We start from the raw sequence: 104,397 nt of genomic DNA, 5'->3' as shown, positions 1-104,397 counted from the left end.
AGAGTCTATATTCTCAGTAACAGTTTCTATTTCATCACCTTCCTCCTATAGAAGTGCAATACAAATGTACAATAACATATTTATATAACAATATGTGATATATTACTCATATTATACATGTATATATTATATATAATATAATATAATAACAAACAAAGTACATTACTTGGTATAAAAGCAGTTGTAGCTGTAGGTTAGGTACTGGACTAGTAATCAAAAGGTCGCTGGTTCAAGCCCCACCACTGCCAGGTTGTCAATTGCTTAGACAATATACTGTCACTGTACTGTCATCTGCTAAATGCTGAAAATGTAAATGTAAAAGGGAATCCTTTAGTATAAATAACTACACACTATGTGTGCAGTTTGTCTGGCAGCTTGTAAGTCTGAATTTTAAGGGTTTTTTTAGTTGTCTAGCCTTTCTGCTCTTTACCACCCTACTCTTGGACTGCTGTAGCATAAATTTCCGTGAGGAAATCTTATCGTTTATCGTATAAAGACCCAGTTTTATGTGGTGAAACTTTACAAACCATGGACCTTTAGTCCTGCTGAAAACCACTGGGATGATTGGGAATGTTGACTGTGAGCAAGACCTTCTTGTTGATCGTGGGTTTTGATATATACACATGCCCAAGCTTTTGGAACAAGGTGTCCAGGTGTACTTTTGGCCATATGGTGTACTGTATATATTTAAAACAAAATCTGACATTTATTTAGGTTTGTTTTTTTATTTGCCCTAAATTTAGCCTCTTTTACACTTTAATAAAAAGTCATATATCTCACTGTGTGTGTGTGTGTGTGTGTGTGTGTGTGTGTGTGTGTGTGTGTGTGTGTGTGTGTGTGTGTGTGTGTGTCATTAACAACCCGTATTGAAGTCGTTAGTGTGAAAAAACTCGTTCTCACATTTCAATAAGAGAGCTCGACCACCTGTAGGTGTGTGTGTGTGTGTGTGTGTGTGGAGCAGAAGGCCAGGCTCTGGTGTCTGACACTGATTTGTAAAGGACCACAATAGACCTCATTGAGGCACCGGGCTTCACTGTCTGTTCCACACACTTCGTCCGTCTCTCCCCAGAGGAGCCGCCAAACTTTAAACTGGACACCAGATTGCCCCCGGGGTGCTGGGCGGGGCCCCCGGGTGCTGGGATTTTGGGAGGGGCACTGTGTGTATGGACAGAGAGAGAGAGAATGGTAATGGGACACTTGTTGCTTTGACAATGAGATTCCTCCATAAAAGGGGGCAGCGCAAGGTGGCACGTGAGCAGCCCAGAATTTTACGAGGGAAAACAAAAGTGGCGCACACACTCCTGCACCAGGAACAATGGTCCCGCTCTCAGATTTTTCACTCGTTCATTGTCCGCTGGCGTTACTCAATTCTCCTTCCATCTGTTCCGCTTTCGACCTGGAAACTTTTTAGTAACGACAGATTTGAATAAATAATTCATTCAGATTTTTTTATCTTTTTCTTTCTTAGTTCAGACTGAACGTTAAGCTAAATAAATAAATTAATCCATGTGTTTCAGCCACAACAATTAAATAAGGGAAATTATACGCCTCCAACTTTGCAGCAACAGTTTAGGAAAGGCCCTTTCCTGTTCCGAGCTTTATAAAGACATGAAGAAAAGCTCGGTTTAAAGAAGAGTCCTGCACAGAGCCCTGACCTCAGCCTCACTCAACAGCTCTGGGATGAACCGGAACATCAACTGAAGCTTTCTGGTCCAACGTCAATCCCCAGCCTTTCAAACCAAATCTTTTGACCCAACAGGCACAAATTCCCACACAATTTCTTCCCAGAAGAGCCTCTTGCTCTAGCTGAAAAGATCACATAGAGGTCACTCTGTTTATTACCTTTTTTTTTTTTTTAACTGGACGTCCAGCAAGCATCATGGTCAGGTGTCCAAATACTTTTGGCCTTACAGTGTATACCTGTGTGAACACAAGTTTTTAAATGAAAATTTTTATCACATGAAAATGTAAACAATAGGCGCCCAGGTGGCACAGCGGGATATTCCGCTAGCACACCACCGCCGAGATTCTGAACTCCTCAGTTTGAAACTTGGCATCTAGCGGGCATAATTGGTAGTGCCTGCAGGGAGGGATGACTGGAATATGTGGGCAGAGCCTTCAAACGCTGTGTAAGGACCCTGATTAGCAGATAGAGGCGCCTGTGCAGAGTGCACTGGTGGAAAAGGGGTTCTGTTAAGGGCTGCTCGCGGGTCGAAGGCGGCGTGAGCAGCAATATTCCCACCTCGACTGCAATCAGGGATCCACCAGCACCGGGAGACAAACTGACTACGATAAATTGGGAGAAAATGCAGAAAATATATAAAAAAAGAAAATGTAAATAATAATCAGGTTTTATTAGATTGGACGCACCTCATCTTACCTCACCATGTGACCGGTCCGTGTTCTGACTATGAGCTTTAACGTATCTCATCAAATATACATGTGTAACTGCTACCGTATTGCTCTGGACGTCAACAAACCCTCTCGCCCATCATTATTCATTCCCATTGTCCGAATTTTGGAGATGACCTCCCTTTCTCCTTCTTTTCTTCTGTCAGTGTCAGTGACAAGCTGTTACCCGGCTGTTTTTCTCTCCCTGCGTCTCCTCCTCCTGGCTCTCTCGCCCCGTCTCTCCGTCCTCTCTCCACCTGTTGATGCCATTGTTGTGTCAATGCCATTGTGCCTTGTGTCCACGCCTCTTCTCCTCACTTCGGCTCGTCCCTTCGGGTATATAAAGACCCAGAGAGGAGCAGTAGGAAGTAAGATCAACACCAGCACCACAGAGGAGCACCAAAACACAGACCTGTCCTCGTGTCAAAGTTAGGAACTCCGTACTGAGATAGAAGGACGCTCACAAAGATCTCAGATCCGCAGACAGAAACCGTCACGTCACTTCTCATCTTTTTACAGCCGGACACTTTTTCAATTTACATCGACAGGATGTCTGTCTCTCTGTGGTGCGAGGAGGAGACGGAAAGGTCCGGCGCGTCGGTCCGGGCCTCCTTCGACCCCAACGCGTCAGGCCTGAGGGTCATCCAGAGTCTGCTCCACGTGGAGGAGAAATACCTTCCCTGTCCGCTCTACATCTCGCTGATTCAGAGGGAGCCCAAACGCAGGGAGGAACTCACCAAGTGGACACTGGAGGTACGTCAGGGCACGTCTGGTAGATTCTGATAGGTACCACAAGCTTGTCGGTAGGAGATCTGGGCGGGTGGAGAACTTCACAGCTGTAGAGTTGAGGTCAAAAGTTTCCAAGCCTGTAGGGGGCGTCTGTTTCCCGTCAGTCCTGGAACTCCTGATTTTTGCATCTGTTTATTTTTTATCTATTTTGTGATTTTTAATATACACTATCAAGCCAAAAGTATTTGGACACCTGACCATGAGCTTGCTGTACAACAGCTGCTCCCCTAAGGGCTTCTCACAAGACTTTGAAGTATGTCTATAGGAATTTGTGCCTATTTAGTCAAAAGATGACCACATTTGTACGGCTGGTTCTGATGTTGGTCAAGACAGCTTTAGTTGATGTTCCAGTTCATTCCAGAGGTGCTCGGTGGGGCTTTTCTTCATGCCTTTGCTAGAACAGGAAATGGCCTTCCCTAAACTGTTGCTGAAAGTTTGGAGCATCTCATTTCCTTTCTATAAATTACATTAATTTAAAAATTTGAAGATGTGTCTCAATACTTTTGTCCTTTTAGTTTATGTTCCTTAATCTATCAAGTAATGCAGAAGGTGGATTGGCTGCCTAATTCACCCCTTTGGGAGGGAAGGAGTCAGTGAGTGAATGGTGCTTGACCCCTGACCACATCACCTGTTATCTCCTGTAGGTCTGCTGCGAGTGCGGCTGTGATGAATCGGTTTTCCCCCTCGCTGTCTCTCTCCTGGATCGCTACCTGTCGTCCACGCTGTCTCTACCTGTCTCACCCACGTGTCTGGCGTCCGCCTGCATCCTCATCGCGTCCAAGCTGACGGAGAGCGAGACAGTCACCGCCGACACCCTGTGTGCGTCCGCCGAATACGAGTTCCTGTCGTCGGACCTGCGGGTGAGTTTAATACCACACGTCTGGATCTGACCGAGCGTCGGCGTGTATCAACAGATCACTCATGCTAGCTTCTCAACAGGGAATGGAGCGTGTGGTGCTGGGGACGCTACGATGGGACGTGGCCGCCGTCACCCCTCAGGACTTCCTGCCTCATTTCCTGTCCTGCTTGGAGGATCTGATGGGGGACAGCGAGGACACGGTGGACTTCACGTCCACGCTCAGACGCCACGGCGACACCCTGGCAGCCATGTGCATGTGCGACTCGCGGTTCCTGGGGACGCCGCCGTCTCTGATGGCTGCCGCCGCGCTAAACTCGGCTCTCCGCGGTTTGGAGGCCAAGAGTCGGGTAGAAACCGGTCACATGACCTACACGCTGGCTACGATCTGTCAAAGCGACCCGGTGAGTGTGGAGTTCATTTAAGTGTTTGTTTAATGCTGTTGTGATTCTTTACGGATGTTGCTATAGGGATGCTATTGGGATTATATAGGGATGCTGTAGGGTTGCTTTAAGGATGCTGTAGTGACACTGTAAGGATTCTGCAGGGATGCGGTTGGGAAAATATAGTGATGCTTTCAGGGATGCTGTAGGGATGTTATAGCGATGCTCTAGGGATGCTCTAGCCAAGGATGTTAGGATACTGTTGGGGATGTTGTAGGGATGCTGTTGGGTTGCTATAGAGTTGCTGTAGGATTTGCTGTAGGGTTGCTGTTTGGATAATATAGGGATGCTGTTGCAGATGCTGTAGGGATGCTATAGGGTTGCTGTTGGGTTGTGATAGGGATGCTGTAGAGATGCTGCAAGAATGCTGTAGGGATGCTATATGGTTGCTGTTGGGTTGCTATAGGGATGATGTGTGGATGCTCCTGGGATGCTGTTGCGGATGCTGTAGGGATGCTGTTGTGTTGCTATAGGGTTGCTGTTGGGTTGCTGTTGGGTTGCTATAAGGTTGCTGTTGGGTTGCTCCAAGGATGCTATAAAGAGGCTGTAGAAATGCTGTAAGGATGCTGTTATGATAATAAAGGGATGCTGTTGGGTTGCTTTTAGGAAGTTGTAGTGATACTGTAAGGATTCTGCAGGGTTGCAGTTAAAATAATATAGTGATGCTTTCAAGGGATGCTGTTATGTTGCTGTTTGGTTGCTCTAAGGTTGTGGTAGGGATGCACTACATACAATAAAGCAATATTTAAATCCATGTATTGTAGTGTTTTAAAATGGCCCCTTTCTTCTTCCTGTATGGCAGGCGGTGCTGCAGTGCTACAGCGAGCTGATCGAGGGCGCTCTGAGGGAACGACTGAGGAACCGAGGAGAGCAGCAGGAGGAGAAGGATGGAGGAATGGAGGAGGAAAGATCCAGCACGCCCACCGATCTCAGAGAGATAGACTTCTAATACCAGCGGACACACGGCACAGCTACAGTCTGCCTCTAGATCATCAGTAAAACTGATGTAAACTCTGATCCGCACGTTCTGTCTTCTGTTCTACTTGAATTATTTAATTCTAATTTAATTGTAATTATTATTATTTATTTATTTCGAGGTTAAAATCAGGAGGTTACATTTTCTCCAAGCCATATTGTGTTTTACTGTGATTTGCTCTTCTGTTACTACCTATTTTTATTTCAGCTGGGTTCCATGCTGTATTGTGCACCATTAATTTATTAATTATTATTATTATTATTATTTATTCTGTGCTTGTTGTTGTTTTAATTTATTTGGTTATTGTTTAACTCTGTATGACGACGTATCTAATGAAATTAGAATCTATTTTGCAGAACAATAAGATAATATTGAATGGTATTTAAGGTGATTTGTATGAAATATATTTTGTGTTTTGAAATGTGCTGTATATTGTCCAGGTTGTGTGAAATGTATTTTTATTATAATAGACATGAAAACCCTTTAATGGGTGCATTTAAATTCTCCTTCGAAGGTTCCTTTTTACACATTTCAAGTCGTAACCATGACCTGATGTTTATTAGGCTGGAATTTGTTTAATTACAGAATGGGTGGGAAGCGTTTTATATATTTAGCTCACAAATGATCATATCTTTATTTTTTCAGTAAGACATTAAATTAATTATAAAGCCTGCAAGTGTTTTGTGTCTCTACTTAATCTACTTAATCACAACAATACACACAGATAATCATTTTGCATACATTATACAGATTATTTAAAATACTAAAATGTAAATGAAACATCCAGACCAGCAGCGACCAAGACCTTGTACTGTAACAGAACCAACTCATAAAGAAGACAGAAATTCTAACCAGTGTTGATGAGGTTGTGTTGGTGTAAGTGCTCTAACTTTCTAATAACAACATTCCCAGCAGAACTCAAATGCAGTGTAAGTATATGGCTAAAAGTAAGTGGACATCCATCCAAATGATTCAATCTAGGTGTGTGAGCCACATCCACTGCTTACAGACATCCCAGCTAACAGGGAACGTTCCCACAACTTTCACTAACGTTATGTGAAAGTTCTCCTAATGTTATGAGCAAACGTTCTCACAATAACGCATATTAGGAAAAATATTTATATATATATATATTTAAAGAGGTCATAAGATGCACACTGTAAGACTGAATTCATCGCTTCCTACTAAACAGTTTTGCTTTATATAATATTTTATTTATATTTAAGATAAACCATTATTTTTCATGATTTTATAAAAACTGCATTAAAACTGCAGTTATCAGAACCCATTCATACTTTATAAAGATCTTTTTTCAGTTGCTGCTACTATTAAAAAAAACATTCATAGACTTTAATACCATATTGCAGCCAAGAGAGTTGTACCAAGAGACTGTAAGAAAAGTGCTCTTCCCAAGTGAAAGATTTAATCTGACCAGTCAAACAAGCTGCTGACTCACAATCAGAGCCATAACAAGTTTATAGAGCCTCACATTAGAATGTTTAAGCAAAATGGCACAAGTGAGAGTGGTGATGCATTCTTAATAATGAGCAAGAACAACATCTGGTTATATGGACTGTACTCTGCTACTGTAGATGTGAATATTTAAATGGAACAGTACTTGGGCTGCGAATGATGACGTTTCTCAAGTCGATAAGAATGCAAGTACAGAGAAGAGCACAGATTGAGGAAGCAACCAATAGCTGATCTGTTGCTGCACAGTTTGTGTTAGTGTCGTCTAGTCCTTCATCAGTGCAAAAACAGATTTTTATTCATAACTTCAATAGCATTTAAAGTATTCAGCATATTAATAACTTCAATAGCTTTTAAAATATTTATCAAATTGCTCCCAAACAAGTTGTATTTTATCAAGTGTAACCCACTTTACTTACTACAACTCTTATAGTTTATATTTTATTGATGTTTTGGACATTTCCTCAGGTTTTATACTCCTAAAATCATTTGTGGCGTTTTTTTTACGTTTATAAACTCATCTTGGCTATTAAAAATGAGTGTTTATAACATTAAACTCTAACTTAGATTGCATTTTGAGGGTTACAGTGTGTGTAGCGACGATCACTTCATGGATCACAGGACAGCTTTAAAAAAAAAAAATTATTGAATTGAACAAAAAGAAACACCTGAAACATTACAACTTAGTCCGGGGAGAGACAAGGGAAAATAAACAAAGTTAAAAATAACCTAAATAAATACATATTTGGGCCCCTCACAGTGTAAGCGGGTCGGGCGGGTGGAGATGACGTCATCAGGACGGGCCGCTTGTTTTCAGGTGCTGGCTGTGGCTAATGGCGGCGTAATACGGGTGGAATAACTAGTAGCCCCTGTTTATTTATTTTGGTGGACGAAAGGACGTTCGCACCTGGTTCACACGGTATATCACGGTGAGTGTTGACAGTACTGAACCAGTTTGTAGAGTCGCGATGTGGGTGAATTCGAGTTTTGTGAGTTTAGTGTTTATACAATAGATCGAGATGAAGGTTCACGGTATTCCGCACAGCATCTCGTCATTCCGTACACTTTTCTATCTAAACATCAGTGTTACCACACTGCAGCTGGACTAGCGGTCTCAATCGCCTGGATAAAGTCCTATATGTGTTTCCAGCCAGTAGTTATTAGACTTCGACCTGTCAGTTTGATAATAAAAGCCAAAAGTCACATCCTGACTCGGTACTGAAAGAGCCGCAGTGTTAACAGCAATCCGTACAGCACCTGCTAATCGTTATTCTATATTTATATATGTATATAAGTGCAATCTAAGCATAACAGACAACAGAGTATTGTGAGGTGCGCTTCAATAGCCTCCCCAGTCATCAAATCTGAATCCGAATCGAATAATAGTATGTATAAATAATGAAACCAAACGTTTAATTGTTAATTGATTGTTTTGCAGGTAGTACAAGGATGGTGGGGCTCTGTCGCTGGCTGCTGCTCCTGTGCTTTTCGTTGAGGGTGTCACCGGTCCCAATAGAGCGCAACCCAAACGCCCAGGATGTCCCACCTGCACAGGAAGAAAAAGCAGAGGAAAATGTGGTATGGTTCTTTCGGTCTTTGTTAACTTAGTGCAGGTGTTTAACCACACCCAACAGCTGCACCATGACTGTCAGTCTGAGCACTAAGCAGGGTTCATATAGACGTGATTTGACTGGGTTGGTATGAAGGAACTGGTCTAAGAGGGCACCGATGTGTCCCTAACCCAACCAGGTTCATGTACATCTGTATGTGTGAGCCCACAAAAAAACATTAAAACCCCCGGGACTTATGCAATTACACCACACTAACTCATTAGACAAAATGAAATACATAGAGGTAACTAGAGCAGCTACCTAAAGGTGCGTAGAAAGGAATTTTGGCTTCAGGTTGGATTTTCTGGTCTGTAAATCCTAGCAGTTTAGTAATAGAGTCTGATGTTTTTAACATTAAATGTAAAGAGCCAGGATTAATACTGATGCTTCGTTGATGTGTGTATGTTGTTGTAGGATACCGGCCTGTACTATGATCGGTACCTGAGGGAGGTGATCGAGGTGCTCGAGACGGATCCTCATTTCAGAGAGAAGCTGCAGAACGCCAACACAGAAGATATTAAAGTAAAATCGCACAAGCGCACATTTTGGAATGATTGTTGACAGCATATTTGCTCAAAAATATCAGAGGGTTATCGAGAAGGAATAATGAAAAACAATCCAGGGTTGAACAGATCGTCTCATAAATGTCTCTTTTATAATTGAGCCTGTGTGAATCAGAGCAGATTGTCTGATGTAAGACAAGCCCACATCTAATGAATCTGCTGGAAATAACAGTTCATTACAGTGTGTTATCCAAGTGATTCACCACTGATTCACTTCCAAATGATTCAGAAGTGAATCGGAAGGGAATCATTGAGATTATGGGATATTAAGCTAAGAAATGATTCACTTCACAATATAGAAACATACTTTTGGCTGTACAGTAAAAGGTCCTGGCTTGTGTTTGTCTGGTGTCTGGACAGAACGGACGTCTCAGCAAGGAGCTGGACCTGGTGGGTCACCACGTCCGTACCCGGCTAGACGAGCTGAAGAGACAGGAGGTGTCTCGTCTCAGGATGCTTCTCAAGGCCAAACTGGACAGCGCCAACACTCAGAGTAAGAACTCCTCAACACCCCCAAACTGAAACAAACACCAGTACCTGCTCGTGCTTTCAGATCATCTGGATCATCCGGTAACCTTTTGGTATAGCGTTTTATGGACAGACGAATGAAAACTCAACCTTTTTGATCACCAAGAGTTTCACTATGTCTGACCAGAGAGCAAATGCAGCACTTAATAGAATAAACATGTAATTAACAGGTGAGGTGTGTGTGTGTGGTAGTCTGGGGTGCTTTGTTGTGTCAGGGCCCTGTGGGGCATCAGAGAGGACAAATTATGATATAATAATGTAATGTAAGTGATCAGTTCTAATTTATCTACTCATAATTCGAATACAAATGTTAATTAAATAAACCATTCACACTCTGCTGTCACTAGAAAGAACGTCCTGCTGTGATTGGTGGTCCAGCTACAGTAAAATCGACCAATCATATCGTCTTTCTAAACAGACGGGCGTTTTTATTGCTAAGTTTATGACCGCCCACTGCTCGTTGGTTTTGGAGGGCCGAGGTTTAGGAGTCACTGTTCACTGCTAGTGTAAGGGCATCCGTCCAGGAGCTGAAACTAAGCCGAACCGGTGCAACCAGATATTCAGTAAAGGCATGCTATGTTTTTACAGTGTTGATATGGGTGTTATCTACAGATACTTGGTTACAATGAACGTCTCTTAAACTTAAGTGTGTGTGTGTGTATTTACTGTATCAGGTGTTCAGATGGATCATGCCACCTTACTGAAGCAGTTTGAGCATCTGGATCCCCACAATCAGAACACGTTTGAGGCCAAAGACCTGGAGCTCCTCATCGCTACGGTACGCTCGACCCCTGATCTTCTGTTCATGTTCCTACAGGAACCGAGAGACACATCATAGTGTGTCGTGAATGTAAAAATGTAGAAAGCAGGTTCATATGGAGATCTGTATCGCGCATGGAGAGTCACGCACCGATCCCTGTTATCCCTTGTTTCTGTGCAGCACCATCGATTTATTGTTCAGCCACTGTCCCGCCCCTTACAGAGACACAGCCAATCGAGTGGCTGTTTAAGCACCTGGCCGGCTGATAGCACAGCTAAGATTCGAGAACTTAAGTCACTCAGATGCCTTAAAAAATATCAAATATAACATAAACATGGTTCAGGTGCATTTTGTTTATTTACATTTTTCTGGGTTGGTGGTTGTAGCCAAGGTTTAGTTACTTTTCCTTTAATAGATTTCCTATGTGTGTGATTCAGGCCACTAAAGATCTGGAGAACTACGATGCGGAGCGTCACGAGGAGTTTAAGAGGTACGAGATGCTGAAGGAGCACGAGCGGAGGGAGTACCTGAGGAGTCTGGATCAGGAGAAGAGAGAGCGGGAGGAGAGGAGGCTGGAGGAGATGCAGAAGAAACACCGCCAGCATCCCAAAGTCAACGCCCCGGTAAGGATGGACGGACGAACATGACCCCTTTTATTTTCACAAACGTGATTTATTTTCGCTTCATCGTGATCAGGGTCCGTGTGGGTCTACTGGAAAACCCGGGTCAGGATTGTTTTGTTTGATTTAGTCATTTCCAATACCCGATTTTGAACACGCTACCTCTTGCATGCCCCTCTCTGACATGCGTTCAATCAGCGCCAGTGTTGTGTTCCCACACAGATCTTGTACAGTGTTTAGGGCAAATGTAACCTAGTGGTTAATGTACTGGACAAGTAATCAAAAAGTCACTGGTTCAAGCCCCACCTCTGCCAGGTTATCACTGCTGGGCCCTTAACCCTCAATTGCTTAGACAGTATACTGTCACAGTACTGTAAGTCACTTTGGATAAAGGCGTCTGCTAAATGCTGAAAATGTAAATGTACAGAGAACCAACCCCCACCTTTCCCGAAACTCACACGGGCACCTGGACCAGTGGAAAGAGACCTCGACCTTCCCTCCCTCAAACTGTGTTTGTGTGGGCGCCCGGCCAGGTCGGCAGCTCTGCTGAGACTGGAACTCGTGCAGTGACGTTCTAGTGCGTGGTGTGCTGCACCAAAATGCATTTTTTTTAGAGGCAGCACGACAGATAAATGTATTATATAAAATATTAATAGAATTTTGTGTTTTCTGTTTTAAAAATGCCAAATTAAATTAAAATTAAAACCAAACACATTCTGTCTGTCTGTCTGTCTCTTCAGGGCAGCGTGGATCAGCTACGGGAAGTCTGGGAGGAGACCGACGGTTTGGACCCGCAGGAGTTCAACCCCAAGACCTTCTTCAAGCTGCACGGTCAGTACAACACAAGACCGGTGTACCTAATAAATTGCTCAGTGAGTGCGTACATTTAGGGAGGTGTCGTTTTCCTCCCCGCAGATACCAACGGAGACGGCGTGCTGGACGAGCAAGAACTGGAGGCGCTGTTTACCAAAGAGGTAAAGAAATTCCTATACATTTTGGGGGTGGGGTGGAGGTCTGAATTTTGGGAGAATTTCTAATAAGAGTGATTTCAGAGACGAGTGTTTTTTTGTTTTGGACCTGTTCCTTTTTGGTCTCTGGCAGCTGGAGAAGGTGTACGACCCAAAAAACGAAGAGGACGACATGATGGAGATGGAGGAGGAGAGGCTCAGGATGAGGGAACACGTCATGAAAAACGTCAGTCCTGTTTTATTTATTTAATTTTCTTTATCTTCTATTGTTTTTTTCGTGCTTTTGTCAGTAGGGTTTGTCAAGGGTTTCAAAATCAAATCACGCCCCCCCCTCAACATGCATGCAGCCGCCACTTCTTTTTACCTGTCAAGAGTCTTACAGAGTGCCTGTATCATGTGGGGAGTCACACACTGTGCAGTCACCTAGACCGGCCAGCAGAGGTCAACCCTGAGTCAGCCATTGTCCCCTTTTCTCTACAGACCCACCTTCTGAGCAGATGCCCGTGTGATTTGCTTCTGACGTATTTAATTACATACGAATTTGTTCATGTTTTTTGACAGGTGGATCTGAATCGTGACCGATTAGTCAGTCTGGACGAGTTCCTTCAATCCACAGAGAAGAAGGAGTTTAACAACCCGAAGGAGTGGGAGGTACGAGACTCAGACTTGTGATTGATGATCAACCGGGCGGCTTTTAGCCTGGCTGGATTTGAGGCTGCACTAGAAACCTGATCAGATTCTTTGGTCTATTTTTAATCAGAATAATCCTTTTAAAGCTTTATAGAACCGTGGTGCTATTTAGAGAAGCACGATTGCAGCAGTTTTTATTAGAACCGAGGATACGTGATGGACGGAGGGCGCTGCGCAGTGCTAAAAAGCTTTCCTTTTTTGGTCCAAGACCCTGGACGAGAAGCCCGTGTACACCGAGGAGGAGCTCCAGCGCTTCGAGGTGGAGCTGCGGGACAAAGAGGTGGAGCTCAGCAGGAGGGTGGAGACGCTACGACAGGAGCAGGAACTCCTGAAGGAGAGAGGGAAAGCTCTGGAGGCTCAGAAGAGGGAGTACCAGCAGGTATGAGACGGCCCGACACCTGTGGGCAGAAAGAAACCCGTTCCGATAATACAGGCCGCTCTCTGCTTCGACGGAACGGCAGCGGTTCAAATGGGCTGTGTTCCAAACGGCACAGAGGTTTAATAAGCGCACCATGGATGGTATAGCTGCACAATATGTAGCACATAGGATGTAGTTTGGGACGTGGCAGAAAATCTCTCGCATGCTGTGTAAACAATGTTCGACTGTCCCAAGTCATGGCTTTAAACTCAGATAGCTAATGTAAATATTAGATATTATTATTCACTCACCGAGCACTTTATTAGAGACGCCTATCTGGTGCATTCATCGATTATATACAGCCGACAGCATCGTGATCATAAATTGTCCACTGATAAAAGGCTGAAGGAAGACAGCAGCTCTAGGACGACCAGGGTGTGTGTTCCTTATAAAAATCCCAACAACACTGCTGCACCTGCTACGCTAATACCAGAACAACACACCCTGCCATTCCATTGCCACATTAGTCTCATTGCCGTGCTGAAAACGATCCACCACCCTGTCATATCTGGTCGGTGGGGGTTGCTTTTGATTGGGGGTACAGTCAGTAATTGTATACCCAAAAATGTCATCTGTATTGTAGGTGATCAGGTGTACCTAATAAAGTGCTCAGCGAGAACTATAAAAAGTCCGGGGTGTGTTACTGCATAGCACATGGTGATTCGAGGAACCAAGACCCTGAGCAACGTGTCTATCAAAACAAATGATTCAAGTTTGTGAGGAAACTGGAAACTGGCGTGTCCATCACTGCCTGATACCTTGTTTCTTTGGGATTTTGTCTCCCGTACTGAAGGCGGTGATGGAGATGTCCCAGAGACAGAAGGCCCAGCAGACGGCCCTCGCCCAGCCGCCGTCGGGTCCCGCTGGAGAACTACGGTTTCAACCTGAGCTTGAGCAACAAGCGCAAGAACACAATCCTGGTAAGAGAGGCGTAGGTTACACCCTGTCAAAAGTATGTGGACGCCTTAGATTCTTTTAGTTTCACGGTCATATGTCAGTAAAACAGTGCAGGACATTCACAGAGGCCGGCCGGGCTGTCTGGTGGACGTGATCTGCTTCCTGTGGCATCACTCACTGGGCACAAATTCCCACAGACGTACTTGAGTCTTAAATGTGAGAAGCCTTCTCACAGTAGTGGCTGTTTATTTTAATACCATTGACCAAGCTCATGGTCATGTGACCAAATACATTTGGCTATATAGTGCAGGTTGAATAAACACTATATGGTCAAAAGTATGTGGACGCTTGACCATAAGCTTGTCTGAAACTTTGTAATGCAGATGTAACAGGTCCACTCTTCTAGCAAGGCTTGTCACAGAACTTTGCAATATGTCTGTGGGGATTTGTGCACAATAAAAAAGACCTAGCTTTCACTATTGGGGTTAAGGAGTTTCTCTACACCAGCCTCATGAACCACAGGGGCACGGTCATGGTGGACCTGTTATGACCTTCCTGTTAGCAATAGGTGTGGCTGAAACACCCAATCTCAATCATTTTAAAGGGGTGTCCACATACTTTTGGCCATATAGATGTTATATAATGGTTTAATTGTGCAAATCATATAGAAAAATGTCAATAGTATGAACGTGTGTGTGTTTTGTTTTGCAGTTAGGAAGGAGCCAGTCGATCTGAATCCAGAACCTCAGAAGGGTTTACCTGCTGAACCACCTCAGAACCTTCCTCAGCACACACTGTAACACACACACGTCACACAGACACACACACACACACACACGTTACGGTGTTCATAGGTTCAGATGATGTGTTTTGCTTTTTCATTTGACTCATTTGTGTGCGGTTTAGAATTTAACCCAGTTCTGACACTGCTCTGTATGTTCTGTATGTATGTTTTAAAGTCATATCTAGACACACTTCAGTTCTCATCGTTCCAGGGGCAGCAAAGCAACCCCAAAACATCATGGAGTTTTTTCCCCCCCCTGTTTTATAATAGACACATTCTTAGATTTGTAAACTGAAAAAAGGGTGAATTAAGTGTTTAATATGTTTAAAAGAGATATATGTGTATGCCTCCATCACGGACGACAATGTAAAAATTTTTAACTTGAGAAGAGTGAAACGAGCTGCCGGTAAAGAAATGTGGTTTTATTTTAAGCTAAAAATAATCAACCTCTTTATTCTTATTGCTGTTATTGTTTCAAAAGCTGTGCGATGGAGTACAACTAGATTCCCACGTGTCATTTTGAATATATTCATTTGTTTTATCATTTGAAATCCGTTTGGTCATTAAATAAAAGCCACATTTCTGTTCTGGTATACATATAAAAGTGAGTGAAAAACACAGTATAAGACCAAAAGTATTTGGACACCTGATTATAAGCCGATTATAATCAAATGCTATTTACATACACAAGTGTGATATTTTCAGCTAGAACAGCCGCCGCTCTTCTGAGGAGGCTTCTCACGAGAGAGACTTTGAAGTAAAAAAAAAGCCTCAGTTGATGTTCTGGTGCATCCCAGAGCTGTTGAGTGGGGCTGAGGTCGGGTCTCTGCACGACGCTGGAGTTTCTTGGTTTTGAAACCGAGCTTTTCTTCATGTGCACAGGGGTACGGTCATGCTGGACTAGTGGTTCAAACCCCACCACTGCCAGATTGCCACTGTTGGGCCCTTGAGCAAGGCCCTTAACACTAAATTGCTTAGACGGTATGCTGTATATTGTAAGTCGCCTAAGATAAAAGCGTCTGCGAAATGCTGAAAATGTAAATGTCATGCTGGAACAGATAGAAGGGCCGTCCCAATACTTTTGTCCATATACTGTATATTGATCAGTGACGGTTTTGTTTTTTGGCTGTATTTGTAGTTCTGGTTTCCTGTGTTTTAATGCAGATGATTAATATAAAATGTGTTTATGCTACTCGAATGTTTATTAAAGTATTAAAAATGTGTGGAGTTATGAGAATGATTTCAGGTGAGAACGACAACTGTTCCACGGGACCAATGGGTGACAAAATGAAAAATGACACCTCGTGTCGCATTTATTTGTTGACAAACTGCAAATCTTAGATGTCGTTACACATCACGACATGTCACAACTTCTGCTGTGGTTTGGATTTTAATAATAACTGTTTCTTACATTTACTTTGACTTTTATTAGATAGACAGAATGAACCCAAAATATTATATGAATCATGTTTATCTGGTCAGCTTTATTTTATTTGTTAATATACGACCTGCAACACATCCCAAAAAAAGTTGGGACAGTAAAGCATTTAGCACTATGTCATGTAATTCCTTCTGACAATACTTAAAAGACATTTTGGCACAGAGGACACCAAGTATAAAAGTATTTTAAGTGTTATTTTGTCCCTTTCTTTCTACAAAGACTTTTTTTGAGGACAACAGGTGTGGTGTGATGTGATCAGAACTCTGGACTAAACCTGGACACTGACAGCTGAATTCTGATTAAGCTGAAGAAACAAAAACACACGATCAATCAACCTGATCATCACAGTTACATGCACAATAATCATCTGATTATGAAAAAAAATGTCTTTATTTAAACAAGTATGACCAAAAGTATTTGGACACCTGCTTGTAGGACATCTAATTTTAAAAACAAATGCTATTAAAATACCTCTGTGTGATCCGTTCAGCTAGAACACAAGACAGAATGAACCCAAAATATTATATGAATCGTGTTTGGTCAGCTTCATTTTATTTGTTAATTTACATCCTGCACGATCCTGCGTTTCAGACCTGCAGCACATTCCAAAAAAAGTTGGGACGGTAAAGCTTTCAGCACTTTGTAATGTTGTTATTTCTTCTCACAACACTTAAAAGACATTTTGGCACTGAGGGCACCAGTTTTAGGTGTTATTATGTCCCGTTCTTTCTTTAAACACATTTTTGAGGACAGACGTGATGTGATCAGACTCTGGCAGCTGAATTCTGACTAAGCTGAAGTCGATTTAGCATCTTAAAGATCATACAATCAAATAAACATCCTTTAAACCAGTCGTTTCTTGAGAAGAACCTTCTGGATGATCTGTTTACTTTTTGATCGTTCAATACTAGAAACACATGAAGCTAAGAATGTGAAATATTTGGAGGATGGGACCCTCTCTGCTCCTCCTGCCTTCTGGTTTTTGGCGTCCAGCGTTCGTGCCTGGTCACCGATTGCCCGCATTCTCCATCTGATGCAACATTCCTGAGCCTGTAGACCCGCCCACCTGTCAATCAATTAATCAATCAATCTAACTAATGCACAAACCCACCTTCCAACACTCCTTATTTTATAGAAACACAGAATGTGTTTACACGCACTGATTTATCGATTAATTGCAACAAAAAACATGATCAAGCAAACTGATCATCTCAGTTACATGCACAATAATCACCTGATTACGGAAAACAAGTATGACCAAAAGTATTTGGACACCTGACCGAGAGCTTGCTATTAAAATAAAGCGACCTCTATGTGATTTCTCTAGCCGCTTTTCTGAGAAGGCTTCTCACAAGACTTTGATGTATGTCTGTGGGAATTTGTGCATTTGTATAGCTGGGCACTGACTCTGTGTTTTTCTTAATGTCTTTATAAAGCTTGGTTTGAGCTGGAAAGGTCCTTCCCTAAACTGTTGCTGCAAAGTTTGAAGCGTATCATTTCCCTTATCATGATCATGTAACACGGACTCTTAATATTCTGTTCCAGTCGCGCTTCCTCTATGTAGGCCAAGGTGCAGTAGCAGTAATGAACCAGAAGAGGGAGCTGTGAACACACACAACACACACAAACCCAGTTCCAAAAAAGTAGGGACGTGAGATAAATGTAAATAAAAACAGACGGTAATGATTGGCAAATAATTTTTGACCATAATTCAGGTAAAACAGCTTAAAGTGTCTCATTCAAAGAGTAACAGCAGCAACTCGTTTCAAAAATGTTGAGACAGGGTCGTGTTTGTCTGTGTTTCATTTAACAGTGAACACCTTTTATTTAGTTCTGTAATCGATCAGGACTGAGAAAACCGTTTGTTGTCACTGTGAAAGTAAATTTTGCAAACACTTTACTTGCTCAGCAGTCCAGAGTATGCTGCACTTTAAAATGCACCCGACATTTGCAATAGGAGACAGGTCTGGACTGCAGGCAGGCCTGTCTAGCATCTGTGCTCTCTTGTTACAAAGCTACACTGCTGCATCACGCACATAATGTGGCTTGGTAGTTTAGGGAAGGCCCTTTCCTGTCCCTGTGCATGAAGTAAAGTCCACAAATGTGTGGTTTGTCGAGTTCGGTGTGGAAGACCTCCAGCGGTCTACGTAGAGCTCAGATCTCAAACATCACTGTCGCCTTTAAAACGAATTAGAATGTCGACTGTGAGCCAGGCGTTCTCATCCAACAGCACCAGATCCTAAAAAGCTGCTTTCGACTGTGTGGCCAGCTTTCCCAGAAGAGTGGAACCCGGCCAGTTCATTTAAATGCTCGTGACTTTGGAGTGGCGCCTGCTGTGACCTCTGACCCTGCTCTCTCACTGACCCATACAAGACCGACGACGGACTGTGTTTTATTTTCTTTGAGGGGTTTCCCCCAGATCCCGTGTGCTTGCCAAGCCGGACGACGCCGATGCCACGGCTCCAGACGAGTGCCTGGATTTGCTGCCTCTGTTGCCATGGCAACCGGCAACGGGTACATGCAGCGGAGATGCTCGCGTGACGAGACGAGGGAGTCGGCGGTGGGGAGGGACGCCAAGCGTTTGATTGCGGTGTGAAACTGCTAGCATGATGTCTGAAATGTGCTGGTGTACAGGAATGTTGTAGGTACATGCATCATTATTCCAGCATTTGCACCAACATTATAGGCACATGCACCAATTTTGCAGCAATTGCACCAATATTCCAGCATTTGCACTAATACTGTAGGCACATGCACCAATATTGCAGCATTTGCACCAATTTTGCTGCATTTGCATCAATATTCCAGCATTTGCACTGATACTATAGGAATGTGCACTGATATTTTAGCATTTACACTGGTATTGTAGGCACATGCACTGATATTGCAGCATTTGCACTAATGTTCCAGCATTTGCACCAATATTCCAGCATTTGCACTAATATTGCAGCATTTGCACCAATATTCAAGCATTTGCACTAATTTTGCAGCATTTGCACCAATATTCAAGCATTTGCACCAATGTCATATGCATAATTGTATTATCTTTAATAAACACTGACATACCTGCACTATCACTCTCTGTTATGTAATATGTCAGTAATATCACTAATTGCAGTGTCAGCTTGTTTGCTGCAGTCATTGCCCTCTGTGAGGAGTTTTACATGTTCTCTCCGTGTCCATTTACTTCCTTCAACAAGTGTGAGTAAGTTCATGTTAAAGTTTGATGAATTGACATCCTAATCAGGTTGTATTTCTGCTTCTGTGTTTTCAGGTAGTACCAAATCCACTGTGACCCTGACCAGGATAAAGCTGTTGGGGGAAATAAAGGAATAAAGGAATCCTTCAGTACTGTTGCGTAAAGAGAAAGGTCACACATGTAACAAAGTGTTTTGCCCTGCAATATCAATAACAGGAACGTGGGTGCAGATATTGCCTGCAATAAATCAATATCAGTATCAATATCAATCCCAGCAGGATCTGTACACATGCATGCAATATTCATATGTGTGGTATTGGTGCATGTGCAATATGTGCATTAGTCTGTAACAGTAGTGCATGCAACATCAGATTGTAATTGATTCTAAGGGTGAGGAGAGATGCACCCCAACCCCCGTGTAAACATGCACAATGGAAAAACCTGGATGGAGAAAGCAACCTAAAGGCAATCTATCTGCACGGTGCATGGTGTATATCTGCTGTTAACATCACCCCTTAATTACCCCCTAAAATAATATAAAGACCAGCTTGAGATGCCTTCTCACGCAGCATCATTGCTTCCCTATACATCTGATGCATCTTTGCATGTTTACAAGAAGCCATCACACCCAGCACCTTTACGTTCTTCATATTTGCTTTAGCTCAGGAAAAAAGAAAACAGAACCAAGTTCATGGTTATCAGTTACTAAAAATACACAGGTCGTGGGAACAGGCCTTCCGCCGAGGTGCGTACGAGGATGGAGGGGCAGGAGCAATTTTTCGGCGGCTTTAAATCTTCCCCTTGTGCACCAGGGATGACATCATCCTCTCAAAAAAACATTACGTCATTCCTTTGGGGAGCCTCCTCCCCTACCCCACCCTGCTTCACCGACCCCCCGGTGCCTGATTGGCCCGCATCCGCGCCTGGACCCTCCTCGTCTCGGCTGGGATTGGTGCAGAGGGGCCTGCTGGTGTCTGTGTGTTATTGGTCTGCTGCTCTCCTGGATGCTCCAGCACACATCATGTTCTCAGCACCATCATCCTCATGCACACAGTAATACTGATGAGGACGCTGATAAACCCCTGTGCATAATCACTGACTGCACCTGTAACTGGCAGGATGATGATGGGTTACCTTTAAATACAGATCAGAAAATATAAGGTCTATATTTGTGCTTTAAAAATGCTGTGTGCACACTGACTGAAAAACTGACATGCTAATTGGTGTGTGTGTGTGTGTGTGTGTGTGTGAAGAGAGATGAGAGAAATAGCTAGATGTGCGAAATCGCAGTACTCCGCATCACCATTAGAGGGCGATCAATACACCAAGGTTGCCAGATTGTGATGTTCCACACAATTTGTGATTGCAAACCTTTCAGGCTACACCTACCCCAAACACAAATAGAAAATAATCATCTTGACGTTCCTGATTCTCTAATTTACTGCATAATTGTCAGACAAACAAACCATGATACACTGCATGGCCAAAAGTATGTGGACACCCCCTGCCGTTTCAGCCACGCCCATTGCTAACAGGTGTGTAAAAACCATTATGTCTAAAAAATTAGGTGCTTCCACATTTGTGGCAACGGTTTGACTGTGGCACGTCCCTGTTCTAGGATGACTGCACCCCTACATGCATGATGTATAAACAAAAATAAAGAGTTAACAAGTCTGATCTGGATGAACTCCACCTACCTGCACAAAAGCAATCACAACTGGGATTAACTGGAATGTCGAATGCATGCAAGAAGGTCTTCGTGTCCAGCATCAGTGCTTGACCCTATATAGCTGCAAACGGTGGAAACTCCTGATTTACACTCGTGTTGAAGAGGGAGGTTTAACAAGATTTATTTGGCTTTATGGCTGTAGCCACTAATTGAACATTGGTGGGAAAGGGTAAGGGGGAAAAGCTACTGTTTTGGGGGGTTCCTGTAATTCTAAAACACTCCTTTCATATCCTGCATCATAACTGATGGGAACTCTGAGCACTTCTAACATTATTTGAGCATATCTAAATATTGGGGGGGTTGTCCTTCTTTCAATATACTGTATTTTACGATTAAGGCCTTGCTTTCTAATCGTGTGTTGATTGGTGTCTAGGGCATGATTGGCATGAGGAATGTAAACAAGTCAGCCTGGCTCTGTGTTTAGATGCTTTCTTGCTTTTGTCTTATGATGCACTTTCTTTGATTACATTCTTTATAATGTGGATGTTTTATTATTATTATATTTGGAATAGTTAGAGCAAACAATCAATTTTGATCGCTGCAGGCTTGAAGAACCCAAGGAAGGATTCAAAAGCGGTACCAATCTGGCAACCCTGTATGGATGGGTAGAGGGGGGTAGTGAGAGAGAGGCTGGGTTGTCTATAGCCGGAGCGTCCTTACATATGCGAGAAGGAAGGGGATCAGAATTGGGATTAAAATCGTACGAAAATCGCTCGGATGGATGTAATCGGACGCGATTGAGGAGCACCGGCGATGCCAAGGGTGAGAATCAGCTCGTTAAAGCGGCGCGTCTGGTTAAAGTCGTGCGTTATTTTTCCGTCGGTGCGTCTGCGTGCGGCTGCGTCTGCGTGGGTGCGTGTGTGTTATTATCGTCGGCCAGCTGTGAGATGTGAGGATGGGGATGAGGGCGAGGATGGAGGATGAACGCTGATGGAGGATGAGGGCGAGGAAAATGTAGGACCAGATTGAGGTGGATGGGGCGAGGATGCTAAATGGGGGGAAGGAGTGATGCAATGGCTTTGATGTCGTCGGTGAAATTCATTCAGGCTGTGAACGGGGTAGGATGCCTATGTAGTGTGTGTGTAACGATGGAGGGATGGAGGGATGGGGGAGGGCATCATGGCATGCATTCAGGCTCCTTCTTCATAAACATGGAGCGCACACTGAGGCGGATGCCGACTGCGATCCTGCGATGCGTTGAGAATTCCACTGCCATCTTGGAGCCGCACACGATCGTTAGGACTGAAACGTGATCCTGATGGGCACCTCAGCGTGCTTGCCCATCTCCTCCCTGTCTGTCTGATGCTCCATGAGTGGCTCGCATCTCCCAGAGCCTCCATTACGAGCCTTGCTCGCACATCAGAGCTGGCACACTGCACATTTAAACACAATCCAGAGGTGTGCAGTCTGAGGAGAACCGAACAGACACGGGTTTGAATCTCACCTGCCCATGCCAAGATTTGTGGCCTGATTTCAGATCAGAAAGAAGACGCCAGAAGCCCGACCATTCTGACTGATCGCCAAGTGTGAGAACATGATGGACCTCTCACCAGTGCGCCCACATCTATTTCTGCACATGTTCAACGTTTTTTATGCACATATACATTTTACCTTCCCTGGTCCTGTAAAGTCCATGTGTGGTTGAGATGGTCATTCCTTGATGGATCTTTGGGTGGTTGGTTGGTTAACAATTCATGGTAGATTGATTTCTAGTTGATGAGTCTTCTAATTCAAACATTTTCTCAAGCTGGTCTTGGATATATCTGATAAGGTGCCACCTAGAACCTTCCCTAAGGGTTCATCGAAGGGGGGAAAACAAAGTACATCAGTGACATTTTAGCTTGATGTCACCAAGGGTTCCTCCAATGGTACAAACTGAAGAACAATCCATGATGCTACCTAGAACCTTTCTGATTAGATTCCACCCCATGCAGTACCAACTCATGAAGTTGGATGTGTGCTGCAAGATTCTGAACTTACATCCATCACACAGCTTCTCTTTTAGACAAATGCTCTACATGGTTTGTTCATTTATAGATTTAGAGCTGGAACTCGAACCATGTACCTTGATTTGAATTGCATTTGGGCCTTTACAGTCCAGGGGTGGTATTTAGTTCTACCATACACTCATAACAAGGTTCCTCAAGTGTTTTAGATGATTAGCAGGTGAATTATTTCTATAAAGACCTCATTATTAAAGCTTTCCTTAAAACTATTGATCCAGAACCCTTGTTAGATGCCACCTAGAACCTTTCCTCGGGGGTTTTCATCAAATGAACAAACTGAAGAACATTTCAGTGGACCTCAGCAGTTTGTGTCCTTGTATATGCACAATCTTGAGCCCAATCTACACTCCTGTACTGTCCAAATCTACCATGCTATACCTACCGCAGGTCATCATTCCAGACACTACAGAACCACAGGGTTCTCCAAAGTTCTGTAGGGTGCTAGCATTTTGTGGTGGTAGCTAAAAAGGTCCGGTTTGGTTCATGTCTGGCACAGACAGGTGATTAACCCGTTCTACCCTGCTCTTCTAGAAAAACCATTTTAAAAGGTTCTTACATATTTTTTGGCCCCCAAATATTATGCGCCAACCAAAATATTTCATTCAGGGTTTCTCCAAAGGTACAACCTAAAGAGCACGTCAGGAGGATAGCTAGATCCTTACTTGTAAGTGTTTTTGCTTCCATATAACAAGTTCTTAAAGTACTAACTGATTTATTCAGAACCGGTTCTGACTCAGTATCTAAACACGCATCCAAAATCTCTCCTGTTTTCCCTAAAGTTACAAATCATTCAAACCTAAATGATGCTAGCTGAGTTTGTATTTGGAATATCATTTCTTATGCCCATGTTTATTGAATTATTATGAAATTGGAAACAGTTTTCTAGGGTAGCAGCTCACTGTTCTGAAGGAAGGTTGGCTGGTGATTTACTGGAGTTAAACAAGGTAAACAAGTCTGAATATTTTCAGGTTTTATTTTTACCTGGAGTTGGAGGTACTGTATGAATACCTGGTACCCTGGCCCTCGGAAGCTTGATCACTTTCTGTTGATCGGCCATAAAAATTTCCCTGACTAATTCAGGAACTTGATTTAAATGTAACATTAGGCTAAATTTCTCTTAGCAGGCGGTCTTTACATTGCTTGGAGCGTGAATCATTTGCTCAGGTCGTCTTGTTCTCTGAGCTTGTTTTTCTCCCGTCTGCTTTTTTTTTTGTAATTGCATTTTGTTAGTCATATACCAATAATGGAACATTATAAACAAATATCTGTTTGGATAAAGATGTTTGTAATTTGGTGAGAGCTGAGCAGAACAGAACAGATGTTCATTTAGATGCTTCTGATTCTCAGGGTGGTGGAGGTTCCTCCATGATGAGCTAAATCGTCACGATTTGCAGCCTGCTTCGAAATAAAACAGATTTTGACATTCTTTCCAAGGAATTTTCCAAGTGCCTCCATAAACTCTTCTCAGGTTTAGTGGTGAGCTTATTGTGATATTGTGTCAAATCATGTCAGACTGGAGATTTTCCCATTAAAGGTTTTTTTTGGGATGCTGAGCTCTTCATACTTGAGCCATTTCTACAAGAGGAACCACTGGAAATAAGTGGCAACAGTGGCAATTTTTTGGTTATTTCTGCCAAAAAAAATCAGTCATTGACATTTTTGTTGGATGTCATCAAGAGTCCCTCCAATGGTACAAACTGAAGAACATTTCAGGGTGCTACCTAGAACCTTTTTGATTAGGTTGTACCTCAGGTAGTAGCTTCACCATTTAGTAGGTTCATGAAGTTGGATGTGCTCCACAAGATTCCGAACTTAAATCCATCATAGTTTCTCTTTTTGACAAATATTCTACATTGGTGGTTCATTTGGTGGGGCAGTGATAGCTCAGTGGTTAAGGTACTGGACTAGTAATCAGAAGGTTGCTGGTTCAAGCCCCACTACCGCCAAGTTGCCACTGCTGGACCCCTGAGCAAGGCCCTTAATTGCTTAAAATCGTGTTCAGTCATAATTGTAAGTCGCTTTGGATAAAAGTGTCTGCTAAATGCCGTAAATGTAAATTTTTGGATTTAGAGCTGGAACTCGTACTAACCACGTACCTTCTTTTAATCACATTCTAAAACAGATCTCGAACTGTACTTCAAGCGTTCCTCCAATGGTGCAAACCAGAAAAATGCTTTGGGGTACCTCATGCCCACGTTAAGCCAAATAGGGACAAATAATCAGATCTAATCTGCAGAATTCTGATCTTAACTTTCTCTTCCTAATTCCTTTTTAATCAGTAGTGAACTGAGAACAGTAGTAGGTTGAGATCTGAAGTCATCACATTTGATTGCAGTTAAAGCGATTAAGGTACTGGACCAGTTATTAAAGGTACTGGACTAGTAAGGTACCGAAGTAGTATTCGAAATGTCACTGGTTTAAGCCCCACCACTGCCAGGTTGCCACTGTTGGGCCAACGAGTGAGTCCGTTAACCCCCAATTACTAAGACTGTATTCTGTTACAGTACTGTAAGTCGCTTTGGATAAGAGCGTCTGCTAAATGCTGAAAATGGAAATGTTTTGCACTCTAAGTCAGTTGCCAGTAAAACGTTTGAAACCTCCAGTATCTAAAATGTAAAATTTAGGCAGAGAACAGAACAGACGTGGATTTAAATGCCACTCATGGCTGAATTGAAGGTTTCCTGATGATGCTGCTCACTAATAAGATAGAAGGCGGCTAAAGTGCAACAAATCTGACTAATCTCCAAGTGTGGGAACATGCTGGAGCTCTGGATCTCACGCCTGCATGCGTTTGTTTACAACTTTGGAATGAACTGGAACATCGACTAAGGCTTTCTTGACCGACATCAGCGCCCATACAAGTGCTTTTTTGACTGGCGGGGACAAATTCCCACAGACATACTACAAAATCTTGTGAGAAGCCTTGACAGGAGACTGGCTCACGGTCAGGTGTCCAAATACTTTTGGCCTTATTGAACTAGACTACATTTACATTTGTGGCATTTGGCGGACGCTTTTATCAAAAGCCTATAAGGGTTAAGGGCCTTGCTCAGGGGCCCAACAGTGGCAACTTGGTGATTATGGGGCTTGAACCAGCAACCTTATGATTACCACTGCTGGATGGAGCTAACTTAAGGTGACAGTAAAACCTCAGTTCCACAAGTTCCACCTTTTTATCATATTTCATAATTATATTCGTTATTATTTTATACATTTAATATTTAATAAAACAAACTTTTATGAGCTTGTTTTCAGCAGAAAAATAAGAATTAATGTAATTATTTTTAAACAGAGCAGCAGGAAAAGCTGTTAAAAAGAAATATTTACAAACAAATGATGAACTGCTGCATGTTAGCACCGTTAGCGCTGTTAGCACTGCTACTGTTTCACTCACTGTTGCAGCCTGTGGATTTTTACTTATGTATTCCTTTTTATTTACTCATTAAAACCAATTAAATAGTAACTTATATGGCAAATCAAATCCTCTCTTAGTGTTCATAAGTATTTATAAGCTATATTGCCTAAATTAATGTAGAAAATGCTTAGAAACACAGAAGCTACGATGCTACATAACGTTAGCATGCTGGCTAATAATAATATTAATAATAATAACACTCAGCTTCTGTCTGTAGCATCAAATTAAAACCCAAAAAGAAAAAATATTGATGAATTGTGACGAAAGGAAATTAAAAATCATAAATAACGGGACGCTTTATGGTTCAGTGAGCTGCACATGTAGATGTGAAACATTTTTTTTTTTTTTTTTAAGTATTACTGTTGTTATTTACATTTACATTTCAGCATTTAGCAGACTCTTTTATCCAAAGCGACTTACAGTACAGTTACAGTATACAGTCTGAGCAATTGAGGGTTAAGGGCCTTGCTCAAGGGCCCAACAGCAGCAACCTGGCAGTGGTGGGGCTTGAACCAGCATCCTTCTGATTACTAGTCCAGTACCTTAACCACTAGGCTACGGCTTTCCCCCCTTATTATTGTTAAGTGTTATTGTGATCAGTGGGGTTAGTGGTAGTTTTAACAGCTAAGGCATTGTACTTGTAATCACAAGGCTGCTGGTTCAAGCCTCACCACTACTAAAAGTTTTCACCGCCGGGCCCCTAAACAAAGGCCCCTAAGCAATTCGCTTTGGATAGAAGCATCTGTTGAACACTGTGAATGAAATCTTTAGTCATATCAACTAAACAGTGATGAAATAGTTGAATTGGAGTGGATTTTACCACCATTTCATCGTGGTCAGGGTCACGGTGGGTCAGGTTGCTTGAAATCAAGATGCTAATCAATCATCCCCCCCTTCCTCAGACACAGCCAATCATGCATGCATGTATGTAGATGCCCGACCGGCTGATATTACTACTGGGAAATAGAACCCTGGATTCCAGCACTAGTGGGCTAGCGGAATCTGCCACTGCACCACCCCAGCGCCCCTTATCTTAGATTTTTTGTCAGTGCTGTTGATTATATGTTGCTGGATGTTGACTCTGTTGCAAACTACATTTCCCAGAAGTCATTGGGAAGTCATATGCTACCTGTTATCATCAGCAACCAATCAGGACATTTTTTCCTCGTTCAGTGTCAACTGAATTCTGATTCTCACAATTGTTTCCTATTTGTTTGTCAGTATAATAGACTATTTGAGCTCCCAATTTTGGTTGCTTAAGCTCTTTATCTTATGTTTTTGATTGGTCTTTTGGACGACCCTTGTAATTTGGCTTTTGCTTAACCGGTCCTGACCTTGACTTTGCTTTTGCCCCTGAGTTTTAGATTGTTATATGTTAAAGTAAAGAATTTTATTGGTACTTTTAACTCACAAGCGTCTGGTTTGTTTACTCAACCTGACTTGAAATACAGAGTAAACCTAGTATAGTTACTGACAGTACAGTCCCGTACGTGACTTGTAGGCTGGAACGTACTGATATAGAGACACACTCTCCACTCCTCTAACCCAGCATTTTAACTCATCCATAATTTATTATCTCCGTTTTAAACTGAACCAGGTTTGGTTTGTGGGCAGACAGTAGAAACAGAGCTTCCTGGAGTGTCTCAGTATTTCAGAAAACCACAAAACTCTTCTTCTGTGTGATATCTTTAGTGAGTACACTATGTGGACAAAACTATTTGGCCACCCCTTCTGAATTACATTTATACCATAAATGTAATTTTTACATCATCTTTTTTGCTTTTTGGAATTATGAGCATTGACCTGTTCATAGTTCCAGACGTCTTTAGCTCCATACATGTTTGTTTGATATTGGTTGATAAGCTTTTCGAATAGTGCTGCTTTAGAAGCTAATGGCTCTCACTGTGGTTCAGTGGAGTCTTAGAGCCGTACAGACGGCTTTGTAACTGTTCCCGACGTAACGACTGTTCACTGCACTTCTGGAATTTGTGTAGCTCATGTCACAGTGTTCCTGTAGGAACTTAAAGTGATTGCTTGACTTCTTGTTGGTGAGATTCAGGATGAGCAAGATTTCGATTCTACAATACGCTAAACATGATTGGATTTGGTGATCTAGTTGATTGAGTAACCGGGGGCAATTACTTTTTTTTACAGGCTGTGCCCCAGTCCACATGCCACACCCTAAAGTACTAATAAGGCATCCTCGATTTTAGTGCAGTATGTGGTTTAGAACAGACTCCTCACACACTAGAGACGAGAACTGAACCCAGGACCTGTGTTAACGTGCAGGGCCTACACTAACATCCCTGAAACATGATGATACCACTACAATTTAAATTTGGGAAAAAACAGACGTCCTGACCTAGGCATTGTGGTTGTAGTGTTATATCATATATCTTACAGATCTTTGGAAGCAGTGTTTACTTACTTGATGTAGCCTTCTGTTATATACTCACAACTAAGCTGTGCTATTGACCAGCCGAGCGCCTATACAGACATGATTGGCTGTGTTTGTTGGGAGGGTGGTTGAAGGCGTTCCCCATTCCCGCTGGCTGGTTGAAAGTGAAAAGAAGCAGTGCAATTGTGTCCTCTGCTGGCTGGTCGAAGAACTGCACAGAGACGGTGAATAATGTAGAGCAGTGCGTGACTGTATGTAATGGAAAGGGAAAAGAAGTGGTGCAAACGTGAAAGAAAACTACAATTGGATTGGACTAGTTTGGGATGGAGGGGATGCATGACTAGGACGTCAACTGGTCTTATTTAATAACTTAAACTCTTGTTGTTGTTGTTTTTCCCGTAGCTCTCCTGTAGCTGATCATCCCAGGGGTTTAAGGACCCTTGTGTATGCCCTGTCGATTTCCTGCTCGCCCCCCGAACTGGCCTTCTCCTCCGGGCTTCTCCTTCGTCCTTTTCTGGATCCGCCCATCCACCCCACCCCAAGCCACACCCAAATCAAGACGCTCGGGTGCATCGAGGTGAAAGAGAACTTGGAAAAGAAGACAGATTCATAAAAAATGGATGATTTGAAGGAGATGAAAGAACACGAGCTACTCATGAACGTGTGTATTTAAAGGACTGAGGTGTTCCTGAAAGAGTTTGGAGTGGACAGTGAACTGAACATTTATTATTCTGTCATTAATAGCGACACACATCTTGTACACGCCCAATACCAAGGTTAATAAATCCTCCCGGAACCTTTCTCAGCCACCGCGATCCCGTAACTCGCTCCTCGCGCTCTCCCCGGCCTCAGGATGATGTGCGAAGTGATGCCCACCATATCGGAGGACGGGCGCGGCGGAGGGGGAGGAGGATCGTCCTCGCCCGCCGGAGGAGGCAGCGGAATGGGCGGCGGCATGGGCGGCATCGGGGGCTACGAGGGTGGCAGCACGGGCAACCTGGAGTCCCTGATGGTCAACATGCTGACGGAGAGAGAGCGCCTGCTGGAGAGCCTGAGGGAGACGCAGGACAGTCTGGGTACGGCGCAGCTCCGTCTGAGGGAACTGGGTCACGAGAAGGACTCGCTCCAGAGGCAGCTGTCCATCGCCCTGCCACAGGTACGCTCATGTGTGTGTGTGTGTATGTGTGTGTGTGCACGTGTGTGTATTTACATTTAAGTTTTGTTGCTATGTTATTAAACTTGGCACGGCTGGCACGGTGGTGCAGCAGGTAGTGGCAAGTTGTCTCCGGTTCTGTACCCGTGTGAGTTAACTCTAGGTACTGTTATTGCCTCCCACTCAGAAACATGCCAGTACTCTAAATTACCCCCTAAGAAGGGCAAGAAGGGCTCGGGTTCGATTCCCATGGTTCTGGTTTTGGTTACTTATGTTACTTTTGTTACTCTATTTTGGGCCATTTTTGTACTATTATAGATCACTGTAGCCACGGTGTTATTCTGTATTGGTTGGGCATCCTTCAAACTGGGCTCATTACCTGAGACCTCACACATGCAGGGCACCACCTGGCACCTCCGTGCCAAGGCGTGCGCCCTCCCGGTACAGTGGATAAACGTAAACCAGGACTTTGCGGGCTTTTCAGTCAAGTACAAAAAACAGTTGCTGAAGTCTTGACAATAAAAGTTTGACTCTATTGTGGTTCTGAAGTAAAATGTAATTTCCAAAGCGCTCGGGTGGCACAGCTTGCCCACCGTCACTGGAATCTGGCGCTTTCGTGTTCGAGTCTCAGCCTGTGCTGTACAGTCACACATTTGGCTGTGTGTCTGTAGAGGAAGGGATGATGTCTGACGGGGGCGGATGATCTCGGATGGCCCTCCTCGATCGAAGGTGGCACTGCCACTGGTCCCGACTCCACTCGGATTGGGTGTGACTGATCCCAGTATGCTGCGCTGGGCTCTTCTGCACTTCCTGTTTGTGGTTGGATATGAGCGTGTGTGTGTGTGTGTTCAGCTCCATTAGGACTTAATGGAAAAAAGCTGGCGCTGGTCTTCTGCTTTCACTCACATATTATACAGTCGAAAGTATGCGGACACCCTTCCTAATTCTTACATTTTAGATATTTTTCAGCCTCACGTGTAAAATCAATCAGTGAAATGCTTTGGACTGGCAGGGATGTCCGGAAAGCTTCTGGTGCCGCATGTTAAAAACGTGTGTGCCTGAAATAGCAGTGAGGGTTCTGGTGGGGGTGTTGGGTATTATTTAGGGCATCGCTCGAGTGTATAGGAATATACTGGAAGAACATGGAACGGCAGCATAGCGGTGCCCAGTCTCAGCGAGGTCCACTTCAGCGGTGCCAATGTGCCACGAACCCACTGTGAGACCATCTGCGGTGCTCGGTATCGTTCCTCAGCTCGTTTCACATCCTTCTGAGTGCAGTGTGATGATAAACTGGACACTTTGTGGTAATAATGTGATCGTTTTGTCTGGAAATAAACCGTCTGCCTTCGTCGTCGTTTGCTGCATGTCGGGTGAAGTTATTTTAGTGTGATCTGGGTTTGGGTTTCCTATGTATGTGTGGGTTTCCTTTGGGCGCTCCGGTTTTCAACCACAAGTCCAAACACGTGTGTGTGTGTGTGTGTGTGTCCTGTGATGGACTGGCGACCTGTTTGAGGTGTTTTTTTGCCTTTTGCCCAATAAAAGACCCACCGCAGCCCTGACCAGGATAAAGCGGTAGACTGTCCCTCGATATCAGAACGAGATTTGCTGGCGTATTATCACAAGCATTTTGTGAGGACTTGTGGGAGGAAACCAAAGCACCCAGAGGAAACCCACACGGACGCAGGGAGAATCGCCACCATGCCGCCAGATGATTTAATGTGTGTGTGTGAGTGTACGTGTGTGTGTGCAGTCTGTTTGTTTGTGTATCTGGATGTGTGAGCATATGTAGTACATAATGTTGGATTATTTATAATGAATTAATGTGTGTGTGTGTGTGTGCGCGTGTGTGAGAGAGAGTGTTAACGCCACACCCTTACAGTCTGTTTGTTAGTGGACTTGGATTTGTGGGCATATGTAGTACATAATGTTGGATTATTTATAAAGAATTAATGTGTGTGTGTGTGTGTGTGTGCAGGAGTTTGCGGTGTTGACCAAGGAGCTGAACGTGTGTCGGGAGCAGCTGCTGGAGAGAGAGGAGGAGATCGCTGAGCTCAAGGCGGAGAGGAACAACACACGGGTCAGTGAGCACGTCCCTACAGTGTGTGTGTGTGTGATGTTTTTACTGTTTGTGACGCTGTCCCTGTGTGTGTGTGTGTGTAGTTGTTGTTGGAGCATCTGGAGTGTTTGGTGTCTCGACACGAGCGCTCGTTGAGGATGACGGTGGTGAAGAGGCAGGCTCAGTCTCCGGCCGGAGTCTCCAGTGAGGTGGAGGTGCTCAAAGCCCTCAAGTCTCTGTTCGAACATCACAAAGCTCTGGACGAGAAGGTGAGGAACCACCACCGCCACACCGGACTCACATTTTATCCTGGGTGGGCTGGAAATCCTGGGTGAACTAACGTGAATATCTGAGTGAAGACCTCGGACGGTTCCTGGACGGTTCCTGGATGGTTCTTGGACGGTTCCCTCATTCAGGACCATTCAGAACTTCTTTCCAAATATACTATATTTGGACAAAAGTATCGGGACGCCCCTTCTAATGATTGAATTTGTGTTTCATCTACAATTGCTCACAGGTGTAATAAATCAGTTATATAAAGGAAATAAACAGATTAGGGAAGGCCCTTTCATGTTCCAGCATTAAAAAATGCTCCTGACCTCAGCCACTTTCAACAGCTCTGGGATGAACCGGAACACCAACCAAAATCAGCACCCAGTCATACAAATGTGTGGCACAAATTCCCATACACAGACACACCTCGAGACACAAGTCTCGTGAGAATAGCATTTTCTTTGAAATTGGACGTCCAGCACGCTCACTGTCAGGTGTCCGAATACTTTTGACCATACATTTGACATTTTTAGCATTTAGCAGATGCTTTTTTCCAAAGCGACTCACAGTACTGTGATGGTTTATATTGTCTGAGCAATAGACGGTTAAGGGCCTTGCTCAAGGGCCCAACAGTGGCAACCTGGCAGTGGTGAGGCTTGAACCAGCGACCTTTCGATTACTAGTCCAGTACCTTAACCACTAGGCTACAACTGCCAGTCTAGTGTATACTGATGCTAGTTTCTAATATTTTCTCCTTGTTATAAAGTGAGCTAAATTAATTAGACAATCTTTTCCACAAGGATTAATCTCTCTCTCTCTCTCTCTGTGTCTCTCTCTGTCTCTCTCTCTGTCTCTCTGTAAGGTGAGAGAGCGACTGCGAGTGGCTCTGGAGCGAGTATCCGTACTGGAGGAAGAACTGGAGTCCTCGACAAACGAGGTGACGATTCACGTTCACTCTCTCTCCTCTTTCTTACTGTGTTTTTATTTCTTATTTCCTCAAACTCTTCCACCTTTTTCTTTCTTTCTTTCTTTCTTTCTTTCTTTCTTTCTTTCTTTCTTTCTTTCTTTCTTTCTTTCTGTCTTTATTTATTTATTTATTTATTGATTGATTGATTGATTTATTTACTTAATACCATATGTTCTGACCGGCAGCGATTTTTCCTCTTGTCGCCCGAATTGCTGATCGCTTATCGCTCTGTTTGTTTGACGCTGTAACAGTGAGTGGCAGAGATAAAGCTTATACTGCTCTGCTTGATGCTTAATTCCTGTTAGTAATCGCCACATCGCTTCAATTATAATTTGCATAAGGTTAAACTTTGTTCAGCCTTTTCGTGTCGCCAACGTTCTCTCCGCCTCCTGTTGACGAGGATCTCAGCTCTGATTAAAAATTAATAGCAGCCGGTTGTTTTGTTACGTCACATCTCTGCCGGTCTTCACACTGCTTTTCATTCCTCTGTGCGGTACCTCAGTACGACACGGTGCGCATCCAAACCTCGAAGTGTCCACGCCAACATGCTGGTAGGAAAGTAGGAGGAGTTTGCTGAAGGTGAGGCCGTTACGGCGTTCTCCACCTCAAGGTTTTTAAATCCTTAGTTGGATCCATGCACATGTGCGATCAGCCGATAGCACAGCTAAGATTTGAACCCCTGATCCCCGGATCCACTGTGCGATAGAAAAGTGACGTTTCTTATATATTTTTTCTTCCTCGCCCTCCTCTTCCTTACAGGTGCTGACGCTGAGGGATCAGATCAAGCGGCGGGAACGTGGACAGGACAACGGCAAAGAGGTGAAGCATTCTCGCTCCGCTTTCTCTCGCGCCCCTGTCTTTCTCTCTCTCGCTTTCACGTTTCTCTTTTTTGACGTCCCTCTCTCTCCCTCTCTCTCTGTGTGTCTTGACAGCGTCTCCCGAACGGCCCGTCCTCTCTCCTGGACGACGGAGAGATCGACAGACAGAGAGAGTGTGAGATCGAGCGCCAGAGGGCGGAGCTTTCACAGCTCAAGGAGCGACTGGCCCTCATGTGCAGACAGGTGAGTGTGTGTGTGTGTGTGTGTGTGTGTGCCAGGGCGCTTACAGAACCTGTTTAATTCTTTCCTTCCAATCCACCTTCTGCATGTGTACAGGAGGTAGATATAAAACCACATTAATTGGAGTGGGGGGGGTGGGGGTATTTGCTCAGACATTAACAGACTATAGAAGGTGTGTACATGTGTGTGCTTCTGTGCATGCATGCATATAAGTGTGTGTATGCATGTGTGTATGTATACGTGTGTGTGTGTGTGTGTGCATAACTGTCTGTGCATGTGTGTGTGTGTGTAAATGTGTGTGCTTCTGTGTACATACACTAAAGTGTGTGTGCATGTTTGTGAGTGTGTGTGTAGGTTCACAAGTGTGTGTGTGTGTGTGTGAGATTGCGACCCATCTATATGGTTGCTATAGAGACAGACGTAGTGTTGCTCCTTGATGACCTCTGGTGGGCGACAGCGGTACTGCAGCCAGACAATTATTACAGTTACATCACTACTGGAGCAGGACGGCTCAGCAAGCAAAGCTGCACACACAATCCGAGCAGTTATGAGTTAGGGGCCTTGCTCTAGGGCCCAACAATATCTCCACAAACCTGAGAATTGAAAACAAACGTGTGGTTTCCTCCCATCTTTCAAAACGTGCAGAATTTGGACTGGCTACGTTTAAATCACTGAGTGGGTGAGTGTGTGATGCCCCGGGTGTATTTTTGCCACAGCTTATAGTTCCTCTGTGCCCATATAAGTAGGTCTTGTTTTAATGCACTATTAGACTGAGCCTCAGTCATTTCGACAGCTACGTTAGGAACCGTTCCTGCACCACTTCAGGTCCCAGCAATGATGTACAAACACCCGGACAGACACAAGTAGCGCCGTCCTCGATCAAGCAAGCTTTACTTTGGTGTCCACATACTTCTGGCTATGTGTGTGTCCGTGCACATGTGTTAAATATATTTTTCATATGTGTGTGTGTGTGTGTAGGTCGGGGAGATCGAGGAGCAGCTCACAGCCGCCAGAAGGGAGGTGACCAAAACTGAGGAGGCCAATCAGAAGCTGCAGAGAGAGATCAAAGAGGTTCAAACCACACACACACACACACACACACACACGATGATGATGTGGTGATGAATTGAGAAGGGCGTGACAGGCTAATAGAACTCAACACGTTGAATTAGCTTACAGATAACAAACCATAACACACCGGCCGTCGTATCTAACGATGTCGTATTAAATGATTTTCAGGCTCTGTGTCAGAGAGAGGACATGGAGGAGAGAATCACCACCTTAGAGCGCAGGTACGTGTGTGTGAGTCCTCAGGGTCAGCAATTTGCAAATAACGGCTCCCACTGTGGTTTGGTGGAGTCCATAAAGAGGAACTTTTTCAGAATTGCCTTGTTGATTTGATACAGATCTCAGGTTGTCAGAATTATAAGCGTGAATATCAGTAGCAGGATGAAAACTCGTAGCCTGTAGCTACAGCCGCTGTCGTTCCTCTCTTGCAGGTACCTGAGTGCCCAGCGTGAGGCCACGTCCCTCCACGACATTAAAGACAAGCTGGAGAACGACCTGGCCAGCAAGGAGTCCCTCTACAGACAGGTCTGGGCTTCATCCTCAGCTCCGTCTCTCAGAGTAAATCTCGCTCTGGTTTTATACATGTCTGTGTGTTTATATGCAGAGCGAGGAAAAGAACCGACAGCTGCAGGAACGTCTGGACGACGCGAAGCAGAAGCTCCAGCAGACGCTGCAGAGAGCCGAGACGCTGCCCGAGATCGAAGCTCAACTCGCCCAGAGAGTAGCCGCTCTTAACAAGGTACCACGACCCTGAACCTAACCTTCCCTTAGCTTTTTATTAAAAGCAAAGTGATTAATTTTCCCACAGAAGTGATATAGGTGTTGGAAAACTTTGTTCCCTGAATAAATGAAAAGCTTTTTGTCTCCTTGCTCACGTTTTTTGTCTAATATGTTTTCCTAAATGATCTGAAGTTGTTTAGTGGGACAAATAAGCAGCGATGGAGGTGGTAGAAAGGGGCCTAAATTAATCATATAAAGGAAATTATATGCTTCCCACTTTCCAGAAACAGTTTAGGGAAGGCCCTTTCCTGTTCAAGCATGACTGTACCCCCTGTACACCTGTAAAGCTCTATAGAAACATGAAGAACAGCTCAGAGCTCTGACATCAGCCCCAACACAGCGTTGAAATGAATTGGAACATCAACTGAGGCACCCAGCCATACAAATACTGTCATCTTTTGACTGAATGAGCACAAATTCCCACACACAGACACACTTTAGACGTAAGTCTTGTGAGAAGCTTCTCAGAAGAGCGGCTGTTGTTCCATTATACCGTTGTTCCAGCAAGCTCATGGTCAGGCGTCCGAATACTTTTGGCCGTATAGTGTTCAGTGTAATGGACCAGACGGTTTGTGTTGGTTCTGTAACGTTAGCTTTGTTCATCTCTCTCGTCTCTGACAGGCCGAGGAGCGGCACGGAAATTTCGAGGAGCGCCTACGCCAGCTGGAGGCGCAACTGGAGGAGAAGAACCAGGAGCTGCAGAGGGTGAGTCCCACCAGCCTGACCAACCACGATCTGTGCCGACGTTTCATCTGACGTTAACGTTCATTCGGCTAAAGCTCGAGCTAGTGTCAATTCAGAGCGCCGAATCCGCCCACAGTCACATTTTGGAAGGTGGGAGGATTCTGGGGTACGCAGTGAGGGGAGACGAGGATCAATCGCAGGTCCTCCAGCCCTTGAATGGGCACAAAATTGCCAGTAGATGCTAAACGTTTATATCGGACAGCGTATATACTCTGTGGCTAGCAGGCTAGGAGAAGAGAGAAGCTTTAGGTCACAGACTGATGACCGGACGTTCTTCTTGGTTCCGTCAGTTATGGCAAACCAAATTAAAAAGAACCCACCTTTCAAATCGAAGCTTTGGGCCACGGTCCGCCTGCATGTGAGATGTTGGAATAATGGAGAGCAGTGCGTGACTCAGTACGCTATGCCGCTCTCCGTGCGACTCTGTCTCTAGCAGGTGAAAAGAACGGGAGATTCTGTGAGACTCTGCGGCTCTCCTCGGGCAGGACTGGGGTCTGCAGAAGCGTAGGACAGAGGGAAATGGATATGACTAGATTGGGAAACCAAGGAAAACTGGAAAATGCTAAAATCGAATAAAAATCAACACGTTGTCTGTTTTTCTGTTTTTCTTTGTTCCAGGCGAGACAGAGGGAAAGGATGAACGATGAACACAACAAGCGTCTCTCAGACACTGTGGATAAACTTCTGTCTGAGTCGAACGAGCGTCTGCAGCTTCACCTCAAGGAGCGCATGGCGGCCCTGGAGGAGAAGGTGCGTCCATTCTCACCACATCTACACCGTAATATTTCCTATAATTGCACCACATGAGACGTGTCAGGGCTCAGTAGGGTCGACCGAATGATATTAGGGTTCAAAAGAACATATTTAATCCTTCATTTTTAAAATACGCTCAATTCTTCATGGCCGCGGATTTCCCAGGGTGTTTGAAACGTACCTTTGGGATTCTGGTCCATGACTGGAGTGCACGTTCGCGCTGTTGATCCCAAAGTTGCTGGTGGATCCCTGATTGCAGTCGAGGTGGGTATATCGCTGCTCACGCCTCCTCCGACCTGTGTGCAGCCCTTAGCGGAACCCTTTTCCACCCATGCACTCTGCACAGGCGCTTCTTTATCTGCTGATCAGGGTCCTTACACAGCGTTTGAAGACCCCACACACATAGTCCGGTCATCCCGCACTGCCAGTTATTATGCCCGCTAGATGGCACCCAGCCGACCGGTGGCAACACCGAGTTTCGAACCGAGGAGTTCAGAGTCTCGGCGCTTGGTCTCAGATCCGGTGCCTCTGCGATACGGTGCATCATCATACCAGAAGCAGCTATTGGAACAAGGGAGGGGACATGAGAAGCTGGGACTGTTGTACAGGGCCGGAGCAACAGGGTTAAACTTAATTCTACTCAATATTTAATTTATCTTTTTATAAAAAGCAGTAAATTGTGCAGTTCTGATTAGCTGTTACTGGTATGAGTAGATGCTACAATCAGGAAATAACAATGAAAAGCAGGCAGAGTAAAAACATTATTGTTTATACGTTATTGTGCAGTACCATCGATCAGCCAGCAGAGTTTATAACAGCTGCAGTTACGACCTCTGCTGGCTGATCGATGGTACTGCACAGAGACAGGAACTAATGGAGATCGGTGACTGTCCGTGCGCCTCATGCAGATGAAAAGAAGCGGTCAGTACAGCACGTGTACGTCTGATTTCTAATTTCTGCTGACCTCATGAGGCCCGGATGGGGCCCGGGGGCCTTACGATGCCCAAGTGTGCATTAGAAGGTGGGCAAACCGTGGACAGAACTGGAATGGTCTACTGGCATTCCAGCCATGATTGATTCTTGATTCACCTTTTTATGTTCGTATGTCGTTCCGCTCTCCTGAATTCCAGTCGGTCCCGGGGTGGGAAACACAGATCATGCTAAAAATCGTAGGTCTGTAGATCATCTTCACAAATGTTCTGGGTCTCGGCTCTGTTCGGCTCTGCCTGCTTTTAACCGCGTTCTGGGCTTCAGAAGAAGTGAGATGATTTAAAGTCTTTTCCTGTGTGACAGAACGCTCTGTCTGAGGAACTCGCCAACATGAAGAAGATCCAAGATGATCTGCTGGCAAACAAGGTACGTTCTTCTTCCTCTCAGCTTGTCCCTCGTCTCTCACTCTCTTTTTTTTCTTTGCTAATCTTTCATTTTCTCCTTCTTTTATTTTCACTTTCTCTCTCTCTCTATCTCTGACAGGATCAGCTGATTGCCGAACTGGAGCGGCTGCAGCTGGAACTGGACCAGTTGAAGGGCAGGTCCAGCTCCTCGTACTCTCGGTTAGCTCCTCGTCCGCTGTATACTTACTTCATAACATTTTTTAAATGCGTTTTCCCCTAATTTAGTCATATCCAATTCCCCGATTGTATTTCACCTCTACTGCTGCAAAGCGAGGAGGACCATGACTAACACACCCCTCTCAAACACGGGTAAAAAAACAGGGCGCTTCATTTCAACATCAGCAGGTGGGCTAATTCGACCTGCACCCATTAAAAAGTACTCGGAGCATGTGCTCATTTTAGCGGAGCTTTAAGGGACCTGTTTTGAAATCCCAAAAACACTGCTGTACCTAGCAAAGAATAGCCACCATCCAAATAATACAATTCGGGGGTCCTGTGGAGGTCCTACAGTCAGTCCTGGTGTATCCACAAAATGCAGTAATGAAGGTTTCCAGCTTCCCGTCCCGTAGTTTACTCACACTGTATTTATAAACCTGTTTGGGCTGTGAATTCCAAACATCTGGAACATCTGTAATTGTGACTTTCAGGCAGGCCGGTCAGGGCTGCAGCGGATGCAGACCCAGTAAATAAAATCATGATTATTATTTTATCCCTCTCTGTTGTCCGTGGCAGGTCTCTCCCCGGCAGTGCTCTGGAGCTCAGGTACTCTCAGGGAGGCGGATCCCTACCTGCGGGCTCCACCGCTCACCTGGATCACTATGGCAGCACCGGCTCGGGGAGCGTGGTCAGACGGTCCCACCGAAGCCGCTGGAGTGGAGCCAGAGAGGACGCCAGCAAGGTAAAACACTGGAGCTTTACAGGCTGACTGGACTGTGTGGGTACATCGTGAAGCCAAAAGTATTCGGACGCCTGACCGTGAGCAAAACAAACAGTATTAAACAGAATTAAAGTAGAAAGGCTTCTTACTAGACTTTGAAGCAGTATCTGTGGGAATTTGTGCCCGTTCAGTCAAAAGATGACAGCGATTATATGGCTCTGATCGATCAGTTGATGTTCCGGTTCATCCCAGAGATGTTGAGTGAAGCTGGGGTCAGGGCTTTATAGTGCAGTCATGCTGGAACAGGAAAGGACCTTCCCAAAACTGTTGCAGGCCTCTCCTCCCAGCATTTGGTTCTTTAAATACATTCCAACAACACTGCTGTACCTAATACGCTCATACCAGTACAACACTACCAGTATGCTACTGTGTATCTCATTACCACCAGTGTCATCGCAATGCAAAGAATAACCACCATCCAGATAATATCTGGACACTGGGGGTCCTGTGAAGGTTCTACAGTCAGTCATTGTGTATCCACAAAATACATCCAAGCCATGGCTTCTGAATTGTGAATTATGGTTGCCGTGGCAACTTCTCAAGCTTTCTCTGCTGGTGGACTGAGTAGCTGGTTTAGTTACACCCAAATATATCCCAAATAATATCTGCTCATCTGTGGTCCTACGGAGGTTCCACAGTCAGATGGAAGAGAAAGGACCTTCCCTAAACTGTTGCTTCAAAGCTGGAAGCACGTCATTTCCTTTATATAACCAATAGTAGTAATTCAGTGATTATACGTGGCGTCCCGATACTTTTAGGTGTATTTCGTGTATGTTGTCGTGTGAATTTGTCGCTGAGGATGTTGAGGTCTGGTTTGTTCGTTCCTCGTTGTCGCGCAGTACGGAGACTGGGACAGCGGCACTCTGCTGGGACCGGGCTTCGAGGGCGGAGTCGAGGGCGGCTGCTCGGACGAAGATGAGGACCGCGAGACGCTGTTCGGGTCGGAGCTGCTGTCTCCCAGCGGCCAGACGGACGTCCAGACGCTGGCCATCATGCTACAGGAGCAGCTGGAGGCCATCAACAAGGAGATCAAGTAACGGGAATCAGTCTTTTACTTTAGCGCACGTTTTATTAGGTTCAGCTACTGTACCAGACTTTGTGGGTATACAGGTACTGACTGTACCAACTGTAGCCCAGCTGTTTCTCCGTCCACTTTGTTTAGCAGGTGTACAGTTACTTTGATCACAGGACGCTGGAGGCTTTATATTTTTGGTTGGCTGTTCTCTGTTCTCCTGCATTTAGTTCTTTCAAAAAATCCCAACAACACTGCTGTACCTAACACACTCATACCAGTACAGCACTATCAGTGTGCTACTGCAGGGTTTTTTTAAAACCCTGGTCGCGCCCCCTTAAGTGGGTTGCGAGCTGAAAAAAAAAAGAGTTGCAGAGAAAAATAATAATAATTAAATAAACTTGTACACGAACGCCCCCTTGTGGAGGCTCTATGTTACTTCTTGTAAACCACAGTGGGACCAGATTATACAAGGAATACCATCTTAGTAATTGTAATGCAAAGAATAGCCACCATCCAAATAATATCTGGTCACTGGGGGTCCTACAGAGGGGTCCTCAGTCAGTCATTGTGTATCCACAAAATGCATCTAAGCCACGGCTTCTGAACTGTGAATTATCTTATGGTTGCCATGGCAACTTCTCAAGCTTTCTTTATTTGTAATCTATTTGCTTTGGGTTGCTGGTGGACTGAGTAGCTGGTTTAGTTTAGTCTTTTTAAATGTTCCCAGCAGTCCTCATGTTTTAAACTCGCTCTGTTGTTTATTTTCTTTCGCTTAAGCATGTTTACTGGCGCTCTACCCGGGCGACAACTAGCACGCTTAGCCGGAGGGACGTACGCAAGCTTTTCAGGCGTCATTTTTCAGGCTTATGGCCGGAAACTTGCTTTATTCTAAGGTTTCGCTGAGGAGGGATTAACAGTAACAGAGAGAACCGTTGACTGGAGCGGCGTGGAACACATCATAGCTCCGGGGTCCTGGTTTAAATCCTCCGGTTAGATTTGGGTCGTGTTCTCGCATGTTCTGTCAGTCTTCTGTGGGTTTCCAGATGCTCCGGGTTTCCTCCGTATCCCCCCAAATTCGCCAGGAGGCATCCGGCGCCCTAATGACGCGTTCAGGATTCTATTCCCACCGTTTCCACTTGGATTTCCATTGTTCCTCCGGCGCCGGGCGTGACGTGTGAAATAATACGACGTCTCTACGTTCCTCAGGTTGATCCAGGAGGAGAAGGAGAACACCGAGCTGAGGGCCGAGGAGATCGAGAGTCGGGTGAGCGTGGCTCTGGACGGACCCCCGATTCCTCCGTCCTCTCTGGGCAGGGACGCCAGCGGCAGGACCTTCATCCCGTCCTCCCTCACCTCCTCCACGCTGGCGTCCCCCTCCCCGCCCAGCTCGGGTCACTCCACCCCCCGCCTGGCCCACTCTCCGGCACGCGAGACCGACAGACAGGTAGGGGCCCAACAACATTTATATATATATACCGTATATATGAATATAAATCGATTTCTGGTTGGAACGACTGACAATCTGTTTTTCACCGCCATCAGAACAACAAGGACGACGACAGGTCTCTCGCTCTGCTTGACTCCACCCCTCCGCCCACTCCTCGCGCTCTGCGATTGGACAGAATGAGCCACACCCACCCCGGGGCCATGCTGGACGACAGCCGTGAGTTCCGCAGGTCAGTGAGGTAACATTTTAAACACAGATCTGTTATTTCTTGTGCTTTATTATAGATGTTTTAGGGGGAGCAATCGGTGTGATGTAATCGTCGTAATCTCTGTATAAGTAGAGCATCTAAATAATCTGCCTTATGAGTTCCATGTCGCATTAGAGTCCTCGTTACTGAGGCAGCTGATCGGGTAGGGAGCAGGGCGGGTCACTAGGTTTTCAGACAAAGGGACACCAATGGATGGTAGACGAAGGTCAGCGAACTCAGGTTAGAAACCTAATGGTCAGATGTAAAGGGAATAAGAGGCCAGAGCCGACTGGAACTCAGAGACCAGGGACATGAGGGTCAGGGACATGAAGGGACATGTTTTTTCGGTCTCCCCAGCTAATAACCTCTGTTCCTCTCTCCAGTCTCTCAGCGGACGGCAGCAGCTCGAACAGCAGTCAGGACTCCCTGCACAAGGCCAGCAAAAAGAAGAGCATCAAGTCTTCCATCGGCCGACTCTTCGGCAAGAAGGAGAAGGGACGCATGGGTCAGCCGGGCCGCGAGTCCGCCTCGCTGGGTGAGCTGAGACACGGCTCGGGACATGAATACTGTGGACATGAACATGGGGGACGTTGACATGACTGACTGGAACATACAGTATATGGTCAAAAGTATTTGGACACCTGAATGTGAGCTTGTTGGTCGTCCTATTTCAAAAACTCACTGTATTAAAATAGACTGACCTCTATATAGAATAATAGAGTGACCTTTGATTGAAGAATTATGCCCATTCAGATGTTGGTCAAGAAAGCTTCAGTCGATGTTCTGGTTCATTTCAGAGCTGTTGAGTGGGGCTGAGGTCAGGGCTCTGTGCAGGACAACCAAGCTTTTCTTCATGTCTTTATAGAGGAAAGGGCCTTCCCTAAACTGTTGCCGCAAGGCTGGAAGCATATAATGTTCTATATAACTGACATTTACGTACATTTCCAGCATTTAGTGAACGCTTTTATCCAATGCGACTTACAGTAGTGTGACAGTGTACAGTCTAAGCAATTGTGGGTTAAGGGCCTTGCTCAAGGGCCCAACAGTGGCAACCTGGTGGTGATGGGGCTTGAACCAGCGACCTTTTGATTATTAGTCCAGTACTGACCTAACTTATTTATTACACCTGTTAGAAATTGCCAAGGCTGTTAGATATTAATTTGAATGAATGAGAATTAGAAGGGGCGTCCCAAAACTTTTGACCATATAGTGTCATTATGAGGGGTGAGATATGAGGGACAGGGACATGAATTAGCTAGACATGGAGAGGGGGGCAGGAATACAAAGGGGTTAGATTCGAGGAGGCATGAGGGACATTATTGACAGGAGGGTTTGAGACGCGAGGGACAGAAATAGGGTCAGGGGTCAGATTCGAGAGACAGGAACACAGGTGAAGACAAAATTAGGACAAAAATTGGGCAGGAGCATGAAGAGTAGAGACATGGACTGGACATGAAGGGTAAAGAAACAGAGACACAAGAGAGGACGAGTGGTTGGACAAGAGGGATCTAAGAGACCTTGATCTTTAACCTGTTCTTCCTTTCCAGCCTCCACTCCTTCTGAAGATCTGGGCACCGTGGACCCTCTTGGCCTCACCAAGATGGCCGGCCCCGTGGACAAGGACCGGCGCAGCAAGAAGAAGTACGGCGCCATCTCACCTAACACGGGCTGTGTCTCAAATCACATGCTGTGCACTACCTTCGCACACTACACACTAGTGAACGAGCTCGCTCTCTCTGTGTGTCCCTCATTCAGGCACGAGCTGCTGGAGGAGGCGTGTCGTCAGGGATTACCCTTCGCGTCCTGGGACGGCCCCACCGTCGTCTCCTGGCTGGAGGTTCGATTTTACTTTTAAGCGTGACTGTATTGTCAAAAGTATTGGGACGCCCCTTTTCATTTTGGAATTGATGTGTTTCAGCCACAGCAGTCGCTAAGAGGTGTAATAAATCAATTATATAAAGGAAATCATATGATTCCAACTTTGCAGCAACAGTTTAGGGAAGGCCCTTCCCTGTTCCAGCACGGCTGTGCCCCACTGTACAGCTCTGGAATGAACCGGAACTTCAACATCAGCATCCAGCCGTACAAACGCTGTCATATTTTGACTGGATTGGCACAAATTCCCACAGACATACTTAATAGTCCTGTGAGAAGCTTCTCATCAGAGCGGCTGTTGTTCTAGCTGAACAGATCACACAGTGGTTTTTAAACCGTGATGTCCAGCAAGCTCACGGTCAGGTGTCCCAACACTTTTGGCCGTACAGTGTATGTGCTGTTTTTTTTAAGGCAGTTTATTTAACCTCTTTGTCTTTTCCTGTCTCTCTCAGCTGTGGGTGGGGATGCCGGCGTGGTACGTGGCGGCGTGTCGTGCCAACGTGAAGAGCGGCGCCATCATGGCCAACCTGTCGGACACGGAGATCCAGCGCGAGATCGGCATCAGTAACCCGCTGCACCGCCTCAAGCTGCGCCTCGCCATCCAGGAGATGGTGTCCCTGACCAGCCCGTCCGCCCCCGCCAGCACGCGCTCCGTACGTACGAATATAATACCCAAAATGCACTGCAGAAAAGGCTAAATAAAGCCCTGGCAAAAGTCTTTATAAAATCTAGCAGTTACCCACTACACTACATATAAACAAAAGTATTGGGACGCCCCCTCTAATGATTAAATTCATGTGTTTCAGTCACAGCAGTTGCTAACAGGTGTAATAAATGAATGGTATAAAGGAAATGATGATTCCTATAAAACACACACGTCCTGTCTGTAATCAGCCCCTCGTTTCTCTCTCCAGTCCACCAGTAACGTGTGGATGACCCACGCCGAGATGGAATCTCTCACCACGGCCACCAAACCGGTTAGTAACTCCCGTTATTCTCCAGATTCTGATTTCTGTATGTGTTACTCCTCACCAGCAGGGGTCAGCGCTCCAGTGGGCACGGAGGGAGAGAGAAAGATTGGCAGGTAAAATCCAGACAGGATTAAAACCAATGAAGTCTTGATATTTATTTTTGCTGCCCACAGTAATATTTACTATAATTACAATAATATTTTAATAACAGTAATAGCACTAATAATGATATTAATAATAACAATAATAATAATAAAAGAAATATTAATAATAATAATAATAAATAATAATAATAATAAATAACAATAAAAGAAATATTAATAATAATAATAAATAATAATAAAAGTAATAATAATAATAAAAGCAGTAATTAAAGTAATAATAATAATAGCAATAATAATAATAATAATAATAAATAATAATAAAAGTAATAATAATAATTAAAGTAATAATAATAGTAATAAAAGTAATAATAATAATAAAAGTAAAAATAACAATAATAACAATAATAATAATAATAAAAGTAATAAAAATAATAATAATAATTAAGGTAATAATAATAATAAAAGTAACAACAACAATAATAATAATTAAAGTAATAAAAATAATAATAATAATAAAAGTAATAATAATAATAATTATTATAATAATAATAGTGTAAAGCACAACAAAAAAAAAAAAATCAAAACTTAAACAGTAATAAACAGCAGTAAACAGTAAACACTAAAGTAAAAGTTTTTAAGTTGAGCAGTAAATGAAAAGTTTATTATCTGTCACATTAAATTGACCAGACCGCTCTGGCCCGTCCACCTCCGGTCCAGTCAGTGAGAACTAAGCTGTTTTGTAGCGGTCACTGTTTTATCTTTGTGAACGCGTCTCTACCACCAGCAGGTGAGCGATGAAGTCCAGCCAGACCACAGACGTGACAAAGGGACACGACTGGACTGAATGTTGACCTGACTCTCTGTCTCTCTCTCTCTCTCTTCCTGGCCCTCTCTGTGTCCTCACAAGGCTTTAGTGTCCAGCATCTTCTGCTTTCTCCCTCGGGTTTCTGTCGTAGCGTACGTACACTGCTTCCACCTAATGACCCGGTCACTAACAAACTGTTCCTCCCTCTGTCCCTCTTCCTGTCCTCCCTCCACGCCCCTCCTTCTTCTTCCCTCTCATCGGCGTGTCTTTCCCGCTGCTCCTCTGCTTCTCTTCCTCCGCTGTCCCCGTGTCTCTTTAAACCGCCGGACGTGCAGGAGCTGAAGGAGTTCAGCTGGGATCAGGTACGTCCACACCTTCACTGAGTGTGTTAATGGTTGTTATAGTAACCACATATACTAAATACACTATATGTGCGTGTCTGTGTGTCAGATCCTGGCGTACGGTGACATGAACCACGAGTGGGTGGGTAACGACTGGCTGCCCAGTCTGGGCCTCCCGCAGTACAGGAGCTACTTCATGGAGTCGCTGGTGGACGCCCGCATGTTGGACCACCTCACCAAGAAAGAGCTGCGTGGCCAACTTAAGATGGTGGACAGCTTCCACAGGTACCACTTAGACCCTGACCTTCATTTAGCCACAAGTTAGGACCAGTTTGTTTGACCCTGTGACCTCTTTGTCCCCCAGGGTGAGCCTGCACTACGGCATCATGTGTCTGAAGAGGCTGAACTATGACCGGAAGGAGCTGGAGAGGAGGAGAGATGAGAGTCAGCACCAGAACAAAGGTCTGAATTACCAGTTTATTTATTTATTCCTTTTATTTCTGCATTTTCTCCCAGTTTAGTCATAGCCAGTTCCTCTTCCTCCTCTGCTGGAGACCCCGATGGTGTACGAGGAGGGTATATTCTCCTGACACGCCCTCCCTCCGTGACAAGTGAGCGCTCCTCCGACCCCTTCTTATTCACTCCTACTTCGGTGGATTGGTGCGTGAGGTCGGTCTCGCGCATGGAGAGTCACGTGCCTCGGACTACTATCAGGGTCCTCACACAGCCTCGAAGACCCCGCCACTTTTTAGTCCCATCTTTTTCCACCCAGCAGACTAGCGGCCGATTTCGTCTGCTGCAATTTTGCCAATTGTGTCCACTAGAGGGCGCACAGCTGGCAGGAGCAGAGATAAGATTCCAACTTGGAGAGTCCAGAATCCCACCACGCCACCTGGGCGCCCCACCAGTTTATTGTTATTGGGTTTCTGATGCAGTACCATTAAAGAACCAGTTTAGCTGAATTCTGAGTTATCCTCCCACCCCGAATGGACCTGCCGAGAATCAGCCGAGACATTTACATTTACGGCATTTAGCAGATGCTTTTATCCAAAGTGACAATCACTGGCCACATATTCATGAAATTAATGATATAAATAAAATCAACTTTGTGGCAACAGTTTAGGGAAGGCCAAAGATGCAACACGAGCCTATAAAGTGCAAACCAGTGATGTATGATCTTTTGGTGAGATATGATTACATGTATATATTCATATACTCATCTACGTACGCATATATACACCCATATGTGCATGTATGAACACATTTCACCATGCACCTACATGCGCTCTTACTTGCGCTCATATGTATATAAACATGCACTCATATTTCATCCTAATCAGAAGAGTAACGAGCAGTAAATGACGTAACCTGATCCAGGAACTCCACCTTCCGTCTGATTGATTGGGGAAATGTTCGCCCGCTTCCGTCCCACGTTTTTTGTGGGTTTTTGTAATTGTCGGTTCCACCGAGTCACTGAATCACTCAGGAAACTCAACAGAGGAACCACTTGAGATTCAAAACGGGGGGCGTGAGAGAGGAAGGGAGGCTCCTCACACCGCGCTCGGTCAACATCCCAAAAACTGCACTCACTGTGATACACTGTATGGACTAAAGTATCGGGACGCCCCGTAAAATTTATTTCAATTTATAACAGGTGCAGTAAATCAATTATATGAGTGAAATTATATGCCTCCGACTTTGCAGTGCCAGTTTAGGGAAGGCCCTTTCCTATTCCCAGTTGAATAAAGAAAAGCTTGGTTTATAGGAACTCCAGCATCCTGCACAGAGCCCTGAGCTCAGCCCCACAAACACCAAAATCAGCGCCCAGCCATACAAATGCTGTCATCTTTTGACTGAACGGGCACAAATCCCCACAGACGTACTCCAAAGTCTTGTGAGAAGCCTTCTCAGAAGAGCGGCTGTGAGTTCAAAAATCTGGGCTGCTGTGAGCAAAAGTTTTGGGACACCCTGTCTACATTTACGTTTAGGAGTTGAGAGTTAACACTGGCAACTTGGCAGTGGTGGGTCTTAAGCCGGCAACCTTCTGATTACTGGTCCAGTATTTTAACCACTGAGCTACCACTAATTCCTGAATTAGTCATTAGTCAGACTCACAATCAGGTGTCCAGATATTTTTCGGTGACACGGTAGCGTAAAGCTGGCAGATGTTGTTGACCGCCGATCCTCTCCTGTCGTGCAGATGTGATGGTGTGGTCGAACGAGCGCGTGATGTGCTGGGTTCAGTCCATCGGCCTGAAGGAGTTCGCCGATAACCTGGCCGAGAGCGGCGTGCACGGAGCCCTGCTGGCCCTCGACGACACCTTCGACTACACCGACCTGGCGCTGCTGCTGCAGATCCCCAACCAGAACACGCAGGTACGTGTGTGTGTGTGTCCAGTGGGTGTAAAATCTCCTAAGTCCAATTTTAAATCTTAATGTGGGTCAGTTGTGGTCAGCGAGAAACGAACGAGTGACCTGCACTCCATCACAGTTAATGTTACAGTTCATTCCAAAGCTGTTAGTGTTAAGGCCTGGCTAGCAGTCAGGGTTCCAGTTCGTCCAAGAGTGGTTGAAAGGGTTTAGAAACAGCAAGAAACGACACAGTTCTGGTCAGTCCGGGGCTTTACGTGACGCCTCTGTGGCGAGGCTGACCCTCTCTGTTACACGAATACACAATAGCAGGAACCTTCCGGACCTCTGATGGCCCTTGACGTTGCACATTGATCCACATTCATACCTGAAATTTCTGTATTCGTTTACACACCTGTAACATTTCTTAGCAATTTATATCTACATGAATTACAGTAGTAATGAATGTATGAGGTGGCATGATGGTGCCTCGCGGTAAACAGGGCGTGGGTTTGATTCTCCAGCTGGGCGTACAGGCGTGTCTGTGTGGGTTTCCTCCGGGAGCTCCGGTTTCCTCCCACAGTCCAAAGACGTGCAGTGAGGTGAATTGGAGATACAAAATTCTCCCTAGGTATGAGAGAGTGTGTGTGTTTTGTGAGGGACTGGCAACCTGTCCTGGATGTTTCCTGCATTTTGCACAGCAGATGAACTCCCACCGCGACCCTGACCAAGATAAAACGATGGCAAAACAGACAGTGAATGCATGGATGAATGTGTTATTGTTAGTCATGATGTTCCTCTGTACAGTCGTGAGTTTTGAAACCCTGGAAGCTCTCCGTAACCAGACCCATGTGTGCGTCTCTCCTATTTCCTCAGGCACGCCAGCTCCTGGAGAAGGAGTACAACACCCTGATCGCCATGGGAACCGAGAGGAGGCCTGACGAAGTGAGTGACAGTATTGTGATGCTACGGTAGCTAAAGCCTAGACGTGTTGAACACTGGTGTTTAATTCATTAAAGCTGTAGCTCATTATGCAAACAGCACTTGGTTCCACGTACTAACTGTGTTCCGTGTGAGCAGGACGGCACAAAGACCTTCACTCGCTCTCCATCCTGGAGGAAGATGTTCCGCGAGAAGGACCTGAGAGGGGTCACCTCGGATTCGTCAGAAACGCTGCCCGCCAACTTCCGCGCCTCGGCCATTTCCACTCCCTCGGTCACCCTGCGCAAGGTGCAGAGTGAAGGTACGACACCCGCACAGCGCCACACCCAAAACTCAGAGCTAAGGGTACGACACCCGCACAGCGCCACACCCAAAACTCAGAGCTAAGGGTACGACACCCGCACAGCGCCACACCCAAAACTCAGAGCTAAGGGTACGACACCCGCACAGCGCCACACCCAAAACTCAGAGCTAAGGGTACGACACCCACACAGCGCCACACCCAAAACTCAGAGCTAAGGGTACGACACCCACACAGCGCCACACCCAAAACTCAGAGCTAAGGGTACGACACCCACACAGCGCCACACCCAAAACTCAGAGCTAAGGGTACGACACCCGCACAGCGCCACACCCAAAACTCAGAGCTAAGGGTACGACACCCACACAGCGCCACACCCAAAACTCAGAGCTAAGGGTACGACACCCACACAGCGCCACACCCAAAACTCAGAGCTAAGGGTACGACACCCACACAGCGCCACACCCAAAACTCAGAGCTAAGGGTACGACACCCACACAGCGCCACACCCAAAACTCAGCTCAGGGTACGACACCCACACAGCGCCACACCCAAAACTCAGAGCTAAGGGTACGACACCCACACAGCGCCACACCCAAAACTCAGAGCTAAGGGTACGACACCCACACAGCGCCACACCCAAAACTCAGAGCTAAGGGTACGACACCCGCACAGCGCCACACCCAAAACTCAGCTCAGGGTACGACACCCGCACAGCGCCACACCCAAAACTCAGAGCTAAGGGTACGACACCCGCACAGCGCCACACCCAAAACTCAGAGCTAAGGGTACGACACCCACACAGCGCCACACCCAAAACTCAGAGCTAAGGGTACGACACCCGCACAGCGCCACACCCAAAACTCAGAGCTAAGGGTACGACACCCACACAGCGCCACACCCAAAACTCAGAGCTAAGGGTACGACACCCGCACAGCGCCACACCCAAAACTCAGCTCAGGGTACGACACCCACACAGCGCCACACCCAAAACTCAGAGCTAAGGGTACGACACCCGCACAGCGCCACACCCAAAACTCAGCTCAGGGTACGACACCCACACAGCGCCACACCCAAAACTCAGAGCTAAGGGTACGACACCCGCACAGCGCCACACCCAAAACTCAGCTCAGGGTACGACACCCACACAGCGCCACACCCAAAACTCAGAGCTAAGGGTACGACACCCACACAGCGCCACACCCAAAACTCAGAGCTAAGGGTTCGACACCCGCACAGCGCCACACCCAAAACTCAGCTCAGGGTACGACACCCACACAGCGCCACACCCAAAACTCAGAGCTAAGGGTACGACACCCGCACAGCGCCACACCCAAAACTCAGAGCTAAGGGTACGACACCCGCACAGCGCCACACCCAAAACTCAGAGCTAAGGGTACGACACCCGCACAGCGCCACACCCAAAACTCAGAGCTAAGGGTACGACACCCGCACAGCGCCACACCCAAAACTCAGAGCTAAGGGTACGACACCCGCACAGCGCCACACCCAAAACTCAGAGCTAAGGGTACGACACCCGCACAGCGCCACACCCAAAACTCAGAGCTAAGGGTACGACACCCGCACAGCGCCACACCCAAAACTCAGAGCTAAGGGTTCGACACCCGCACAGCGCCACACCCAAAACTCAGAGCTAAGGGTACGACACCCGCACAGCGCCACACCCAAAACTCAGAGCTAAGGGTACGACACCCGCACAGCGCCACACCCAAAACTCAGAGCTAAGGGTACGACACCCACACAGCGCCACACCCAAACTCAGAGCTAAGGGTATGACACCCGCACAGCGCCACACCCAAAACTCAGAGCTAAGGGTACGACACCCGCACAGCGCCACACCCAAAACTCAGCTAAGGGTTCGACACCCGCACAGCGCCACACCCAAACTCAGCTAAGGGTACGACACCCGCACCACCCTGAAACACAAAACTCAGCCCAAGGTACAACACCACACCCGCACCACACCCAAAACTCAGCTAAGGGTACGACACCCGCACAGCGCCACACCCAAAACTCAGCTAAGGGTTCGACACCCGCACAGCGCCACACCCAAACTCAGCTAAGGGTACGACACCCGCACCACCCTGAAACACAAAACTCAGCCCAGGGTACAACACCACACCCGCACCACACCCAAAACTCAGCTCAGGGTTCGACACCCGCACAGCGCCACACCCAAAACATTTTTTTTGCAGCATGTGCTTGAAGTCTGTGAAAATGCGACTTCTATGTTTACCTCAGTGTGTGTGTGTGTGTGTGCACGCAGTGTCTCCGAGAGGCGAGTCGGCATCAGTGAGAACGTATTCCTGCTGAAAGCCTCGATAGGTGAGCCGTTAACAGACATCTTAACTACAACACACACACACACACCACACACACACTCTTATGTGTTTACGAGCGTAACAGGAATGCTTTGATTGTTCGCTCGACTTTTGTTTACGAGTCTTTAATAGCGTAATGACTTCTGCTACAGTTTCCACATGTCTGTGGGGCGTCTCAACCTCCCCCCGCACCCCACCCCCGCCCCCCGTCCTGTTATTGTAAAGCGTAAGCGTAAGAATTCTGCCCGCTGCCGATGCGCCGGCGTACGGATCCTGGTCACGCGAGTGCTCACGTTGGCGTTTTGTGTCTCTCCACAGGGGGCGTCACGAGCACACGGAGAGGAGAAGAAAAAAACACAACAAGCAATGCGTATATGTATGTACATTTCCAACCCTAAAACCAACCGGTCGGATCATCCTGCAATAACAGATAACGGAGCCGGGTGAGAAGAACGAAGGAAAATAAAAATAAATAAATAAATAAAAATAGAACTGGAGGACTGCAGACGTGACGAATGTATGACGTAGAGAGACGTAACGACCGGCGCCGGAGGACTTTATAGAAAATCTTTCACTCTATTAGCTCGATCTAGCTCTCGTCCCTTCCTGTCTGTGCCATGCCGTTTCCGTCTCTCGTCCCTTTTATCCAAACTGCCACCGTTTCTCATCGGATCCGCCCGACCCTGCGCTCTTTCACTCGGACCGACCCGGCGCCCTGACGCCCGTCCGCCCGGATGGAACCACGCGGGAGAAAAAAGACGGAGAGATTCGCCGAGGCGGCCTCGTTAAGTCAGGAGTCACCGCGAGAGGTGGCATCGCTCCTCCGCTCCTGCTCAGAAAGGGGCCCTAAAGCATTATGGGATCTCCCATAACACCAGGCTTTCATCTCGGCTGGCGTTTAAAAGTAAAAGAAGAAAAAAAAACAGCACGGGCGGCAACATTCGCGGCGTCCTGTCGGCGAAACGGAGAACGAAGGCGAGACAAGACGAGACGAGAGGTGTGAAATCTGAGGCGTCCTCCAAGCCCCAACAGCAAGCCATACCGGAGGACGGAGAACGAAAATAGAAGAGGAAACGAACAAACAGGAAGCGAACCGTTAAGCTTTTATGTTGTTTTTTGCGATGCATGTCAAGCGTTCACGGCGGCGGAGACTCGACGAAGAGCTCGACCCGCGGGTCCGTGAGACGACGCCAATCCCAAACCCAAAATAATAACTCCACGTACGGTACCGACGTGCGGCGCCGCGAGCCCCGGGAACAATTTGTATAATGGTGTGTATTTTCATTTTTATTTTTGATTTTGTATAATAATGATATTTATTTTCTTTAAGTACGTATGGAACCGTATGTACACGTTCATTTATTACCTGATCCTGACTGTAAGTTTGATTTTATCTAGTTCAAAAGCGTAAAGATCTAAAAGAAAAGAAAAAAAACTATAAAAACTTCGGTCGTATGAAATTATGCTACTCGTATAACGTGTACATTTCGAGGACGGGCGAGGACGAACCCCCCCTCCCGGAAAATAAGAGCGGTCCCGGCGGTACCTCGGGTCAGGGGCTGAGGGACTCTCCGAGCATGTTTTGGGTTTCGTGTGTCGTACGTGTGTGTGTGTGTGTGTGTGCGTGTGTGTGCGTGCGTGTGAGTGTATGTTCCGTTGTTATTCGCTGCAACCTAAGACCGAGGACATGTATGTATGTTTGCAAAAAAAAAACAGAAGGTATTTGTACATGTGCAAATATATTCATTATGAATTCACACCGTGTCTTTGGGTGCTTGTGGGGTGTACATTTCGGATCGGGGGTGGTGGGGGGGGGGGGCGACTGGTTGCGCTGTGTAGTCTGTACTGAATGTAGTCCGTATGTTGCTCTGCGTGACGTATCGGCGCATCAACGATTCATCCTCACTGAGCAGGAGCTGGTATGTGGGAATTTGTGCCCGTGTGGTCACAGGAGCATCTGTGTGTTTAGGTCTCCTGAGTTCCTCCACTCAAAACTCATTAAACGTCCATAACAGTCTCGCTTTGTGCACAAAATACAGCTTGGCCATCCTGGAAAAGACTTAATCTATCTGTAAGCAGCAGTGGGTGTGGCTGAAATACATCGACTCAGTAATTTCACGTAGTGGCCATATACTTTTGGCTAGGTAGAGTGTTGGGGTGGGTCCGGTTTCCCGGACTCACTGGACGCAGTGCAGCAATGAGCTGCTCCAATCAGGACCCTCCGATCCCCCAGGCATATTGGAAATAGCTACAGGAAGAACACACGTCCTGATTATTGACCAATATGGGCCAGCAGCATTGACCTGTGGGTGAATATGTACAGAGTTCCCCCCTATATGCCGGCCGGACTGACCAAAAGTCAGCGGGACTGGACGTACGATATGAGAAGATTAATTACGCTGATTAATTAGGTGTGTAGCTTCCACTTCATCTTTTATTAATGCCTTTACGTATATATTTAATTACATGATGGTTTCGTGTTGAAATAACGTTTACGTTCAAGTCGCACCGCTCTATAAATCTCGGTAAACAAGGATTTAAAAAAGTATCATAAAAAAATCTCAGAGTCGCTTCGAACTCCCCGCGATAAGGCACGCGGGCTCCGAACTCGGCGCCCCCCGGAGGCCGCGGAATAGCCGCCATAAATATATACATAGTTACATACTTACACGGTGTGAAACCTTTACAGGGAAATATATTAATATCACAGGTCCTCATGCTTACATACTAATAACAGTTAGAATAACTTACAGCCTGTATAGAATAACATACATAAACAACATGAGCCGTCACGGGGTTCTGCTCCGCACCCCAAAGGCACGGCGAAGAGGAATCCGGGATCTGAGGTCACAGCGAGGAGCGGCGGGCGAGGATGAGGTGGGTTCACACGGTCTCTCATCTGTCGATCTCTAATCTAGTCCTTTTCTTCCTCTGCTTGTTTAAATATCCACAGCGGGTGAGTGAGGGGAGAAAATCTGCAGTCATGTCCGAGTCCCAAATCCGCATTCGAAGTTTCGATAAAACAGAGTCTCTTCCGTCTCTTATCTGCCCCCCCGCCCCGCGGTTATGAGGCGATTCTTGTGCGCCTTGGAGTACAGGACGCACACGCAGGCCGAGTCGATGCGGATCCACCTCCAGCCCGTGCCCTTGACGTTGTCCGTCGTGAACGCCCTGACGAAAGTCTGTTTGGTCTGGCACTCGCTCACCCAGTGCCGCTTGTCCACGCCCAGGCAGCCGCCCCCGGCCATGCCGTGCTCCCCGGCGTGGACGCCGCTGTGGTCCGGCCCGCGGCACCGCGTCTCGTAGAAGTACTGAGTCAACATGCCCTTCTTGGAGGGGAACTTCTCCAGCACGGTGACGTTCTGCATGAACATGTCGACGGCCGAGCGCCGGTCCTTCACCCAGGCGCTCACCGACTCGCAGACCGAGCGCTCCAGGCCCGTGTGGCCGAGCTGCCGCCTCCTTCGGCGCGGGGGCGTCGGCTGGTTCCCCGACGGGTCCGATATTCCCAGCAGGAGGTTCCGGTACGATTCTCTGTCTCTGGCCTGCTTGGATTTGGCCACGCCCGACGCCTTGTCCTCCTCCACGTCCTCCTCTCCGTCCTCGGGGACGAACCCCGACTCCAGCATGAGCTGCAGAGGAGGGTGTTTGGGGGGCGTGGAGGAGGTGGAGAACAGCACCCGAGGGTGAGAGTCCAGCAGCAGCTGCTCGTCACTGAACCGCAGGTCCAGGTCCGCGGGCGCCGCGTCCTCTCGGTAGGTGGCTTTGCTCGGAGGCTGGAGATGCCTCGGCCACTGCTTTAGCGTGGATCTCTCGGGTGAGGCGCCGGTGGATCTGTGGTCCGCAGGTACGTGGTTCAGGTTTGCTTGAAGTTTCAGGCTCTCCGTGCTGCCGGACTTGCTCCTCTCGCTCTGCCCGCCGTCGGATAAAAATCTCTTGTACGTTAACGACGATGCACCGCCGTCCCTCGGACCGCTCTCTCCGCGAGCGCCGGTCAGGTTGCGTTCCGTGCGAGAAGCGTTGGAGACGGGACCGAGCGGTGAAATGTTGACGTGGACGGTATTGACGTCGCTGCCAGGCTCCATCGCGACAAGCCTGGGCACACTTGGACACCGAAGGAAGAACAGGGCCGAGGCAATCACCATGGCAACCAGGGGAAGCCAGTGCATCACTCCCAAGACGTATCAACTGGAAAAGAGATGGAGAAAGAGTGAGGGACTGGGAGGACTGGGATTTATTTAGATAACAAGACTCATATAGTTCATATAGGACACGGACGTTCTTATCTCGTGCAAGCTGAAGGTTCGAATGTGGAGGACTTACGGTATTTTAAACCCAATAGACTTTTAGACGTGACTGATGAATAGTACGAGTGTTTTATCATCATCAGGGTTCAGCGGGTCTAAATCATATTGCAGAAAGACTGGATGTGCACGGACCATCACTGATAGCTGGGCTGGCCGATAGCACAGCTGAGATTCAAACCCAGATCTCAGAGGTGGTGGGGTAGCATAACAGACTATTCTCTACATACTGTTTTAACCTGCTTCCACCCTGTTCTTCAATGGTCAGGACCCCCACAGGACCACCACAGAGCAGGTATTATTTAGGTGGTGGATCATTCAGTGGATCATCAGTTTTTAAATACCGTGTCCACTCAGTGTCCACTCTATTAGACGCTCCTACCTAGTCGGTCCACCTTGTAGATGTAAAGTCAGAGACGATCGCTCGTCTATTGCTGCTGTTTGAGTCGGTCATCTTCTAGACCTTCATCAGTGGTCACAGGACGCTGCCCACGGGGCGCTGTTGGCTGGATATTTTTGGTCGGTGGACTATTCTCAGTCCAGCAGCGACAGTGAGGTGTTTAAAACCTCCAGCAGCACTGCTGTGTCTGATCCACTCATACCAGCACAACACACACTAACACACCACCACCATGTCAGTGTCACTGCAGTACTGAGAATCATCCACCACCTAAATAATACCTGCTCTGTGGTGGTCCTGACCATTGAAGAACAGTTTGAAAGGGGGTAACAAAGCATGCAGAGAAACAGATGGACTACAGTCAGTAATTGTAGAACTACAAAGTGCTTCTATATGGTAAGTGGAGCTGATCAAATGGACAGTGAGTGTAGTAAAGTAAGTGAACACCTGACCATGAGCCTGTTAGACATCCCTTCATCCCTTCCAGACGCTCTTCTTTCAGAGTGTGTCTATGGGGATTTCTGCCCAATCGTTTATGAGGTCAGATAAGAAAGCCTGGCTCACAGTCAACTTTCCAATTCATCCCAAAACTGTTCATTAACCCTTTAATGGTCTCATCAAGAAAAGTTTTTCTTTGGATTTCTTAGTTTCTTGGGACTAAACCAACAACAAACAATTTATATTTATTTACTAGAGCAAACAGTTGAGACGATCACAAAATGATGGATGATGGTTCAGCTTCTAGCTTCAAGTTGACATGAAGGTTCAACACGTCAACCAAGCAGTAGATACGACCCAAACAAGATGATTTAGATACAGCTCATTTCTAAGTATTTAGACCCATAAGCAAATGAAAGGGTTAAGTTTGAGATCAGGACTCTGTGCAGCAGGATTTACTCCAACGTTCTTTACAGACCTCACAATGTGCACAAGAGCAGTCATGCTAGAGCTGGAACGGGTCTTTCCTAAACTGTTGCCACAAATGTTATACAGTGGATGGTTTTTTACACCGCAGGCTACGTATTAACGCTGCAGTCAAACGAAAGCTTAATAAAAGCACCGCTGTACAGTGTGCAGGTTATCTGCATTTTTTGGAAGCACACCAACTTCTATTAAACTGCTCTTGGCGGCTGGTAAACGCGGCGTGCCCACGTTGCGCCCGCTAAAGAGCTTTAGAATCGTTAAGCCTCCGTTATTAAGTAAAGGTTAAATTAATTAAGTGCAAAAGAAAAACGTTATTAGGGCTTTATGGCTGTAAACGTTCTACTGCAGACGGGACGTTAACGGGAAAGCTTCTGGACGTGGCTGCGAGTGCTGCGAGTGTTTCGGATGTGGGTTTACTGCGGACAATTACTGAAGAGACGTTCAGCCTGCTGCTGGGTTCGGTTTCCCTCCGAATTAAAAAGTCGGGACTCAATCATGTAAATCATGACCTCCAATCATTCGGGCTACAAAGTGAAATAAACTTAAACTGCACCGATAAATCTTCTGCTCTTCTGTCTTTATTTTTCACTCTGTCTGAGATCCAGAACCTAATAAACGGTACACATGCCCTCCAAAAGTATGTGGACACCCCTTCAATTATATATATTGAGCTCAAATGTTTTAGCATTTATTCTTTGTCTATTATACCACTGGGGTCCGATTCATTCAACAAGATGCAGGAAACACCCACACGAACACAGGGAGAACATGCAAACTCCACACAGAGCCGCCTTGCTCCCTACTCCCTACCTGATCAGCTCCCTCAGTAGAGAGGATTCTAATAACACATGGAGCTCAGAATCAGATTATTTAGACGCTCTACTTATACAGAGATACACCGATTACATCACCGCAGGTTTAGCTTACTAAGCTAACACAGTTAGCCTGAGGACGTTCAACCCGCCAGCACGCCGGCTAACGTCTCCCTCCGTGTACCGAAAACGCATCAACCAATTTACAAATAAACCCACACTCGTATAATTACACCTTCATACAGATTACACATCGACCAGAATTTATTTACATGTGAAAGGAACTCCGTTGGTTGCTCTGCACTGATTCGTCCGGCATGTTTGTAGTCGTTTGTGAGAAAAGTGGTGCCGCGCTGAATGCTGGGATTGATCTTCAGCGCTGAGGAGGCGTCGGACGCTCCCTCGGCATTCAGTCAGATCATCACTCAGAATCATTAAGGCGCCTCAGTAGGAGCATTTTAGGGGATCTAAGAATTTAGACACGCCCTCTTCTCAGGAGTGTAGGACGATGTAAAATGCGTCTGTGCGTCTCCGATCTGTCTGCGTATCGTTCCACCCTTAGTTAACAGGAATAGGAAAATGATGACAGGAAAAAAGTCCAGAAAGCGAGTGTCGCCGGAGCCGGTGCAAGAGAACAGAACAGTAAACACACGTCTGAATAGAAACAGGAACCCATCGTGCACGTCCGAGGACAAAAATAATACCAACCCAGCCAGCCGCACCTCGGGCACATTCTCTCCCAGTCATACACACAGATAAACACGCAGACAAACGGATAAAGGTAGAAAATGACAGTCTATAAGTACAGTAAAAAACCTGTCACGACATGAAAGAACATTTAATGATTTTAGCCTCTAATTTCCTGTTTATTAACTCGAGCTGTTTTGTCGGCGTTTTTTTTGTCCTCTCCCACATAAATACAGCTTAACACCTCCAAATTACACCCCTCTAACTGGCCAACCTGAGCTAAACATGGGTATCGTTTGGCAGGCGTTATTGAAGTCGGAGCAGGGTTGGGCGGCGTGCATTGTTTTAAAATAAAAGTATTAGTTCTTCTTTGTCGGGTATTGCTGTGACCTACGATGAAGGGACACGCCCGTCATGGACGATTTAACACGCTTCCTTAGCAAGAACTTCTTTTCAAAGAACATGAAAATAACCCGTCTGACACACAAGCCGCTTCCACCGCCTGCGGTCGTTGGCGCGGGAATAGACGTCTGTCTGGTGACACGAGCATCGTGACTCTTTGTGACCTTTCTTACTCTTTATATGACACGGATCCAAACCCCGGTGCGTACAATCGACCTGTAACAGGAGGCAGAGCCGCTGTAAGTGATGCCGACAGGGCGGAGTCACCATCAAGTTCAGCTCAGTGAAAATGAGGACGAAAGCGATGTGATGATGATGTTATGATAAAGTCCTGCTCGGGATCTTCTCAAGAGGAGGATAAACTATTTGATTGACAGGTTTAAATACAGTCGTATGCTAAACTTTGGACGCCCCTGGTCAAGTTCACTGGTACGAGTGCATCATCAGTTAAATTTATTATAGTATAGCACGTTTTACAACAGACATTGTCCCAAAGCAACTATAAAAAAACTAAACAAAAAAAACAAGCCTACCATCAAAAACTTCCTTAAAATTACAAGGAAGAAACCTTGAGAGGAACCAGACTCAGGAGGGATCTCCATCATCTTTGGGTGGCCAAGAATTGATAAAATAATTTCTACCCAAAGTTGTAACCAGTGAAAACCATAAAGAAATAAAGTTAATAAAATAAAATGGTACGCTATCCATGACTTTATGGGTATAAAGTAATATGGACCAATGTAATTGACAATATTCATACACAAGTCATACCATCCAATTATGTTTATTAAATACAGTGTTTATTACGAGCAGCTATTGACTGGGAATGGAAAACGGACAGACTGGTTTCCACTGGTAGCTTCTGTGTTGGGGGCTTGGATGTCAATGTTCATGGTACTTCTAGAAGTAGATGTTGGTTGGACATGAAAACAGGCATGAACAACACTTACTCACATATTTGCCCACTCGCGCCAAGGGACAATTAACGGCAGCCAATCACATTTCTGATTGTTTTTGGGAGGTGGCAGCAAACCAAACGCAGACATGAACTGAACTTCACTGGACATACATTACCCACAATGCCATTCAGCTACACTCTAGCCCTTTAACTAGTACAATCAGCCACTCATGGGTCACGCCCACTAATTAAACTCTGCTGTGCTGTGGGATGGAGCTGAGTGGAGTGGATTTCTCACCAGTAAGAAACCACACATGGCTGAAACTGGTGAGTGAAAAGAGCTTGTTGTTTCCTTTATTTTATTCACATTTGAGACTTTTAGATTTTCTCTCATTAGAAGGTATTGTATCTGCACCAGGAACTATGTGGACAAGAGTGATGATCATCCAGCTTCAAACAACCAAACCCAACAAAATAGGTTACATTTTATATTAATAACTAAATATTGAGTATTCAGGTACTTATGTGGACACTGGGGCTGATTTAAAGCCTGATGGAGGATGTTGTGTGATGTACTGGTACTTTACTTTTCTGGCAAATATAAACATATGGTTCATGAGTAGATCCAATCATTCACAAGTCCAACACCAAGAGGGTAAATTAAGGTGCCTGTAATGTTAGGTTTACCGGAGTGTGATATATTTACATTTTACTAAACGGATGAAGATCACTTTAGTTGATATATTATCTAGAACCAGACTCTCATTCACTCTGTCCATGTCTTGTTTAAGGATGTACCAGCATTGTTTGCATAGAAGCAGGCCCATATCATGATGCTCGCACATCCACACCATTCACTCCACACCGTTTTGGGGATCATACGAGCAACGCTTCTTTCTTCAAACAAGCAGAATTTCTGTTCTGAATTTAAAGTTAAGAAAAGTCACACGATGACAAGAAACAACTAGGACCAAAGACAATTTGTAAAATCTTCAACATAAACATATTGTTAGCTCATAGATTCAGAAATCGATTAAAATAACAAGTAGTGCGGTTGTTCTAAACTTGAGAACATGGTCCACTAGGGGGCCTCAGCGAGCCCAAAGGGGGTCTCCTTTTGCCTTGTCTTGAGAAGAGTAAAAGTAATCGCACGCGACCGGACGGGAAAATCAAGCGGCTATTAGCATACAGCAGATCTATTTCACACTACCTATAGTCTATAGCAGGGGTGTCAAACTCACGGCCCGCGGGCCAGATCCGGCCCGCCACGTCATTTAATGTGGCCCGCGAGAGCTTAAACGACTGTACGATTGTTGTGATGGTTCGAGTCGTTACAGAGATGTACTTTATTAAAGCAATAAGCCACGAGAGGCCGTGCATTACTGTGATTTTAGCACGGGGACGACGTTTTTGGTACGACGCGAAGCAGAGTGCCTAAAACTTCTTTCCCCGTGCTAAAATCATAACTTATATTATAAAATATAATAAATACAACAATGTTTAATTCATAAATGTTTTTATTGTGTATAAACTTACAATAAAGCATTCTTCCGCGACGCAAAAAAGTTTGATTAACAGTGTTGCTAGGCAACATGAGGGCGAAAATAACATTAACTTTTGTATTCAGTGGCGTATTAATATGGAATGATGTGAGGTGGTCCTAGGTGTGAGTTTATCGGGGATTTTACAACGGCTTCGAACGCGGCTCAGCCAATCAGATTTTAGGACCGGAACTATCCGTTTTATAAAATTTAATAGGACACCTGCGCCTTTAAGCCTTTAACTGTTGACATCGTAGTCATGGCAACTAACTTTAACCTTCGCTGAGAAGCCATGTGACTTTTACGGCAAAAGAACGCGGGTAGTAACGTAAACAATAATAATAAATATAAATAATTATCTTGTAATATAATACCAAAGCATCGTCTGTAAGTCGTGGCGTTTATATTCTCAGTTGTTTGTAAATGTTTAGTGAGTATATCACAGCGTTTTAGTTACAAATTTACCGTAATTAAATACAATTGTTACCGTTACTATAGCAATTAGTATCTTTACACAAAATGCTAACTCGTTACCTCTATTTTACGTTTGGTTAAATCTCATATTGTACCAGATGTAACACTTGACTACAGCTGTGTGCTTGTACTGTATTAAGTTCTTTATTGTTTTTATTGTTTGTATTTTTTACTTCATTCTGGTGCACACAGTGTATCACACAGCTGGGAAGCAAATAAACCGACTGTATTCTGAAGAGAGCTGTCTGTCTGTCTGTCTGTCTGTCTAGCTGAGCAAGGGGGATAAACTATTAGTGAGGGCAGAACAATTGTCTTAAAATACACTGTAAAATCCTACATTAACTGCATCTCTCAAAACGCAGGCTGATTTTGTGACCTGCAAAGTGACACATCCCACCAGTAGATGATGTTAAGAAATATTTACACATGATCCCAAAAAGAAGATAAGTAAGAAAATTAAGCATGAGGAGGAAATTTAATGAAAGTGAAAACAAGTTTGTGCTTCAGGAAGAGAAAGCGGTGCGTCTCTTGTGTTATGAGGCCGTGTCTGTGGTAAAGGAGGACAATATAAATGCAGAATTCGGCCTCCAAGAAAAACAACAGACTGCAATCACAGCAGGATACGTTACAATCGGCCCTTTGAGGGCCACAATAATGCTGATTTGGCCCTCAGTGAAAATGAGTTTGACACCCCTGGTCTATAGTCGACCTATATGTTGGGTCTTTGAGAAGAGACAAATATTCCACTTGTCCTCTTCAAAAGTGCGACGGTCAACGGTTGGGCACTACGAATGATTCTGAATCAATTACTGATGCAGATCTGGATGAAACAGACTCGTGTGAGGAAGCTCCCACCGCCGGTCACACAATCTCTGCAGTAAACACGCTACATCGAGCTAAATCAGAGAACACCAAGATATACAACTTCATTATGGATTCACCGAATTTCCCATGAGCAAAGACCTCGACCACAGCGCGTCGTCTGTGCACAAGTGCGTTCCGATGAATGTGTGAAGCAAAACGAACTTATTAAGTGTCTCTAAACAAAACAAACTGCTGGTTTTTGAAGGACCACGACACAAACTGGGCTGAAAGAAACATCTATTGTAGCCCAAAGAGAAAAAAATAGCAGAATGTTAATAAATGTTTGTTTGAAAACAATACCTGTCTATCATAAGGTCTGAGCGCTTTTCTTAACTCAGGAAGGTCTAAGAGATCAAATAAAAGGTGGAGATCCGCTGAAGCAGGGGATGAATATGGTCGTGTTTACGTTTGGAGATGTTCAGCTCAGCGCTGATCAAACAGTGAAGGATGATCAGGCTCAGATGATCCCGGTTAGGTTGTAAACAGTTGTGGTAGAGGAGCGGAGATTAAAGTTGGACGTGTGTTTAATCTCGTGTGGAGCAGAGCGGTGATGAGTGCTAGACCTCCGGTTGGCTGTGTGTTTGTAATATCTGTGTTTGGCTTGGGCTGTGTGTGTGTGTGTGTGTGTGTGTGTGTGTGTGTGTGTGTGTGTGTGTGTGTGTGTGTGTGTGTGTGTGTGTGTGATAATAATAATAATCTGGGGCAGATGGAGCTCCTTTATTTATTATATATACATCCACACGTGTCCAGTACAAGGAAATGTTTCTTTAGCATATCCCAGCTTGTTTGCTCAGAGCACAGGGTCACATCCCAGAGGATTAGGGGCCATGCTCAAGGGCCCAACAGTGGCTGCACAACAGAGCTGTGATTCAAAGCTCTACTTACTAAGCCATCACTTACCCCTCTGTGTGTGTGTGTGTGTGTGTAACGTTACCCCTGGTGCCCAGAGGTTTAAGGGCCTTGCTCAAGGGCCCAACAGTGGCTGCACAGCAAAGATGTGATTCAAAGCTCTACTTACTAGGCTATCACTTTCTGTGTGTGTGTGTAATACTTTCTGTGTGTGTGTGTGTGTGTGTAATACTTTGTGTGTGTGTAACGGCATCCCTGGAGCCCTTAGGATTAAGGGCCTTGCTTAAGGGCCCCACAACAGCTGCACAGCAGATTCTAAGCTCTACCCACTAGGCTATCCCTTACCCCTGTGTGTGTGTGTGTGTCTAGTGGTACCCCTGGACCCCAGAGGATTAAGGGCCTTGCTCAAGGGCCCAACAGTGGCTGCACAACACAGCCAGGATTCAAAGCTCTACACACTATGCTATCACTTTCCTCTCTGTGTGTGTGTGTGTGTGTGTGTGACGGCACCCCTGGAGCCCAGAGGGTTAAGGGCCTTGCTCAAGGGCCCAACAGTAATGCATAACAAAGCCGGGATTTAAAGCTCTACCCACTAGTCTATCACTTACCCCTCTGTGTGTGTGTGTGTGTTTTCGTGGTGGGGGAAGAAAAGGAGATTCGGAGTGTCGATTTCACCCCGGTGTTGAGAGGATACACACGGAGCTTGTTTACATGTGCATGTATGCGGATGATCGGAGGGGAAGATTAATGACTGTGTGTGAGCGAGTGTGTACGTGTGTGCACATTTGAAGAATGACGTGTGTGTGTGTGTGTGTGTGTGTGTGTGTGTGTGTGTGTGTTTAAAGCACATAGTTTGCTGTGCTTGACTGGCAGACCCATCCGAGTGCATTATCTCAGCAGATGAAGCGTTCTGCCGATGAAGTGCTACTGTTTGTCACCGATCTCCTCCCAATTTGTCTCTCGCAGGTGCGCTAGCCTGTATTTAACGGTGCACGGCGTGTAAAAATGCACATAAATCAGGCCTGTCAGCCGCCGTCATTTTAAATTACACACCGTACAATTACTGTCAGGCGTCACACTCACCTGGAATTCCTAAAATTCTTTGGAGTGAAAAAAACCCCAAAAAACCTCAGGTCAAAGGAACACACAGGATAACACGCGGATAAAAACGTGCAAAACTACGCTGGATAATATTCAAACCCGGGTGGCGCAGCGGTAAAGTATTCTACACACTACTGCTGAGAGTTGGGGATCCAGGGATCGAATCTTTGCTGTGCTATCAGCCGGTTGGGTGTCCACATAGACATGCTGGCTAATTTCCGAGAGGTTAGGCTGGCCAAAACAGCCTGACCGTCCTTGTCAGTGCGCTCTCAGTGCTGGTCCCAAGCACCGACACAAAATAAAAAGGATATTCGGCGTGAACTGTGCCAAGTCCGCAAAAAAATCCAGTTCAGATCTCGTATTGATGGTTTTCTGAATGCCTATCGCAGCACGTGTGGACTGTCGAAAATGCCATAGTCCGCATACTACTCATACTAAACCCCGCCCGAAAGCTGCCTGTTACGTGCAGTACACACAAACGATACGAATCATTCCAGTACGATGACATTCTGCTGATGCTACACAGTCATGTGCCTTTCAGAATACCTTACGCTATACGGCCAAAAGTGTGTGGACACCTGACCAGCTTGTTAATATAGGGTTAATATAGGGTCACTAAGTATTTGGTTTCGTTTTTATTAACCGGTTTATTCTTGTCAGGGTCTCGGTGGTTCCGGTTCGACTGGGAAACGCTGGGCGCAAGGCAGCGCGCCAATCCACACAGACGTGATTGATAAAGTCTGAGAGAGGGTTGACTAGAGCCTTGCGAAGGATGGAACAGGGCGCCAATCAATCGCAGGACTTCGGCCAATCGTCTCTCAGACTTCTTCGTCGCCACAGCAGATCATTTTGGTCCACTTACCTGATTTGAAACACTTTTACCAGCTCACTAATACTTCACTGGTTAAGGTACTGGACTGGTGGTACATCTGGGACAGTGGTAGCCTAGTGGGTAGAGCTTTGGGCTATCAACCGGAAGATCTATCAGCTCCAGGGGCGCCGTAAGATGGCTGACCCTGCGCTCTGACCCCGGCTTCCAAACAAGCTGGGATATGCGAAGAAAGAATTTCATTGTACTGTACACCTGTATACGTATAAATGACAAATAAAGTCTATCTTAAACGCTACCACTGCTATCGTTGGACCCCTAAGCAAGGCAGGGGCCCTCAGTTGCCTGCACTATGTTCAGCCACAGCTGTAAGTCGCTAAGGATAGAAGCAATGCAATGTAAACATACAGCGATGCTGCTGACAGATGACTGAGTGAATTATGATGAGAAGGTTTCCTGGAACTTCACGCTCCCACAGTTCGTTTGAACTGAAGTCTGCAAGCGAAACGTTCCCTCGTTTTAAATCCTAAACCTCCCGCACAATTTTCTGTAACAGTGTATAAAATACACGAATCTAACCTTGTGGCAAAAGACACGGACTGATAGGTTTGATCTGAAGTGGCCTGCAAAGGTCCCTGACCTCAACCCCATGGAACTCCCTTGGAATGAACTGAAGCGTCAATCAGTGCCTGAAGCTTTGGAATCGAATGTCCAAGCGCCTGCACTGAAGTTTGGCCATGTTATACTTTTTTAAGACTTATCTAACAAGGTCATGTAGAAAAGAAAGCATTAATTAGGCAGAGATGCACCCATAATCCCCCGTTGAACATCGGCATGGATTAGTGGCGTCCCACTCATCAACACACCCCGTGGAAACAAGCCAACTTGGAGATTTTTAAAGGGAAGCGGAAATTAAAACCTTTGTAAGAAAATGGCTGGCAGAAGTGAATCAGGTCGTGACTGGTGGGGTTACAAAGGCCCACACATGTTTCTGATCTTCTGGATCCTCAGATTGTACACGGTGCCACCATGTAATGAGAATATTGCACTATTAGATGGGAGTTTGGAAGTGGCTTGTTTGGAAGTCCTGATCTTTAATTGCAGTGATGTTTAGGTGGCGCCTCTCTCTCTTTCTTTCTTTCTCTTTTTTCCATCTACGTGCAGAGAAAATCCAGACGCTCTGAGTCCGAGTTCTGCTCTGGATAGCATTAGAATCGCAGTGTGTGAGGAGGCTGAGGATGCTTCCCATTATCGAGCTTCTCTATCATACTTTTCACCTCAGTTTACTAGTTTTTAAAGACCTGGTATGTGATGTTAGGTCTGGAAACGGCTAATAAAAAGATGGATGGGATGTTTTGTGCAGTTACAGGCGGTTGGTTATCTGTGCTACCGGGTGCCTGATGCATTTTTTTTGGAGTGCTTTCCCAGCACCCTGCCAACTCTCCACACTGGAGATGCATTTCTGTAATGCCAGGCAGCTTGCTCATCTTCTTTTGCTCTATTTCTGTTTTTTTTCCCACCACATGAACGGCAAAATGTTAATGAACTCAAGTTTCTGCACTTTACTTAAGTTTTTTAGATTCTACTCATTAGATTTCAAAGGAGCTTGTGTTTTACACTGATCAGCCATAACATTAAAACCACCTCCTTGTTTCTACACTCACTGTCCATTTTATCAGCTCCACTTACCATATAGAAGCACTTTGTAGTTCTACAATTACTGACTGTAGTCCATATGTTTCTCTGCATGCTTTGTTAGCCCCCTTTCACCCTGTTCTTCAATGGTCAGGACCCCCACAGAGCAGGTATTATTTAGGTGGTGGATCATTCTCAGCACTGCAGTGACACTGACATGGTGGTGGTGTGTTAGTGTGTGTTGTGCTGGTATGAGTGGATCAGACACAGCAGCGCTGCTGGAGTTTTTAAACACCGTGTCCACTCACTGTCCACTCTGTTAGACACTCCTACCTAGTCGGTCCACCTTGTAGATGTAAAGTCAGAGACGATCGCTCGTCTATTGCTGCTGTTTGAGTCGCTCATCTTCTAGACCTTCATCAGTGGTCACAGGACGCTGCCCACGGGGCGCTGTTGGCTGGATGTTTTTGGTTGGTGGACGATTCTCAGTCCAGCAGTGACAGTGAGGTGTTTAAAAACTCCAGCAGCGCTGCTGTGTCTGATCCCACTCATACCAGCACAACACGCACTGACACACCACCACCATGTCAGTGTCACTGCAGTGCTGAGAATCATCCAGCACCTAAATAATACCTGCTCTGTGGTGGTCCTGTGGGGGTCCTGACCATTGAAGAACAGGGTGAAAGGGGGGAAACAAAGCATGTAGAGAAACATATGGACTACAGTCAGTAATTGTAGAACTATGTGCTAAGTGCTTCTATATGATAAAATGGACAGTGAGTGTAGAAACAAGGAGGTGGTTTTAATGTTATGGCTGATCAGTGTATAATCCATACGTATTACCTCTCAATAACCAATTAATGCGTAAACATCTCCCAACCCAACCACTCTGCCTCCAGAACCATGTCTATATTTGCCATTTGACTACAGAGCTGGTAAATGATGGAGTATCAAAGTATTAATGACGGCGTCTCCTTGGTTTGCTTAAAGATGTTGCTTTATACTCCGAGTCTCCACCCTTCTCTTCCTAAAATCAGAAGGTTGGGTCTGGTTCACAGTCCTGCATGTCCTGACAATCTATACTGCCCGGGAGTCGAGGCTATAACTCACAGTCGCTTCTTCTTTCTGAAACGTAGAGCTGCAGGATCCTGCTGGTTTAGGTTCAGCGTGAGTGACTGGAAGGTCGTAAGGTTAAATCTCAGGACTGCCAGAGAGCCACTGCAGGACGCTTTACCAAGACCCTTAACCTTTAGCTGGGTATGTGGACATGAGTGTCTGACAGATTATGAAATATGAGTCTTAAAGATGAGTTTTAAATTGTCCTTTAAAGCTGCGTGCATAACACACACATGTACCAATACCAAAACCAATACCTGATCCTCAAGTATTTATAGACAACTCCAGTGATAGGTTCTTATAAACCCTGATTATTAAACCATATCATTTCCATTTTATTGTCGATTAATTCAAGGCTCTACGTCACAAAACAAAGAGAATGATTATAAACACTGGGTGCAAAGCGTATACGGTCTGTAAAGGGTCCCAATCCAACGTAGGGAATCACACACTGGCAAATCAAAGTGCCAATCTAACCCCTGCCATGTCTTGTTGCATGTCCATGTTGACAGAACATAGAGAGAACATGTCAAACTCATTATAGGCAGTGAAATGGAAGGTTTAGACCCTGGGTCCTATGATTCCCTAATAATAATAATAGAGAAATTGCTCGTCAACTCCTGGATTTAACACACAGTGGTCATATCTAAAGGAGGGAAGGCTGGATGGGGAATAAGCTCTGTGTTGCTGCAACAGTGACTCCTACTGTCTGGTCGAGGCGCGACGCTAAGACTCTCCGTCAGAACCTGGTTTAAAAGAAGCTGTGCTGCCAGGCTACGACCCTCTTTGGCTACTAAAAGTGTTGTAAAACCAACTGCACATGGAAATTAAGTAAAGTCGGACATGTCATGATCAATCACCAACTTGCATCATCTTATTCAGACCCCTGACCTCCTGCCTCCTGCCTGCTGTCCCTATATATTTCTAACTGTCTTTCTTCAGCTGACCTTTGGTCCACAAGCAGCTGGAAAATGAGTGCCAAACCAAAAGGCCTCGCTCACTCTGCAGATCCATCCAGACGAGCGATTAGAAGAATCAACAAAACACAACAGACATACTTAGATGATGAAGTGTTAGGAGAGAAGAAAGCCTGAAGCCAACTTCCCATTCACCCGGGGCCAAAAGATGATCAGTCCGGGGGTAAACATGCAATCGCAGAGTTTCTGAAGAAAGTAAATAACGAGAGAGATACAGACGAACGACTTCTGCATGTGTGTGTTCTGACAGTGTAGGTAGGAATGGTAGGAAACACAGTCAAGGGTTTTTGGTAATACAGGACAAGTATTTAAAATAAAAAATAATTTGGGCCAATGTGACCCCTTTAAATCCCCTCACCCCCTCTGTGACCCCCTCTAAATAAAAAATCTGATCCTGTCAATAACAAAGCAATAGTGTGTTTTAAACGTGCTGTTCACAATGCATTTAAATGGTTTGGTAAATATATTACTTAATTCATGTATTTTAAAGCTGCAGTATAGAACTTTTACACTAGTGCCCCTTCTGGTTGAGGAATGTTATTGCAAGCAAATCTGAGAAGGGACAGTTTGTACTGTCAGTTGTGTAACGCACCTAAAGTCCATCACGATTTAACTGATGGTTCTAGCTAAAGTTGTTGTAAAGTAGTGTTTGTAAAACTTAAACAATAAGATTCGCTAACTAATAGTTTGGAGTTTTTTTTTAGCAACTTGGAACAGCACAAAAACACCAATGTTTACATTTTTTTGTTAGTTTAGTTTACTACTACTGCTACTACTACTATTAATAATAATAATCCCTATAGAATGCTTCATAAAAGTGTTAGATAAAATGCTTATTAAAATTTAAACTCTACAATTATTACTTAAATGTCGAGGAATATAAATACAAATCGTACGCAGCATATATAATGACAACAGCTATGAATGCAAACAAGATGTTACACAAGTTTGTTTCCATGTAGATGTAAAATAGCTGTAGATCCTGCATTACGTGTGGCACTATTCTACAGTTTATAGGTAATAAAATACAAACATCTATTATTGACTAAGATTGGCTATTATAAAGTTACACGGTATGTTATTTGGCTTAATATTTGTAGGACTGCAGGTTAAGCTGAAGAAAACAAATAAACTTTACACTGTAATTAGTTAAATTAAGTAGGTACAACCTAAAACAAACGTGAAGTGTACTTATGTCCTTATGGTATGTCATTTGATTTAATACCAAAGTTCTGGGTATCATTCAATTCCTATAGAAATCCAATACACCGATCCTTCCAGCCATGTTGACTGGTTGGCACACAAACATAACGCTGTGCTTTAAGACGGTTTGTTTACTATGTTTGTGTACGATTTATGTTCATTAGTGTCACTAGATCGTATAGGAAAAATATCAATTCCTATACAATTCGGAATTTTAGGTAATAATACATGGAATGGTAAACAGATCATTTTTAATGACAATGAACTTAACCCAGGTATAGCTGAGCGATATGACTATATTTATTCCTATACCTTACAAACCCGCTTTATACAATTCTTATTTAAGACAGCTTATAAAGTACTGGAGTTCCAATGAACACGTTTTGTCGTTTAAAGATGCCCTAGCACTACCATAAAACAATTTTAAAGGAATGTGACATTCTCTGTTACTAATTTCTGTTTATATATACTATATGATGATACAGAATGATCTAAAAATACATAGCTCATGTTATAGACTTTGGGCTATACCTGCCACCACTCTTCTTGCAACTAGTTTCCTGGGTTTTTTTTTCTTAGTCAACAGTGAAGTTTACAGTGTAAGAATAGTTAGTAGGTGATGGGTTGGTTACACCATAAATCTGGCCAGTTTAAACTCTTGACTAGTTGTTGTGTTGTGTAAATTTAACAATGCTTCTGTCTGTAATATGATGATCTAAGATGCACTATGTTCTTAAATCTAAATGATCATGTACAGAGTTGGATTGAAACCAACAAATCTAGTAAAGTCTGAACATGTTTATTAATCCAGCCAGACATAAAGTTAATTACGGGTCCTTTAAACTCTGCAGGTGCTAATTCAGCACATCTGCTTTAATTTACAGCTGGATTCGGCTGTGTAGAAGAAATCCAGCCTCTGATGTTTATACTCAGCTGACCATATGTGAGAACACGTACAGCACCAACACCAGAACAGGAACCAGAACGGGTTCTGCGACTTCTTATATAATTAGCTTGCAAAGTTTAACATGTCAGACGTGTACATTTGTACCTGATGTCTGTGGAAATCGTTAGATGAAAATATACAATACTTGTCAAATAAAGGTGATTTTTTTCTAGATGTGAGTTTGATATAGACGTGTTACATCAATGTGTGCTCATGAACAGAAGGAAAGTTCAACTTTTCTAAGCATTTAGTCAAAACAACGCCGTAATACCGACGTGTTTAGTGAGACATCAACACCACCAATCAACTGGACATTTTATCTCACGTTCTTACCGTTTAGGTGAGTTTCGGACCGCACGTCCTTTCAAATGAACCCGCATTGATCCCCAGGAGCGAGTTTCCCCTCGAAGAATTCGTCAAAGTGGGGTCCACGCAAGAACTTGAATATTTTAGTGTAAATGATCCCACCACATGATCATCTCCGAGTCATTCTGGAAAGCTCCACAGGCGTCGGTTAACTCCACGCGCACGCGACTCGTTTGAATTTTTAAATTCCTTTGATCGGACAGCGCGAGGACCATCTCGCGCCGCTCGCCCTCAACGGTTTTAACGGCTCGCCCAACGAAGTGAAGCCGCGCTCCCCAACTCCGACCACTTCATACACGATAATCGGTGTAAAATCGGCTGAAAAATCGCCTCAAAACGAAAAAATGACTGAAAATCGTAGATTTGTGACCAAAACATGCATGTGAGAGATTCTCTCAGGAAGTGCCAAGCCTCTCAGGAGTGTCCGCACAGAAAGGTAAGAGGTTTTGAAGCGTCGATACAGGACAAGACCCAAAAGGGGGCTGGTTTCCAGAGGAGGGGGGATAAAAATGAAGAAAGACATCGTGGAAAATAGGAGGAACAACATCTGCTGGCTTCTAGTGTTGTCTTCAAACTTCCAACAGCGCATTTTCTACTGCTAGCTTATCAAGGATTTCCTGAAGCATAGAGCAGTTCAGCCTATAAATCAGACAGTTCATAACTTGCCTTAGCATGAGTCTGATTTCACCTAGAAGAGTCAGTAAAATTCAAATATACATATTTCTCATTTATATGAAATGTAATTTTTATCTACATACATACATACATTGTGCAAACTGGTTTAAGTTTCACTTGTTTACTTCTTAGTTTATCCTTTCTAAATAGTTAAATAAAATGCATTTTATTAAGGGTTTATTTAACTAGAAGTAATCTAAAGAAATCAGAAAAGTTGGCTTTAAGAAGAAGAAGAAGAACAACAATCTTCATTTGTCATTATACAACAAAATTTAGTTTGACACTCTCCAAAAGATAAAAAGAAGAACAAGTATTCACATAAACATGTGGATATTTACACAGGATGAACCATTACCATTATTATTGCCTCTAGGTTTGTATTCCTTAATAGTAAGTCACTCTTAATTACTATTTAATTAAATAGTAACTGTGATATTTATAGTCCGTTACTGAAATATTTTTGTTATTTACAAACACTGTCTAAATTCTTTCGTTTACCCAAGTTAGATATTTAATAAAGTTTACAGTATAGGAATAGTTTCTAGTTGACAAATAGGATGTGCTATAAATTTGGCGAGCATTTACTCTTGGCTAGTTATGCCTGACATGAAGTGACATTGCTTTTAGTCATTTTATACAAATGCTTTATTTAGAAAATAAAAATGAAAACTGGCAAAAGACCTCCTGGCAAAAATTTTTTTATTAAGTTCTTTAACTCTAATTTAAAGTTACCTTTCAATAAAACACATCTCAAAAGAAAATAAGCACAGAAATTATTCTAGAAGTTTACTATTAAATCTGTTCTATATTATCTTTACAATTTATGTGCCATTTATATAATGCTATTAATCTTCTATACACCTGCAGTGGTGCTATTAATGGACAGGGCTATTTTCAAAACACTTACAGAGGGCCAAAGACGTTCCCAAGGGACCAAAATGACCAGGGGTGGAGGCGCTCAAGGAATTAACCTGTCAGGGTACTTACAATTTGTACAGCTGCAACAAATGGCACAACGTATATCCGCTTGATCCGTTAAAATTATACACACAACTTTTTAAAGTGTAAAAAACCGTGTTGACTTTGTGGCAAAAATCCTTGTTGTTAATTGACTACAACTTGTGTTTTCACTGTGCCTATGTAAACATTGCTTTTTGTCCGCACCCGTTAGAAAGTAGATGCAACAGTGGTCTTTTGTCAAAGCTGGGAGAAAAAAAACCAAACTGTTACCTTATGCTGAGAGAACATTTGTCTGAAGTCCTAAATGAAATCCAATAACCACCAAAAAAAACTAGTCCGCCAAGTCGTTCAATAGTCAATAGAGCTCGACATCGCAGGGGAACTACTGCTCAAAAAAACAACAGCTTGAAGCTCACCTGAATTTTGATGCTTATCACTTGGGTAAAGAAAAAGCACGGCAGCCTCATATCTCACTGTATTTTAAAGCCTGTTTGACTCTGGTGTGTGGATGAGTGTTAATAGCATGTACGTTCCATCACCACTAAGTTTTTTGGTCATTTTTTGTGTTTGTGTTTTGTTTCTGACCTTGGCAACAAATTACTTTTCCAGGGACTATTTAATGAGCGCAGTAAAACTAGCTCTATGGTAACAAAGAAGTCAACCGTGATAGTCAATAATAACACTAATGATAGTCAAGGTGGCTATGCAACAACATTAAATTACGTTATTGAACCATCTACACCAGCAAATTAATCAAGTTTCTTCATGCAAATTTTCCACCCAGCTTGTTTTGTGTGAAGTTTGTTGTCCAATCTCTCACGTTTAAAATGTAAGTTGTAGCTCGTGAACTCAAAACAGAACATTCGGTAAATAAAACATGGTAATAAAATTTTGGTCTTGTATTAGTTAAGAATCATTAAAGTTGTAAAGCATTAGAAACTTGTTTGTATTGTTTCTTCTATGCAACCACAAATAACCAAAATAAAAAATAAATAATAATAAAGTTAAACTGAAATAAAAAAAAACATGATTTTTATTTTGTATTTGTACAGAATTTTATTGCATTCGTTCTAAAAGATGAATGTAGACCTGAATGAATGATTCCTTTCTGCTGCTAGCATATCATTCATCCAGCACAGTGTTTTACACCGGATGTGCTTTTTGACACAAACCTCCTATTTATTCGGGCTTGGGATCGGCACTGTTATATACGCTCCACACCTCATGGCTAGCTTCATGTAACGGCATACGCCTTCTGTATTTGTGAGCCCAGCCCGGGTTGTGTTGCCTTGTACAAAATTAGAGCAGAGATGTGCACGTAGTCGAAATTTCACATGCTCAAGCGGATGTCACGCATGAGCACTTTAAATCTGACCATTTAAGTTCATCATACAAATGAAAAATGCAACGTTTTAAACTGTGATTCCCAGACTATCTTACCTTTATTTATAGTAATAAATGATGCATGGTATACATCCATCATTAACACTGCAGCAGCTGTTTTAAATATGTCATTGCTTGATTTGATTAAGATATTAACTTCTTAAACATTTCATTAAAATTTATGTGATATTTTTGGCATGCAGACGCATGATGCTAATTTGTAACTCCAGAAAAAAAGTAAAGTTTGCCATACCGAACATGTCCTGGCCGATCAGCTTAGTTTTATTAAGTGTGTTCATGTGATTTGGAAGCTTTAATCATTACTGTAGGAAAGTAATGTTCTGCATAAAGTCACGTCAATCTCAGTCCCATCATCTTTAGAGTCTCATTTATCTTTTATAGCTAAATATCTGTCAAAGTGGTGTGGGGTTATGATAGTACACTCTGTCTCTTTTCTTCTTCTCTTTTTAAGAGCAACATGGCAGGATTTAAATGTGTTACGATTAGAGATGGGACGATCGATCGGCTATGAATCGGTATCGGCCGATTTTTAATCAAAATATGCTATCGGCGATCGGCGATATTTCCTAAAAGTAGCCGATCCGATCGTGTGATATATAAAGATCACGTTAAGTTAACAGCTCAGTGGATTGATCCAGACTTTGAGCTACGACGCACCAACCATCACATCACCATTCATCAACCATCGTACAGAAACCATCGTGAAAGCTCTTCATGACCTAAAATAACATCATTAACTTTGTGCATCATACATACGATGTAATTTTGCTGATTGTAATATTTACTTTAAAAAGATAATTCAACCCGGTCACATCTGAGTCGATTCTATCAGCACGTTATATAAACTCCTGGTTCACTTTGGTAAATCGTAAGCGGTTCTTACTTGTGATGTAGATGAGAACAGAAAACATTACAGAGCCAATCAGAGGCAAAAGTTTATTCATTACCAAATTCGTTAGTTCAGGATCATCTGCTGAACTTTTAGCTCCTTAGACGGAACGAGTCTGACTCGGTTACAGATCTGTGGTAATAACAGTTTAATTAAGCTTTTTAATGAAGCTTTTTAATGTAAGAGAGTCACACAGAATGTTCTGTAGTAGTTGGTGTTTATTTAAAACCACGACATTTAATTAATAACAGTAAACACGGAGAGATAACCGAGAAGAGAAACTTACGCTTCGCGAAAAATTACTCGTGAATCAATGAATCACTTATAGCGATACAGTGAACAAAGCGTCTCTTCTAAAGGCACAAACACACACACACACACACACACACGCTGCTCCGATTTATCTTCACTGTGAGGCTCTTTTTAAGTTTATTTATTTTATTTACTGCTAACCCAACCCAACCCCCCCCCCCCCCCCCCCCCCCCCGGCCGATGTCCCTGAAAGGAGATCGGAATCGGTGCCAAAAACCCCGATCGTCCCATCTCTAGTTACGATGAGGCTGGGGAAGTCCTTCAGGAATATCAGGATGCAATGCAAAAATAGAACACAGAAGAAAAAGAAAGAAGATCCTAGATATCTACCAGGTAAGAGTACAAACGTGGTCCTGTTGTGAACCTTCCATTGTTTCTGTATAAGTATGCTCCTCAGTCTAGAGTTAACACAGTTACTGCACGTGCTGGCACAACTATACAGTAGATGAATTGTCGGTAGTTTTATGATGACGTGTTGTACATTATCGCTGAAACATTTCATTAGCTGTGATGATACCTTCATTTGGGTCTGGCAGCCAAGCACAACAAACACTGCATAGCAATATGCTTCATACCACACACACACACACACACACACACACACACACACACAATCCTCATAAATATTATCCCTGTCTCTGTGGTTGGCAAGCACTTAAAAAGTCAGTAGGGAGAAAGTCTGTCATCAATGTCTTTCTAGTCCTCTGTATAACTGAATGATTAGCTAAGCTGCTGTCATTTTACTTACATTTAACATTAACCTTTGTGACATTTAGCAGAGGCTTTTGTTCAAAATGACTTAAAGTTATGATTGAACATACAATTAGAGCGATTGAGAGTTAAGGCCTTGCACAGGGGCGCAACTTTTGCAATTTGGTGGTGGTGTGGATTGAATTGGCAACCTTCTGATTATTCGTCCAGTACCTTACACTGCCCAACATCTGGGTTCAACCTAGAATACAACCTTTAAGGCATTTCGTGTGCACTTTCAGTCAGAGAAAATAAATGCTGTTTGGAGAAGAGAAGACTTCAAACTGTTCAGGGCAGAGGCTCCCCATGGGTCCACTGAAAATGAGATAAAGGTCACTCATTTAATAACCTAACATTACACATTTAGAAAGCACCGTTAATTCTAAAGAGGTGTGAAGAAGACATCTTTGAAAAGAAAAAGGCGGTCTGATGCTCCTTTTATTTATTTACAATAACTCTCATTTTTTTTCTCTTCAACTTTCACACATTCAGACTGTCATGTGACTTTAACAGTCTAAATGACGGGAGTCACCCAGAGAGGATTAAATACCGGCATATTTTCCCACCGTTCAGAAGACCTGGTGCAGCTCCCGTAGAAACTGAAGGTGTCCACTTGTTTTGACTACCTGCTGAATTAGGTTACTGGAAACATTTTTATGGGATTATGATAATTTGCCTCATCAGGGCTGCACCAAAATAGATCTGTGGTGGAGTGAGCAGTTTCAAAATGTTTAGATTGAACAACCACAAATATTAAGTTAATATAGATTCAATTTTTGCCCATTGTTGGCAAACAGTGATGAAAAAATGACTTTGTGATTAACAGAATCTTACACTAATAACTAATGAATTTAAACCTTTATTTGAAGTGACATTCCATACTTTTTATGTCACAACTATTGGCATATAATGTAATTAAACATGCATATATTTATATTTTACCTTTTCGGCTTAAACGGAGGGTTCAGAAACTGTTTATTTTAAATTAGAAACACAATGAAAGCTTGCTGACCTTTATACACAAATGTCCCACATTTACTTTTAGGAGTTGAATCAATCTGTTTCAGTCAAACAAACCTGTAGAACACAACGTAAGTAGGGCGACTATTTCGGGATCACAGAGTCTTCAATTCTACATTTCAGCACCTGTTTGAAAGGCGTAGTACCAGTATTTGACTGGATGCTTCTGGAACTGTGATTGTATCAGGGTTTTATGGTTGGATAAGTGTAATAAATAAGGTTTCTTATACAGGAGAGAACCTGTTAAATGTACACTGTTGAAATTGTGTAGGATCTATGATGTTTTTTTGGGAAGTACCTCTTCCAAATTACCTGGGAGCCTTTTAGGATACATGGAAGCATGGCAGAAATCCTAAACTGATTCATAGTTGAATCTTGCATTGGAACAAAGACCTAAAACACATAAATCAATTTAATAAGCGTTTACACGTCCATCAAGATTTTGTCATTTCAGTCCACTGACCTAAACCCTGAGACGTGGGTCGAGCACAAATAAAGAGTTCACATGAGATGATACAAGAGCCTGGGAAATCAGGAGAATTTCTGGATTGGTTCATTGGCTTATTGCTTCGGATTCTTGCCTCACAAAGCACTCAGGGACTCGGAGATGTGTTATCAAAAAGAAGTTAAACATAGTAATAAATGCAAGGGTGACTACAAATGTAATATGGTTTTATTCTTGACTACAAAAATTATTTTTTACAGTTTAATTACTATGAAATGTTCTATGACATTTTACTTATCTCTACCATAAGTGCCAATAATTCTGGAGCTGAGTGTACACTCCCTACCTCCCACTCCATACCCCCATCCTTTTAAGTATCTCTATCATCACCTCTGTCATCTCAGCTCCCCTTTTAATTTAACATTTTCCTCCCGTCCGACCACTCCAACAGTTTCTGTCCCACCGAAATTCCCATTTTCAGAGAAAGTTTAAAAAGATGAAAGGATAAGAACAAGAGAATGGGACAAAAGAACGAGGGGTTGAGTTACACGCACTTTTCTCTGAGAGGGTTCATGAAAGAGTTTGGGGATGGGACAGATGAGAGAAAGATTCACACAGACAGGCAGGAGAATGAGTGAAAGACCTGAAGAGAGAAGAAATAAATGATGTTTTTTGTTTTCAGTTTGGTACTATGTTCCCGTACACACACACACACACACACACACACACAAACATCAGCGCATTCATCAGCTTCAATGGAAATGCCACAATCTCAACACAAACATACATGGACATGAACAATGTATGTTTAGTTGTAGTGTAAACTGCATAATCTGATAATCTAGAACCAGAGTACAGTTGTTATCTGATTTCAGGGTAAAGCCAGCTGGATATTTGCCCATTAGAGTAATTATTTGGTGTGTGTTACCTGCCAATGACGCCCCTTTGGATCCCCAGTTTTCTATGTAAGTGCAGCGTCTCAAATCACATGCAGGGACTAAACATCACAAACAGTGGAATTACTGCATAATACACTAGTATGTGATTTGGAACACTGCCTTAGTCAAAACAGAAACTGCTTAAACCAGTCCAGTACATCCTTATGTTCGATTTTCCACCATAAAGACTGAAAAATAAATATTTAAAAACCAAACCAACCTGAACGTGGACCCATGTTGCAGTGTGACGCCCATTCTAGCCAAAATTCTACCTTATGTACTTTCAAGATAAAACAAAATAGCAATGATCTGTGTTACTCCTTGAATAAAACCATTTAATTGTAAGCTGTTTTGAAAGAACTAATCCACCTACATACAGGAAAGTAGTCACAGCACCTCTCTACGAATTCTGTTTACTGTCTAACTCATGTAGACTCAGAGGTTATTATTAGAGCCCTGTTAAATCAGCAGTGCAGAGAAATTTTTAATTTGAGTAAAAAATACATCATAGAAAATGCATAAACACAAAAATGCATGAGTTTGGTTATTTAAAGGGATTGGTACAACTTTTCTGAACGTAATCCATGTCTAAAGCTTGTATTGTCATGTAATATAATATATGCTTTTAGTGAGCGTCTCTTCTTTCCAGAAATCCTCTTACACCTCTTAAAGCAAATATGCACACTTATTCACTCTTTCACCAGAGTGCTCGAAGCAATCTGTTCCACTCGCCCTCCACCGCAAAGTGCAAACTCCCGGGTTTGAGTGTCAGCGATGGTACCCGCCTGACCACGTGATCATATAGAATAGAATCATATAGAAACAGGAGCGAGACGCAGTAATGGAAGCATTTCGAGGCTTATTACACCTCAGCTTTTGTATACACATACGCATCATGATGTAACACCAGCGCGTTAGTAAAGCTGTGAGGTTTATAATCAAAATAATACTGAAACGGTTATTAAAAAGCTGAGGGAGTTCTACTTTACTCTAATCATTTATTTCAGCTGCTCACACTGTACTTAACGTGAGGTGCTTTTAACAGCTTTCACACACAAATACAATAAAAATCTTAATGTAGAAAATATTTCAAATAGAATTCAGATCTCACAGATCTTGCTTTACTTGCACTTATGCGACTAATCAGTGCATGTAAACAAGCTTACTATGATCAGTGCACCAAAGGAGGTTCTCCTATATCTTCTCACAAGCTTTTCCTTCCTTCCCATGGTATTCCTTCCTCTTGGCATTTGGTTGTCATTCCCTCGTAATTTCTGTCTCCCTCCCACTATTCTGTGTCTCCGGCTCTGTCTCAGCTTGCACCGTACGCACTTAGATATTTCGGCCCCGGGGCATATCGCTCAGATCGAGACGGAGCGCGAGTAGCTGAAGAGGCTCGGAGATCTTCTCAAACTAACAAAGGTGCCGAGGGAAAGAGAGGGACTCGTTCAGGGCGCCGAAAGTTCATTCTGCCCACTCGAGGCTTGAATAGAAACACACCCGAGTGCAAAAATGTATATATTATTTTACTATATTTATTTAGAGTACACATGCGCCGTGACTCACTCATTGACTCAGTCATTCGCTCCATTCTTTACACTTTGTTCCATGTCATTTTACCTCTTCTGCTTCTGGCCATTCACAGAAAGTCAAAGGCTTATCAAGTCTCTGTCTGAACCAGCCGGTCCCGTTTACGCAAGCTGCAGTTTTACACCCTAAGCCTCGGATGCCTACTTGGGGCGCTGCTCTCTCAGAGTCACACACCTGATAGTGCTTCTGTGCTCCTGACAAAAGGAGAGATATTTACTGCCTGTACTGACTCTTTTCTTTCATTTCTCAGAAGGGGTTATCATCAAGACATGTCATCAAGCTCGACTTACCATGGGAACATGCTATGTTTTTGTTATTTTTTTGCATGTATGTATCTTTTGCAAAGACACTACTCTTGTCTTTGGTCCCGTCCCCCTCAGTTTGTTAAGATTAGAAATATCTCTTGTATTGTAGCTCTTTGTATTTATTGTACTGTTTTTATCTACCCTGTGTATATTGTATTGTTTTGCTCTTGTGTTCTGTGTTGCACCCTGGTCCTGGAGGAACGTTGTTTCAATATGTTCTTGTATACAGCTGATGACCAGACATCCTTTCTTTTTAGGATTTTCTGCTAGAAAACAGAATTCCTAGTTTCCAGTAGTGAGTTATGAGAAGTCACCCAGTGGTGTGGAGATGCAGCAAAGCTTTTGTTATGATGTTCTGGCTGTGAAATGCTGTATTGACACCAGATGTACCAGGTTTCTCTTTTGACTTGCCAGTCCAGCAGTCCAGCATGGGCTGTTTTTTTCACCCACCAGAGGTGAAGGCCATGCTGTTTTTGGATCATCTATCTCTCCCCTTAACCAGCCAAAACGGCACAGTAGGACAACTGAGATAAGAACTCAAGAGTTTGTAATCCGTGGTGGTCGGCTAGCACATTGGACTGAAGTTTTTCTCTAATCGAGATAACAGCTTTCACAGTGTTTCGCTTGAGTCCTAAAGCATGGCTTTGTAGTTTACATATACAATGTTTATGGATTAACTGAATCTGAAGTGTCGCACTGAAAGGTACAAAGCTTGCAAAGAGGTTTTACAAAGACCTTTTTTGGCTTGAATTAATGTGCAGTGTAAGTCCAACATTAGCCAGCTAACATCAGTCCCACAGTAAAACGTGTTGTTCTGAGGACGCTCTTCACTAGCAGTGACGGGCAGTCTGGTTAGGATTGATTGAAAAGTTTAATAAAGTATTGTGCAGCATAGAAAACACATTTTCAAGAGCAAAGTGACCTAAAGCAACACCAAAGTGTGTTAAACTGAAGAGAACTGACATCCATAAGTGGCTTAGTCAAGAGTCCTGATCCTAATCCCACTGAACATGTGTGGAAAACGTCAAACTCACCAGCAAACCTAGCAGAACTTGTAGCATTTTTTGGCCCATTACTTTTTTAGAAAATAAAGTGTGAATACACATGAACTGTTGAATGCTTGAGTGCTTGTGTGTAAATGTTGCCGACGTGAACCATGAGCAGTTTTACTTCCCTCTTTTTTTTGGTCTTCCTGTCACTCTGTGAATGTGACCAGTCCAGGTTTATTTCCTTAGACATGGAAGTCCCGGTATACATCATAGCTGCACAATTACAATCTGTAATGTAGCTGTTATAGCAATTATTGCACATTGAGTTGTCAGGAAAATGAAAGCTCCTGCGCTCGCACACAGTGGGCTCGGTCATGCCTGAGGTTAACCTCATGGTCAATTACAGACCCCTCTGTCATGTCCTGCCACAGCCTTATTAAACCCTTTTTCTTTCCGTCTAATCCCATTTTCTGCTTCTCAGTCAATTCCTAAAAGTTTCCCCAGCCCCCGTACTCAGGAACCCCTCTTTCCCAAGTCGTCCTCCAACCCCCACAAACCCCCACGTTGCCGCCACCATTAAATCTCCCTCTGCGTTCCCTGCCTAAGCCCTGCCACTCCTCTCTGGCATGTGTTTCCAATTTCCGCCCGGCGCAGTCATGCCAAATTCACCCGGACCCGTCCGAGCGGCAGCAGCCACCGTGGCCGCCGAGCAAGAGGGCAGAGGTTAAGGGTCACTGGTTTGTACAACAGTGTCTCTGATGGATAGCGCTCTCGTGTCCAGGAATTTTGCTCATTTCATGGCTCATTGTTCACCAAGCATCTGAAACCATTAATGAGCGTGTTGGCATGCGCTGAATCATGGGATATCTGTGAGAAATCGATTTTTTTGCAGGTAGTCAGATTTGGAACAGTGGTAACCTAGTGGGTAGACCTGTGGGTTACCAAATGGAAGGTTGTGGGTGCGAATCCTCGGCATGCAGCCACATACAGCCACTTTTGGACCCTTGAGCAAGATCCTTAAACCTCTCGTCTCCAGGGGTGCCTTACAATGATTGACCCTGCGCTCTGACCCCAGCTCCCAAAGATGCTGGGAAATGTGGAAAAGAATTTTATTGTAGACCCCAACAGTGGCAACTAAGCAGAGGTAGGGTTTGAACCAGCAACCTTCTGATCCTTAGTCCAGTATATAGTACAGGTAGGACTTAATTGTTCTTTTGAGTCCAGAGAGCTAACCATTACCAGTGGAACCATCTTTACGTGACCAGTCGAACCAGATCACTGCAGAACTCCACCTGTGATTGGGTCATTACTCTGCATGTAGATCACCAGAGGCCGTAATCAGATTGGATTTTAGAGCCACGCACAAAAGCCACAGGTCAAAGTTCAGGCCACTTAAGTTCTCACACCAGAGACAGGCTACAAGCTCGTCAATCACAGTAAACCCAAGTGATCGTGACAGAGATAAAGATGCTCTGATAATGAGGCCGTATTTTAGCGCCCGCACAAACAACATGCTCGGAAAGTTCAGTAAACGAGCGCAGGAGGAGGCTCCGGTTTTAGCAAACAGGAGGTTCACTTTTGTTTGATGGCTGATGAGAACCAGGTTCGACTCTAAAGGAAAGTAAAGACGGCTGAGGGGCAAGGAAGGGGTGTTCAGCGTGACCTCACGCCACGATGCTAGGTTTAAAGATTTCTCTTTAGAATCTTTAAAAGTATCCGTTTACACGCCAACACGGAGATAAGCACAGATGAGCCAAAACATTAGGACCACCCGACTAATACGCCGTCAAAACAGCTCCGGCTCGACCAAACATGGACTTCACTAGACTTCTGAAGGAGTCCTGTTGTATCTGTTTGGTAATGGATCATTCTACAGTGAATCATGGTACTGTTTCTTCCTCAGGGAAATGATGCCACATCTTGGCCGCCTAACAACCTGTTGGCAGTTTGTACCTTATTAAACTGCTTCCTGTTTCTGTCAGAGGTACTTCAACCCAGTCATCTGGTCATAACAATTTAGCCCCTATCAAAATCAGTCAGGATTTAATGCTGGTCACATCTGCTGCATTCAAAACCAGAACTACAAGTAACTACCATCAGATTAGAATGTAATAAATCCCTGATCCTGACAAATGTTAGGAAATGAGCACTGACGTTCGGATTTAAAGGGGTGGTTCTAATGTTTTGGCTCACTGGTGTAAGCCTTTAATACCACGTTTAAATGTAATGACACTAGAGAGAAAGAACATGCATCTTAGTACAGACTGATCTTTCGTTTACAAGACCAAGTCCTGTTAATGTTTTTTATCGTTTAGCAGAAATTAAATAAAAATAAAACTGTTTGGCGTAATGGTAAAAATCACACTGCTGGTGAGTTCTGGGGGTCACAAATACAGAAGGTGTGTGGCATTACATGAACCTAGCCATTGTGGGTGAATATCAGTGCACCCATTTGTGCAGGTCCCAAGCCCGGATAAATAGGAGGGTCGTGTCAGAATGGAATTCGACGTACAAACTGTTCCAGGTCAAACGCGTGGACGAATAAACGCTGTGGCGAGGCCTAACTGGAGCAGCTGAAAGATAAAACCAAATACGTAGTTTAGCGTTTTGCTCTGTGTGGGATGAGATCTGAAGTGGACTGTTGTTTTTAATGCTGGTTCTTTATTTTAATGCTTTGTTTTTAGTGTTGACGTTGTGCAGCATCACTGTTTCTTTTAATTGAAGTAATATTCTGAATTACATTTCACGTACATAAATACCATAAGTGCAAACTTCGTCCAGCCGTCCGTTGGTTTCTTTTCGCTGAGTATTTACACAAGTACATTTTTCTCATGAGCTCGGACGGTCATTAGCGTGTTGTTTATTCCACGGGACTTGGCTCGGGCCTAAACATAGCATGCAACGTTGTTTTAGCGGCTTTTAGGAGGAGGAAAAGCTTTCACAGCAGCATTGTGTTCATCACATGTCCAAACGATGACTTTACTCGTCTTTTACATCATTATTTAATACAAAATTTAAAATATGAACACTTTCAGTGCAGGTTATTGTTTATCAGCACCCTGTTAGATCTACTGTTATGCATGATCTACACTCCATGTGGATTGTCTGGTCACAAGATTGCACGTACTACAATACATGGACAAAAGTATTGAGACACACCTTCTAATTATTGAATTCATGTGTTTCAGCCACAGCAGGTGCTAACAGGTGTAATGAATCATAGATATAAAGGAAATGATATGCTTTAAACTTTGCAGCAACAGTTTAGGGAAGGTCCTTTCCTTTTCCAAGCTCTCAGCTCCACTCAACAGCTCTGGAATGAACTGGAACATCAACTGAGGCTTTCTTGATACACATCAGTGTTTAGCCATACTAATGCTGTGGGCACAAATTCCCACAGAAATGCTTTAAAGTCTTACACAGAGGAGTGGCCGCTGTTATAACTAAACAGATGACCTAGAGATCGCCTTATTTTAATACGTGTTTTTAACCCTTTAATGGTCTGCTCAACAATCTGTATTTAAAAAATCTCGTTTGGGTCGTATCTACTGCATGGTTCACGTGTGTTAAACTCAAAAATATTGGTAGATGGTTTTAAGAAAACACACTTTTTGAACTTGTATGTCAACTTTATTTCATTTCTTGGGATGTGTAACAACCCCAATGTTAGGGTGCCTGCAACGTCTGGCGAACGTACCACCAATTCACAGCGTTGCAGGCGTTACAGAACAAAGAGCAGCGTGGCCTCAAATAGGAGGCCAGCTGATTAGGGCAACGACCTGCAGCTGTCAGCTTCCTACTTAAGGGGGCGTCGCCAGTCTGCAGGCGTCGCACCTTTGTTCTTTGTTTTCGACTGGCTGCACTGCTGCAGCCATTCCTTTTGCAGGGCTAGTTTGGTATCCCCAGGCGCCTGGTAGCGCGGTTGGGTGTGTAAGTCGTAAGACTGAGGTAACTTAGGGTCTTTGTTTCATTTAATAGGGAGAGCTGGTGCGATTCCTTACAGCCCTCGAGCTGTGGTTGTTTTGGCGTTGCCACATATGGTCCCCGCTTGCAAAGCTAGCAGCGGGTTAGCATCAGGCTAATTGCCACCTTCCGCAGTCCTTTAAAGGCGTGAACTTTTGTCAGGGTTATTCACTGCTGTTTGGTTGAGCGGTAAGTCGCCGCTCCTCCATGCGTGAATCCCCGGTTCGAATCCACTCGCCTGAACCCTTTTTCCAAACTCAGTCATCGGTTTCTTCCCAGTCTTTTAAACTGGTGACACAACCGATCCATTATTCCCCTCACAATTATCTTTACAAGTTTTGCCCCTTTCTACGGATTATTTACTGAGATCCGTTCTCTCATTTCAGCCTCATATTCAGAAGGCGAGTGTGTAACCTCAGCAACGCCGTAGCGTAGCGGGGTGATTATAATTGCCGCGAGTGAGCGACCCGGGTTCGCGCCTCGCGTTGGCTGCTTTTCTATTTTCTGTTTTTGTGTTTCCTTTTCAGTTGCCAGTGACGAGAAAGGCGTCGTTCGGGATTTCCCGAATTGTTTTTGTTTAACTCCTTTCCTTTGTTCATCTGTATATATATATTTATTGTTAATAAATATCATTTTTTGCTCCGCATCTTTGGGTCCTACGCCTTCATTCATTACACCCAAGGTCTGGTGTCTAAATACTTTTGGCCACATAGCGTATGCAGCATGATGCTGTAAAATAAATAACGAATTCCAGCCCGTCGCTTTTATACTCGGTTCTTAAAGGGTTAAACCTCTTCTGCTCCCAATTCAGTGGATTCAGTATCACATTGCAGGCTTAAATTCATTGTTTAGTTTCGGTGGAGGGATTTGTAGCAGGTGGTGCACATGGTCTCCGCTTTGGAGATCTGTCCAAAGAACGTCTTTGCACGTCACGCTCATCGTGGTCCAGAGCTTTTCTGTAGCGTTGACTCACCTCTCTCCAGATTTTCCACTCAGATCTCATTGTGTGGGGCCGGTAATGCTGGGTAAACCCCTCAGGATACACTGATAGTGTTGATGAGTCGGCTCCCTTGTCATCATGGGAGTTCGCCCACAGAGCTTAGAGTCGCTCGTCTTAAGTGACTCCAGGGGAACTTTCTGGCTGCGTCTGGTGCGCGATAACGATCTGCTCGTTTCTCTAGCGCACTATAATCAGACAGAATTAATGAACTCTCCTCCAGTATTTATTCGAGAAGGAAACGCCAGGCTGCAGATCTTTGTTGAGTCTCAAAACGGCGAGTACCTGATGATCTCGATCGTGTCTGTAAACACGCAGCACGCAGATATCCCTCCCACAGACTGAAGTGGAAGAGAAACGCGCCGTAAACGATTGTGACCGTACGGCGTCCCGCGGGACGGGGTTTCAGCGGCCCGGCTTTGTGTTTTAACCACTCTGGCAATTAGCGAAGGATAGGCTTACAGCGAATCCGCCGCAACAAAGGGGAAAGCGAAGGAGATCCTCGCCACTCCTCCGGCTCTCTCCATCTGGCTGTCCTGTGAGAGACAGGGTGTGGATGAGAGCCACGCTGGAATGTGCGTGTACACGTTCGCTTCTTCTTGAGTGTGTGGGATGGGGAATTGTTTTTGGGTGACTGGCGAGTGCGCGTGTACGTTTAACGCCGGTGCAGCTTCTTGTTCATGCATATTAGCACGGTATTGATTTTCATTCATGCGAGTGTGTGTGTGTGTGTGTGTGTGTGTGTGTGTGTGTGTGTGTGTGTGTGTGTGTGTGTGTGGTATGAGGAAGAGAGATTGTGGGTGTTGAAGCAAGCACCAGTCCAATTAAGGGATTTTTATGAAATCTGCCTCAGCTTTGAGGCTTTGAGTTTAATCTGAATCTGAATCCTGTTTGTGTTACTCTAAGATTTTAGGCGCTGAGCTTTGTGAACCAGTGACCACGACAGTAGTGATTACACAGACCTGTAACAACTATTCCATTATCATCTAATCACAGTTATTTAAACTGATTTACACACATGTATGTACACTATATGGACAAAAGTGTTGGGACACCCCTCCTTATTAGTGAGTTCAGATATTTTAAACACACCCTTTCCTATCTGATGTGTAAAATCAACAATGTAAAATAAATAAATATCTCTCCAAATATGTGTCAGCAGTTTAGGCCAGTTTGGGTAACAGTGTTTCCTTTTCCTCCAGTATGACTGTTCCACCCAAACGCCCTTGTTTATATCTAAAAGTACGTCATAAAGCATTCTGTGTGTGTTAGATAGACATATATACAGTATATACATATATATAGACATATAGAGATATAGATAGATGGATAGATAGATCGACATATAGATAGATAGACAGAGAGATAGTGATAGATAGACAGACAGGTAGATAGATGGATAGATAGATAGATAGATCGACATATAGGTAGATCGACAGATAGATAGATAGATAGATAGATAGATAGATAGATAGATAGATAGATAGATAGATAGATAGATAGATAGATAGATAGATAGATAGATAGATAGATAGATAGATAGATAGATAGATAGATAGATAGACAGACAGACAGACAGACAGACAGACAGACAGTAGGACAGACAGACAGTCGGACGGACAGATGAATAGATAGATAGATAGATAGATAGATAGATAGATAGATAGATAGATAGATAGATAGATAGATAGATAGATGGATGGATGGATGGACGGACAGATAGACAGATAGACAGATAGATAGATAGATAGATAGATAGATAGATAGATAGATAGATAGATAGATAGATAGATAGATAGATAGACAGGTAGATAGACAGATAGATAGATAGATAGTCAGACAGGTAGATAGATAGATAGATAGATAGATAGATAGATAGATAGATAGATAGATAGATAGATAGATAGATAGATAGATAGATAGATAGATAGATAGATAGATAGATAGATAGATAGATAGATAGATAGATAGATAGATAGATAGTCAGACAGGTAGATAGACAGATAGATAGATAGATAGATAGATAGATAGATAGATAGATAGATAGATAGATAGATAGATAGATAGATAGATAGATAGATAGATAGATAGACAGACAGACAGACAGACAGATAGTCAGACAGGTAGATAGATAGATAGATAGATAGATAGATAGATAGATAGATAGATAGATAGACAGACAGACAGACAGACAGACAGACAGACAGATAGTCAGACAGACAGACAGACAGACAGATAGATAGATAGATAGATAGATAGATAGTCAGACAGGTAGATAGACAGATAGATAGATAGACAGACAGACAGACAGATAGTCAGACAGGTAGATAGATAGATAGATAAATAGATAGATAGACAGACAGACAGACAGACAGACAGACAGACAGACAGACAGACAGACAGATAGATAGATAGATAGATAGATAGATAGATAGATAGATAGATAGATAGATAGATAGACAGACAGACAGACAGACAGATAGTCAGACAGATAGATAGATAGATAGATAGATAGATAGATAGATAGATAGATAGATAGATAGATAGATAGATAGATAGATAGATAGATAGATAGTCAGACAGGTAGATAGACAGATAGATAGATAGACAGACAGACAGACAGATAGTCAGACAGACAGACAGACAGACAGACAGACAGACAGACAGACAGACAGACAGATAGTCAGACAGATAGATAGATAGATAGATAGATAGATAGATAGATAGATAGATAGATAGATAGATAGATAGATAGATAGACAGGTAGATAGATAGATAGATAGACAGACAGACAGACAGACAGACACTAAGTATGGATAACAGATAACTGTAGCAACCAACACTGCGATAAGACAAGACAAATATAAAAATACTATCAAGTCACTCACACACCCACTCACACACACACACACACACGTGTCTCTACAGTGTAGTCGTTATAACAGTGAATGAATGAATGTGCATATATACACTGGATGCACATCAAACAACAACAACAGGGCGTTTCCCTGCTGGAATCAAAGCTGTGACGCAGTGGGTGTTAGTCTACATCCTGGGGCCCAAATTACTATACAGCTGCTCAACCAGTCAGCCGAGGTTACTGCACTGCTCTGAGTGAATGATCTTCCTGATCAGGGTTAAAATAGATCGACCTGTAGTTACCCTGGTGTGTGAACTGTGCTCATAATTCAGTAGAACATATACACTGTATGGACAAAAGTATTGGGACACCCCTTCTGGGACAGTGGTCGCTTAGTGTGTAGAGCTTTGGGCTGTCAATCGGAAGATTGTCAGTTTAAATCCATGCTCTGCTCCAGGGGCGCTGTACAATAACTGACTGTGTGCTCAGAACCCAGCTTCTGTATATATGACAAATAAAGGCGTTCGTCTTCTTATTGTTGATGAACAATTGTCTTTAATGAACTGGCGACCTGTCCAGGGTGTTTTGCCCAATTAATCAGACCAACCGTGACCCCGACCAGGATAAGGCGGTGATAAAACAATGAGTAAATGAGCAACTTTTCTTATTTATTTTATTGACCCACCACCCCTCGTCTGTGTATACACTGTTCAGCCATCTTGGGAAGGATAAACAAAGCAGTGGAAGGGAAATGCTTTCAGTGATGCGCGGTGCAGTGCAGAACTTCTAAATCTACCCCAGACTGTCATGTTGTTTTTGTAGCGTTTTTGTTTTTGTGTTATTTTGCTCCAGTAAAAAATATCGTCCTGCACATTGTTAAACCGGAGTTATCAACCCAGCATGTGTTTTTGTGCATGCAAACCCTGGTAAACCAGGACCGGCATGGAGTTGTGTAAGATGCATGCTGCTCGGCGGTCCTGCAGACATCGTATACGTGCAGATGAAACAACAATAATAAAGCGACTACAGACGACGAACACATCAGGCTCGTCTCTGAGCGCAGAAGAAAATAGCCTCTAGAAACGACTTGTTCCGACATGTGTTAGCGTTTACTGTTTCACATCGACTGCTCAGGCTCATTCTGTACTAATAAAAGAAATCGTTTACTCGTGCTCATGAGTTTATGGCCTGAGTGAAAGATTACAGCGAGATGTGGGCGTGGCGCAGAGTTCTGAATGACTTATAATGGCTCTTCTCACCGCGCTTTGTTCCACCGTATGCTTTATTGTGAGACTTTTATAGGACAATAATTCAGACACTAATCAGGGATGAAGAAAAATTAATTATTCAGATATTCATGGACTACTTGTCCAGGCAAGCTAAAATACTCTACATTCTTAACCAAGGGTTCATTCCCAGTGTGTGGTGTTTGGGTGGCACAGCGGTCTTATACTCTTACCTGCGACTTCTGAGACCTGGGTTTAATTCTCCGACCCAGGTGCTCGTCAGACACATTGGTCGTTTCTGAGGGAGGCAGGTCCGGATTGGTCACCTTCTTACTGCTGTGACAATGACGCCTACTGTCTGGTCGAGCTTCTGCTATGAGAGGGTAGCATATGGATGGTAATGGATGCTTCTAAATGATAAGAAGTTCAGGAAATTTGGGGGAAAAATGGGGGAGTGAAGGGCACTCAGGTGGAAGGGCACCACTGCTAAGATGCATGTTTGAATCTGTAGGGAGTTAAGAGGAGATGGTCAAGCAGGGTCCCTAATTGCTGCTGCAAATACGTCCTTCACCGACTGCACAAGTACACTAGCACACTGCCACTCGGTTGGGTGTCTGTACAGACATGATTGACTAGTGACTAGGTGGGAGGGGGGCTCAGGGGGCTAAATTATTTGATTATTTATTTATTTTTTTGTTTGTTGTTGTTGTTCTGTGCAACGAATTTGCAAAGGTAGAATAGTTTTTATAGACATTACGAACTCGTACAGTAAATATGGTGAGAAGAGCAGGACTAAAAAGCTCATTTTATTACTTAAGTTTATATTTTAGTACTTATCTGGGGTAAAATTCAGATTCTTTGTGTTAAGCCTTTTTATGATTTATGTATATTTGTAAATTCAGCACGTGTGAGAATTGTAAACAAAGGTTTGAATACCGCTGAAGGTCTGAACTAGATGACTGGAAGACGGATCGGTTGGAATTTTGTTCATGCATTACGGCAGGGGTCGGCAGAGAGGTTTGACTCGGGGCCAAATTCCTGCAGTCAAGAATCCTGTTTGGGCCAAACGTCTGTCCACTCTACAGCAAGTTCTGCATATTTCAGATTTCAGATTGTTGCAGCCTAGCCATTGGGAGGCGCACTTGTCAGAACGCTCTCTGTCCCGGTCCTGGTCCCAAGGCATCAGGAAGGGCATCCAGTGTAAAAACCATGTGGACCAGATCCTCTGTGGTGATGCCTAATAAAGGGGGCAGGCTAAATAATAAATGCTGCACCAATCATACAGAGCAGTATCATATTCTACTGATATTAAATAACCCAAAACACCGCCCGTCTGCCCAGATCGGTCAGTAATGAGTCTGAATGAAGCAGGCAGCACAGATCGAGGTTCAGTGTGGGAAATAATCCCTATAAGACCACGTTTCTGTAATCATGCACTATTATTTTTTACCACATTTTATGATGTTTGTGTTTATGAGCTGCATAACAGCTGGAATTATGACACACATCAGCTACATGTGGTTTCTACCACTAGATCATTTCTGTATTGGGACACCCCATCAAATTCTTTAATTCATGTGTTTCAGACACACCAGTCGCTAACAGGTGGAATAAATCGATTATTAAAGGAAGTGTAATGCCTCAGACTTTGCAACAACAGTTTAGGGAAGGCCCTTTCCTGTTTCAGCATGACTGCACCCCTGTACTTAACAGCTTTAGAATGAAATTTCCATAGATGTACCTCAAAGTCTTGTAAAAAGCTGTAGTTCTGGCTAAAGGGATCACATAGAGGGTCAGTCTGTTTTAATACCGTTTGTTTTCATTAAGGGATGTCCGACAAGCTCTCGATCAGGTGTCCGAAGACTTTTGGTTATATAGTGTATATATAAATCTGAATGATGGTATAGCAGTATTTTATTTATGCGCAGTCAATCTGTCTTCCGCTGCTGGTGGATCCCTGATTGCAGTCGAGATGGGTATACTGCTGCTCACGCCTCCTCCGACCCTCGTGTAGCCCTTAGCGGAACCCTTTTCCACCCATGCACTCTGCACAGGTGCCTCTTTATCTGCTGATCAGGGTCCTTACACAGCGTTCGAAGACCCCACACACATAGTCCGGTCATCCCTCCCTATCAGAGACGTGTCTGCTGCAGGCACTGCCAATTATCCCCGCCAGATGGCACCCAGCCGACCGGTGGCAACGTCGAGTTTTGAACCGAGGAGTTCGGAATCTCTGTGCTGGTGTGCTAGCGGAATATCCCGCTGAGCCACCTGGGCGCCCTGCTATCGCAGTATTAAGATATACAAAAGACGTGATGCCACCCAGCAACATGAAAACCTGGGTTCCATCTCGGCCCGGTCGCTGTCGGTCAGGAGTTCTCCGGTTTGTACACGGACTCTCCGGTTTTCTCCGAATTTTCAGAAACTCGCACGGCCAGATCGGCTTTTAGTTTGTGAATTCGCACGAATCCGTTGTAGCACAATAAAGCGAATATAATTAGGATTTGTTTCAGCAGGTATGGTAGGTAAGCTGATGTTATTGTGGCTTCCGAAAAAAGAAAGGAACACAGGAAGAAGGAGCATAATTTTCACCCGTGAATCTCGAAGTCGTTCCTGTGTGATTAGCACATAGTTTAGCTTTTAATAGAAAGGAAGCTTAGAAACACTTTTGTTGGACGCTGTTGCTTTTGTGCCACTGTCAAATGAAAGATGTTTGAGCTGTCAAAACTAAGCCCCTCGCCGTACCACACATACCGCCGTACACACTATATGGACGAAAGTATTGGGACACGCCTCCTGATAATTGAGTCTGGTCGGGGAATCGATATTTCGAACACACCAATTCCTATCAGATGTATAAAATCAATGATGGAAAAAAGTTATATGTCTTCGAATATGTAGCAACAGTTTGGGAAAGGCTGTTTTTTTTTCCAGTTTGTTTCCCTGTCCTGTCGCCTCACGGCAGCAAGGGCCTGGGTTCAATTCCCCGGCCGGACAGTCAGGGTGCTTTCTGTGTGATGTTTGCATTTTCTCTCTGAAGACGTGTGGTCAGACCAATTGGAGCCACAAAAAATCACCCTAAGTGTGTGAGTTTACACCTCATAAATCGACAGATGCAGCAATGCTTTCCTTCTGTCTTAAAACTCTTGGGATTGGTGGTTGTACATTTTGTCATTTGTCAGACACTTGAATTAAAAGTGTCCTACGGTTCAGACATTACACAGTTCGAGCAGATGAAGGGTCTCGCTCAGCCAACCAAAAGTGTTTTTTCACTGTGATGGGGCTTTTAACTGTTTGACCAATGTTCCAGTACCCCAACCCTAAGTGTGCATTTCCAAATGTGACCTAATCTTAACATGACAGTATTGTGACGTCTCTACGTTTGTTTGTTTTTTTCTTTTCTTAGACGAATATTTGTGAATAATCGTGTAGCTGTTTATAAAATGAAAGGAAGCTCAGAAATGCTATTGTTGTCGCTTTTGCAATTGTGCCGTTGTCAAATGAAAGATGTTAGAGCTGACGTACCACAAACGATGCTGCTTTCAGCTGCTTTTATTGGCCTATCATGCTGGCTGTTTTCTGTAATGCCTGTAGGTTTATCGCGTCCATTCATTTCAATGCTCGGATTAAGCTCATAAATAAACTAATTACCCGTCGAACCACGTCCCTCACCACAAGCGCACATCTTTTTCTGTACTGCTTAGACGTCATCAACTTTGAACCTTGTTTATTTTAGATTTTTTCTGTTTTCTGGTAAAACTTACATTCACATTGTGTAAACGTTTTCCCTCAATCATCATCAGACGCTTTATCCTGTTCCATAAGAAACACTGGGCCCAAGGCAGGACATTTTCCATTCCTGTGTTGTTTACATGCTTAGCTGTGTTGTGTATGTTTTGCCGTGTAATAAGTATGTAAATAATTTTGATAATTATGTACATTGTGGGTCAGTGTGTGATTGTGATGTGTTTAGAGTTTTTGCTCATGTTCTGCTCTTCTGTTTGTTAAATGCAGGTAACGTCTGTGTAATTTAAGGTGGTAAAGATGTGCAGGCTCCTGCTGCTCTGATGCCCTACTGGGGGCCACACACCTTTCAGTACAGGAGGAAAAAGAGACTCGTCGCCCTCCAGTGGCTGATGAATGAAATGCACTTCTCTGTCAGTGAAAGATAAGGGGAAGTTGGGTGAGTTACTCAAAAATCCTTGGCTTTTATTTCCATCTGTTTCAGTGGATGCAGCTCATTTGGCCTCGGCTTATTTTAGACGATTAATTGTTCCAGCATGCGTTCAGATCCTGAACTGGGAAGAGTGGAGAACAGAAAACAGATGAAGTGAAATGAAATGGAAATAATTCAAAAAAACATTTGCTTTTAAATCTGTCTGGCATTCATTAATATTAACAAAGCGTTTAATGTAAAGTGGCGGCACGGTGGCGCCTCACAGCAAGAAGGGCCTGGCTTTGATCCATTCTGTGTGGAGTTGGCATGTTCTCCTTGTGTTTGTTTGGGTTTCCTTCAGATGCTCCGGGTTCCTCCTACAGTCCGAAGACATGCGGTCAGGTTAAATGGAGCTACTAGAAATTACCGTGTGTGTGCGTGTGTGTGTGTGTGTGTGTGTGTGTGCCCTGTGATAGGCTGCCGGTCCGTCCAGGGTGCTTCCTTCCTTTCGCCCAATGAATCAGACCCACTGTGACCCTGACCAGGTAAACGGGTGTTACAAAAAACGTTTGTTACACCATCTATTCCTGATTCACCGTCTCCTTTTTTTCCTTAAGTTTCCTCCCAGTCTAGTCGTATCAGCTTTGTGTGCGGAGAGCCACACCCTGATCAACACACTATCCATCCACTCTGTGCAGGCGCCATCAACCCGCCAGCAGAGGTCGTAATTGCATCAGTTATGAGGTCCCTATCCGGCTTCCCGCCCTGTATGAACAACAGCCAATCGTTGTTCATGTAGCCGCCCAAACCCAGCCGGACGGCAGAGCTGAGATTCGAACCGACAAGTACGAAATGTCAGCTCTGATGTGTTACAAGCAGTCAGCAGAGGCCGCAACCGCTGCAGTCATAAGAAATCACTTTAGTGATGCCACCCGAGTGCTCTCGTTCACTTATAATAATTTCTTTCTCTCATAAAACCTTGGTGTAAAGCACAACTGGTAAAATAAAAGCAAACCTCGAGATGAAACGTTTATAATGGATTAAGACTGGATTTGATCTGAATGACGAGAGCGAGGATGAGATTTGACCGAGTGTCAGATTTAGAGAGGCAGAGATTCAAGTTTTTTTTATTAATCTGCGAATTTTCCCAGATGACGCAAATAAACCGACTCCCTCCTCTCTCACTCTCTCTCTCACTCTCTATCTCTATCCGTCTCTCTCTCTATCTCTTTATCTCTCTCTATCTCTATCCGTCTCTCTATCTCTCTCTTTATCTGTCTCTCTATCTCTTTATCTCTCTCACTCTCTCTCTATCTCTTTATCTCTCTCTCTATCTCTATCCGTCTCTCTCTCTATCTCTTTATCTCTCTGACTCTCTATCTGTATTTGTCTCTCTCTCTATCTCTTTATCTCTCTCTCTCTCTCTCTCTCTCTCTCTCTCTCTCTCTCTCTCTCTCTCTCTCTCTCTCTCTCTCTCTCTCTCTCTCTCTATCTCTTTCCATTCCTCTCTATCTTTATCCGTCTCTTTCTCTCTCTCTCTCTCTGTCTCTCTCTATCTCTATCCATCCCTCTCTCTATCTCTTTATGTCTCTATCGATTTGTCTCTCTTTTCTTCCTTCTCTGTGTCTCCTGATGCCTTGTTCCGGACGGCCGAGAGGGAACAGCAGAGCGCAGGTAGGACAGCTGAACCTTTCCTAATTTCCTTTCCTCCTCACCGCCCCCGCTCCCCGTGCTCTTATCCAAACTTTGGCCTCTCGTTTGCTTTGTCCGTGTTTAGTAATCGTGGAAAAGTTGCATTTCACGTGCGTGCAGTCATCGCCGTGACGCTTCAGCTGGCACGACAGCGTGGGCAGGAGTGTGTAGAACAGGATGATAGCTGCCTGCATCCTGCTTACAGAGGTGTTATTTATTACGTCTGTGATCCCTCAAGCTCACCAGGAGAAAGGAGCTCGTGTGAGTCAGCGCCGAGTTCCTCGAGTGTGTTCCACTGATGACAGATCACTCAAAAAGCTCAGCTGTTTACACACACACACACACACACACACACACACACACGACTGAAGACGTACAGCAACGTGTTCGACAGGTGGGATGTGGGAGCTCGATTTACGTAGTAATGAAGAAGAAATGTTCAGAATCCTGCAGTCTACTTGTACACTATATGGCCAAAAGTGGTCACCTGTATGAAAATAACCTTTATGTGACCTCTGTGTGACCTCTGTGTGATTCTGAGGAGGCTTCTCACAATGCTTTGAATAATGTCTGTGGGAATTTGTGCCAGTTCAAGCATCAATTGAAGTTCCGGTTCATTCCAAATCTGTTCAGTGGGGGTGAGCTTGTTGGTACATCATATTTCAAAACCACTGGCATTTAAATTATATTGTTTACAAGACTTTCTGTGGGATAGACTGTGTCTGTGGGAACTTGTGCACATTTAGTTTATAGACTCAGACACTTATGATGGAAGAGAAGAGAATGTTTGACTCCTAATTCATTTTAAAAGCAAACTGTATTAAAATAACCTCTTCTGAGAAAGCTTCTCACAATGCTTTGAAGCATGTCTGTGGGAATTTGTGCCCATTCAGTCAGTAGGCTCAGTGAGATCAGGCACTGGAGGAGAAAAAAGGTCTGGCTTGTAATCTAGGTTTAAATCATCCCAAAGTTGTTGAGTTGGGCAAGTGGAGCTCCTTTGCACACAACCAGATGAACCACGTCTTTATAGGGCTCAAACTGCTGACACAATGTTTAAAGCACATCATTGATCATCATTATATAATTTTATACATCTGTTAGCATCTGTTAGGAATAGATGTGGTCAAAACGACTGAATTCAATCATCCGGAGGGGCGTCCACATACTTTTGGCCATACAGTGCACATTTCAGGTCATGTAAAAAAAAAAAACCCTAGGAAACAAAGAGAGAAGAAGGATCTGAGGATTATGTATAAATAACAGAGACTTTATCAGGGTGAGCAGAGCAGATGTGACAGACTTAAAGAATTCAACCAGATGATGATGATGCTGCTCTCAGATTAACTCAGATTACATCCAGAGACAAACATCAGAGCGGGGGGGGGGGGGGGGGGGGCGACCCAGCGAGGAAGGAGGGAAGGAGGGAAGGACACCTGACCATGAGCTCCTTGGACAGCTGCTCCTCTGGGAGGCTTTTCACAGGATTTAGAAGTGTGTCTGTGTATGGGAATTTGTGCCCGTTCAGTCAAAAGATGACAGCATTTGTATGTATAATAATAACCTTCAGATTAATAATCAGAGCTACTGGGTCTTACAGACCAGCTCAGGCAGTGTTCTCACCTCTCATCATCTGTGGCACCAGTTACAGGATTATAATCCCATCAAGTCTCAAAGCTCACGCCAAACAATCAGCAGGAGAAAATAATAAATGCACACACACACACACACACACACACACACCGCCGACAGGGAGCAAATCCACCCTCCCACCCTCCTCAGACATGTCTGCCAATCATGTCCACGTAGGAGCCTGGCTGGCTGATAGCACCTGCTTAGCAGGAATATCTACAGTAGTTCATTTGGAATTTAACAGGTAGCTGGTGTAAACTTAATCAGATCTGAATATAAATAATTAAAGTTAATATGAATATGCATTATATATTTTATATAATTAATATAATATTTTATATAATTAATATAATGTTTTATATAATTATTATAAGATTTTTATTAATATAATATTTTATTTAATTAACATATTTAAAAATATTAAACATAATATTGTGTATAATAAATATAATATTTTGTATAATTAATATAAATAATGTATATAATTAATTTATTTTATATAATAAATATAATATTTTATATAATTAATGTACTATTTAATTTAATTAATATCATATTTTAGTTAATAAATATAATATTTCATATAATTAATATAATATTTTATAATATTAATACAATATAAAAACTATACAATTAATATTAATATCATTTAATATAATCAGACTTTCTTCAACTCTAGGATGAATCTAGTGACCTTGGAATCAGAATCAGTCAATTCAGAACCAGATTATATAAAGAAAACGATATGCTTCCAACTTTGCTGCAACAGTTTAGGGAAGGCCCTTTTTTTTTGTTCCAGCACGCTCTATAAAGACATGAAGGAAAGCTGCACAGAGCCCTGACCTCAGCCCCACTCAACAGCTCTGGGATGAACCAGAACACCAACTGAGGCTTTCTTAAGCAAGATACAAATGCTGTCATCTTTTAACCGAATGGGCACAAATTCCCACAGACATACTTTAAAGTCTTGTGAGAATCCTTCTCAGAAAAGTGGCTGCTGTTCTAACTGAAACGATCATGTGTGTTTTTATGTAATGAAATGTCCAGCAAGCTCATTGTCAGGTGTCCAAATACTTTTGGCCATATAGCGTACGCTCCTGCAGCCCCGGATTCAGGTGTTTCCAGCTGCATAGAACCCCAAACTCTAACGTAATGCAGTTCTACTGATTTGTTGTTCCTGCTGCTGCTGGAGTTTTACGCTGGTTCAGACCGGATGGTTCATCTGGTGAATCAGTCTCGTGTTAATGTGGTAATATGAAACAGTCTATACGAAGCTGGCAGAGACGCATGACAGGGAATATGAAGAGGTCACGCTGTTGTGTAAGCATCAGGAACCGTACTGGAATGCAGGGCCAGACAGCCAGCTGTGTTAAAGAAAGAAAAAAAAAGAACCTCGAGCTGAACCCGGTGTTTGTTCACCAGCTTTGATTATTCACTCCATCACTCAGCTCTTCTGTTCTTACTGAAACTCCTGCTCAAACAAAATCATCCTCCTGTAATCCTCTGAGCTGTGGAGGTTAGAATCACGACGGAGGCCGCACGCTGACCCCCGGTGGCCCGCTCTCGTGTGCCTGCTTGCCCTCCACGCTCCGGGCTCATCGCTGCAGAATTCCTCCGTTTCTGGCTCCTGAAAAGAGAGCTGGAGATAATTTCTCTTGTGTGCGGACGGATTAGCTCTCCCGGCTCTTCCTTAAGGCGCTGAGCGCTGACAGATGTGCACGCACGTAATAATGGAGAGGCGGAACGCCAGACAAGAGATCTGATCGTTCCCGAGCGCTCGCTCTCGCTAACCGCCGCTCCGTTTCTCTTTTCACGCAGAGCAAATATTCGCTCGCTCGGTGACGGCCCGGATCGCGCATGCCGCTGCATGTCGAGTATGATAATGAGTAGTGTCTCCGTCTTTTTGGCTCTTTCGCCGACTTTAAAAGATCTGAACTGCTCGAATCTGGCAAACATTTTCCCTCCCTGAAGCCATTTCTGCTTCTGATACTAATCTGTTCTCATGTCTAAGTGGCACCTGATGTTGACGTCCAAATTCTTTTTCTGCTTTCTTTTTTTAAAATTAATTATTTTTATTTTAACACAACAGCAGTTTAGTGGTTAAGGCACTGGACTAGTAATCAGAAGGTTACTGGCTCAAGCCCCACCGTGGCCAGGTTGCTGATGTTGGGCCCTTGAGCAAGGCCCTTATCCCTCAATAGCCCAGACTGTATACTGTACCTGTATTTTAAGTCTAAAAAATGTAAATGTAATGTAAATCTCAGCTGTGCTTTCGGCCGGTTGGGCGTCTGCATGTTGGGAGGTGGACTTATCAGTGCGCTCTCAGTGCAGGTCCCAAGCCCAGATAAAAATAGGAACTTAAATAAGTGTGCCATGAAGGGCATCCAGTGTAAAAGCTGTGTCAAGTCTGGTCTATATGGTCTATACAAATGTTATTAAGACAGAGTGACCAGAGTCACAAGACTTTGAAGTATGTCTGTGGGAATTTGTGCCCATTCAGTCAAACTATAACAGCGTTTGTATGGCTGGGTGCTGATGTTGATGTTCCAGTTCATTCCAGAGCTGTTGAGTGGGCCTGATGTCTTTATATTATAGAGCTTGGTTTGTGCAGTCGTGTTGGAATAGGAAAGGACCTTCCCTAAACTGTTGCTACAAAGTTGTAAGCATATAATTTCCCCCATATAACTGATTTATTACACCTGTTAGCAACTGCATTGGCTGTAACACATGCATTTTAAATTAGAAGACGTGTCCGAATACTTTTGGCCATTCAGTGTGTATTTACCCCACAACGTGACACACAAGGTCCAGCTGTTCTGTGCTGGCAGCCCCGAGCACGAAGCCACTATTTATCCCCGTGTAATCAAAACAGTGTCTAGGAGGATGGAGGTTCAGGGATGGAAACAGCTGGAAGGCGTCTTTACTCTGTACTGTACATGCGCGAGACTCTGAAGCTCCAGGACAGAGATCCTAACGAGAACGTATCGTACCTTAGCCGTCTGACTCCGCCCGAGCTCTGAGCTTAATGAAAACTACATAATGATCCGCAGGAATGATGAGCACGCACACCCGCTGCCATCATCCGCCAACATCCAACATGCAAATGACCCCTCCGGGCACTCCTAATTGTCCGAGTGATTACGCCGGTAATCATCTTTTTCTGTTCCAGCCTGGACGAGTGAAAGAAAAATCAACATGAGAGAACGGCGTGACCCGACCGAGCAACCGAACCAAAACAAAAACAAAGCGCTCGTTCACCACATCCAGCCCTTCCGTAAGCCTGAGCGGCTTCTCTTCCTGTCTCTTTGTGACTTTTCGACTCGATCGAGCCTGAATTCTATAGATCTGAATCAGCTCGGCCGATAAAAGCCGATCTGTTCCCGCGCTCTCCTTTGTCTCGTTTGTTGTGCTGCAGAAAACGGGCCTTTGTGACTCCGATTCGTTCATACGGAGGACTAATGATGAAGACGCTCCAGGCGACAACATGAGCATGAAACAGGAACTGGAAGCGCATTCAGCTCGGCGTCCTGTATTGTGTTTCTTTGTTAGACGAGCACTTTGCTCATTGATTAGTGAGTAAATAAAATGCTTTATGGAGATAATTGGGAACAAAGTTGTTCACTTGGGAAACAATCGACTGATTTGTTCAGATGAAAAGAGCGAAACCGCGCTGAAGATTTTTGTGGCCAAGAAATATCAGATCAGATAGAAACCGCCGTACTGTATTGTACTGTGGATTCTTCAGCATTCAGCTAACTTCACATCAGACACAGTGACTGTCCAATTGATGCAGTGATCACTCAGACATATGGTAGAAATTTATGCCTGGAGTTGCTTGCTAGATTATGTACTTATGAGGATAGGATGAATTTTAAAGTATCTACCTAGGAAGAAATGGTAAGTTAATTAGGCCCTACCTAATTCATGGACCGTGAAATGAGCCTTTTCCTATGTAATATGCAGTTTGCTGTGAAGTTCAAAATGTAAGCAATCCTACGGCAAGTCAGTTAGCAATCGCTTAGTCAAAACGTCCAAGATGTGGAAGTGTAAAGCAGCTAAAAACACGACTCGAGTAACTAAGTTTGGAAAACTAACAACCGATTCTGTGTTATGATGGACAGTGGTAGCTTAGTTGATAAGGTACAGGATTAGTAATCAGAAGGTTGCTTGTATAAGCCCCACATCTGCCCGGTTGCCCATGTTGGGCACTTGAGCACGGCCCTTAATTCTTATTTATGCTAAACTGCTAAAAGCTGTAAATGTAAACGATGGATTGGTACCACTGTAGGGAATAATGATCACGCTGCCATTGGAATATAGAACTATTGCAACAAAAACTGGCTGGGTGGGTAGCACTGTCGCCTCACAGTAAGAAGGTCCTGGGTTCGATCCTCAG

At 44.1% G+C, this 104,397-nt stretch overlaps 4 protein-coding genes across 4 annotated transcripts; 3 read left to right on the top strand and 1 right to left on the bottom strand.

The window, feature by feature from the left end:
* Window positions 1-2,931: 2,931 nt before the first annotated feature.
* ccndx (cyclin Dx) lies at window positions 2,932-5,498 on the top strand. Its single transcript, XM_062984993.1, has 4 exons — window positions 2,932-3,144; window positions 3,825-4,040; window positions 4,120-4,440; window positions 5,282-5,498. Exons 1-4 carry the CDS (start codon window positions 2,941-2,943, stop codon window positions 5,426-5,428), a joined length of 888 nt encoding a protein of 295 aa, XP_062841063.1. The 5' UTR covers window positions 2,932-2,940; the 3' UTR covers window positions 5,429-5,498.
* A 2,256-nt stretch (window positions 5,499-7,754) lies between these two features.
* On the top strand, window positions 7,755-15,984 carry nucb1 (nucleobindin 1). The gene is made up of 13 exons (XM_062984955.1): window positions 7,755-7,854; window positions 8,364-8,503; window positions 8,950-9,057; window positions 9,459-9,591; window positions 10,301-10,404; window positions 10,824-11,009; window positions 11,747-11,837; window positions 11,922-11,980; window positions 12,108-12,200; window positions 12,536-12,625; window positions 12,873-13,043; window positions 13,876-14,002; window positions 14,691-15,984. Exons 2-13 carry the CDS (start codon window positions 8,375-8,377, stop codon window positions 14,777-14,779), a joined length of 1,380 nt encoding a protein of 459 aa, XP_062841025.1. The 5' UTR covers window positions 7,755-7,854; window positions 8,364-8,374; the 3' UTR covers window positions 14,780-15,984.
* A 5,823-nt stretch (window positions 15,985-21,807) lies between these two features.
* Window positions 21,808-54,630, top strand: ppfia3 (PTPRF interacting protein alpha 3). The gene is made up of 32 exons (XM_062984994.1): window positions 21,808-21,894; window positions 29,354-30,107; window positions 32,080-32,181; window positions 32,265-32,429; window positions 33,296-33,370; window positions 34,160-34,219; window positions 34,333-34,461; window positions 35,437-35,529; window positions 35,698-35,750; window positions 35,958-36,051; window positions 36,131-36,265; window positions 36,928-37,011; window positions 37,669-37,800; window positions 39,097-39,159; window positions 39,277-39,356; window positions 39,930-40,095; window positions 40,974-41,167; window positions 42,356-42,593; window positions 42,692-42,825; window positions 43,227-43,378; window positions 44,391-44,484; window positions 44,599-44,680; window positions 45,171-45,371; window positions 45,633-45,695; window positions 46,934-46,960; window positions 47,049-47,224; window positions 47,304-47,401; window positions 49,140-49,315; window positions 50,165-50,233; window positions 50,369-50,531; window positions 52,819-52,877; window positions 53,192-54,630. Exons 2-31 carry the CDS (start codon window positions 29,805-29,807, stop codon window positions 52,863-52,865), a joined length of 3,648 nt encoding a protein of 1,215 aa, XP_062841064.1. The 5' UTR covers window positions 21,808-21,894; window positions 29,354-29,804; the 3' UTR covers window positions 52,866-52,877; window positions 53,192-54,630.
* A 667-nt stretch (window positions 54,631-55,297) lies between these two features.
* LOC134300253 (neurotrophin-3) lies at window positions 55,298-73,318 on the bottom strand. The gene is made up of 2 exons (XM_062984967.1): window positions 73,169-73,318; window positions 55,298-57,061 (listed from the first exon to the last, which is right to left on the bottom strand). The coding sequence occupies exon 2, from the start codon at window positions 57,040-57,042 to the stop codon at window positions 55,915-55,917; it is 1,128 nt and encodes a 375-aa protein (XP_062841037.1). The 5' UTR covers window positions 57,043-57,061; window positions 73,169-73,318; the 3' UTR covers window positions 55,298-55,914.
* Between the last annotated feature and the right edge of the window lie 31,079 nt (window positions 73,319-104,397).

Source organism: Trichomycterus rosablanca, chromosome 22 (genome assembly GCF_030014385.1).
Source record: "Trichomycterus rosablanca isolate fTriRos1 chromosome 22, fTriRos1.hap1, whole genome shotgun sequence".
Classification (NCBI taxonomy): Eukaryota; Metazoa; Chordata; class Actinopteri; order Siluriformes; family Trichomycteridae; genus Trichomycterus; species Trichomycterus rosablanca.
Note: the sequence above shows the minus strand (reverse complement) of the source record. Positions and strands in the feature narration are given on the sequence as shown.

Coding starts and splice junctions, on each gene's coding strand:
- nucb1 (XM_062984955.1), top strand. CDS start 8,375: ATGGTGGGGCTCTGTCGCTGGCTGCTGCTCCTGTGCTTTTCGTTGAGG. Junction 8,504..8,949: donor AAAAAGCAGAGGAAAATGTG/GTATGGTTCTTT, acceptor ATGTTGTTGTAG/GATACCGGCCTGTACTATGA. Junction 12,626..12,872: donor ACAACCCGAAGGAGTGGGAG/GTACGAGACTCA, acceptor TTTTGGTCCAAG/ACCCTGGACGAGAAGCCCGT.
- LOC134300253 (XM_062984967.1), bottom strand. CDS start 57,042: ATGCACTGGCTTCCCCTGGTTGCCATGGTGATTGCCTCGGCCCTGTTC.
- ppfia3 (XM_062984994.1), top strand. CDS start 29,805: ATGATGTGCGAAGTGATGCCCACCATATCGGAGGACGGGCGCGGCGGA. Junction 35,530..35,697: donor TGCAGAGAGAGATCAAAGAG/GTTCAAACCACA, acceptor AATGATTTTCAG/GCTCTGTGTCAGAGAGAGGA. Junction 50,234..50,368: donor CCGAGAGGAGGCCTGACGAA/GTGAGTGACAGT, acceptor CCGTGTGAGCAG/GACGGCACAAAGACCTTCAC.
- ccndx (XM_062984993.1), top strand. CDS start 2,941: ATGTCTGTCTCTCTGTGGTGCGAGGAGGAGACGGAAAGGTCCGGCGCG. Junction 3,145..3,824: donor TCACCAAGTGGACACTGGAG/GTACGTCAGGGC, acceptor TATCTCCTGTAG/GTCTGCTGCGAGTGCGGCTG. Junction 4,441..5,281: donor CGATCTGTCAAAGCGACCCG/GTGAGTGTGGAG, acceptor CCTGTATGGCAG/GCGGTGCTGCAGTGCTACAG.